Raw genomic sequence first — 144,179 nt, 5'->3', positions numbered from 1 at the left:
AAACCAACCTCATGCACGCCCACAAGGCAAGGTGGGGTGTGAGCGAACCATCTTTACCCCCCCATCCCCCCTGGAAGTACCCCCCCACACTAATCAGCCCTCCTCATCCCAACCCGTCTTCCTCGTCAGAGTCCAGTGGGTCATCTTCAGGTAGCAGATCGCAGATGTCGCCCCGGTATGCGTTCCATGGGGACCACACCTTGTTCCATTTGGCCGGACAAGCCCTGTTCAAGTAAACTGCCCGTTCTGTGATCATGGCCCTGTCCATATTTACGCACCATTGTGGGGCCGTCGGGGGGTCCGCCACCCCCCAGCGCTGCGCGATGTCTCTCTTGGCCATCATCATCCCCAATGTTACCCAGAGGCGGCCATGCCGGGACAAGTCAGTTGGCTCCTACACATTGAGGAGGCATCGCCGCGGCTCCGGCAGCACCGAGACCTCCAGCACCTGTGACACAGTGCGCATGACCTGACGCCAATAGGTGTGTATAACTGAACAATCCCAGAATGTGTGGAAGAGTGTGCCCTCCTCCCCGCAGCCTCGCAAGCAGAAGGGGTCAGGGGATCGTTGTATGCGGTGAAGCAGAGTCCTGGTGTAATATGTTCTGTGTAGAACTTTGAGTTGGACGAGCCTCATTCTAGTCGATATGCCCGCTTCCTTAGGGGACACCAGTGCCTCGTTCCATTCATGTTCATCTAGCTCGCCCACCTCCTGCTCCCATTTCTCCTTAAGAGGCACTAGCGGGTCTGGGGAATTGTTAAGGAGTTTTCGGTAAGTGAGGGAGGTGGCCTTTTCTATCATGTAATCCGTCAGAAGGCGATCTTCTAGCGGGGAGGACTCGGGGAGAGTCGATCCCGCCGGGATAGCTGCCAGTAATGCATGACGGATTTGGACATACCGGTAGGTTTCATGCGGCCCTAGGTCATAGATTTCCTTCAGACGGGCGAAGGTAATGACTTCCCCACGCTCCCACATGTCCCCCACCGTAGAGATGCCGATATCGTCCCAACGGGAGAACCCCTTACTGGTCCGAAGATTGCCTAGGGCTCGTGTGTCCCAGAGTGGAGTGAGCTTAGTGAGTGTGTCTTTCCACCCTAGCGCACCGGTGGCTGCGTGCCAGGTGGCCACTGTGAGCCTAGTAGGGCCCTTCAGCGGTCTGAGTTTCCGTATATCATAAAGCGGTGCCAGCAGGTTATTGGTGCCCAGTTGGGCCCTGTCTGCCCGGAACGCTGGATCCGATTGCGATGCATGCAGCCACTGGTTGATCGGTCTGAGCTGTGCCGCCCAGTAGTAGAGATAAAGGTTGGGGAGTGCGATGCCGCCCTCGTACCAGCTCCTACATAGCTTGGCGTGTGCTATACGCGCCGGGCGGTTGCCCCACAGCAGACCAGAGACCACTGCCGCCACTCTCTTGAAGTATTTTTGGGGTACAGCAAATGGGGTATTGTCTAGGATGTATAGGAAGCGGGGCAGGGATTTCATCTTAAACAGGGCTGCTTTCCCTAGCATCGTCAACGGTAATCCCGCCCAGAAGCTTGCATCTTGTTTGAGGCGGTCCAGCGGTGGCATGAGGTTCAGTTTTTCGTGTTCTGCCGGGTCACCCGTGACGTGGATACCAAGGTACTTGAATGAGGAGCCGGCCAACCGCAGAGGGCAGTCCGGACCAAGCGTTGGGTGACCACCCGTCAGGGCGTACAATTCTGATTTAGTCCAATTAATAGTGTAGCCTGACATCTCTCCGTGGTCATTACAGAGGCGCAAGAGGGCCGGTATGCCTTGATCGGGGTCCGTCAGGTATACCAGCATATCGTCCGCGTAAAGCGATATGCGGTCCTCCCAGCCCTCCCTCCATTTAATCCCTTTAAGTAAAGGGGTAGTCCTGATGCGGATAGCCAGAGGTTCCAGTGAGAGTGCAAAAAGAAGGGGGGGAAAGAGGGCATCCCTGTCGGGTGCCACGCCTGAGTGGGAAGGAGCGTGAGATGTGGCCGTTCGCTACCACGTGTGCTACCGGTGCAGTGTACAGCAATTTGATCCAGGAGATGAAGACGGGTCCGAATCCCATATATTGAAGAACCTCAAAGAGATAGGCCCACTCCACCATGTCGAAGGCCATTTTCGCGTCAAGCGCCAATATAGCTGCAGGTTCGCCTATGTCATCCGCTTTAGCTAGCACCCCGTGCACCCGTCTGAGATTGAGCGAGGTGTTCCTGTGGGGCATGAACCCCGACTGGTCCGGGTGAATAAGATCGGACAGATGAGGCATGAGACGATTTGCCAGAAGCTTTGCTAGAATTTTACTTTCTGCGTTGAGCAAAGATATAGGGCGGTACGAGGAGCATTCCCCAGGGGGCTTACCGGGCTTAGGAATAGCCACGATTGTGGCCGTCCGTTGGTCCAATGGGAGCATCCCCTTATCACGACACTCTTCATACATTTGGAGCAGGTACGGGCTAAGAACGTCTGTGCGCGCTTGGAACCATTCGACTGGGATGCCGTTTGGCCCCAGCGCTTTGCCCGTACGGAGGGCCCCAATGGCTATCCGCAGTTCATCGGCGGTAAATGGTGCCTCCAGCTCTGTTACGGCCTCCGGTGGCAGTGTTGGGATGTTTATGTCATATAGTGCGCTTTGGGCTGCAATCGCGGTGATGTCCCGTTCCGGAGTGTATACTTTTTCAAAATGGGTAGCCAGTGCCTCTACCACGCGATCCGGGTCTGTCTGAGTGCTTCCCTCCTCGTCTTTCACCTGCTGGATCCCTCTGGAGCTACCCCCTCTCTTATCGAGCCAGGCCAACATCTTTCCTGCTTTGTCTCCAACATCATATATTCGATTCTGTGTATCTGAGATGTGGCCTTGTGTGATGAGCGGAGCGTGGTCTGTATATAGGCGCTGAGCAAGTGCGAGTGCATGTGTTGTGTCATCCGTGGGGTCTGCTTCATGGGCAGTGGTGGCTTCACGCAGTCGGAGCTCAAGGGCCGCGTGCTCAGCTGCCTGTTCTCTTCTATGTGACGTTATAGAACTGATAGCTTGCCCCCTCAAGACTGTCTTGTAGGCCTCCCAGAGGACCTCAGCCGAGGCTGCGGTCGGTTCGTTTTCCATGAAATAATGTGTTGTGGCGGTCTGCAGGGCCTTCCTGACCTTAGGGACCTTAAGATAAGAGGCGTGTATAGGGAAGACGCGGCGGCGTGTTCGTGTCCGTGAGGTGATGGTGAGAGTCAGTGGTGAGTGATCTGAGATGCCCCTAGGGTGTATGAGCACCTCCTCTACGCGCTGCAACCCATCCCCTAACGCCAGGAAGTGATCAATGCGGGATAGACTATTGTGGACGGTGGAGTGGAATATATACTGTCGCAGTGTAGGGTGAACATGGCACCATACGTCTACCAGCCCTAGTGCCTCTGTGAAGCGCTGAAACCTGGAGGGACCCCCCGGGAGGGCAGTTGCTGGGAACCTGTCGAGTTGTGGGTTTGCAGTTGCGTTGAGGTCCCCGCCTAGAAGCATGTCTCCCTCGGGGAGGGACAGTAAGAAGTCACCCAGGGCTGGTAACATCACCGAGTGTAATGAAGGTGGGATGTAAACTGAGACTATTGTTAAGGGGCGCCCGTCCCATTGTCCTGCCACTGCCGCAAAACAGCCCTGTGTGTCAGTCCTAGTGCTAAGGGTGATGAAGTTGGAAGATTTTCTGAGTAGGATACCTGTACCCCGGGACCCAGTGGAGAATTCCGAGTGGGCTAACATTTTATACCCCCTTCTGTCCATGGCCTTAGTAGCGCTACCCATTAGGTGGGTCTCTTGGAGGAGTATTAGGTCAGGTTTGTGACGTTTCACCTCGGACAGAACGAGGCCGCGTTTCACTTTATCACCTAGGCCGCGCACGTTCCAGGCAAGAAGTTTGAGGGCGGAGCCGCCCATTCGCGTCTCCTCCGCTCTTATTACGTTAGGCTGTACATCCACCATCAGTAAACATCAGAAACATAGACCATCGGAATAGACTCCACCTCCCCTGCAACATTTCAATAAGCATCATAGCACTTTGTACAGTTTGTGATCGATTCTGTGAATGTCCCATAAAAACGAACAAACCCCCCCCAACCCCCCCCACCCTGCCTCCCTGCCAAACGGGATCAGAACTGCCCGCCACCCCAACTTAGCAGAGCGCTTATCCCATGCCAAAAACAGAGTACTTGCGCGTCAGGGGAGAGTGTCCCCCAGAGCAGGCGGTCCCTCTGCTGTCCTCGGGCTGTCCGGGCCAGCGTCCAAGAACGACTTGATGAACGATCGTAGTGGGAGTAAAGCCCAGGTCACACATTCAGTCCCTCACGGTAGTGTCATTCGCCTCCAGCGGCCCCCACGTGGTCCTGCGATGGCGATCCATTTGCGCTGCCCCTGGTTGACGATTGCGAGCCCGGCCGGCTCTCCTCTCCCGTCCTGTTGCGTCGACGGCTGGAAGTGCGGTCCACCGTGCGCCATCCATCCAGCCATTCCCTTGCGGACTCCGCCGAGTCAAAGAACCAGACCTTCTTATCGGCCACCACTCTCAATCGGGCCGGAAACAACATGGAGTACGGCAGTTCTTGGTCGCGGAGTGATTTTTTAACCTCAAAGAAGGTCCTCCTTCTGCGGGTGACCTCCGCCGTGTAGTCCGGGAAGAAGGATATCCGTGAATTCTGGATTTGGATGGGCGGTGCCACCCTGGCTGCCTGGAGGACTGCATCGCGGTCTCTAAAGTTAAAGAGTCTTGCCAGGATGGGGCGCGGGGCGCCCCCCGGCGCAGGTGTCCCTCCAGGGACCCGGTGGGCCCGCTCTACTGTAAAGAAGTTGGAGAGTCCCTTCGGGGACAGCTTTGTCTTTATAAGGTCCTCAACATACAGATCCATGGCTCCCTTTGTTTCCGACTCCGGAACTCCCAAGATACGGACATTGTTGCGTCTGGAACGCCCTTCCTGGTCGTCCAGCTTGCTTTTAAGAAGTTTATTGTCCGCCTGCAGTCTCTCCATTGCCACTTGTAGGTCGGAAACGTCCTCTATCAATGATTTAGTCACCACCTCCACCTGCTTCACCCTTTCGCTCATTTTCTGGAGGTCGGATCTAATGAGGGTAACCTCGGCCGCAGTCGAACCCACCGTGGCCTGTACCTGCTCCAGTGCTTTCAGTACATCGTCTAGCGTGGCTTTTTTTGTCCCGTCGTTGTCCGCTCCCTTTCCCAGTGATTTGCGCTGCTCAGGTTGAGTGGACGTCTGGTTGTCATAAGCATATTTTCCGAGCTTCGCCTGAGCGGCGGTCTGTCGTGGCCCCTTCCCCGCCATTTTTCCTTTGCGGCGAGACACCGTTTATGATGGAGCGGGCCGGACGCCCGTAGACGTCCGCTTGGGGGGGGGGGGGTTATGTAGAAGGTTCAGACTGGGTACAGGCCAGGGGTCGCTGACGATGGCAAGGTGCTGCCAGCGGCCACGGAGCTGTTGCGGTCTCGGCTAAGTTCAGGCAAGATGGCGACTGGTGCCTCGCAAGTCCCACGGTGTATGTCGAGTGCAGCAAAGGGGGCACCACGGCGTAGCGCCACTGGGTATGCCGCGTGAAGGGTGAAGTGGTCGGCGGGAAGGATTGCCAGCCGGTGGTGTCGAGTGCTGTCGTCAGCGGCTACTTCCGGTTGGTCGTGCCGGGGAGGGTAGACTTCCGCCCGGCCCAAGGTTCCACTCGACACCGGTGCTCGCCTCGTGCCGCCAGGCCTTTCGTCCGTGAGGGGCGCGGACGAAGTTTCGTCCCGTTGCTGGGGTCTGAGCGCTCCCAAATTTCCCTTGCGTGCGCCGTTCGGTCACCGCACCCAGGACACCCCTTCTGGAATGATCAGTGAACGGATAGGCATGCGGATTGTTGCGGGATGCCGCCTTGCTACGGGAGCCTCTCTAGGTTGCTGCCGCCATCATCGGCTGCTAGCCACGCCCCCCAAGAATATTTCTTTTGAAATTGTTTTGGACAACAACCATGATGGAAAAAATGCTGAAAATGATAACATTGACTTTATGGATGAGTCTTTGAACCTTGAATACCTTGAGTGTGTGGAATCAATGGAAACACAGATTGTAAATGAGGACATTCGAGACAATATATTATTAGAAGTTTTATTAAATTATGAAAAATAATCAGAAGAATAAATTTATATTTAATAATCAAAAATTGTTCGAGCCATTATTCATTTTTATATGTAATTCATCAAGTAGATCAAACATTTTTAAAATATAAAGTGAGACTTATAGTATGCTGTGGACACTGGTGCGACAGGCCCTACAGTGACCACAAGGATAAAAACCCTTTAATCCTTGTATGTGTTGGCCAGTATTGTTGGTTATGTCACTTTTGACAAACATATCTCTTAAATTACGGCCTCTTCTGTATGTTATAAGAGGTCTTTTAGTTAGTTTAGGGCCTATGATGGTGTCAGCTTTAAGGAGTTTCCAATTGTCAGCCATGATTTTTTGGACCTGATAGGACTTCTGATTGAATGTGGTTATAATTCTAGGGGATTCTACAGGGTGAAGGGCTTTAGGTTTAGGGATAAGAGTGTCTGATCTAGGAACTGTAGATGTTTTAGTTATAGCCTTAGTAAGTACCCATTCTGGGTAACCTCTTTCCCTAAACCTTTTCAGAATGGTGTTCATTTCCTGTATGTAATCATTGCCCTATGGATTATATCTTTATCCAGGCGTGGAACTATGTATTGGTAAAATATTCTATGTTATTAAGCGCAGAGATAGCGACCACAATGCATTGTTTTGTGAAATTGTAGGTGGGATATTGGGCACTTGTGAAAGGGTAATCCCCGAAAGTGTGGAGTATCCCAAACGCATGTCCACAAGACTGACGGATGAGTATGTGGAGAAACTGGTAGGTTTTCAACAAAACTTATCAAAGGAAAGGATCGAAGGGCATCAGGTGGCATGGTATGAGGATATAATAGTACAGGCGGTGCAGTGCATAAGAGTGTACCTAAATGATAAGAAACAAGTCAAGGCAATTGCACAACCCAAGAAAGGAAAGTCCAAGTGGTTTAATCAGGAATGTCAGAGTAAAAAAAGTGTGATACGAAAATTAGAGCGATGCCAGAGGATCAGCTATGACCTTGGGAATGTGGAGCTCTTGCTTGGGTTGAAGAAGGAGTATAAATCCCTAGTAAAGAAGCAGAAAGGGATTTTTAAAGAAGAATGCTGGGCAAACCTTTTAGAAACAATTGAAAATAAAAATATAAAAGGATTCTGGAGGTTGATACAGGATGCTGCAGGAAGGGTACCGGGTACTATGAGCTGCGTTGTGGAGGAGGCAGCATGGGTAGACTATTTAAGTAACCTTTATAATGCTAAAAAGTCCCCGGAAAGCGAGAAGAATAGATCAACTCGGATAAGGGATGTAGAAGGTTTAATACCAGACTTCTCTATAGAGAAAGTGAGAGAAACTATTAAAAAATTAAACTTATCACGTGCAGCAGGTCCAGATAATCTTCCCGCCATCCTAATTAAAACCCAGATAGATTGGTGGGCTGGATTTTTTTCCCACATGTTTGTGGCAATCCTGGCTTTAGGTCATTTCCCCAAATCCTAGAGAGGTGCCATAATTAGACCCTTGCATTAAAAAGGAGAAAAGAAAGACCCTAAGAACTATAGGTTAATTAACCTATTAGACATCGGGGAAAAGGTATTCTCTAAAATAGTCCTGGGAAAATTGAAAGAATGGGTGGAGCGGCAGTCAATAGTTCCAATAGAGCAAGGTGGCTTCAAGGAGGGGCACTCCACTATTGATCACTGCTTCGCACTTTGGGCTGTAGCCAGGAAGTCCATGGAGCAGCAGGGCAAATTGTTTTGTTGCTTCGTGGACTTTCGAGCAGCCTTTGACTTGGTGGATAGGGACTGTTTGTGGGAGACATTGAGAAAGTATGATGTTCCGGCGGATCTTTTGTTAATTATCCAAGAATTGCATAGCCATAACTGGGCACGGGTGATTAAAGATACCTCTGGCGGCCTTACAATGGAAATACCGATAAACAATGGGTTGAGGCAAGGCTGTGTTCTGGCCCCGTTACTTTTTGCCATATTTTTAGCAGACTTGCCCCTTCTCCTTGTTACTGCCAGAGGAGCGAGCCCTAAAATAAATGGTAAGCATCTGTCCTGTCTGTTGTACGCAGATGACCTTGTAATAATGGATGAAACAGAGGTGGGGCTTCAGAGGAAGTTAAATGTATTCAATGAATATTCTATCGCAAAGCGACTTACAGTAAACATGGATAAGACAAAACTTCTATGTTTTGGGAAGAAGAGCACGAAGTTTAGCTGGTACTTGGGCCAAACCAAGCTAGAAACTGTAACTGAATATAAATACCTCGGGATTTGGTTCACAAGGTCTCTGAAGTGGGATTCCCATTTGGAAGCGCAGAAACTAAAAGCGCATTTAGCGGTATGCGGGTTGAAAAGATTCAACCATAGCTATGGCGATATGTCACATAAACCTCTCTTGACTGCCTTCAAAGCTATGGTTCCGCCACAATTCCAATATGGGGCTGAAGTTCTCTGCTTCGATGGGAAAAGCACCTGGGATAAAGAGGAGGGAAAATGTTTAAAAGCCTTGCTGTCCCTCCCTGGGTCGGCAATGATCCAGGCAGTTAGAGTAGAATTGGGCCTAACCGCATGGAATGTTCAGGTGCAGATGAGTCTCCTCAGATTCTGGAACCGTTTGGGTCAGGGGGAAGTCACTAAGGTATCACAATGGTGTATGAAAGAAATTCAGACTAGTGAGTTAAAGTGGGCGAAGGCAACAAGAAGGAAACTCCTGGCCATTTGTGATTACCTGAATGTGAAAATCGACCCTATGACACTCCAAATTAATGTTATAAAGAATGTTCTTAAAGTGCATGGTAAAGAAATTTCTAGGGCGACAGACCAAATGTATCTGAGAGAGAAAGACTCTGTAAAGTTTATGAGTTCAGGATGGGAGAAAGACTCTAACTTTCCATATATAGACTTGCTACCAAACCGTTGGATAAGAGCAGAAGTTCTTAAATTACGAATAGGTATTAATCCGATATTTACAAATAGTGCAATAAAACTGCCCTAATGCATCCTGATGGTAAATGTGTGTGTAAACTAGGAATGAAATGTGATATTTTGCACATCTTGCTGGATTGTTATATGTTTTTAAATTTACGTAAACAGTTTCTCCGCCCGATATTTTTAAAATATGAGGTTGAGGATCGCACTAAAGCACGGGAGCTTTTAGTTGACATGGAAAATCTTGACATTGCGATAGCTATCGGGAAATATATGCAGGGGGTATATAAGTTCCTGATCTGTCTGGAGACCCAAAATAGCCAATGGCCCTATAATCCAAATGAAATTTGGTTTTAAATTGTATAAAGGTTGTTTTTAGGATAAATTTTACTGTTAAGAATATGAATTTGTGTTATGTGATTTTAAATGATAAAGGATGAACTGTGGTTTATAGATCAAATGGTCTAAATAAACATATTTTTGACTTGACTTGACTTGTATGTAATCCTCTTCTCTGGTACAATTTCTTTTAGCCCTCAGGAGTTCTCCATAAGGGATACTCCATTTAAGAGGATCAGGGTGGGCACTTAGGGCATGGAGTAGGCTGTTGCCTGCGGTATCCTTTCTGTGCAGTTTTGATATAAGTTTGCCTTCATGGACCTCAATGCTGGTATCTAAGAATTCAATCCGACTCCTACTGATGTTATATCTGAGTTGGATGTTATAGCTATTCTGATTTAATTTGGCAATAAAGTTTGCTGCTTCTATTTCTGTGCCCTGCCATATGACAAAAAGATCGTCTATATACCTGATCCAAGTATGTACCATCTTGAAGTCCTCTCTCAATCCTTCGTCTGCTCTGATTTCTTCTTCCCACTTGCCCAAAAAGAGATTAGCAAAGTTAGGAGAAAAAGCTGAGCCCACAGCTGCGCTGCAAATTTATTTGAATAGAGCCCCATCAAACAAAAATATGTTATTTCGCAGGCATAGTTTCATCATTTCGATGAGCATGACTGTATGGTTACTAAATCCTAATGCTCGATTTTTAAGGAAGTAGTAGCAAGCCTCCATACCCTGGACGTGGTCAGTGATGGTATACAATGCGCTTACGTCCATGGTTATGAGTATAGAGCCTTCTACCCATACTGCTGTGTCAATTTTGGTGAGGAAGTCGGTGGTATCTTTTATGTAAGAAGGAAGTTTAATGACGTATTCCCGAAGGAAGTGGTCAATGTAAACTGAAAGGTTTTCATTAACACTTCCTATTGAGGAAATAATGGGTCTCCCTGGTGGCTCTGATAGGTTTTTATGGACCTTGGGGAGTAAGTAGAATATAGGTAGCTTGGGGTAATCACGTTTGAGAAAGCAAAATTCATGCCAAGAGAGAAGTCCTTCTATTTGCCAGTCATGTAGTTTATTCCAAGTCTCCTGAATGCTATTATGGTACTCAATGGAGTTGGACCTGGTATAGAAAATATTGCCCTCCAGTTGTCTGAGAGCTTCCTTAACATATAGATCTCTGCCCCATAAAACAATATTACCTCCCTTATCTGAGGGTCTCAGAACTATAGTTTTATCATCAGATAAGGAGAAAATAAAGTCCTGTTCTTGTTTGGATAGGTTTCTGTTCCAGTTGTCTTTGTTATTCTGTTTATGTTTAAGTTTGACAAGTTCTTTGCTGACTACTTCCTGGAAAGTATCAATGGGGTCATGTGGCATAATGGGATAAAGCACTGATTTGGGCTTAAAGCCTGTACATGCTGCCTGGCTCATGTTAGTCTCCCTCACACCCACAATTTGATCATCCTGTTGGCTCTCAGTGGTGACTTCACCCAAAACATAAATGTCCCGTAACAAATCATAATCATTAATAGTGAGTTCAGGTGGGCTTATATCTGCTGCAGGCACTTCGCTACATTGTTTAGGTTTCAGTGTGTGCCATTTCTGCAGCTTAAGTTTTCTTACAAAGTTATAAATATCTATTCTGGTATCAGAATAACTAAACAGTTCGTTAGGACAAAAAGTCAATCCTAGGCAGAGAATGCGTTTCTCTTTGAGGGTAAGTGTTCTAGAAGACAAGTTAATAATGGTTTTATTTACCGTTTCATCATCCATGGTTAACGTCTTCTTCTGTAGCCTCCCCTTTTGGATCCCATTGGCTTTGTGTTCTTTCTGTCTTCTCTGCTGGAACTTGAGTCGTCTCTTTTGTGATCGGCTCTTCCTCTTGCTTGTCCTCTCGGTCTGCCCCGCGTCGGTGTTTTCTGAGTTGATTGTTTTTGTTGTGCTTCCGCCTCCTTCTTCCTTCTTGTTCTCAGGACCCTGAACTCCTATAAAAAAGTCGCCGGTTTCTTGATAACCTCTGTATCTGAAGCCGTACTAGTAGATTGTCGTGACGATTCTGATTCGGGTTCACTTGCAATTGCTGTGGGTGTGCTTTCTCCTCAAGCTTCCTGGGGTTCGGATATATCCGTGGCTGTGTTGCTTTGTTTATATAAGTAATCGTATTTGGGTCTGTAGGTTAATATACGACCACTGTCATAATCCCCACAGTCTCTATGCAGTTTACGTTGTTTGCGGTATTTAATCTCTTCTTCATTTTTCTTGAGGCGTCCCTTCAGATCATCTTTGAATTTGTTAATCATATCTTGGTTAGGGTGGGTGCTAAATACTTCCTCAAGTTCTTTTATTTGTTTAAGTATTGTCTCACGATCTTCCCATGCGTATTTTATTAGAATGCACAGCATATTTTTGCTACTGGAGGCTGAATTTTCTGACCATTCTTCTAGCATTCTAGCGTTGGGGGATTCATGTGATGGGGTTATATAGATTCTTAAACCCCGTGGTATCATCTTTTTATCCACATAGTCCTGGAGGGAAGTAGCCTCCCACCATTTTGAGGTTTCTTGTTTTCTCAGCTTTTCATACTTTCTTAGTTGAGATGTTAGGGAACTGCCATCAGTTTTTTCGAAAGCCACGGGACCTATTCCACTTTTACCTGGTCCCCTCGCAAACAATGTGGCTGCCTCTCTTCTTCGTTCATCTTCTTCCTCCATATTTGATTTTAACAATTCAATGTTTTTTCTGTAAATGTAACATATGTTCACAAGTGATAGTTGCACTCGTAGGTTACTCTTTGGAAAAATGACGGTATGCTTCACCGTACACTCGTATGTTAGCAGGGCTGTACGCACTCACTGCTTAGATAAGCAGTTCCTGATGCCGTGTAGTTAGCACGTTCTCCCGAGGGATATGGTAAGAGTATTACAGGTTTGTGGCTTTGTTCAAGTCTGTCAGGTATTATATCATTGAAATACCGCCCGTCTCTTATCCCGCTAATCCTAGGCAACAACCTGCTCCAAATTACCACTGTGCTGGATCTGATGCCCCTTCCCAAACGCGCCGGTGCCTCGACCCGCAGAGGCAGCAATCAAAGAGCAAGTCTTACCGTCAGGATCAACAGCGGTCACCTCTCCTCTTCGGATTTTTGACGTAGATCGTCCTTTCTTGCGGCCGGTGTGGATCCCTCCGTAATGTATCCAAGTACTGTAAGAGGGTTGATTCCTCGGATCCAGATCCCGGAGTCAGGTGGCGTGTCAAGCCCGGTGGCCCCCTACCACCGAGGGAAGTTCAATAGGTTGCAAGGTTTACCGTAGTAAGTATCACACGCACTCAAAGTGGTACAGCTGGTGAGGATTTATTTTCCAAAGTCACGCTACGCGTTTCAGCACCGAGGTGCCTTGTTCACACGTTTAACCTTATCAAAGTGAGGAGCAGCTTTAAAGTACAAACAAACCGATCACATTGTGTCATAAACATAAAAAAAGTACATAATACACATGGAAAATGTGGCGGCCATTGTTAAGTGTACTTATTATCAAGGGTTCAGTATAGACATAGTGGCTATTGTAATATGAAGGGGTTACCACAGTCATAGTCGAGATACGTGAGCTGTAACAATTACTGAAACCATATTCAATTCATAAGGCTTACTATGTATAAAGTTTGAATGACAATCTTTTGTATGTCAACATTTGCCCAATTTGGGCGCCATTTTGAACCGGGAAGTAACATACGATTCAAAGTCCCAAGCGAGTTTTATACACTTGATCAGTGAACATGTAGGGAAGCATCACATACCCTCGTAAATTTGCAAGTAATTAACCAAAGAAATTGATATATCAGTTACCTGCAAATGTTGACATACAAAAGACTGTCATTCAAACTTTATACATAGTAAGCCTTATGAATTGAATATGGTTACAGTAATTGTTACATCTCACGTATCTCAACTATGACTGCGGTAACCCCTTCATATTACAATAGCCACTATGTCTATACTGAACCCTTGATAATAAGTACACTTAACAATGGCCGCCACATTTTCCATGTGTATTATGTACTTCTTTTATGTTTATGACACAATGTGATCGGTTTGTTTGTACTTTAAAACTGCTCCTCACTTTGATAAGGTTAAACGTGTGAACAAGGCACCTCGGTGCTGAAACGCGTAGCGTGACTTTGGAAAATAAATCCTCACCAGCTGTACCACTTTGAGTGCGTGTGATACTTACTACGGTAAAACTTGCAACTTATATATATATATATATATATATATATATATATATATATATATATATATATATATATATATATATATATATATATATATATATATATATATTATATGTTCCTTATCAAGACTGCCTACCAGTTTCTAGTATTAATCACTGATTAATGGGTTTTGATATGAAGGTTCTCTTTACGCCCTATTTCCTATGGCAAGCTTCAGCAATATAATCTAAAACACGATGTTAAACAAAATAAGCAAAAGATTAGCATATACTCAGATACTATATTGCATGATGCTGTCATTGTTGCTATTTAACTTTAGCATACCTTTTGATTTCTGGTAAATATCTCCAAATGGTTCGAAAAGTAAGAAAAAATAAAGCGCAAACAAAACAGGCACAATTTTCAGTATAATGTCCTTTTTCCATTAACTTCAATAACTAAATTGTTCTTAGCCTTATAATTTCTTAAGCTTTTACAATTCAAATATAAAGTTTCTTAGAGCTTTTGTGCTCTTTAGATTTCTGTTCGTGAAAGGAATTATTCCTTAAGTCAAAGTCACTTAGATGAGGTAATAAAATCTTTCTGCGTTTATTTTAAGTCAAGAAATTAATTTACCAAGTTTGGTTGTCTAATTGTTTAATGACCGATTTTCAAGTCTCTTTTCTTGGCTCTTATCTGATTTAGGAAGCCGGAAGACGGGCTGGGGCACCGGAATGCAGAAACTGCCAGACCGGAAAGCGCGCCGAGGGACTGGAGGCTGAGAGCAATGGAACAGGAATCTTCACTAGAGCGCTTCAGGGAAGACAGGAGTGACACTGAAGCCAGGTGAGTGCTAAGCTTTTTCAAAAGCGAAGTGTGACTTTGAGGGTGGGTGTGGTTTAAATAGCTCTGCGCTCCGCTCCAGTTCTTAACTTACACGTGAGCACAAAAAGACTGTTTGCAGGTGTCCACGTTCCTTCTGATGTGAACAGCACGTTTTGGGAGCACCTTTGAATTGTCAGTTGGGAATTTAGCATAAAATTAGCATTAGGAGTACGGCAGTTTGGAAAAGGCACATGGCATGATGAAATTAGTTAAGAATATTGTAGCCCATATTATAGACAATGTGCAAACAAATGGTATAATGTTATACACAAAGTAAAAAACTATGGGGGTCATTAGTATGGCGGACGGACCGCCACCCCCGAGGAAGAGGGACCGTCTGCATGGGCAGCTGCGGTCCCTCCATGCAAATTAGGATGTGACCGCCACCCTGGCGGTCACATCCTCTACATTTAACATTGCGGCAATGCTGCTTCAAGCAGCACCCGCCACAAGGTTAAAAAATGCATGTTTACCTTTGCATGCACGAAGCGACAGGCACCGTGTGGTGCCTGCCGCTTCGTGCATGCAAAGGCAGAGGGTACCATAGGTACCCCCATGTGCACCCTGCACCCCCCCCTTCACCCCTCGGGGCCGGCAACGGGCCCCCAAAGAAAAGACCGTATGCCTTTCCACAGCGGAAATGCTGCCGTGGAAAGGCATAGGACCCCCGCCATCCTAATATGGCTGGCGGTGTCTGATAGACACCGCCAGCCAGGTTAGAGCTTTTCCGCCGCGGTCGGAAGGCAACCGCGGCTGAAAAGCGGCGGACGCAAAAAAGATGCCCCAGCCATCCTAATCTGGCGGGGGTCTTTTCCCAGTCTGCAGTGGTTAATCCGCATCCTCCGGGCCGGCGGTGGCTTCCGCCGGCCCGGAGGATGCGGATTATCCGCTATCATAATCGGCCCCTATATTAGGACAACATTGTCACAAAATAACACTTCATACTTGAATAAAATAAAGCTTGGGTGCTTAGATACGTTTGTGAATATCAAGATACAGTTGGATAACAAGATGCATACCAAAGTAATGACACATGGTGTTGAATACTTTAACCCATAAACATTCAAGCATAAAATAAATCCCATGACAACGCTGCTGAGTTTGCTGAGTTCTCTCCACTCATAACACCCCAGGGCTCCTCACTCAGCCCCACACTGTTCAATGTCTACATGACTCTGCTGGCACTCAAGGTATCAACATAATCTCCTACGCTGAAGACACCAAACTCATTTTTTCCCTCTCCGAAGACACAGACATCACTAAAGTGAAATTCCAGAATGCCATGACCGACGTCGCCTACTGGTTGAGAGCCAATTGCCGCGAACTCAACACTGACAAAAGTGAAATTCTCTTCTTCAGAAGACGCCTCTCATTGGGGTACGAGTCCTGGTGGCCCTCTGCCTTTGGACCACCAACATCCGCAACCTCTGTATCATCCTTGACATCAAACTCTCCATGCTCTGTAGAGACTTCAGATGGATCCCAGCCGACACCAGAAGCAGCCTCAAACAAACCCTTATCACCAGTCGACTTGGCTATGGAAACGCCCTCTATGCCGTAACAATCACCGTTCTCTTCAAGCGCCTACAAACAATCCAGAACACAGTAGCAAAAATCATCCTGTACCTTCCCAGTCAAACCAACATCGCCCCCCCACCTCCGTAGCCTGCACAGTCTCCCCGTCAAGCAGAGATGCCACTTCAAGCTGCTCACACATGCCTACTAAGCCCTCCACAACACGGGACCAGAATACCTGAACCACTGCCTGACCTTCCACCAGACACCTGCAGTCGCCCTCCTTGGCCCTCTCCAGCGTCTCACGCATACATTGTTCAAGAGCCAGATGACGCTCCTTCTACCACCTCGCTGCCAAGGCAGGGAGCCACCTCCCTATCCTCCTACGAGCCCCTACCTTACTAAACTATTGAAGATACTAGCAGGAGTCATCAAGAAATTTTCTGTGCAAGCCAGCCTGCCGCTGGTATATTAGAATATTGTTTTGTGCAATGTGAGTGCGAGCTTAAAAACGTTACTTAGAATTGCGTAATGTCAAATTTTGAGAAATATTGCACAGATTTCATAATGTAAAATTCACCCACATAATATAATATGTAAAATAGTGGTGGTTGCCACTGGGTAGTTATAGCTAAGTCAGTGTTTCCATAGGAAATGCACTTTGGCACAGTTTGATGAATCTCCACGAAACTTTTTAAAAGAGTGCTCTTTCGGCCTAGGTTGTGCCTGGAAAGCTTCAGGGTTTTCCATCAAGTGGGGTTGAGAAAAAAGGGGGGTCCCAAAATGCAAAATCCCCAAGCATTTTCCATAAAATTCTTTTAAAAGCGCGACCACAGAAACTGCTGAACGGAGTTGCATCAAATTTATCAGTAAGCTAGATCTTGGTCTGAAGATTGTCCTATTTGTGATTTGGTGTAACTTGGTTCAATAGTATATGAGAAATTAAGGTTTGAAAATATTTGTATATCTTGCCGATTGGGTCCGCAAGAGTCTCTTGTGAGCTGCGCGGGAGCACCATTTTAAAAATCGAGGGTTTCTGATTGGCCCAGGGAGCTATTTCCCCTTGGACCATCTTGCTCCCACATGAGTCAGACTTTCACTGGAGCAAGTGCTCTGATTGGCTGCCAGCAATATGAGAAAAATGATGCTGCCAGCCATTACAGGACCTGGGGGCTTAGTTCCCTGTCCTGAACTAAAAAAAATAATATAAGAGGGGCGTGGCCAAGATGGCGGCGGAGTAAGACGTATTTTCGAGTCCCTCCGGCGCCGAGCCCAGCTTTGCTTTGTTTAGCACGTTTAGCGGCATGCTCTACGGTCCCACTTGGACTGATTCGGCTCCCTGAAGTGGGGGGTCAGCTCTGGTGCCACAAACGGGACCTTTGGAGGTCTGAACGAGGTCTCTGGAGATACGGCGCCACGCGGCCCTGCAATCCCCGGCCTAGCGCGTTGGAGGGGCTGGACTTCCTGATCCCTGACGCGGCTCTCCAACGCGGAGTCTGAGGCAGAGTGGATGTGGCTTCGACATCCACGCCCCCAGCTTTGTTGCCTACCGAGTCTGCTAGCAAGGAATTGGAGAGGTGAGACGGCGCTGGAATCGGGGACCGCGACCTTCACGTGTCCTCCGGCAGGGTGGTCAGGCGGAGTAACGGCGCCTTGCCCCCCCCTCCTCCCGCTCTCTACTGACTGTTCCAGCAAAGCCGCTGTGCCGGTGGCTTCCTCCCCCGGCGACGGTGATCCCCCAGGGTGGTGAGGAGAGACTTGGCACTGAGTATGGTCCCGGTGAAGGCTGACCTGGACTCCGGGGCGTTTTGAGATCCGCAGGCCTGTGATCCCCGGCCTTGCGTTGCTACTGGGCCCGATCAACCTGCGCTACTACGGAGAGTGCCGGAGGTGGTCTCGGAGTGGTGCCCGGAGGAGTCTATGGATTTCACCGATTGCTGGGGGACCTGTACGGCGTTGGAGGTTGCGGGGAGACCACGCTGGAGCGGGGCCTACTGGAGTGGAGAAGTTGGCGCTTCCAACCGAGGTCTGAGAGCAGAGCCGATTGGGTGACTGCATGGACTCTTCCCCACCGCCCTGCATTGGCCTGCCGTGACAACAGTGGCCGCCTGGCACCTAGGAGGGTCTCCAGTGGGGGCTGCCGCGCTCTCCCACTGTGACTGCAGATGAAGGTTCGCGGAGCTGCGCTGGGCCCCCCTGGGAGAGCTACCGCATGAGAATTGGTAGCGCAGCCTGTGTGGTGCACCTGCATTAGGAGTCGACGGGAGGTGGCTGATTATTGGGGTGCCAGAATCGCCACCTGAAGCTAGGAGAACGTCGCACCCGGATAAGAAGTGCCACGATGTCAGCGGAATCCCGCGACAAAGGGAAGCCTGGGAAAGATGGTGCAGCGAAATTGACTCAGCAACCGGCGTCCCCTGGACCCAGCGCGTCACCCAAGAAATCGGATGATGAGGCCCCAGCGACTAAGGCCTTTATGACGGAGCTCTTTGCCTCCATTAAAGAAGACATTTCGGAACTACGCGCCCAACTTGCATCGGACGTCCGTGAGGTGCGGAGAGATGTGGACGGTATTGGAGAGAGGGTGGCTACCCTGGAGGATCACGATTTAAGTATGGCGAACGATGTCCACCAGTTACAACAAGACATCATTCGGCTCACGGAGCAAAACCTGGACCTCCAGTCTCGCACGGAAGACCTGGAGAACCGTTCCCGCAGGAACAACATTCGCATCCGCGCGGTACCATGGGACGGAGAAGCAGGGGATCTGCGGGGATATGTCCAGGCCCTTTTCCTGCAGGTGTTGGGCGACGATGACGTCCAGGAAATCAGAATGGACAGGGTGCATAGAGTTGGTCTTCCGAGGAGAGGGGGGCCGCCCCCGGACATACTAGTTTGTGTTCACGATTTCCAGCTAACAGAACGCATTTTACGGAAGGCACGGACCATCACTTCTCTGCAATTTAGGGAACACCGGCCGCAGCTCTACCAAGACCTGGCAGCTTCGACCCTCCAGAAAAGGCAGGAGTTCCGTCCAGTGACCGCTTTCTTCGGGCACGCGGGATTTCCTACTCGTGGGGTCATCCAGTCTGCATCATCTTTCGGTGGGAGAACAGGCTAGCGCAGATTCGCTCTCTCCAAGTGGCGAAGGATCTCCTGGGTTTGGATGACGTGACCCCCTCCCAAGGAGCAGGCGGCTCGCCGCCGCGGAGGCACAGGCGCTCCTCCTCATGGCAGAGAGTGGGCCCGGATTTGGACACCAGACGACCTGATCGTTCGGCTAGCTTGCTGGAGAGGGGATATGCAGTGGCCTCGGTGGCTTCGGCGACTTTGGCGTCCTCCAGCAAAGCTCAGGAGCTGCTTGATCTTTCAGCGCCAGCTGGTAGTTGCCGGAGGGGCACATGACTTCAGGTACTGTGGGTTTGATTGTACTTTTGGAGAAGACACCCCGGTCCGTGGTCTCTTGGGGTTCCAATTATGGTTCCCTGGCCCCAACCCAGGAGGATTTTCACGAACTACCATCCACTGGGACTGCTAAGTACATTTGCTTGCTTTTGGTTTTGGTTTTGGTCTTGGGGGGGGGGAGGGGGGACACTTTGGGGCCTTTGTGGGGGGGGGGGGGTTGTTGGAGACTGGGGGGGAGTCGGACTGCTAGGTGGTGGCGTCTGGAATGATTGTGTAGTATGCTTTCGTCTTTGTTCATTTGCGTTGATTGTGATCTTGTTTGTCGGGCCCTTGGGAGGGTTTGTTAACTGGGTGGGAGCTGCTGCTGAGCCTGGGTTTCCGAGATCTGGAAGGAGTACGGTGTTCAGTGAAGATCTGCTGCTGATTGGGGCTTGGGGGTCTGCTTGGCTGCCTTTGGGGGTATGGAGGTGTAGGCAGGTTGTCGGGTCGTACATGCAGGGGGGGTTCTGATTAATTCCCATGCCGATTAGTATTGGGACTTGGAATGTGAAGGGCCTCAACTCACCCCAGAAGCACCAAAAAATTTGGAAATATGTATCCGATCACCACTTAGACATTGTGGGGCTCCAGGAGACCCACCTGGCGCGTAAAGATGAGCTTTGATTGCGTCATAGGCATTTCCCGCTCAATTATAGATCTTCTGCATCTACTAAACATAGAGGGGTGGCACTTATGTTCCGAGCGTCCCTACACTTCCAACCTATGGGGATCAGCTGTGACAAAGAGGGGCGTTGGCTGATGGTCAAGGAGGTACTTCATTGCACGACCTGTACGTTTGTGGTGGTGTATGTCCCCAACTCGGGGCAGAATGCTTTTCTCCGTGATCTGTTGGACAGGGCGGGGGATTTTGTTGAGGGGCATGTGGTTCTTATGGGGGATTTCAACATGGTATGGGACAAGGACTTGGACAGCTCTCGGGCTCAGAGAGCGGGCCTCAGGGTTTTTTCTGTGGACACTCAGAGTGTAATTGGTGACCTTGGTTTGATTGACAGCTGTCGATTCCTGCATCCACAAACACGAGATTAAACGTTCTTCTCTCATGTTCATCATACCTATTCCCGACTCGATCATATCTTTGTAAGCCAGGCCCTCAGGGGAGATGTCCGGGATTCTAGCATCTTCCCTCTTTCGCCGTCTGATCATAGCCTACTGGTGCTGGGGCTCCACTGGTCGACTGGAGGAGATGGGACGAGGAAATGGTATTTCCCGCCGGCCCTTGTTCGGGATGACACCTCCTGTAAGGAACTGCGAAAAGCGATAGGGGAATTCCTGGCCCTCAACCCCGCTTCGGACACTTCCCTCTTTAACACTTGGGATGCGTGTAAGACCTCCCTGCGGGGCACCTGCCTCAGTCTCAACGCCAACCTCAATAGGTTGAGGAGGAAGGAATGAGAAGATCTAGAAGCGGAGCTGGCTGTTTTAGAGCAAGCCCACAAAACCAATCCGTCTAGATTGACCCTTAGACCATTGACTGCTGTACTGGGCAAATTAAAGGCCCATTATAACAACCGCGCACAGTTTGCCCTCCTTCGGCCTCGGCGTATCTCCTACTCACAGGGGAATAAAATAGGCAAGCTCTTGGCTCGTCAGCTTCGGGGCAAGAGGGAGACGGATTATATCGGCGGCATCCTGGACCCCACTGGGTCGTTACACCACAGAGATGTGGACAAGGCCAATATCTTTGGCCATATTTATGAGGCACTCTATAGGGGTGAGTCCCTTGATCAAGTGGCTCAGGATCGCTTTCTGGCTGACCTTCCCATCCCACGGGTGTCGAAGGAGTGGAATGAACATCTTGCTACCCCCATCTCCAGATCAGAGGTGTTGGATGCTATTAGGGATTTGAAGCTCCACAAGGCGCCGGGACCCGCTGGCTACACTGCGTTGTTTTACAAATCATTTGCATCGGAGCTTTGTGATTTTCTGGTGTCCCTCTCAACGAAATGGCAACCACGGGACGAACCTCGGGCTCCATGGTGGAAGCTGTGATCACAGCGATGCTAAACTGTATTCCACCATCATAGCGCGCAGGCTCCAGGACCTGATGCCGGCCATAATTCACCCGGATCAATCGGGGTTTATTAAGGGCCGTCAGATGCATGACAATCTGAGAAGAGTTATACATCTCATAGAGAAGGCCTCTCGATTCCGTATCCCTGCAGTATAGGTGGGGTTGGATGCAGAAAAGGCCTTTGACCGGGTGGATTGGGGATTCCTGTTCCGCACCCTAGAGGCCTTTGGCTTATCACACCAATTTATCACCATGATTCGTGCGAACTACATCACTCCCAACTCCGGAGTGGTAATTAATGGTCATCGCTCCGCCAGCTTCGCTCACACCCGGGGAACTAGGCAGGGCTGCCCTCTTTCACCCCTCCTCTTTGCTTTAAGCATTGAACCACTGGCCCTTGCGGTGCGTGAGAGAGAGCAAATAAAGGGAATCCCCTTTACGGGGGAACAGCATAAAATCTCCCTTTTTGCGGACGATGTGTTGCTATCGGTGAGGGACCCAGCTCAATCTCTGCCACACATTCAATCACTGCTGTCTGCTTACGAGGAAGTGGCCAGATTCAAAGTTAATTTCGACAAATCGTATGTCTTAAATTTGACGCTCCCGCCAGCCGAGTTGGAGCGACTCCGCCCGCTTATGCCATTGGCGTGGGCGCCTGCCTCCCTGCTATACTTGGGTGTACGTTTGACACTTTCCATTGGATCCCTATTCGCTGCAAACTTTCCTCCTATGCTATCGGCTGTACGTGGGGAACTGGACCGCTGGAAGCCGAAATATATCTCTTGGCTGGGTAGGATCCATGCCATTAAGATGGTTCTACTCCCCAGGTTTTTGTACCTCTTCCAGCCTCTCCCCATCCCTATAGGGATGGACTTCTTCCGGCGCCTTAAGACACTATTGCTGAAATTCATCTGGCAGGGAGGCCGGGCGCGCCTTTCCTTTGCAACTCTGCGGCGCCCGCGGGAGGAAGGGGGGTTGGACTCCCTGATATGCACCTGTACTATAAAGCCGCGCAGTTGCGGGTGCTGGTGGAATGGTCACAGCAAGAATCTGAGAAACACTGGCTGCATATGGAAAGGAGTGTGGCTGGAAGGTCGATCTGGGATCTGGCCTGGAAACCCAAAGTTGACAGGCCCAGAAACGCCTACATCAGCACATCCACGGGCACTGTCCTGAAGGTGTGGGACACAGTGATGGGAGATGAGCGCTGGACAACGTTCCCCTCCCCCTTCACTCCTTTGCATTTTAATCTGGCCTTTCCGCCGGCGTTGCGGGAGGGGCCATCTCGACTCTGGAGAGAGGGAGGTTGTAGAGCCCTTACGCACCTGTTTCACGGCGCGGAGCCTCTCTCATTTCCTCACTGCATGCGTGACTATGGCCTTCCTTCTACGGAGCATTTTCGGTATGCCCAACTGATCCACTGGGCTACCTCAACGGGATTGAGAGAAGCGGCAACTAGACCGTTCTCACTCTTCGAGACCTTTCTCTTACGAACTGCCACAATGAAGGGAACGATTTCCTTTCTATATAAACTTTTTTTTTCGTACGCCGATCTCTCCCCGTCCCCGTTACATGGACCACTGGGAGGGCCTTCTAGGTAGGGACATAACGGAAGGAGAATGGAAGGGTCTCTGGCGAGACATTAGAACTCACAATCACTCAGTGGACTTACGGGATGCCCACTTTAAAACTATGTTCGACTGGTACCTGTACCCCTCAAAACTGCATCGCATCTTTCCGGCATCTTCGGACCGCTGCTGGAGGGGCTGTGGCCTGTTAGGAGATTTTAGCCACATTTGGTGGGATTGTCCGGTTATACGGCCCTTCTGGACCGAGATCTTGTCTCATATCAAGGACATATTGGGATATCCGATCCCGGATTCCTTGGCCTTTGTCATCTTGGGCCTGCGGGACCCGCTCTTGGAGCACCAGACGAAGGCGGACAAACAAATTCTATGGCTCTGTCTGGGAGCGGCTAAGCTTACATTGGCTGTGGCCTGGAAGAAACCGACGGCCTCGGCTCTGTCTTTGTGGCACGCGAAGCTATGGAGGTTGATGAGCATGGAGAGAATGGCGGACAACTTCCTGGGCAACTTTAAGAACTTTATGTTTCGGTGGGGACCTTTGGTCCGATTTCTATCGCGAGGTTTACCATATGCGGTCTGCCCATCAGCCCTGCGAGCCCTTCACCTTTTCCAGATTTAAGTAGGCTGTGTGATAGTGCGACTGTGAGTGAGAATGTATGTTGGCGCCACCACCTTGGGGGGAGGGGGAGTACGGGGAGGCGGGTTGGGGAAGAATTTTGTACTTGTTGCGGCACTGCATAGCTGCTGGAAGATTTTGCTTACCCGGGGGCTCTCGAGACCCGTGAACTTGCTAGATTGACTTTCCCCTTGGAGGAGGCAACCGAGGCATCCGGAAACGTATGATTGTCAGTTCCTTGACTATTGCTGGCTTTCCTTGCATCCAGGACAGCCCAGTTGCTGGAGAATATCAGTGCAGATGCATCTGTCTGAGACTCTTCCCCCAATCCTGCATATGTGATACTGCAATATTGCCGCCTGTTTTCTTCTCTCTTTCTCTCTCTCTCTGTTTCCTTCTTTCTATTTACTATGCAATAAATAAAAAATTTACAAAAAAATAATATAAGGATCAGGGTAGGGGTAGCCTCCCCCCCCCCTGTATGCACCTTGGAGGTGACCCAGAGGGACCCCTTTGGAGCCAAGATACAAAAAAATCCGCAAATGTTGCCACAATCACACATAACTCCTGTGGGAGTGCAGCAAAAATAAAAAAACAAAGACCAAAATGGCAGCATGCCAATATTTACCTATATATGAGGAGGGAGGCATCAGAGGGACCTCCCTTCAGAGGGACCCCTTTGGAGCCAAGATACAAAAAAATCCGCAAATGTTGTTACAATCACACATAACTCCTGTGGGAGTGCAGCAAAAAAAAAAAAAAAAGACCAAAATGGCAGCTGCCATTATTTAGCTATATATGAGGAGGGAGGCATCAGTGGGAACTCCCTTCCCAGCCCATTTAGGACACCGGGAATATCATTCCCCTGACCATGTATATTTAAGGGGAAGGGGGCACTTGGGCTACCTCCCGAGCCATTTTTAGCTCAAAGGACATCATCCCTTAGGGCAAAATCTATTTTTTAAGGAGAACGGAGTGAATTCTCCCCTCCCCGAGCTGTATTCCGCCCTGCAGACCCGATCTCCTGGGGCCCAATGTTTTCTGTGGGGAAAACTACCCCCTCCCCAAGCCCTAAAGAGGCCCTGGAGACCCCATCACTGAGGGCTGTAATTTAAATAAAAAATTACGGGGGCCTTTAATGGGCTGGGGATGCATCCGGCTCACTTGCTTTGTCCCAGGGTGGCCGCCTCCAGGACACTGCAGTTTCCCAGTTTGTGTGGGGCAGGTAAATTTGTGCTTGGTGCCATCTGATGGTAGGATTTTCAAATCTGCCACCAAATATAAGCAAACACTAAGGTCCCGATTACAATGCGGTAAGGAATTGCTCCGACCCTCAGTTTCAGCCATCCTTATCGCATCGTAATCTCCTGTTTGTAATCATTTCCGACCAACCCATTTTGATGGAGTTGGTCAGAAATTATTACAAACAGGAGTTTTGAAAGGCTGACAATGGACATGGAGAGCCTGTTCGCCATTCGGAAGGCCTGCAGTAATCCCTCAGAGTCTCTTTCCAGCGAGGGATTACAATGGCAGTTTCCCCCTGTCTTTCTGTGCCGGCCTTTCCAACACAGAAAGGCATTGGGAAACTGTCTTTAGGGGCCCCCAGCCGTGTCCCCATAGGTGCAAGGCCACTGAATGGTGGCCTAGGGGGCATGCTCCGAAAGCAAAGTATAGGATTACGACTTAACAGGATTCGGTCACATCCTATAGCTGGGCTGGATCCAACAACAGGAGGTTGTTCAGTTCCAATTTCCAGAGCGATTGGTTCCATAGTCTGTTCTCAGCTGGTGGAAGATTTAAAAATGCTGCTGCCGGCTGGGAGCAGACTTGAGATCTGATTCCCTGCCTGCACTGATGTAGGTAGGAAAACTAAAAAACACATTGCTCCCACCCAAAGGGAGCAATGTGGGCTTCCGCACATGTGGGGAGCCAGCTGGGGTCATGGGGACCCTTGGGCTCCACCTGCAGCCCTCAACGTGTGCATAGTGGACACCAGGGCACCCACCTATTATAAAGACAAACCCCAGGGTTGGGGTCCTTGTGGCCATATTAGGCTGGGGAAGGGAGGGCGACGAGGACTCCCTCCTCTTTAATCTACATACAGCCCTGTGGGATGGGGTCCCCAGGGCCTAATGGGGTTCCGGGAGGGGGGTTAAACAGCTGCCCCACCCCATTAAAATATATTCGACCAGGGAAATAGGGTCCTCAGAGCCTGATGAGGCTCAGAGAGGGGGGCCACAAGGCCCACCTGTGCAGTATATCGTATAGGATCAAAGCTGCTCATAATACATGCTTGCTACATCTAAGGAAGTTGTATCTTAGATCGCATTAATGATGCTTCCTATTATGCTGAGCTATTTTTTCTTACTTTCAGGCCTCTAATGTCATACTAGTTTATAGAGTAATGTGTAGAAAAGAAGTCTAGGCAATGCTATCAGTGATATCATCAATAATGTAATTTGAGATGTTATCAGTTTAGTCATAAATGATGTCATCGAACATGTCATCAGTGATGTATTATGTGAGGTCATAAGCAGTGCATGGGGGGTGCAAGTTAAAGTTACTTCTGCTAACTATGACTGGCAAACTTCTAGGTTTTTTTTAGGTTCAAAGTTAATGTTGAATGTTGTCATTGCCAGTTTCCTAGTTTTTTTTAACTTGCCTTTAACTTTGGCGTAGTTTGACAAATCTTCATGAAATTTTCCCCACAAAGTATCTAAGAAGGTTCTGGTTCTCATGGAAAGTTTGGGGGTGATCCGTGCAGTGGGGACCGAGAAATAAGGGCGCGAAGAAAGGGTGCATTTGTAACATTAATTCCCATAGGAACGCGTTGTTGAACCTACAGCCCAAACCGCTTCATAGAATAACACCAAATTTGACAGAAAGGTATCTGTTGTTATGCAGATTGTGCTTTTTGTCATTTGGTGCAAATACTTCCAGTAATTTTGAGAAATTGGGGCCAAAAATTATACATATATCTCTGGTTATGGATATTTTGCGACGGTTTCGCAATTAATCACGGATGTACGCGCCAACGGGAATGCTCTGATTGGCCGAACACAACCTGAACAGAAAGTTGGGGCGACCATTTAATTATTCGAGAACAGTTCTGAAGGCTGAAAATTGTGGAATCCCACATAAAGTTTCAGGCTGGAGACACTCTGACCCCATGTTTGAGAAATGGATGTGTTAGTTACACAAGCTATGCGCCCAAAATAGATTTTTTTTAAATTGCGCACGATATTCTCGACATCTATCAGGACGGATCCTCGTGTTCCATCGTGGGAACATCACTAATATCGCAAAGTCATCGCCAATATTGGTGAAAATATATAACAAATATATATATTTGCATGCACTAGATGGTCACTCAAAAGGAGCAAAGAATGGCAGTAAGGATTAACTAGTTGCACTACCCACACAATACATGAAAGTCACAGCAAAATCTTATCTGCATATGTTGCATACCTCTTAGATCCACTGCCTATGAACCCTAGAAATGCAAAAAAGACTAGCACTCGTTTTATGAAAGCATGAGAACAATTTGTTGGATACTCTCTATGTGTTTTTTGTTGCCTCTCTATTCTTCTCTTTCTTACTAGCTGGTCACTGTCACACACTCATGTATGCACTCACAAACTCACTCAGACACTTATACACCCATTCATATACCCACTCACACACTTATACATTTAGTCACATACCAACTCATACCAACTCATACACTCACTCGTATAGTGATGCACCCATGTACAGACCCACTCAGAGACTTATGCACCTACTTTAAGACCCGCTCATAGACTCATGCACCTACTTAGAGGCCCAATCATAGACTTTGTGTACAGTCTCATAGCCACTTAGAAACTGTTACACCCACTCACAGACCCATTCAGATACTCATACCCCCACTTACAGTCTTGCTTGGATAGCCATGCATCCATGAACAGACTGAGTCAGAGACTCATGTATCCACTTACACACTTGCATATGTCCTCACAGACCCACTGAGACACTCGTACACCCCCTCACAGACATACTAAGATACTCATTCACACACACATATAGTCACTCACTCAGACACTAAGAACCTCATAGACCCACTCACAAACTCACTAAGATATTTACACACCCACTCACTCACCCTGTCAAGGCTTACGCATGCACTCACAAAATCACCGAGACACTCACCCTCCCGGTCGCAGACCCACTCAGACACTCATGCATGTACCCATTTACTCACCCAGTCAGAGAGATATTCTCACTCACAGACCCATTGAGACACTCATACACCCACTAACTGATCCACTCAGACACTCACATATCCACTCATGGACCCACTCAGACAAACACACCAAGACCTTCACTCACACAGCCAGTCATAGACCCACTCAGAGACTTATGCACCCAGTCAGTTGTACACTCAGAGACTCATGTACCTACTCAGAGTTGCACTCAGAGTCCCATGTATCCACTGACAGACCCTCTCAGACACTCACATTGCCAGTCATAGACCCACTGAGAGATTCATGCACTCAATCATAGACCCACCCGGGCACTCATGAACTCACTTACTCATCCACTCACACACTCACTTGGACACTCATGTATCCACTCATAGATCCAGTCAGACAGTGATATACTTACCTACAAATGTACAAATGCACTCATGCACCTACTAACAAATTGAGTGAGAGACTTACACAACCATTCACAGACCTATTGTCACACTGATGCATGCACTCATAGATGCACTGTGGCAGTCACGCATTTAATTACAGTAGTATTGAAAGACTGATGCACCATCTCACAGATCCCCTCAAATACTTATACAGTGAATGGGAGATGTAGTGATACAATGATACATGCAGTCATAGATTACACTGAAAAAGTTATTCACTGTGTTATAGAGATATGAAGGTAGTTGTCCATGTTATTATACAGTTGTACAGATTGTTTTGTAAAACAACTCACTTTAACCCTGTTAGGTTTTGTTTGAGGCAAAGAGCTTGTCCCCTCTCCTCACAATAATGTGGGCTATAGCTAATGCTTTAATGTTTTGTGTGGCTTAGATTTCGCTAATTAAAAGGGACACAATACTGTATTGTACTTGCTATTATTTGTGTACAATGTTAAATAGTTTTTGCCAAGGTTTGTTCATCGTTGCCACAGTTTGTTTGCAGTGGTAACCCTGGTCCTTTTATTTAAAGTCCTTCATTTGCATATGAGAACGCTGCACGTTTCTTAACTGAAACCGTTTCAACGTGCAGCGCGTGTGAGCCCCACCCAATGTCCTCTATAAAAGACAGTTTAGAGGTGAAACACATGATTGTGCTTGTCAGACTATCCTTCTCATCTGAAGGACCCGCTCCTTCCCGCATCTTCATTCCTGCCTCAGCTTACCTGATATCATTGCATGGAATTCTTCGTTCCCCTGGAGCTCTTCCTCCATCGCGGCTCTTGCTTTCTTCCGGCGGTTCTCCTTCCGAGTGCCTCTGGGTCCTGCCTGTAGTTCTTCCCCACTATTTCCGGCATTTCCTGGATTCCGGTCCCCGTTGAAAGTGGAACTACCTAGAACAGAAAAGAGGTCAGCCTTACTAAAAATAATGAACAATACTTGAGTAAGTATATTTTGACATTCATAGCTGAGGAAAGCACGAAGGTTAAAAAAATCTTTCGGAGACTTTGAAAACTGTGAACTTTCCGCATTCTTTGCTTTTGGTTTCTTGAGACTTTAATCTGCAGAAACTGTAAATATTTGAGACATTATTCAAGGCACTTGAAGCACAAAGGTTGTCAAACTAGGCATTTTAGTTATCATTAAGAAAGAGTGTAAAATTGTATTCTTTTCAAAGGACAGTAAAACTTTCCCGTATTAATGCAAAAATGTATGATCTTAACAATTAAATGTTAAATCATTCTAGGATAATTATTTACGATGCAAGGGCCAATAATATAGTAAGCAAAACACAAAAGAGTCCTCCAAGAAATTGTGTACTTAGTGCTAGACAACATATCTAACGCTTGTTCTTTCTTTCACTGAATGTAGGAAAATATATATTTATTTTCTCAATGAAAGAGTCCTAACTGGCGATCAATTAAAAGGCCAGAGACAGAGAGGTACATTTATGAAGATTGTGTGTAAGCATCTGTGGTTGATCTAGAATACCAGAAAGAAAGCAGAGGATATATATATATAGATAGTTTTGTAATGATCTTGTATTGGTTGTTTCTTCCGATAGATAACACAGCAAACAGAACTCCCTCCAAGTGACGTCTCACTGAAGCAGTGTCTCTCTCTCTTTTGTTATTTTCTCCACTTCCCCCTTCCCTTGGGCTTCTTTTCTTCATTCACTGTTTTTATATCAGTGTAGTGAGATCAGGGGCTTAAGAGTGGGTGCGAATTGTCTTCGGATATCTCCAGCAGAACTAACTGGATGTTCAGGTGAGCGAGGGTGCAACAGAAGCACAAGCCTTTACAACATCTAGTTCTGCTGGAAAGGGATGATCCTATTCTTCACAACTGGACCCAATTTAAAAGAACTATGACACGCTTATTCGCTAAACATACATACATGCAGGCAAGTGATAATGAGCTTTTGAATCTCAAACAAGGTAATAAAGATTTGTTGACCTATCTTACTACTTTTAACAGGCTACTGACCAAAACACAGTGGCCAGAGGAAAAACATACCTCCCTCTTTTATAAGGGACTGAGAGATGACTTGAAAGACGCTCTTGCCCATATCGTGGATCTATCGGAAGATTATTCTGATTTTGTAGATTTAGTAGTTAAATTGGACCATAGACTTGGAGAAAGGAAAGGCGATAAAACTAAGATGGAAACAAAACTGACCTTTGTAAAACATGATAAAAAAGAAGCAGACACTAAATTCCAGGAAGCAGAACCAATACAAATAGGGACAATCAAAGGTCCACTATCTCAATAAGAGAAGGAAAGAAGGATAAAACTCCAATTGTGTTTATATTGTGGTCGAGCAGGGCGTTTCGCCAAAGAATGTCCTGTAAAACCAAAGAATTCAAGAAAAGTTAATACCTTGTCCACAAATCCTTCGGAATCGGAAAACGTGTAGACTCAACAAGGGCAAAGGTCACTTGTTCGAGAAATGTTTGTACTCAGACCTCTAACCACGCTGGTTATACAGTTTCACACATACCAAAAATGTTTTGATTCAAATAATCCTGATTGTGAGCACACAGCTAAGGCATTCCCTCCCAGTTCTCCTAGATTCGGGTGCTACGGGAAACTTTGTGGACAATAGTTTAGCTAAACGATTAGGTCTTCCCATTATAAGTAAGACCTGTCCAGAATCCGTTTGTGCAGTAGATGGATCAGAATGAACGTCAGGATTGATTACACAGCAGACAAGTCCTTTAACTATGGTGTGTCAGAACGGACACACAGAAGTTATTAGTTTTGACTTGACAGGCACCCCCACCTTTGGTTTGATTTTGGGAGCACCATGGCTTACAACCCATAACCCAAAGATAAATTGGGTATCCAGAACAGTCACTTTAGACTCCTTATTTTGTAGATCCAGTTGTTATCAAGAAGCAGGGAACGAGCATCTAACCATGGTTCATTGTGCTAATATTATTCAATCGGAAGGAATCATTCCTCCGGAGTATCAGGATTTTAAGGATGTCTTTGATCCGGTAAAGGTGAGCGTTTTACCCCCACATCGCACATATGATTGCCGCATAGATCTTATACCTGGAGCTCCATTGCCAAACAGCAGAGTCTATGCTCTCACTGAGGAAGAGACAAAATACCTGAAAACCTATTTAGATGATCTATTACAATCTGGTTTAATTCGCCATTCTACGTCTCCGGTTTCGTCTCCACTTTTTTTTATACCGAAACAGGATGTGTTTCTTCGCGCTTACATAGATTATAGAGGACTCAATAAGGCCACAATAAAAAATAAATATCCACTCCCTCTAATACCAGTGCTACTTGATCTGTTGCATCACTCCACCATTTATACCAAATTAGATTTAAGGGGGGCGTACCACTTAATCAGAGTTAAGGAACAGGATGAGTGGAAGACTGCATTTAAAACCAAATTTGGTTTATTCGAATACACTGTGATGCTGTTCGGTTTGTGCAACGCTCCAGCGGCGTTGAGGTCCTACATGAATTTCTGGATGTTTGTGTCATAGTTTATATTGACAACATTCTTATCTATTCCAAAAATCAGGAGGAACATACACAACTCTTTAGAGCGGTGTTAACAAAATTAAAAGAAAATTGTCTATTAGCCAAATTAGAAAAATGCATCTTCAATGCAGACACAGTAGTTTTCCTGGGATACTGTTTAACATCAAAGGGTATCCCCATTGATTCAAACAAGGTCAGTGTTGTTAATGATGGGCCAGAACCCACTTCTGTAAAGGAAGTGTAGAAATTCTTAGGTTTTGCCAACTTTTATAGAAGATTTATTTCTCATTTTGCTGACACTACGGCCCCCATTACCAAATTATTGCAGAAAGGTCAACACTTTGTTTGGGATAGTCAAGCTTCTCAGGCTTTCCAGCTTTTGAAACAAAAATTCACATCAGCACCAGTTCTCAAACATCCAGATCCTGATCTTCCATTTTATGTAGAAGCTGATGCTTCACAAGTGGCACTCGGAGGAGTCCTCTCTCAAAGGGATCCTTTAGATGGACAATTACACCCAATTGCTTTTTATTCAAAGAAATTGTTACCTGCCGAACAAAATTATACCGTTGCAGAAAGAGAACTCCTGGCTATAAATGTAGCTTTTTCTTAATGGAGGCATCATTTGATGGGGGCTAAATTCCCAGTCACTATTTTCAGTGACCATAAGAATTTACAGTTCTTTAGTTCCATAAAGGCCTTAACTCCACACCAAATGCAGTGGCTAAACTTCTTTAGCGCATTTGATTTTGTTATCACATATAGACCAGGCACACAACAAGTTCAATCAGATATGCTTTCCAGGTATGGAGATACTCTAGAAACTAAACAAGAAAAAAGGGGGCTACCCATTATAGCGCCTCAGAAGATATTGGCACCAGTACAACAGAAGGATTTTATGAAATATATTTATGCAGAACATTTAAAGATAAATCCACAAGATTGGTGGAAGGGATCACACAACACCATTCAACAAGGATTATTTTATCATATTTCCTTACTCTACATACCAACCATAGACTTACAAACACAAATTATAGCTTGGCATCATACATCAGTGTTAGCAGGACATCCAGGTTGGGTAAAGACATAAGAAAATGTACGTAAACACTTTTGGTGGTCTTCCATGAGTAAGGATGTTAAACAATATGTGCATGACTGCCCTATATGTGTTCATCAGAAAACAGCGCACAAAGCTCCTGCTTGGTTGTTATTACCAATGCCAACTCCCACTAGACCATGGCATACAGTAAGTGTAGATTTTATGGTTAATTTGCCTCCTGTAAATAAATTCACCACCATTCTGGTAGTTATAGACTACTTGTCTAAAATGGCACATTTTGTACCCCTAGCAAAACTCCCCACAGCAGTTGAATTTGCAGACATTTTCATAAAAGAAATTGTACGCTTACATGGCCTGTCCAGTAAGATCATTTATGACAGAGGTAGTCAGTTTAATTCCAAGTTCTGGAAAACGTTGTGTGAAAAGTTGAAATTGGAAGTATCGATGTCCTCTGCTTTTCATCCAGAAACATATGGACAAACAGAAAGAATGAATCACACTTTACTTCAGACATTACCATGTTTAATGGCAGAATTCACAAGTGAGTGGGTAGCAGCATTACCAGTTGCAGAATTTGTTTATAATAATACAGAGCATTCAGCAATACACTGTACCCCATTCTATTTCATGCAAGGATATCATCCAAGGGCATTACCAATTGGGGTAGATGACTCTCTTCTCCCACAATTTACTGAAAGATTAAAGCTTTTATCAGACATACAAGAAAAGGCTAGAAAACATCTGTCTACATATAAAATACAAATGAAAGTACAGGCAGATAAACATAGAACAGAGTCACCATTATATCAGGTTGGAGATAAAGTGTGGCTCTCTACTAAGAATCTGAACATTGAAGGCTCTCGGAAACTGCAACCAAGGTATATTGGGCTCTTTAGTGTCACTGCTGTGTTGAATCCTGTGACTAAAATTAGACTTGCCAAGTGAGTATCCAATACATCCTGCATTTCATGTATCTTTACTCAAACCTTACAATTCTCATACCAGACTTGAGCCTCCACCTCCACCTATCTCAATCAAAGTAAATCTTGAATGTGAGGTTCGCAGTATTTTAGATGCTAAAAGAATTCATGGACATTTGCATTATTTAGTAACATGGAAAGGATATGATGAGACCGAAAATTCATGGGAACCAGCATCCCACGTGCATGCCCCAAGGTTACTTAGACAATTCTATTTAAGAAATCCTGGGAAACCTCGTCCAGTAGGGGGGTTCTTGAGGGGAGCGACTGTTAGGATCTGTTCAAGGCAAAGAGCTTGTCCCCTCTCCTCAAAATAATGTGGGCTATAACTAATGCTGTAATGTTTTGTGTGGCTTAGATTTAGCTAATTAAACCGGACACAACACTGTGTTGTGCTTGCTATTATTTGTGTATAATGTTGAATTGTTTTTGCTTAGGTTTGTTCATGATTGCCACAGTTTGTTTGCAGTGGTAACCCTGGTCCTTTCATTCCCGCCTCAGCTTACTTGATATCAGCGCCTGGAATTCTTCGTTCCCCTGGAGCTCTTCCTCCGTCGCGGCTCTTGTTTTCTTCCGGCGGTTCTCCTTCCGAGTGCCTCTGGGTCCTGCCTGTAGTTCTTCCCCACCATTTCCGGCGTTTCCTGGATTCCGGTCCCCGTTGAAAGTGGAACTACCTAGAAAAGAAAAGAAAAGAGGTCAGCCTTACTAGAAATAATGAACAATACTCGAGTAAGTACATTTAGACATTCATAGCTAAGGAAAGCAGGAAGGTTAAAGAAATCTTTCGGAGACTTTGAAAACTTTGAACTTTGCGCATTCTTTGATTTTGGTTTCTTGAGACTTTAATCTGAAGAAACTGTAAATCTTTGAGACATTATTCAAGGCACTTGAGGCACAAAGGTTGTCAAACTAGGCATTTTAGTTATCATTAAGAAAGAGTGTAAAATCGTATTCTATTCAAAGGACAGTAAAACTGTCCTCAATTAATGCAAAGGATTTATGATCTTAACAATTAAAGGTTAAATAATTCCAGGACAAGTATTTACGATACAAGGACCAATAATAGAGTAAGTAAAACGCAAAGGAGTCCTCCAAGGAATTGTGTACTTAGTCCTAACTGGCGAACAATTAAAAGGCCAGAGACAGAGAGGTACATTTATGAAGATTGCGCATAAGCATCTGTGTTTGATCTAGAATAACAGAAAGAAAGCAGAGGATATATACAGGGCCAGACTGGGAACTGAAAGCAGCCATGGCAGATTTAGCCAGACCAGCCCCCATCCGGCGCGTAGCGAGCAAGCACAGAGAGCAAGCCTGAGCGCCACTAGGTGGGTTTGGGGGGATTATTCCCCCAAGAAAATTTTGGAAAACGACAGACCAAAATGGTGAATTTGACAGAACATTTTTAATTACATTTTCAATTGTATCAACTTTCAAAGCACAGTAAATAGTAGATGATGACCTTAAAGAGCAGCAGGTTACCCACCCAGTCACATGGTATTTTATGTTATGTTATATTATGTTATTTTGGCTCTTTTATAGCGCACGGCTACTCCATGGAGTGTCCCGGCACTTTGACAAAGACCCGAAGGAGAGACAATCCAGGACAAATGCAGAGCAGCAGAAAAAAAATTACTGGGTAAAAAGCCATGTCTTCAGTTCCTTCCTAAAAACCAGTAGATTGCTGATTTTCCTAAGGGAGACGGGCAAGGAGTTCCAACATCGTGGTGCCAAGTATCGAAAAGAGCGGCCTCCAATTCTAGCCCGTCTGATGGGAGGAACAGAAGCCATGGCCAAAGAAGCCGATCTCAGAGTTCTGGAGGGCCGATAAAAGGCAAGACGCCTTCTGATGTATCTAGCCCCTGAAAGATGAAGTGCCTTAAAGGCAAGAGTCAGCGCCTTAAAAGTAATCCGTCTCGCGACAGGGAGCCAGTGAAGCCTTTTAAGCAGCTCCGATGCACTCGCTCTTCGATGAAGGCCAAAAATGGCCCTTGCAGCGGAGTTCTGCACTAGCTGAAGGCGCGCAAAAATAAATTTTGGCAATCCCAGATAGAGCACATTCGCATAATCTAGGCGGGAGCCTATCAAAGCCTGTACTGTGGTCTTTCTGTGCTCCAGGAACAAGATCGGAAGGAATTTCCTTAGCATTTTTAAAATGCCAAAGCATTTTCCTGTGAGCTCGCGAATCTAAGGCCCAGAGGAAAGGCCATCATCAATCTGGAAGCCAAGATTCTTCGCCTTGGAAGAGGCATCTGCCGGAGGGTACATGTCAGGAGGCCACCAGGCCTTCCATCTCGGATCAGGAGAGCAGCCAAAGAAAAGCAATTCCGATTTATCGGAATTACATTTCAGACTGTGCTGTTTAAACCAGTCAAAAAACGCTCCCAGACAGTCCCTGATCCGCATACCATCAAAGTCAAAGCCCTTAGTGCAGGTAAAAAGGATCTGGGTGTGATCAACGTAGGATACGATCTGGGCACCGAACAACTCCGCCACTGCCGCCAGAGGGGCCATGTAGATATTAAAAAGGGTGGGGCTCAAGATAGAGCCCCGAGGCACCCCCACCTCCAATGGCGGCATGTCGGCGGAGAAAGGTGGCGCCCAGACCGTTTGCCATTTGCCGGCCAAGAATGACTCGAACCACTTTAACACAACTCCACGCAATCCGATCTCCCGGAGTCTTAAAAGGAGACCATCATGGGGAACGGTGTCGAGGGCCGCCGACAAATCCAGCATAACTAATATGGCCTTTCCACCTAAATCCAGAACTTCCCGGATGGCATCAGTAACTTCAAGGAGAGCGGTCTCCGTACTCATGTTGGTGCGAAAACCCGACTGAGTATCGTGAAGGATGTCGTTACTCTCAATATAGTCAGAGAGGGAGATGTGAACATGCTTCTCAACCACCTTTGCCAGAGCCGGGAGAAGGGAGATCGGCCTATAGTTAGCATGGATTAGATGGCCCAAACTGGGCTTCTTGACAAGCGGCAGGATCACAGCATGCTTCCAGGCCTGGGGAACCACCCCTGTGCTTAAAGACATGTTGAGCACTGGGTTAAACAAGGAGTTTTAGGCTGGTGCTACTTTACCAAGGCATTTAGCGGGACAGGGATCCTGCGGGGAGCCAGACTTGAGCTGGGTGAGAAGGTCAAGAGATGCAGGTAGGGACAGAGGGGGAAACTCAGAAAGAGAGGAGCCTTCCACTACCAAGGATGGAAACCGAGAGAGCCTGTGCTCGGATACAGATACTGAACTCAGAGGGGAAAAAGTATCTTGAAAAGCTTTAATTTTAGAGGTGAAAAAGATTGCAAGTTGATGGACCCATGCATCCGTGTGGGAGTGGGATGGCAATATCGAGGTAGGGGAGATAAAATCTTTTAAAATGCAGAAAATTTCTTTACTCCTATTCGCCGCGTCCACAATTCTTTTGTCATAATAGGCTTTTTTCCCAGCCATAATATGGCGGTGATAGAGCTTCGTGAGTTCCCTATATTTATTTTTGTCACTGGGATCATACATGCGGCGCCAGGCCCTTTCAGCTTTTTTACACTCTCGGCGCAGCTCACCAAGAAAAGGAGTGAACCACGGTGCCGAGGCGCGGTTGCAGAATTTTCTAGGAATAGACATGGGAGCTAACTCCTCAAATCTATCCACTAGCCACCTATGTAGCAGATCCAGATCTTCCTCTAAACTACCAGACAGTTGACAAGGGTGCATGGAGAGTGCAGATGCCTTCAGGGGAGACCCGGTGAAAAGCCCTAGCAGTCCCTCTAGGGCCTTCCAACGGTCTGGGGGAGTAGTGATGACAGGAGAAATAATAAAATGTATTAAAAAGTGGTCAGACCATAGGACAGGGATCGGGGGGGGATGCGCAGATCACAGCTGTAGAAAACATTTGGTCTAAAGTGTGGCCTTTGTTGTGTGTGGGGACAGAAACATACGGTAACAGCCCTAGAGGAGCTGTAATGTCCCACAGCTTAACAACATCCAAATCACTACCATCATCCATGTGTAAATTAAAATCACCCAATAAAATGCAATGTTTGAATTTTAAACAAAGTACAGAGAGGACAGCCTGCAGTTCCTCGAAAAAAAGGCCTATGGGACCCTGAGGTCTATAAATTAAAAGCCCAGCACAGACTTGGCGTGGGGATAGAGAGAGGGTAAAGCCAAGAGACTCACAGCCCGAAATATTATCAGTGGGGAGAGTGGCGCAGGGGAAGCGCTTGTCAACTACCAAAGCGATCCCGCCGCCTCTTCCTAAGGCCCTGTCCTTTCTAATAATAACATAGTCAATCAGTAGAAATGGCATTCGCTAGGTCAGGGCCAGAACTTTCTCCCAGCCAGGTCTCAGTTAAAAAAGGCAGGGCGGCTTGGACTCCGTCAACAGATTGTGGATGTTCAAAGAATGCCTGCTGAGAGATCTGGTATTTAGAAGAGAGCAAGGATTGTAAGTTGGCAGGGTCGCTGGGGATGCGACATGAGAGCCGACCAAATGCCATCTGCAACCAGGGCAGCCTTTTCTCAAAGCCCGCCAAACAGGAAAAATGCAGCGGCACGTAGCCACCTCGCCCCGAAGGGAAAGGAGCTCCACAAGGGTATAGGAGCGCATAGTGGTAAAGAAAGAGGAGAGACCGCCAATAGGAAGACCCACGTCCGCACCCGTCCGCATTCGGAACGCTGACGGGCTTACCTTAGGCGCTCCTTTGGCGCGGGATAGGCTCGTCCACAAAGCGCGTCTGCTGCGCGGAGCGAAGAGCCCCTGAACTTATAGTCGCTCAGGGGGAGTGAAAGGAGAGCCGCACCGCTGGTCCGCCGACCGGTGTGTAAGATCTCCTCCCAAGATGGCCGCTGCTCCAATCCCACAGTACCCAGCGGCACCTCGTATGCCGGACAGGGGTGGGGAAGAAAGAAAAAGACAGGTCCACTTCCCACAGTGCTGTTGCCACCCAACACAGGCAGGGGAAGACCGGAAACAAAGTGCACAGAGACAGCGAGGAGAAAGCACCCGGCTTTCCGCCTCAGGTGCAGAAAAAGAAAAGGTACAAGGGGAATAAGGGTCAGAAAGGCGCAAGACACAGCCTGTCCAACTATAAAAGCACTCAGCAATAAGCAGTGCTGGCGCTTGCAATCAGCGCGATGGTTCCAGGAGCAGTACTGGGGAAAGCGGTGACACACGCTAGCACTCAGCGCGAGAAAATAATTAAAATAAACACAGCGCGTTAGCAGTCAGCGCGCAATGCTTATAATTAAAAAAACAAAGTTAGTTATTTTAAAAGTGCCACAGCACATCAAGCCCCAGAGACTCCGCCTCAAGTTCTTTGCGGAGCGAGTCACGCAACAACATGTACCCATAGACATTCTTTCAGAGAGCACCAGAAATAGACACGAGTAGTGAATCAGAGAGAACAAAGTAAAAGTGAGACCAGCCCCCACACGGTGTGTAGCGAGTAAGTGCTGAGAGCAACCACTGTGTTGAACTTGTCCCCCCATACACTAGACAGAACAGATGCAACAATAGTATTGTTAGTTTCACTCACACGGAACTGCCATTGCAGAGCCTATAAGTACAGTATGGCCAGGAGTGATGCATTTTTTCAAATGGCTCCCCATCAGCACCTGGAAAACTGTTATGCATGCACTCATCATGAGCAAGCTGATCTATGGGAATACCCTGTATGCTTGGATCAACAAAAAACTCCTCAGAAGGCTGCAGACCACTCGGAACTCTGCAACCTGAATCACTTTCAACCTCCCACATCACATTCCCATTGAAACACACCCGAAAAAGCTCCAGTGGCTCCCATACACAAAGAAGCACAATTCAAACTTCTCACCCACACTTTCAATGCACTACATAACACTGAACTGGCATACTTCACCAATCGCATCTCCTTTCACAAATCTTCCAGACACCTCTGCTCGTCTGGGCTCCTACTTGCACACATCCCGTGCCTACGAAAAACCAGATTCGGTGGTCAAGCCTTCTCCTACATCGTTCCTAAAATGGGGAATTGTATGCTGCTGCACATAAGAGCCTCCTCCTCACTTCTTGAATCCACAATCAGCGGAAGACCTGGATTTTCAAGTACTCCCACTAGTCTCTAGGGGGCATATTATCAAGAAACAGCGTTAACATTATCACCGTTTTAGCGAATGAAAACTGCATCCAAAGTGGCATAATGGGCTTGATAATACGCCCTTGTGAATTCCCATAGAATCCCATGTTCTGGTGTGACCATGGGCTTCTATTGGCATTCTCTACGGTGTATTTTCAAGCCCATTATCGCTGCTTTAGCTGCAGTTTTCTGCTGCTAAAGCAGCGATAATGTTACCTCCGTGCTTGATAATATGCCCCAAGGTGTGGCTAGACTGACCTGCTCAGTGGCAGGATACTCTCAAAGGTGAGTGTGATCTCAGAATCTGCATAACATAAAGACAGAGAGCAGATACAGCGCAGACAACAACAGCACAGACCTCCTTTCTTGCACACAAAACCTTCACAGCACAGAAGCAACAGTCTATCTGCCTCATGTGCTGCATCCACCCAAGCTTCTCTCACACATGAAAGAGGTACAGCCTGGGCAATTCTATCTCCACGTGTCCTCCTTAGAACAAAGCTAAGCCCACATTCCAACGAAATCTGGGGGTTCCACAAGATGACACTGCCCAAACTTAAACACAACAATTCATCTTACATATACAGCAGGCATATCGCAGAAAGCAGAAAGCATCAGCACAGGCTTCCTGAGAAGAGGAACAGGTACGGCATGGGCAGCAGCACTGCAAGCTTCATACACATTGCAAGCTCCATACACAGACACACAGACATGCTCTCCTTTACCCATTCACACTTTGAACTTAATATTAAATATATTGTACGTATTCTCATTGCCTTCCAGTGGCTGTATTGTGGTGACCCTTATGTGTGCCTGGGTGTACCTCGGTCTGTTGTGCTAGCACTTTTGAAGACCTTTGGGGCATGTTTTATACATCTTAATAACATAATATCACAACTGCTATCACGCATTGTTGGTATTTGCCTGTGTTATATACAGAGACAGTGAAATTAAGTGATTCTGGGGCCACTTCAGTTACACTAATTTGGACTTTGCTGCACTTGCCACATAATCCATCTACTGCTTATTTGTTTCTTCCACTGCAGCATATACCCATTAGTCCTAGTTATATTCTATTGACCTGAGCACAGGACATTCCTTCCCGGGCTTTGGCCAGATCCCGTGCCACTTGGTTTGCTCCGAGAGTCCAGCTTGAAATGTTTTTCTGTCAGCCCCTGTTCTCCCGCCACATTGATCCATTCGTTCTTTCCAAGTATTACTGTCCCTTGTTGTACACAAAACTGCAAGTCTATATTTAATCTCTACTGGTATAACATGCACTGCAAAGTTTATGTACATTTGTGTGTAAAGTGTTCTGATGCACTGAGGTCTGACCTGTGCTTACAAAATAGATGGGGGCCAGATTTATCAAGGTTTTGCAGCATGCCTGCGCAGAACTGGGCCCCTGCTCACCAACAGCAGCAGGCCTGCCCTGCTCACATATATATCCACATCCTGTCCACATTCTACACTCAGAACCTCTATGTGCAGAACCGGGCCAGGGATTAAACAAAAAGGTATAGGCCTGGCCAAGGCCCTGGGCCGGGGGGAAGGGGAGGGGGGAGCTATACCTTGTTTAATCCCTGCCCGGCCACAGTGCCATGTTGAATCTGATTGGCAAATGGCAATTGCAACTTGCAAACATTTGCAACGACTGGATGCCGCCGGACACGGACAGACACAGGCACAGGCACTAGAGTAGTCTAGAGTGACTGTGAGATCTCTGAAAGTGAGTGACTCACCGTCGGGCAGGCGGCAGGCAGTCGGCAGCAGGGAGTGGGACAGGAGGCAGCCAGGGGATTGAAATAATTAAATTATAGTTTATGGGGTGCCTCTGCTCTCTCACCAGGTGTCGTTGTCTCAGTCTCTGGCAGACTGGCAGTGGCTTAGCTCTGGAATTCTCCTTGACCTGGCCTCACCGTCACAGGTCACGCGCACTTGCTATCCAATGCACATTATCACCACCAGCCGCCCGCCCCCACCCTAAGGTGGGTGAACTGAAGAGACCGCGGCAGCGGAGACATCTGCGGACTGCGCGCTACTCCCCCATCCTATTGGTGCACAGACAGTGTTCCAATGCATATGCAAGATGCATGCCATTTTATGTAGAATGATTGATTGCAGAGAAATTAGAGAATACAGACTCAGAGAGATGGAGTCGTAAACTTCTCTGATTTTTTTTCTTCTGACTAACGCTGCCTGCCGGACCAAAAATCGGCCCCCAGCAACAAAACCGGCCCCCTGCCAAAAAATCGGCCCCCACCTCATCCAGCCTACCGGGCGATTGCCTGGTGCCCGGCATTGCCAGTCCGACCCTGGATATAAATATAGATAGATTTGTAATGATCTTGTTTTGGTTGTTTCTTCCGATAGATAACACAGCAAACAGAACTCCCTTCCAAGTGACGTCTCACTGAAGCAGTGTCTCTCTCTCTTTTGTTATTTTCTCCACTTCCCCCTTCCCTTGGGCTTCTTTTCTTCATTCACTGTTTTTATATCAGTGTAGTGAGATCAGGGGCTTAAGAGTGGGTGCGAATTGTCTTCGGATCTCTCCAGCAGATCTAACTGGATGTTCAGGTGAGCGAGGGTGCAACAAACCCCTAATTCCATGATCAGATGTAGGAAATCTCTTTGACCTTGGTTCCTAAATGAAATATGTACTCTGGTCCTATCCTCTAAGTATTCACAAACTTGTAAACTATGTTTTAAATTATTGTTATAATCACTGTATAACATTGGCAGTATAAAACTATGAAATTGGCCCCCTTCAGGTATTACCTTTTATATATTCACAAATCTATAAATCCTGTTTTTAACTTTTCTCTAACAAATATTTTTTATAATTATTGTATAATATTGGCAATATGAAATTGTAAAGCTGCTTCCATGTTTTTAATTTAATTTTTAATGACTATTGTGCAATATTTGCGATATGGTACTGTAAAATTGGTGCTTTTATGGTTTTTGTGTACGAAAATTTGAACACCGAATAAAGCTGAATTTGAATTTGTGTAGATAGTAATGTGTTTAATGTGTTGATTAGAATCTATTTTGCAGTTATACATTTTAAATCTGGTGGTGGCTATCGAATGTCTGCATTTGTCATGTCATTTTGCGAAATATTTGCAGTGAACGCAGCTACCAATATCATCATGAGGCCCTGCGTCATCGTGAAAACGGAGAATAAGTTTAAATAGTTGTTTTTATGCAAACTTCCTACAAAAATATGACTTTAAACAGTGAAGTAATAAACCCCTGTGTGAAGAATACTGTAAAATCTGTGTATATATGTGTTTTGCAGCCCCTAAAAAAAGGAGCAATCATCACAGTTAATAGTCATTGCGAATCTCTGCATCATCAAGAAGTAGGGTTCAAACACCGTTTTTTAAAAACAGTTACTACAAATATATGTGTACAAACATGATCTTTAAGTTTGTAATGAATGTATTATAATAGAATACATTTTTTAAGTTAACATTTTTTAATGTGGTGGTGGTCGTTGAATGTCAGCTTTTATTTTGCAATTTTGCGACGTGACAAACATCATTGTGACATCACTGCGAGTTTCAAAGATTTCCAAAAATATTATTTGAGAAAAAAAAGGAACACAAGTTTGGCCTCTTGGGTGGCTCTGACAAGAGCCTTTGTGTTGAGAGTGTATACAAGACAGCTACATATATGACTAGTTTCAAACATCAATAAAAAAGTATATATATATGTATATATATATGTATATATGTCTATGTATGCATGTTTTAGAGTTTCTGAAAATACCGTTTTTAAAATGGGAATTTCCTACACTTCCAGTGCTCTACTTTTTACCCAAACTTCACAACAATGCCTTATAACTACCTGGGAGACCTATTGTCTCTTCAATGGGCAGCTCTTTGAAAACATGTCTCAATATGTTGCTTACTTTCTAAACCTAGAAGGTCTAGCCTCCTACATTTGAGATTCAGGTGACTTTTTACGCATCATTGATAGCATAACCTGGGAGAATAGTATAATTTAATGTCTCTGGACATCAACAGCTTATACACATGCATACCACATTATTTTGGTCTGCAAGCTTGCAGACATTTTCTGAAGACGGAGGCAATGACCGTATCCTACAATTCAATGGTATCTGATTTAGAAACACTGAGGAGAAAGTGTAAGAATACTGGAAAAAATAAGAAAAGGAACAAAATATGGGCATTAGAAGGTTGAAGATGGATTCAATAAAATTAACCTTTGTCAAGGGGCAAAATAATATTAATTTCTAGCGCTCTATACTTGGAAGAGGCAAAGATTCAATCACTAGAAAAATAATAATTTCCTTTTTGGGTATCAAGAATGCATGGGTACCATGTTTGAAACCAAAATGGACTTAAATTGGCACATAAGATCTAGACATCATACATTTATCAACATTGAGTCCTTACAAACACAACATATTGCGAAAAGCAAATATATTCTTTTTTATTTTCATAAACCATTTCAGTAATTATTCTCATACATTTTAAAATCACAGTTAGTAAACACTTGAAAAGGGGACTAATTGTAGTCCACAAATATCTAATACATTTTGAATTCCTGGAGATATTTATAGCATGATGTACAAAGAGTTAAACATCTAATTTATAAAATATTTCATTTTATAAAAACGTAAAAATCATGACGCAGCATTTGAGTGGAAAATTGGGTGTGATTAAGGAATGACAATCCACCTTTTTGAGGCAATTCTCTAGTTTTCTCAACCATATTCCATTACTGAAACCTTGGTTATTATTATTTTTTAGGTGACCCTTCATTGCTAGGTCCTGATGAGACACCACATTATCAAGTGTGTCAAAACGTCGTCGACTAAGTGAAGCAAACCATTCGTCAGCTACTGTTATTGTATTAGTAGGCTGCGAGCACTCATTATGTATTGATTTAATGGTCGCTTTTGTACATGTTTCATGAAACCATGTTTTTATGTCACAATGAGTCACAACCTTGAAATATAGGTTTCAGAATCACTTGGGACACCATGCACTGGATTTAAAATAATGTGTATGCATTATATAAAGGAACGTATTTTCATACCAAATTTGTGCAATATACTTTTTCTCTTTCTTACAGCTCCTTGCCTTCAATTATTGTGATTGTGCTAATATGTATTAGGTATCATTGACTGATTGTCCACAGGAACCATTGTTTTCTGTTAAACTGTTAAGTACCCTGGTTCCATGTGAGTAGGGTTTCCCTTGTTTTTTCGCACACGATTAATAAGTATAAATGGCAGCGCCATCAGCTTTTTTCAGCCTTGCCACAGCGAAGCACTTACAGTTCCTGAATCTTCAGTTGGCAGGCTGTGAATGCGGGCCTGCTGGGGTGGAGATTCAAATTAATAAAAGTAATAGAGGTAGAAACTAGACAAGCCCGCTCCAGCTTACCTGGGTTCCTACTCAAGTCCACGGGTTGGCCGACTGCTTTTCTGTGACCAGCCTGGCATGCGCCCTAGAGCATGTCCTCACTGGTGCAATGAGGGAGCTGAGGGGAATGACAGCTGTAGCCCCTTGCCATCCCAATGAGCACTGAGTGCACCTGCCCAGGCCAACCCACATGCTGCTCTCATTGAGCAGCATCTAGATTGCCTCTGGTGCACTAGGTATTGTGAGGGGGAACATGACCAATCACTGTATGGCTTCATGATGAAGTCATGAGGTGACTGGCCATTTCTGCTTTTGCATCTCTTCCATCTTTGTGCTGATTGCCACCCTTTATGGCATTTCACATGAGGGAGTACTGCAGGCAAGATCCCTCCTCCAATCACCTTTTGAGCCCCCACCTCCAACTGGAAATACCCCAGGCCTGGCAAAAGTACAACCACCCTCCAAGTCACAGAAGCGGCGGGCCACAGAGTAAAACAAAAGGTAAACTCAGTTTTTTTGATTTTTATGTTTCTGTGGTATGCCAATGCCGCTGCCGCCAGTGTTAGAATATGCGGCTGTAGACTAGTGGTGTTTATTTTTAAGGGTACTAATAATACCCTTATAATAATACATTGTGAGTTTGACCAGATATAAATTACAAGTAGGGGTACCAGGCTTGAGTCACGGCGTCCGCTCAACCTCCTGTCATCCTTGGCAAATCACTTATTCTAAAATAAATGAATGTGTCTTTGTGTAACACAACTGGTGGTCATGTAAAGGACTCCGATACCATCAACAGTTGTTACCTTCCTTATCCTGACCAAGTTGGACTGTGGAAATGTGTTTTTAATTGGTATCCGGAAAAAGTCGTTACAAAAACTACGAACACTACAAAACGTGGCAGCCCGACTTCTTGCCAGAATTCCCAAACATAAGTAAGCCGTCCAAACACTGGCCAATCTGCATTGGCTACCCAAAGCAAAACATTTAGAGTTTAAGACATTATGCATAACTTTTAAGGGGAGAACCCTTAGAGCCCTGTGGGGACCTTTCAGATTACCCCTCAGCATACCTAAGTGGTGGGTTTGAAGGAGACCCTGGGGAGGATCCCAAGAGTAGGGAGGTCTCTGAGAGCGAGAGTTCCCAGCCCATACCCCTGGGGGGCGGTGGCCCAGAAAAGGAGGAAGAAAATGACAGGGCGGGGATGCCAGTAGATAGTGAGGACCCCATAGAACGGGAGTCCCTTGCTGGATCCAGTGCCAGGGGCAGTGCCCCGTCCCCTTCCCTGTCCCTAGATATGTGGGTGGACAGGAGGGAAGAAAGGAAGCATCAGCTGGCGTTGGGAAGGCTCAGAGTGGAGCTAGCGCAGCTGAGGTTGGAACAGAAAAGGCTAGAGAACGAAAGGGTCCTGGCACAGGAGAGGATGGCGGAGGCAGAGAGGGCCTTTGCCAGGGAGACACTAGCTCTAGAGGGTAGTTTGTCCTGAGTGTGGTTTCAGTAGTCTGGATTCACCAGTGAGGGTGGGGGTCCAGTGGTGGCAGCAGTATTTCATCCAGTGTAGGAAGTTCCACTCTCAGATCTCAGAGTATGGTGCCTGGTTCCCAGGAAGAGGGGTACAGGTTGAGGTTCAGGGGCAGTAGAAAACGGTCTCACCTGTCCTGGGGGGAGTTTGTGGATGTGTGTTGTAATGCACTGTAGGATTGGGTGGTGTGTAGCACAGCGAACGATTTTGAGGGGCTGTTCAATCTGATCATCAGAGAGCACATGCTCAGTAAATGATTTCCGGGGTTACACCAACACCTGTTGGAGTGTGGGTTCCCTGATCCCAGGGAGCTTGCACGGGAAGAAGACCTCTGGGTAAGTGCCAGAGAGTCTGAAGAGGCATTGGGGAGTGATTCTGTAAGGAGTAGATTGGGTATCTTCCAATCCCGAGTGGTGGGACAGGGTCAGAGTAGCTCAGCTAGGTTCAGATGTAGTGGGAGGGTTGTAGGGCCTCACGTCCTGTCTCCAAGGGGAAGGAGAGAAATGGGGAGGTGTCCTGAAGTAACCCAACCTCAGTTCCAGGGCTTGGAGGGTTCCATAAGGGAACCCCAGGTGGGGAGCCTAGGCCGTCCTGATGGGCCATCCATTGAGGGGGATCTCTTTGTGCCAGGAGAACCTCAGGCATCTGTATACAGAGCTTCAGAGGTTCTGGTATCTGCTCAGCCGCAGGGTTTAGATCCTGGGTTGGAAAGCCAGGTTCAGGTACTGCCTGACCAGAAGGGAGGGACAGCTGTAATCAGTGTCCCTACTGGTTTGTCTTCCAGGGGTACTTCTCCAGGTGGGAGGGTGCGGAACTCTGGAAGGGTGCAGAGGGAGGGAAGACTAACCTCCGGCACCAGTTCAACCTGAGGGTTTAGTCCCGGGGTTGGGAAGCCAGGTTTAGGTAATACCTGACCTGGAGAGAGGGACATCTATAATCAGTGTCCCTACCTGTTTGCCTTCCAGGGGTACCACTCCAGGTGGGAGGGTACAGAACTCTGGAAGGGGGTGCAGAGAGAGGGAGGACTCGTCTCTGGCACAGGTGCAACCTAAGGGTTTAGACCCTAGGTTGGTGGATCAGTTACAGGGTCAAGGTCCTGAACTGGTGAGAGAGTAGTGTTCTGAGGGTGCCTCTCCAAGGAGGAGAGTGTAGAACCCCAGAACCAGAGATAGGGGGAGGAGAGCCTGGCCCGTGACTTCTGTCATCCTGAGGGTGCGGACCCCAGGTTGGAAGATCAGTGGCAGTTTAGAACTGCCCTGATGCCCTGATGAGAGGTAGAGTGGAACTTTTTCCCTCCGGCTATTTCCCCCCACTCTGTGAGATGGCAAGGCCCAGAGACATCTGGATGGCCTAGGGCCTGGTCCTGGCCGCAGACAACTAGGGAGTACCAGTGGGGTAGCTCAGTGGGTCCTGGGAGCTCTGACAGAGGGAACCACCGGGGTCCAGAATGGTATAGAAAGGTGCCCCTTCAGTTGCGGGCCCACGTCTGTATTCTATTGGGAAGACCATCAAGGTATTGATTTGTCTACCCTGCCGTTTGGCTGGAAGGGGCTTGTGTTGGACTTAGCCCTTTTTGCAGGGTCTCCCTGAAACATTTTGCCTTCCTCCTAGCCTTTTTCCTGACATGGTGTTGGTGGTTTTAGGACTCTGGGCACTTTAGCACTGGTTAGCAGTGCAAAGTGTGCATGCTTTTTGCCCTCCATAGGCTAACATTGAGAACCCCCCCTTATGGGATAATTCCTAAAGGGAACAAAATAAGTATGTAATGTTTGATATGTGTGGAATGGGAATAATAAATGCGGCACAATGGTGTGCGCAGATTTATTTTCACTATTTTCGGAATGCCACTTTTAGAAGTTGGAATTTCTGTGTGCTGTGTGCCTGCCTGCTTGATGTATATTGCATGTCTGGTTCTAGAAGTGACAGGGGCTGGTGAGGTGTGGGTGGCTCCAGGGAGGGCAGGGTGAGTCAGCCATAGGCTGAATAGAAGATCTGCAGTTGGAGTAGTGGGAGGAGAAGTCCTCTGTCCCTGAATAGCTCTGGGCCTGCCCTGTACAATGATAGCTCCACCCCCCTGTGATGTCTGATTACCAAGCCCCAGCTCACAAAGCGAGGAGGGAAGCCTGGTAAAAAAAAGTGCTCTACACTCCCCTGAAATCAGTTGGGACTGGTTTCCCCAAAGACCCTCCCATAAGCTTCTGACCCTTTCTAGTAGCAGGGCAGAAGGGTGTATAAATACAGGGGCTGTGACCCCATGAGGGTGTGCTTGTGCTGACTTAGAGGGGACACTCTTCCAGGAGGAATGCTTTTGGGACCCTGCATACTGGCCCCTGTGCCCAACTTTGCCCCTCTGCCCTTCTACAGGATCAGGAAGAGACTTTTGTTGGAGTGAATACTGCGGAGCCAGGAGGATTGCTACACTGCTCGATTTGACTGTTCCCTGGAACTGCTGTCACGTTCTGCTGAGCTGCCCTTCTGCCTGCTGATCTTGCCCAGCATTGCCTCCAAAATTCCTGGCCTCTAGCGCCTCGTGATTGAATACTTATTACCCGAAGAAATCCTGGTGTGGGGGATTCCCTCTGGGCTGCCACTGGAAGAGCGGAAGCCCACCCCGCATGTGGACACCCTTTTAAACTCGAGCGGGTGCCCACCCCGTGTTTTCTGCATCTTTAAAAAGAGTAGGTGCCCACCCCACATATGTTTGCTCTTTAGCAGGAGTCTACCCTATTTTATGCCGATTCGAAAGAGTGGGTACCCACTCTGCTTTTTGAAACTTTGGTGGGTGCCCATCCCGCATTTCTGCTGTTTAGCCGGTGCCCACCCCGCCGTGTGGTGTCTTTCAAGGTGGGTGCCCACCCCGCATTTTTGTTTAATTTGCGGGTGCCCACCCTGCATCACAGTTTTGTTTAACGGGTTCCCACTCTGCAAACTGCCACCGTCAAGGAGGAGCCACCGGTGAGATGAGCAGCGACCCGGAAGCCAGACGCCTAATGACTGACTCAGGGCAGGGTTTAATAGCAGGAGGAAGAAAGGACCCGGATGAGATGCTTACCTGAGCGGGGCTCTTGGGAGTCAGAGAGATCCCCGCAGCCACCAAGAAGTTAGAGCAGTGTGTGCTCCATCCCAGCCAACCTCCACCTTCCAGAAGGGGAGGCAGTGATTGCAAGGTGACCCAGGACTGCTGGTGATTGGGGCCGGCTTGGGGGGTGGAAAGCCGACGACAGAAGAACCTGGTGAGTGGGGCCGGAAGGAGACCCGTATTGGTGTCAGGAGCAGCACCAGAAGTATCCTTGTTTGGTTGGTGTCACAGCTGCCCCATTTGACAGTGGGCAGCTGCAACGTTTGGGGCATGTTGGAATTGTTGAGTCCCGGAGGCGGGCTCCAACTTGGTCAGTGCTTCATGGGCTGCACAGTGGCGATGCAGGTGTGGACCACTGCAATGTCTTTTTTATAGAGTGTACATGGGGTAACTGTGATTCATTAGTGCTATAATGTTTAGGCCTCATTATGTGTGCATAATGTATTTAGGCTGACACTTGCCCAATGTGATTTATGTCCCATGATTGTTGCATAATTTTTTTTATGCCTAATGCTGTTGCATTTATGCTTATGAGGATGCCTAACATCAGGTTATTAGGTTCATGCCTGAACTAATGTGTTCATGCCTCATGCTAATGTGACAATGTTAAGTTTATGATCTTGCCTGTAGGTACTAGTTGTTTTACATTGATTAATTGTACTTTTGTGATGGTTCTGGCAGCAACCCGATTGGTGCTGCATTGTGCATAGTCCCCTGTAAATTATGACGTGGTGCCTGTAGGCACAGTGTATACATCTATGATTGTGATTCTAATGTGTTTTACATAATACAAAGGCAATTTTTATATAACCTTGTGTGGAGTCTATTTTGTAGTGTGCCTAGTGTGTCGCTGCTGTGTGTGTTGCGCAAACGCTTTACACATTGCTTGTTGGGATAAGCCTGACTGCTCGTACCAAGCTGCCGAGAGGGTGAGCAGGGGTTATCTTCAATGTGTAACTCCCTCGCCCTGACTAGAACGGGGGTTTCTGCCTGGCTTTGGCACATGCCCTGGCCAACCAGAAATCCCAGTGTCTAACAACCAGTATACCTAAAGATTCTTAGGCAAAGTTAAAAAATGTATAGCTTTCCTTTATAACCATTGTTCTTTCATTAAATGTACCACATGAATTGTAGGTTGGACAGTACATAATAAAAAATAATTGTAACAAACTCTGTATATTCCTGTGACTGGAAGAGTATGATGCAATTAACAGTATATTACTTTTGTAAATCATCCATTGTGCAAAATATTACAGATGTAAACATTGTCACATATTTTTTCTTTTTGGAAAACCATGAGCGATCTACATCAATGATCGTGGCAGAATTCAGACAGAAATGTATCTATTTTTTTAGAAATGTTAGCTAACTGGGTTTACTCACTGATTTCTGAATCCGTTACCTCCAATAATCAAGTAGGCCAAAAATATAGGAAATAGTCTGCCTGTTGTTCCTGAAAGCTGAGAAGGGGGCAGTCTTCGCACAACAACCTTTTTGTTGATGCCAGGTTAGAGAAAATGTGCACATTTTCCTGTACTTAACTTTTTCCCATTGCTGCTATCATTTTGTTGTACTTTCATTTCCTTCCATGGAAATGGAGAAATCCTGGGTTTATTTAGTATCCCTAAGATATGAGAGAAATTACAGAAGGACAGAAATTTGTCATTATTTGGATTTTGGATATTTGTTGTCGTAAACAAATTATGAAGGCTTATGCCCAAACTGCCCACAATATCAAAAAATGACTCAGAATGTTGAGAGGTGTGGGGACAGCCTCAGCACTTCAAAGGTAATAACATTAATATGTTTGTACTCAACCTTTAGGAAATTATATTTTTGTATCACAATATTTTTGTTGATGTTGTGATAAACAACCCCATGTAGCAGTACAGGCTAGGCTTATTGCTTCACAATGAACCTCTCCATGTTTAGATTTATGATGTGAGATTTTCACTGCTGTATAGGTACTTTTAAATGCTGTACACACCTGCACTGTGTAAATCTAAAAACTAAATTGTTTGTCCGTCTAGCAACCGAAAACTTTTACTTTAAAAAGTAATTTAAAAGTAAAAATAATGTTGGTCAAAATATTATTTTTCCTAACTTAAGTGAGGAAATAGTGAGGACGCACTATGATACATATCAGTATTTGAAACGGCCAAGTGATGCACTGTACAACGGCCTTCATGTCAGTGCAGCCAACTTCCAAGCCATATTTTAGTAAATTCAAAGACACATCTTCCTTTCAGGGGTGGAGGCCTTTCAGTGTAAAAAATGACCTTATCCCCATGGTTTGAGTCAGATAACATGAATGAGAGAAGGAAACATCTAAGAAACACTCTGGCTGCTGCATTGTGAAACTATAGCAGAAAGCACCATGGGATTGTTTTTACAGTAAGGAACGTTTGTGGAAATTAATTAAGCCACACTGTGATAAACCACAGTGGGAATAGTGTGAGCACTTCAGTTTAATTAGTTGTCGGGTCCTTGCTGATCCGAGCTGAGATAACCTTTTAAATACTTCTGCACAGCACCCTAAAGTGAGAGAGCTGAGCAACAAGACAGGGTGAGAAAAGAAGGGGGCCTGCTTTTTGCTGAATATTTCCCATATACCTGATCAATGTCAGTGCAGACATGTTTCCAGCTTTACTTGAATCTCGGCACCTGCAAGCTACTCCAAGGGCTAAGGAGGCTGGCCTCTGCCTTATATATAAGTATTAAGTGACCAAGGTCCTGTCTAGAGGTGCCAACCTAGTGTTCAAACTTGGAAGCTGGGAGAGTGTAGAGTTCTAGATAACAGACGAGGCTGGGAAAACTAGCACATCAGTAACAACTGAAAATTTTGCTTTGAACATCACTGAAAGTGGTAGAAAGCCTTGAGCCAATGGCCTGATGTTCAGAAGGACTTTGCAAAAAGTCTCTAAATTTTTAAAACACCAGGGGAACAGTTGCAGAAGGTTTTATAAAAACAATTACGTAAAACCTCATATAAAAGTTGTCAGATACGCCGTTTGATTAATCCTTATGAGACGCATGCCATTTAGAAGTAGATGAACTACTTACTTTCTAGTGGCTGAGTCTTAACATTGCTCTGCATTGGTCACATCCACCAGTGGTCTAGACTCCATAGGCCTGACACTTCAGCAGCATCTTAAGGCCCACCATTTTTAAGGCAGTTCTTTTGATGCTGTTCTTATCTGATGTCAACCTTAATGCAAAGCGAGACAGGAAAAAAGTGAAGATGTACTGCATGTGCTCAGAGAATACTCCTAGTATTTTTCAGAATCGAGTGATTGGAACATTTAATTCTAAAAAGCAAAAAATAACAACTAAGTCACCACAACATGGAAACCCAGCTGCTCTTATTGTGTAGATGGAAGCTCATTCAGCATGAACATCTGTTTTGAGACTCAAATGAGCTCTGTAGACATGATCGAGATATCATCTTAGTGGCTGAATCAAACTGGTCCATTGTACTCTATCCTTGGGGCACTTGCCCGACCACAAGCATCACGTTGTGAACTACAGACAATTTCTTGACTACAATCATGTGAAGATAAAACTCCATCACTGATTCTCTCCAAAGGGTGCCTAGGTCTCTTAACTATTAAATATTCACTAGGGTGAAACAACATGCATCCACTCTTTTTCTATCAATGTTCAGAATCGGAGGGCCTCCTGACTGCCTACATCAGATTTTGAATTGTACTGGATTATTCTGAATGCTTTTTAATAATTCTTGATCCAAATGTCTGATTTCCTTATTTTGGTAACAATTCAGGGCCTGATTTAGAGATTGTCTGACTGGCTCTGCATTACAAATGTGATGGATATCCTGTCCACCTGGTTAGCCACAGTCGCCAATAGGTAGTTATAGTTAGGACTTAGCTACCAAGGAAAATTGCAACATTCTATTCCCAATAACTTTGGCGCCGGGTGACGAATCTTCGCAAAATTTTCAAAACTCATGGGGCGCTCTGGTCTGCTCCTATCGTGGAAGTTTCGAGGTTTATCGGAGAGCAGGGGCCGAGAAAAAAGGGGGGTCCCAAAACGTGTTTTCTCCATGTTATTTTCCATAGGAAACATTAGACACAGCTACAGCCCGAACTGCTGAACAGAAATACACCAAATTTGGCAAAAAGGTAGCCCTTGTTTCAGAAAGACCCCTTTTTGTGAAATGGTGTAAATCCGATCAGTAGTTTTTGAACTATTATTGGAAAAATAAATATATATATCTGGGTGGAGCCTAACCACACATCTCATTGTGTGCCTGATTAGCTGTCAGCACTTCATCCAAGTGTTGGCAGCCATCTTGGGACCAATATACATTATAGCACCTCATTAAAAAGCATTGCAGTTAATAGAAGGTTTTAAGACTTTAGTTTCATTATTAATCATTTGTTGATGGTTCCATTCTCATTTTAGGAATTGTGGTGTGTTCTAAGGTGATTTTACCATGTGAAAAAGCCATCTGCTGGGATATCATGAATCATTTTTGAGAGAAAACTATTTTCTCATGCTTTTCCCACAGAGGTTTGGAAGGTGATCCATAAGCTAAACTGAGAGCATATTTTCTGTAAATTCACATTATCTTTCTAAGTCATGTGAGAATGAAGTCTGATATTCTCAGTAAAACATGTACATCCAACAAGGGCAGAGACTGTTAGTTGATTCCTTTGTGTTCTACTGCAGCTTCCCTGAGTGTTCTAAAGAACAACTAGAGTGCTAACAGTCCTACTTATGACAAACGTATTGCACACCTGAAGCCATCTTGATTGGAATAAAGTGGTAACTCTTAAAACATTTAATTTAAAAAGGAACATAATGAGGGGGTTCATGTTGCCATACAAAGTATGATTAGTGGTGCAGAATGAAAAATTAGGGCACATTTTGAGTGACTTCTCAAATCCTCTTCTATTTCATCAGAAAATTCTGCCAAGCAGACTGAAACATGCACTTTGAATACCAGCAGCAGACTTCTCTGGTGAGCAGTAGCTTTACTACAGTGATCTAATGAGCAACTAGAGTGCTAGCATTCAGAACTTATGGCAAATGTGTGACACATCTGAATGCCTTCTTGATGGAACCAAAGAAAAAAAACTGAAAGTATTTCCTACTGAGGAGACTGCAGTAAACCAGGAAATTAGGAAACTTCATAACAAATAAGTCTCCCAAGATGGCCACCAGAGACAAAAGCGCCCAAATGTAGCACAAATATCATCCAGATGTAGCCCACGTATAGCTCAATGACAGAATGTCCCACAGTGTTCTTAAGAACAACTAGAGCGCTTACTGTCTTACTTATGACCAAAGTATGGCACACCTGAAGCCATCTTGATTGGAATAAACTGGTAACACTTAAAACATTTAATTTAAAAAGGAACACAATGAGGGGGTTCATTTTGCCATAGAAATTATGATTCGTGCTGCAGAATGAAAAATTAGGGCACATTTGAAGTGACTTCTCAAATACTCTTTTATTTCATTAAAAAATTCTGACATGCAGACTGAAACATGCACTTTCAATACCAGCAGCAGACTTCCCTGGTGAGCAGTAGCTTTACTACAGTGATCTAATAAGCAACTAGAGTGGTAACATTCTGAATTTATGGCAAATGTGTGACACATCTGAAAGCATTCTTGATGGAATCAAAGTAAAAAACTGAAAGTAGTTCCTACTAAGGAGACTGTAGTAAATGAGGAAATTAGGAAACTTCATAACAAATAAGTCTCCCAAGATGGCCACCAGAGACAAAAGAGCCCAAATGTAGCTCAAATATCACCCAGATGTAGCCCAAGTATAACCCAATGAGAGAATGTTCCAGAGTGTTCTAAAGAACAACTAGAGCGCTAACAGTCTTACTTATGAGAAAAGTATGGCACACCTGAAGCCATCTTGATTGGAATAAAGTGGCAACACTTAAAACATTTAATGTGCAAAGGAACAAAGTGAGGGGGTTCATTTTGCCGTAGAAATTATGATTAGTGCTACAGAAAGAAAAATTACGGCACATTTTGACTTCTCATATCCTCTTCTATTTCATGAAAAAATTCTGACATGTAGACTGAAAGATGCACTTTGAATACCAGCAGCAGACTTTTCTGGTGAGCAGTAGCTTTACTACAGTGATCTAATGAGCAACTAGAGTGCTAACATTCAGAACTTATAGCAAATGTGTGACACATCTGAATGCCTTCTTGATGGAACCAAAGTAAAAAACTGAAAGTATTTCCTACTGAGGAGACTGCTGTAAACCAGGAAATTAGGAAACTTCATAAGAAATAAGTCTCGCAAGATGGCCACCAGAGACAAAAGAGCCCAAATGTAGCACAAATATCATCCAGATGTAGCCCACGTATAGCTCAATGACAGAATGTCCCAGAGTGTTCTTAAGAACAACTAGAGCGCTTACTGTCTTACTCATGACAAAAGTATGGCACACCTGAAGCCATCTTGATTGGAATAAACTGGCAACACTTAAAACATTTAATTTAAAAAGGAACACAATGAGGGGGTTCATTTTGCCATACAAATTATGATTAGTGCTGCAGAAAGAAAAATGAGGGCCCATTTTGATTGACTTCTCAAATCCTCTTCTATTTCATTAAAACATTCTGACATGCAGACTGAAACATGCACTTTTAATACCAGCAGCAGACTTCCGTGGTGAGCAGTAGCTTTACTGCAGTGATCTAATGAGCAACTAGAGTGCTAAAATTCAGAATTTATGGGAAATGTGTGACATATCGGAATAGCTTCTTCATGGAATCAAAGTTAAAAACTGAAAACATTTCCTACTGTGGAGACTGCAGTAAATGAGGAAATTAGGAAACTTCATAACAAATACATCTCCCAAGATGGCCACCAGAGACAAAAGAGCCCAAATGTAGCACAAATATCACCCAGGTGTAGCCCACATGTAGCCCAATGACAGAAGTGCGCAAAACACTTTTTATTTTGTGTGTTTTTGCAGTTTTAAATAGTGCAGACTTGTCAGGTATTGAAGTGCTTTACATGAGCGTTGGTTACATCACACAAGAACAAATTCATTTTGGGTGTAGACATGGGGAGATTAAGTGATCTGACCAGAATCACAGAATGTCGAGCTTAAGCAGAAACTCCAACTTGGTTCCCCAGTTGCAAAGACTGCAGCTCTGGAATAAACACCACATTCTCTCCTCTAAGTGCAACATTTAATCAAGTGGTCAACTGGATAAAAAAAAACCATAAAGATAACAAATAATTTAAAAGTGCTTTGTCGCTATTTGAAAACTCAGAAAACATGTCCTCATTTTAGTTTTTAGAGAACTAACCATAATTTTGATGTCAATAAGACCCTCTCATATATGTAATTTCTAAAGGTAATGCTCTAGGTATTACAGTTTTGATTGTATCAAGATGATGTCAGGCGTTTCACAATTTTGTAATAAATATAGAATGCTAGCAATCTAGTTGTTCATTTGGATACTGTTGAGAGGCAGAGGCCAGGGGCACGGACTCTGAAAATTGAAGGCAGGTAGGAGGGTGCAGAGGCCACAATTTGACCTCACTGGGTAGGCAGGAAGGGCAGTGGCAGGACAAGAGACTATGGAGGGCAGTGGAAAGGGGGACAGGGGCAACAAACCAACAAAACAAGACTGGCAAGAAAGGCTGTGGCAATATAATAGACCATTGTGGGCAGAAGGAAGAGGCAGTGGTAGTACAACCATACATGCCAACAGACCCGATTCAGCCAGGAAACGTCCAATGCTTTTAAGCCCAAATGGGCTTTATTTGATCTGTCTAAAATCTCCTCTTTTTCAATGTAAGTCAAAGGGAAAAATCAATACCCCAGTTTCTTTTCAAAATCTCCCTCTTACAAAGGTCAAAATGATAGCAAGTATGGTACATTGATTCATGGAAGGCAGGAGGAATTGGGGTAGGGAAATGGATTAGGATAACAGAGGACAGAGGACAGAAGGGACATGGAGCGGTGCACCAAATTGACCCTACAGGGCAGGCATCAGGGTTTGCAGCAGCACAGTACACCACATAGGTCATGCAGGATGAGAGAGCTATAGGGAGGGGACAGGACCATGCACATGGACAACAGAGGGAAAGAGGCAATGGTATCTAGCTGACCATAATCGACAGACAGGAGATAAAGCTGCAGCACAACTGACCATAAAGGGCAGGAGGGGTGAATCAGGGGCATTACAATGGAGCAGACAAGCCAGGAGGGAGAGAATAGGGGTCTGCACATGGAAACAGAGGGCTTGGGCAAGGGGCAGGGAAGGAGCAGCAAGATGACCATGGAGGTCAGGCAGGATGAGCACTAGAAGCAATACACACCATGGAGAGCAACAGTGAGACTCTAATGGCATACACACAGACCATGGAGCGAAGGTGGGAGGAGGTCAGGGGCAGCTAGCTGGCCACACAGGGAAGGTGGGAGGGGTTGTGACAGCACAGAAGACCATGCATGGCAAGCTGAAGGGTTAGTGGCAGCACAATGGCTATGATGGGCAAGAAGCAGGGTTCTGGGGCATGCACAAAGGACCATGGAGGATGGATAGAACGAAGGGTCAGGACCTGGGCACAGACAAGAGAATTCAGGGGAAGGGACCTCACAACAGACCACGTGGGCAGGCAGGAAGAGCAGTTGCAGCACAACAGACCAGGGAGGGCAGAAGGGCGTGGCAGTAAAATGGACCATGGGGGACAGGAAGCAAGGTATAGGGGCATGGAATGTGGACAGGCAGGGTGGAGGTGGCAGGGACAGGTTACAGTCATCTGACAATGCTAGGCAGGTGGCAAGGGAGTGACAGCTCAACAGATCACTCTGAGTAGATAGGAGTGGCAGGTCCATGGAACATGGTGGGCAAAAAGGATGGTGCGGGGGCATGCAAACAGACATCATACGGCAGGGGAAAGGAGAATAGGGGCAGCAAGCTAAGCACTGAGCCTAAGCAGGAGACCAATGATGGGGCATAGAATTGGACAATGGAGGGCAGGAGGAGTTGACTGGTATATCATGCTAAACGGAAGGCAGTGGCAGCACATCAGACCATGCATGGCAGGAGGGAAGAGGCTAGTCCATGGATTCAGACAACAGAGGATAGGGAGGAGGTGGATGGGGCAGCAAGATAACTGTTCAGAGAAGGTGGAAAGGCCAGTGGCAGAACAATCACCTCACAGGGCTGTAATAAGGGAGCAGGGACATGGACTTGGACTGTGGATGGCTAGGAGGAGGTAAGGCAGGAGCAGCAAGCTTTGGTGGGGGCAGCACAATGCCAGGCCCTGCTTCCAACCCCCCACCATCCATTGTGATATGCATCTTACTTAACATGAAAAAAAAGAAATTTGATGAAAAAGATAAAGATTACAGGGACGGTATAGTTAGACTCAGATTTCACCCATACACAACAAGTGAAATTCAGCAGTTATAGTTACCTGAGTAACTATAACGTACGCCCCTGCAATGTACTGCTAATGACCTCAGACATTACATCATTCATGACATGGTCAGTTACATCACTCATGACATCACTCATGATATCTCAAATGAGCTGTGAATGGAATGGAACTATAATCACTAGAACTGTATTCAGGGATAGTGTGTGTATATTAACACCCATTTTTTTTTCTTTCCTGAAAGAACCATTATAATACGCAACGTGCCCAGATTAATATGGCTGATAGCCTTTCACTTTAAAGTAATGTGTAGTCCATTGTTTATGTTAATGTTTGCAATCCTAAGTATGTTTATTATGAATAAGTCACGTTGACGAACATACAGGTATGGCAGTCACGGGGCAAGATATGCTGAAATGACATTGTGTGCATATTAACACTTGTTTTCTTTACTTTATTGTATCAATTCCTGAATTTTCACATCATGACTAGGCCAATATGGCTGCCATCTTTTTGGATTAAAGTAATATGTAGTCCTTTGTTAATGTTGGCAACTGGAGGCATTTGTACATTTAAATAAGGATGCTACAATGACGTCTTGTATCGTTATCAAGGTTCGGACGAGCCGAAACGCGTGGATCACATCCTTTTGCAGATTAAATTCTTCCAAACTACAACCTGAGTGCTAAGTCCTTCCTTGTAAGAGTAAGAGGAGATTAAATACATATATATATAAAATTCACTGAAAAAAACACAAGTTTCAGGGCCATTATAGTTAGAAATTAGCATTTAAAAAACCTCAGAAATTCACTGTAAAAACCACAGGTTTCATGGACGTCATAGTTAGGTGGACATTTCACTCATGCAAAACAAGAGAAATTCGGCTGTTATAGTTAGTTGTGCCAACCATAACTCGCGCCCCCGCAATGCACTGCTGATGACGTTACATATTACATCACTCATGACATGGTCATTGACATCACAGATGACATCTCAAATAACATCATCCACGTGATCATCTGATGCACCTCCTCACACCCTAAAATACAGACTACCATTCTTTAAACCATAGACACACCAATACTAGTACAGCTACAATATTCTGTGCACTATGCATGCAGACTTCTAATCAGCTATGTAGCATTGATACAGTCTTTTAAATATTCAGTTAGTACCTATGCAGTCTAGGAATCCTTCTGTCTGTGCCATGCACTTTCCATTCAACCACCCAGCACTATCTATGTATCCTATCACTCTGCCAATACCTAAGCACTAATAAATTTAGCATGCATTCTCTTTGCAGCACTGAAATTACTCCAGTTATTAGTCTTATACTTAAGCAATGGCCTAGCCACTAACACAGTGCAGGTACAATATTTTGTACACTATGCATGCAGACCTCTGACCAGGTACATACTACTGATACGCTCTTCTAAATACCCAGTTAGTACCTATGCTGTCTAGGAATCCTTCTGTCTGTCCCATGCACTTCTCCATTCAACCATCCAGCACTATCTACGTATCCTATCACTCTGCCAATACCTAAGCACTAATACATTTAGCATGCACTCTCTTTGCAGCACTGAAATTACTCCAGTTATTAGTCATATACTTAAGCAATGGCCTAGCCACTAACACAGTGCAGGTACAATATTTTGTACACTATGCATGCACACCTCTAACCAGCTACAAACTATTGATACACTCTTCCAAATACCCAGTTAGTACCTATGCAGTGTAGGAATCCTCCTGTCTGCCCCATGCATTTCTCCAATCACCTATCCAGCACTATCGACTTATCATATTACTACACCAATACCTAAGCACTTATAAATTCACTATACACTCTGTTTGTAATACTGTAATTATTCTTGTTACTGGTCATGAACTTATGGAATGGCCTAGCTACTAACACAAGTACAGTTATATTATTTTGTGCACTATCCAAGCAGACCTCTAACTAGCTAAATACTATTGATACACTCTTCTAAATACCCAGTTAGTACTCATGCAGTGTATAAATCGTCGAGTCTGTCCCATTCACTTCTTTATTCACTTATCTACCACTATCTACTTATCCTATCACCCCAACAATACGTAAGCACTTTTAAATTAAGTGTTCACTCTGTTTGCAGCACTGTCATCCTTCCAGTTACTAGTGGTATTCTTATAAAATGACCTAGGCACCAACACAAGTACACATAAAATATTCTGTGCATAATCCCTACAAATCTTTAAGCAGATACATACTATTGGTCCACTCCATTAAATACTGAAGTAGTACCCATGCAGTGTAGGATACCTCCTGTCAGTCTCATGCAATTCTTCAATCACTGAAGGACTGGGTTCTGCTAAGACCCAGCGGTGCCAGGGATAACACCTTAATCCTTCGTGGGTAACCTGTTCCGGCGTACAAATGACAGAGACACGGGACACTTCCTTCGGCATCAAAGATTCGAGGTTTATTACTGCAGGGAACGCAGAAGTCACGAGAAGTACAAATCATGTAAGTTCACGGAGCCTGCTTCGAATTGCTACTGTGGGTCGCTCCTTTTTATACAGTTTTTAAGTCATAGGTTAACATGATACACAAAGGTTTACAACTTGGTTCCCATCATAAAAACCATAAGGGGTTGCTTTCATGTATTCAAGGCCCGGAACATAAGTACGGAAACGTTTGGTGGTTCCCAACTGTAAAAACCCATCTTCCCACCATTAGTACATTCCAATCGGCAGTAAACAGATCGAAGGAGGAACAGAAACAGGTGCAGAGGAAGACAGAAACAGTGGGGAGATCAGAAAGGGTGTAAAAGGGGTGGTATCGGGAATCACGAGCTGCAGGCATCAAAGGGACGTGCCTAATGAGATGCACGGCTGAGACAATAGAGCGACACGGCAAGATGTGCCTCGAGCGGGGCCATCTGCCTTACAGTGTCATCCCCCTCATCATAAAGACACTTTCAAAGGAAACGTGTCTTCCGCAAGAGTCTTGGGAATCCCAGGGTCGCGAAGCGGACAGCGTCCGTTCGCTGGCTACTTGAGGGCAAGAGACAAAATGGATGCTGCATCCAAGATGGAACCCGTGGGCTCGGATGTAGAAACCCACGAAACAAACTAACGGTTTAGGCTAGCACAGCGAAAACGCGTACACCCACTAAACTCGTCATTTGCGGTTCATAGATACCAGACTCGACCATATTCGTGCGAGTCCAAAACACCACTTACGATCATCACGGAACCTCAGACGCTCCTTTTGCCCTCATGTAGGCAAGCACTAGTCGGAATCATACTCGATATTCATCAGACCATCCAGATGCTGTTGCAACATAATTCTGTCCATCTGAGCTCCTTTGGTAACAGGCGGCTGTCTTATACACTTTGTAGCACAGAGGCCACATAAGGCAGGACCACACTGCACACAAAGGCAACACGTGAACAGGAATGCTACAACAACCCCGATGATCATCAGAATCTTCCAACCCCAAGTCGACATTAGGCCCCAAAACCACCCAAGTAGCGTCCAATCCCCTACGTCCACGTGTATGGACTCAGAGATCTTATGCAACTTTGAAATGGCTTGATAGACAGTCGGAGCGTTATCTGGAATGAAAATACAGCAGCTCGAATGGATCACCTTACATACTCCACCTCGATCTGCTAAAACAACGTCTAAAACCATACGGTTTTGTAACGTCATAAGCCTATCCGCCTGAAGTTCTGCTTTAATGTTGCCAAGGGCACTGGCAGTGATATTAGCTGTCGATTCCACCACTCGAGTCAACTGTCTCAGGTTCCTACTATTGACCATAGGTCCCCAAAACGGAAAGAAACCCTTGAAAAAGTCTCCTGCCTCTTGACCGGCAGTGTCCTCTTCGCTAATCACGCCCCTCACAATTTGAGTCTTGTGGTAATCGGAGGCGACTGTAAAAGTCGGTGGCAACAAATTTGCAATGTAACAGGTGCCCGCAAAGTCGGAGGGCAACCATGTGTACGCACGATCATGACAAACAAAGTACGTACCCTTGGCAGTCAGAAACACAGGGGAAGAGAGCATCGGTAAGACATACGTCTCGGAGCAAGCACTCTCTCCAAGATGTGCTCTCGGTCTTCGGCCATGACCTTTTAGACAGAAATTACCAAGGTGGGGTACGATCCATATTGGAGACGAGCTTCTGAGCTGTCTTTCACCCACGAGCGCATTATACTCAGCCTCACTCAGATCCCTATAGGCTTGCACCTCTTCCTCTGGAATGAGCGACGGCTCATAGATATCCCTATCTAAATCAGCGATCGCTATAGCCAAAGGCTTGTGGTACGGACCGGGACCAAAGTGCGGAGGACGTGGCTCTCGATTGGGGTAGGAATCTAGTGCACTTCGAAACATTGTTTGGAATGCTCGAGCTGAACCCTGGGAACTATAAGGAAGGACCAGATACGGAATTCCCTTATCGGTGGTATGTGGCATCAACCCACACACCCAACAATTGGTAGTGTTATCCACCAACTGATGTTGATGAAGGAGCTGAATGAAGGAATTGTTCATAAATTCCGCACGTCTAGCCTGCTCATGTTGGGGTAAGCTATGGAAGGAATGAGGAGAAACAGTAGAGGTAGTTTTAGGCTCAGGAGAAAGGGTAGGTGAGGCAGAAGGCAAGAACGTCAATATCAGATAATACACCCCACCCACCAATAGCGAAGAAACAGTCAAGAACAGAAGGAACACTTGAAACATGAAGCATTTGGTACGAGTAATTTGCTGCAGCTTGAATCTTTGGGCCTGAGCTTTTTCCAAATCCACTAGCTTAGAGAACGGCATCCTCTAAAACCGTCCGCAACGTTTCTTGACGCACTTCGTTCTGTGTAGCAGTAGTCAATCCCCAGGAGTTCCCAGGAACCGACGGCCTTCGACCTAGTGTCAAGACCTACTAACCAGAAGGAAGTACACGCGCGGCCCTACGGCTCACCTGAATGCAAGGTATTTTATTTACAAGTATATACAAAATCTCGTTGCTGTGGAAGCAAAAACACATATGGAAACAAACTCACAATATTTACAAAAACCAAAATCATACGAGTGGGTTCAGGCTGAATGGTATCAATGGGGTAATGCGGATGTCAAAAGAGGGGAAAGCAAAAACTTTTTTTATTTGTCCTTGGGATTGGATCGCAAGAAGTATCGGCTTTTCCCGGGACGGGTCTGTTCATCAAACAACTGATCCGATGGTAGGACAGAGTTCTGCTGATCAGTCAATTGTTCAGACCTTGAGTTTTTCGATGGTAAGTGTTCAACAATGTCTTTCTGCTGCACTGAGGGCTCTCCAACAAGTTGAGCGTCGCTAAAAGGGACGAAAGTCTGTGGAGTTTCTGTTTCCGATGAAGCAATGCCTTTTCTCACCCACGAGTCTGCTGATAAAGGTATAGGTACCTTTTTGGTGTGGGTGGCATGCACCCAGTGTTTGCGTCCTTCCAAACTTACTGCAGTCCTCGTGGCGAGTAACACCTGGTAGGGTCCAGTAAAGCGGGGTTCGAGATTTCTCTTTCTTCCAAAATTACGAATCACCACCCAGTCTCCGGGCTGGAGCTGGTGGCCTGGACCCTCCGTCTGCGTCGGCAGTGCTTCAAAGACCTGTTGGTGAATTAACCTCAGTTTAGCAGTCAGATCATGCAGATAATCGATCAACATTGGGTACTCAAGGTCAGAGAACACACTCGGTCTAGGGACCCCCCAAACATTTGCAGGACGGCCGAACACTATTTCATAGGGACTGAGCCCTACTCGGGAGTGTACAGTTGCCCTAGTCGACAACAGAGCTAGAGGCAAAGCGTCAGGCCATGAAAGACCAGTTGTAGCCTGAATCTTCGCCAGCTTCAGTTTGAGCGTGCCATTGTAACCCTCGACCAAACCCGCTGACTGAGGATTATTGGCGCTATGGAATTTTTGAGTAATTCCCAGGCCCTTACACACATTCTTCATCACACTCCCCACAAACTCACTTCCGTTATCAGACCATACAATCCGTGGCATTCCGTACCGAGGAAAATATTCCTTCAGTAGGATTTTCGCAGTGGACAAAGCAGTGTTGTCTTTGAGAGGGTAGGCTTCAATCCATCGGGAGAATGCGCAAACCACAACTAAAACGTATTTCAGGTTATTGCATCGCTCCATATGGATGAAGTCTAGCTGAATTACTTCAAAGGGACATGAAGGGGGAGCAAAATGACCAGGAGGTGTAGGGGTTCCTTTTCCAGGGTTGTACATCACACATATCATACAATTCTTAACCAATCTCTCAGCACATTTAGTGATACCGTCATTCTTCCATACAGGTGACAACAACTTGCAGATACCTTTCGCGCTAATATGTGCTAACCCATGTGCCATCGTCACAACAGCTAGTACATACGCATCTGGCAACATCCATCTCTTATGTTCCAACAAATCAATCCAACAGCCATTCGCATCCAGCTTTCCCGTACTCTCTTTCCACTTCGTCTTTTCAGTCTCGGTGGCCTCATTCTGTATCGTTTTCACACTCTCGATGGTATCCTCACACATACCAGTCTCTGTAGGCCACCTTACCGAACTCGTCACATACATTCTAGTGCTAAGGTTCCGGGCAGTCTCCTTAGCAGTCTCATCTGCAAACGCATTCCCACGACCAACGTCATCCGTCACCTTACGATGCGCACTACATTTAACAATCGCCACCTGCTCAGGCAAAGTCAGTGCATCCAAAAGATCATTCACAAGCTGTCCATGCTGAATCTTAGTGCCATGCGACGTCATGAAACCTCTCTCTCGCCACAATCGTCCAAAGCTATGTGCGACGCCAAAAGTGTATTGGCTGTCGGTAAACACATTCACCCGTTTCCCTTTTGACAACACACACGCTCTAGTCAAAGCAATCAGCTCTGCCGCCAGGGCAGAATTCTGATTCAATCTCGCAGCTTCCACAACCGTACTCAATGTCACTACAGCATATGCGGTCATTACATCACCATTCGGCAACTTAAAACACGACCCATCCACATACAAAGTCCCATCGGGATTTTCCAAAGGAGTATTTTTCAGGTCCACACGACCCTTTGTTTCCTCCTCAGTTCGTAAGTAACAGTCATGGGCTGCTACTTCATCTGATTCCATACTGATTGGCAACAAAGTCGCCGGGTTCAGGACGTTACAGCGTTTTATTTGAATGTGACTTACCAAAAGCGTCAACTCATACCCAGACAACCTTGCACTCGTCAAGTGCTGAGTTTTCGTACGATTCAAGAGATTGTCAACTGCATGTGGAACCATTACCGTAAGCATATTATCCATGACCAGTCCTACAGATTGTCGGATGGACACCGTAGCTGCCGCTGTTGCCCTCAGACAACTCGGCAATGCTCTTGCTACTGGGTCCAAGGTCGAGGAAAAATATGCACATGGACGCTGCTTACCACCGAATTGTTGCGTCAAAACACTCAACGCACAACCTTCCCTTTCGTGAACATATAGTGTAAACGGCTTACTGTAGTCAGGGGTACCTAACACAGGAGCCGAACACAATGCGTCACGCAGTTCAGAAAAACTTTTCTGACATTCTTCCGTCCATGGCAAAGGAGTTGGAACATCCTTGCATGTAAGAGCCACCAATGGTTTTGCTAGCAATGAAAAATTTGGAATCCATTGCCTGCAGTATGACGTGATACCTAAAAAGGCACGCACATCTCTCTGAGTTGTTGGCACAGTCATTCGGGCAATCGCTGCAATTCTCTCTGGGGTCAACCTTCTTCCCTCCTTTGACAATAACAATAAGTGACCTAGATAGGTTACTTTTTGACAACAATAATTTAGTTTAGAAGGTGACACCTTGTGATGTAAGTCACAAAGATGTTGCAACAACGATATCGTAGCAATTTTGCAAATGTCCTGAGTGTCTGCAGCTACCAATAGGTCATCGACATATTGGATTAAGGCCGCACCGGCCAGCAACACAAACGCATCAAGTTGACCCTTCAAGGCTTGACTGTATATCGATGGACTTTCACAGTAGCCCTGAGGAGCACGTTTAAACCTGAAGCTGCGGCCACCAAGAGAGAAACCGAAAAGGTCTCTACTCTCCTCAGCAATCGGAATGCTGAAAAACGCATTTTTCAGATCGATCACTGAGAACCAAGATGCAGAGGCTGGAATCAAAGTGAGTAGCGACGTGATGTCGGGCATCACAGGGAACTGAGGAATCACAATTTTATTCACCTCCCGTAAATCGATAACAAAACGATAAACAGGGGGTTTTGACGGATCAGTGCGCTTCAAAATGGGCAGTACAGGGCTATTGCACACGTTTCCCCGAGTCTCCTCAATAACGTCTTTCTCAATCAAATCATAGATGATAGCTAACAGTGCCCGTTCACCATCAAGGGAGATACGATACTGGGGAATACGTGGCAAACTGCGACGTAAGGCCCTCTCTGATCAACCGGAACTGATACTACTCCCTCTCTTTGTTCATGGCTGTCCTAGTAATTACTATCGTCGATATTGTGATCCACGTAATAATCGTCTACATTGTACTGAGCAGATCTGCTTTGTGATGATCCACGTTGATCAAAACAGCTGTTAGAATCGGAAGAGTTATTGGAACAATCAGTCTGAACACCACGACCTCTACCACGTGATGCTTGTTGGGGGCCGCTACGACCTCCTCTAGAAGAATTGCAGCTGTTTTGATCACGCAAAACCGGACAATCGAATTTCAGATGACCCTCATTCCGACAATAGGCACACTGATTGTACCCCAATTAAGATCTGTCAGAAGAGGAGTCATTTCGAGATTGCGATCTGTTCAGCTGAGACTGTGGCCTATTTCGCTGTTGCGAATCGTTCTGATTCGAACGTGGAGGATACGCTTGCTGCAACAACACTTTTGTTTTGAGCTCTTTCGTCTTTTTATCGGCACGATCATTCTCTTCTTTCTCTCTGTTCTCATAATATTGTGCTGTGGCCAATATTTGAGCAGAAGTAGAAACAGCCCAAGCACTTTCTGAATTACGCAATTTATTGCTTTAAGTCAGGCAGCAAATTTGAGACAAACTTATCCACAAACAATCGCTGTCCTCCCTCAGTACCCATATCCTGACCACTATGATCGATCAATGCCTCCTCAAATCTCGTAAAGAAATCAGAGACACTCTCATCCTTCTTTTGTTTGCAAGCAGATAGTTTGTCCCAGTTCACCTTCATGGCTGGCATAAGCGTTTTCATAAGAGCGATAATTCTCTGAGGAAGATCCGTGATCAACTGTTCAGGTTTAGCCCCACCAACTTAACGGGTGTCCGCCGCTATAAGAGCAGCCCAATCACCACCTAATTCAGCCACATGGTTTTCCTGACGAATCTTTGCCCATACCGGTTGCGGCATGACATTACCAAAGAGCATATCGATATCGGCAAGATTCATTATCGTAGCATCCACGAGCTGCGATAATTCTTTATAGTACCCTGCAGGATTTTTGTGAGGGTCAGGCAAAGATTGTTTTACCTGCACAACTTCCGATCGTTTCCATGGAAGATGTATCCATACTCTCTGAAAATGTGGCAGGATCGGTGGAGCAGTGCCAGGGTTACCTGGCATCCACACTGGTGGAACTTCGCGCATGGGGTACTGACCAGGTGCTCCTAGCGGTCCCTCAATGTCTTCTACAAACAATGCTCGAGGCATTATAGAAGAACGAAAGGACAGCAACTGCTCGACAGCACGTCGAACATTGATACCTACTACCATTCCGCTCGAAAACTGAAGCTGGAGGTCAGTCAGAGCAGACATCGTTTCTGCAGATGCATCAACTGATATTTGGTCTCGCAAAACCTTGCACATTTCTTCAAATACGAACCTCTGTGTCAGTATATAGAACTGAGAGAACGTGTCAAGTACCACACGTGGTGGATTTCTAATAGGGTATTTCATCCAAGCCAGCGCCATATTATATAGATAGTCACGTTCCCGACTACCGGGAAGCTGACTTCGTCTCTGGGGGCCGTCAGAACCAGTGGTCTCAAGAATAGGTCCAAGAGAATTAAAGAAGTTAGCAGCTACAGAAGGGACACGACGTCCAGTAGACGGGGTAGTAGAATAACCCAATGGGGTAACAAGAGAAGTACCAGGAACGGAGGGAACAGCAGGAGAAACCAGAACAGTAGAGGCAGCGGGAGCAGGAGTATGAGGAAGTACAAGCGGAGGAGCAGTAGGGACAGAAGCAGGTAAAGGAGCAGGGACAGCTGGAAGTACAGGGACAGGAGCTGGTTGGGGAACAGGAACAGGGGGAACCACAGGAGCGGTGGTACCCTGTACATACTGAGGTGGTGACTTCATAAGATAAGACATTAAGGGGTCCTCGGTACCTTCCTCCTTTTTATCAGTATCCGCCGGTAAAGCGGGATAGCACTTATCTACAGACATACGCTGCAATCTATCGAAAACTTCCTTTTCCTTTTCCTCCTTATCTCGCTGAAACTGCTCTGCTTTTCTTACTGTGGTAACAACTCCATCTCTCTGATTACATTTAATCTGTCTGATTTCTTTCTGTTTGGCTTCTTTACGCCACAACCGAAAGGAATCAAACATGGCCGGCCTTGATTTTCTTTTAAACAATTTGGCTTCAAGATTATCTAGAATCGGGGTTTCAAAACTACCATGAGGTGGCCAACTAAGGGGCACCATCATCGTTAGTATAGCGCACCCAACACTCATTAAATGTAATCGGACCTAACCCGTGCTTGCTATACAGCTCATAATTTGGAGTTCCAATCGGAGGTATCGGACGCGAGTCCTCCAATTGGGAATCCGCACCACAACGTCTAAAACAACTGAACAAAGTACTACGGCCAGGCATCTTGCACACTAACCGAGTTTCACAAACGTCAAGGGTTATAGGATTAACAAAAGTCCCTGCAAAGAGCAAAAACCCTCGGTTTTTGGCGACTGCAGACGTCAAATATCACAACAAAGAACCAAGTACTAAGAACCACAAATGCAATGGAACCATGCAACAACTAAGCACCCACAACTAAGGACTCTGGGAGCGACCCACAAATACTTAACTCAAAGATCGATGGCGTCACCAGGAAGGCCCGTCTATCGTCTCGCTGTACCAAGGTCTACGCCAGGCGCCAAAACAGGTCTACAGTCAGGGCAGCAGTCCGTCGCAGCCGTCAGGAGGCGGGAATCTTCGCGGGAAAAGTCGTCGGGCCACTTGTTTCGACAACAGGATCGATGAAGCGGGGTGCACCTTCCCTCGGAGATTTCACACGAAGTTCCTCACGATCGTCGGGCTTCGGACCGGTACCACTGATGCAGCCCCACGTTGGGCGCCAACTGAAGGACTGGGTTCTGCTAAGACCCAGCGGTGCCAGGGATAACACCTAAAACCTTCATGGGTAACCTGTTCCGGCGTACAAATGACAGAGACACGGGACACTTCCTTCGGCGTCAAAGATTCGAGGTTTATTACTGCAGGGAACGCAGAAGTCACGAGAAGTACAAATCATGTAAGTTCACGGAGCCTGCTTCGAATTGCTACTGTGGGTCGCTCCTTTTTATACAGTTTTTAAGTCATAGGTTAACATGATACACAAAGGTTTACAACTTGGTTCCCATCATAAAAACCATAAGGGGTTGCTTTCATGTATTCAAGACCCGGAACATAAGTACGGAAACGTTTGGTGGTTCCCAACTGTAAAAACCCATCTTCCCACCATTAGTACATTCCAATCGGCAGTAAACAGATTGAAGGAGGAACAGAAACAGGTGCAGAGGAAGACAGAAACAGTGGGGAGATCGGAAAGGGTGTAAAAGGGGTGGTATCGGGAATCACGAGCTGCAGGCATCAAAGGGACGTGCCTAATTAGATGCACGGCTGAGACAATAGAGCGACACGGCAAGATGTGCCTCGAGCGGGGCCATCTGCCTTACAGTGTCATCCCCCTCATCATAAAGACACTTTCAAAGGAAACGTGTCTTCCGCAAGAGTCTTGGGAATCCCAGGGTCGCGAAGCGGACAGCGTCCGTTCGCTGGCTACTTGAGGGCAAGAGACAAAATGGATGCTGCATCTAAGATGGAACCCGTGGGCTCGGATGTAGAAACCCACGAAACAAACGAACGGTTTAGGCTAGCACAGCGAAAACGCGTACACCCACTAAACTCGTCATTTGCGGTTCATAGATACCAGACTCGACCATATTCGTGCGAGTCCAAAACACCACTTACGATCATCACGGAACCTCATCACCCATCCAGCACTATGTTCCTATTGTATCAGTCTGCCAATATATAAGCACATATGGGGCAGATTTACAAGCACCCTGCTCCACCAGTACATCACTATTTGTAACGTAGTGATGGCGCCAGGCACTCCTTCATATTTACATGGAGAGGAAAAGCCACCCTGTGTGGTTTTTCCTCTCCTTGTAAATACGACCCCTTCATACACAGAACTTTACGTTGAAGGGGCGTTCTATAGGTGTTGCTGTGGGTGTTCCCACGCAACACCCATAGAACAAGACACATCTTCAGATTTATGAGACATCGTAAATCTGGAGATGTGTGTGAATGCCGCACCATCCTAGAGTTGGTGTAGCAAGGCACCACGAGGAGAATTGTTTTAATTTCTCCTCATTTTTCCTCTTTCAATGCATGCTGCATTCCACAGCATACATTGAAAGAGGAAAATGCCTTTACTGATTTTTTTGTGCAGGAAGGGACACCTTCCTGCACAAAAACAATCTCTGCACGACACAGACATCCTTGCACCATGGTGCAAGGGTGCCTGTTTCGCTGCATGGCTGCAGTTTGTGCAGCAGTGCAGAGGTAAGCACAGAGTTGCAACATATTCATGTACATATGTCACATCCCTGTGCTACGGAAGTGCCACAGTGCAGAGCAGCTGAAGAGCTTGCAGTGTCACGCTGCAGTACTTCCTCATAAATCTTCACCTATAAATTCACCATGCACTACTAAGGCATTCTTTCAGTCAATCATGCTGTGTACATATATTCAACCAAACTTTCACACATTACCTTGCAATTATAGGTGTTTATTCAAAAAATGAACAAAAAAAAGAACGAATAAAACAGGAAACTTTTGGAATTACTTATCATTCCAAAATAAAAAATAAAAACAAATTAACAACAATGGTTGCGTTGCGCTTCACAAACTGCATCCACTGACTGATCATCGACGCATATACGTTTCTCACACTTCGCACAGTGTTGCTCGAGAAAGGCGAATTCTGGCCTAATGTCCATTGCATGTTCCTGAGGACACTCCAGACGTACTTGCCACAGCAGGTGCGGGGTTCAAAGCAGCTCGCCTCATTTCCTCCTGAGCAAGATTGAGAGGATGTGTGGTCCGGAGATGATTGTACATAGAAGCAGTGCAACAAGAGTTTTTTTTTTCACTGCCTCTTGACAGGACTCTGTCACACATTTTGCACGTCAACTTTCTCGCATTTACTTTCTTCTCTCCAGGTGGAAAAGTGAAGAATTTCCACACAACAGATTCCGGCCTCTGTGGATGTGGTGCCTCCTGCAATAATTCTTCTTCAGAAGATACCTCCTCCTGCTGCTGCTGCTTTCCAGATGCCATTTTGTTTGATATTTTTTGAAAAACACCAAAAAAAAACAAGCAAAAAGGGTTCTTGTAGGAAAATAGATGTCTCTCTAAAGATGCTCCAACAAGAATGATTAAAATGGGTGGGGTCCTTCAATAGTTACAGTAGGAAATGTTATGAACCAATGAAATCTTTTTTTTTAGGTCACATGGGATCCACGCACTCTGTGCTCACAAAGCACGCACCCGACGCGACTTCGCGAAAATATATTTAAAAATAATATAAGTTTATTATAAGTACAAATATATTATTTTTATGAATAATTTAGATAATCTCTTGAACTAATATGTATGTTAAAGAAACATACATATCATTTAAAACATAAAAAAATGTTGTGGGAGTTACGCACCCAGCGCGCCCCAGCACATATATGATGTCATGCGGGACCCGCCACCGTGCAAGCGCCACGTACCATAATGCGCATGTTTCACGAATGCGCTGGAGCAGGAGTCGCGGACTGGTCGCATACCAATCGCGCACATCACGTCATATTACATGTAAATGATGTCACTGGAAAACACACAGCCGTCACACACCGTACGCGGATCCTTCATGACTTTTCTAAAATGGCGGCTAGAATCCGCGCACCCACCATGATGTGTACGCTTTTGGTGCGTGACTCTGAAAAAAAAATTGAAAATTATTATTTTTAAAAAGAAAATAATATAAATATATTAATATAAAATATTAAAACAAAGAAATTAAACAATATATTTCAGTTTAAATGTAAACAATTTTTTTTGCACTTTTCATAAACATATATGATGTTATTTAATGAATAAAATATTTATAACTAAACAGTTAAAAACTGTCGAAAATCAGTACAAAAAAATTGTTATAACTACTATTACAATAAAAAATTAGCAATTAAAAAATATTTGAAATTAACTGAAAAAAACCATAGGTTTCAGAGACGTTATAGTTAGAAATTAGACGTTTAAAAAACCTTAGAAATTCACAGAAAAAAACCATAGGTTTTAGGGGTGTTATAGTTAGCTGGACATTTCACTCATACAAAACCATAGAAATTCCTCCATTATAATTACCTGTGCTAACTATAACTCGCGCGCCCACAATGCACTGCTGATGATGTCACATATTACATCATTCATGACATGGTCAGTGACATCACTGATGACATCACTGATGACATCTCAAATGACATTACTGATGACATCACTGATGACATCATCCACGTGACAATCTGATACACCTCATCATAAACTAGTATAACCTTTCATCACTCACTGTAAAACACAGAGTACCATATTTGAAACCATTGACACACCAGTACCAGTTACTAATTAATAGAACACTATCAGATTTACTTATACACATATATAGACATTGACACATCAGCAGTCATCTTAGTCGGTTATGCAGTCATCCTACTCACTCATGAAAAAAATTGATCACACTTACATTTACTCACTTACACCATTAGACACACAACACCTCAATTATTCAAACGCATTGTAACTCATAGTTCACATGTTAAAAAATCACCATTACAATTATACACTCATTCGTATAGTTACTCTCACAATCACTGACTCTTACTTATACTTGTTTATATACACCAACTCTCACATACAATGCCTTTTATTTTTTTACTTTGTTGAAGATGTACAACTAAAACATGTATTTGCTCACCAACACACAAATAAATACACTCAGTCACCCAAACAACTGTTTCCACATGCATTCTTATTCCTATACACCTAGTCAATCAACCATTCACACATCTATGCATAGAGTTAAACACACCCCATCCAACAACACACAAACGCAGTGTCCCGTACAAAATACTCACCCAACTAATCAATAACTAATATACACACTCATGTAGTTAGTGACCAACTGATGCAACATGTTATACAACAACAGAGACAGTGATGCACACATTCACATAGTTTAGTTACTAATCCATGTATTAAGAGAGACACTTTTAATTACTCACTTAAACAGACAGTCAGACAGCTACTAAATCCTCCATCCAGACAGTTATATATCCACTCAATCTTCAATACAGATTGCTATATATATATATATAACACATATTTAAATTTCACACTGATCCACATTCATTGAATGATGTCATCAGTGATGTCATCAGTGATGTCATCAGTGATATCACTGACCATGTCATGAATGATGTAATATGTGACATCATCAGCAGTGCATTACGGGTGAGAAAGTTATAGTTAATAGAACTAACTATAACGGAGGAATTTCTATGGTTTTGTACGAGTGAAATGTCCAGCTAACTATAACACCCCTGAAACCTATGTTTTTTTCTGTGAATAATCAATAGAGACAAGATATCTGTCATGTTTGAGATGAGAAACTCATCCACCAACTCAAAAGTAGGCCTTCAGCCATTTTGTTTCATTCTTTTTCATTGATTTATTTGAGAATATCAACTTTCTTAAGTAGGAATTGTAATGTTGTGGTTTTGATAACCATACGCAACATGCACGAGGAAGTGCTTGCTGCTTAGGCTAAACAACCAAGGGCATGTTGTGGATTCCTCACAGAAAATATTTTACCTAATGGGAATTAGATTGTTTCAACGTCTCACATGGAACCTCAGGCCCCTTTTTCCAAAAAATAACAGTTCCCCTTCCCACAGAATGCCTCAGAACAGCTTCACCTTTTGTGAATAACAGAGGTTTCCTCATATGGAAAAGGCATTTGATTAATCCTTAGGAGCTCCATGTCATTTAGAAGTAGGGGAAGCACTAACTTTCTCATGGCTGAGTCTTAGCATTGCTCTGCATTGGTCGCATCCACCAGTGGTCCAGACTCCATAGGCCTGACACTTCAGCAGCGTCTTAAGGCGCGCCATTTTTAGGGCAGGCCTTTTGATGCTGTTCTTATCTTTTGGCAACCTTAATGCAAAGCAAGACAGGAAAAAAGTGAATATGTACTGCATGTGCTCAGAGAATACTAGTATTTTTCAGAATTGAGTGATTGGAACATTTAATTCTAAAAAACAAAAAATAAAAACTAAGTCACCACAACATGGAAACCCAGCTGGCAGTACATTTCTATCGAAAGTGCTCTTATTGTGTAGATGGGAGCTCATTCAACATAAAAATCTGATTTAAGACTCAAATGAGCTCAGTAGACATGATGGAGATATCATCTTAGTGGCGGCATCATACTGATCCACTGCACTCTATCCTTGGGGCACTTGCCCGACCACAAGCATCAAGTTGTGCATTACAGACAATTTCTTGACTACAATTAGGTGAAGGCAAAACTCCATCACCGATTCTCTCCAAAGGGTGCCTAGGTCTCTTAACGATTAAATATTCACTAGGGTGAAACAACATGTATCCAACCTTGTTCTATCGATGTTCAGAATTGGACGGTCTCCAGACTGTTGCCTCCATCAGATTTTAATTTGTATTGGATTATTCTGAATGCTTTTTAATATTGCTTGATCCATCTGTCTGATTTCCTTATTTTGGTAACATTTTAGGGCCTGATTTAGAAATTGTCTGAGTGGCTCTGCATTACAAATGTGATAGATATCCTATCCACCCGGTTAGAAATACCATAATATATATTGCAATTGTAATCAATATGGACAAGATATCTGTCATGCTTGAGATGAGAAACTCATCCGCCAAACTCAAAATCAGGCCTTCAGTCATTACGTTTCATTCTTTTTCTTTGATTTATTTGAAAATATCAACTCTCTTATTTGGTAGCTGTAATGTTGTGTGTTTTGATAACCATATACAACATACACAAGGTAGTGCTTGCTGCTTAGACTAAACAACCAAGGACATGTTGTGGATTCCTCACAGAAAACATTTTACCTATCAGGAATTAGATTGTTTCAACGTCTCACATGAAACCTCAGGCCTCTTTCCCCAAAATATAATAGTTCACCTTCCTACAGAATGCACCCAAACAGCTTCACCTTTTCTGAATAACAGAAGTTGATTGTCCTCATATGGAAAAGGCATGCAACATTTGTTGGGAATCCTTTACTAGAAGTGGATGGGTAGAAATCGAGATGAGTTTTATACCCTTTGATGTTTTTTTTTTCTCCATAAATAGCCAAAGACCTACCTATTTTACCATATGAATGTCTTTGTAAAGGACAGCTTATTTAAGAATATATCCTGCCTGTTTCGAATAGCTCCTAGATAAGCTGCTTAATTTAGGTTGCATGTACGACTCATTATTGAGACATTGTTCAATTAACCATTTCTTGTCCGTGCTGCAGGTTTAATACATGGGATCCTTCATGCCTATTGTAATTCTCAAGATTAGTTGCTCCTACGACTTTAACTCTCTCTTTGATTTCAGACCATTTTATACGTTCTACCTGCAAATCTACTCCTCTTTTGCCCATTTGTTGTGGCTTACGAAATAAGTCTGAGCAGAGTTACTGTTTTTTCTTGCAGCACTACAACCAAAGTGACTGGCCTCTTGTATGGCTAAGAGACACTATAAACCTTAAGAGGTCTTTTCCATGAAGTGCCGAGCTGACCAGTGCTGTTTCTGATGCCCTGTGACTCTTGTTTGTGTCTAACTGGACATCTCCAAACAACTCTGAAAATTCAGGATTTAGAACATTTTTGGACTTCCAGGCAGCCAGAGGACCAGGGCTTACCACCGAAGCCAATCCACCGAAGGCAAAATTTTGATGGTCTGAAGAAACCTTTTTCGCCTACATGAAGTTTCTTCGAGGCAGGAAATCTGTTTCAGCAGGCCCTAGTGAGAAGGTATCCAGTCTTGTGGAATTTATTGTAGGATATAACTGGTAACTTTGTCCTGCTGGAGGATTCTGACCTCCAAAAAAGAAAACACTCAGAACATTGAGATTTTAAACAGGTGAATGCACCAACAGTATCTTGCTGATATGAGGACTTCCCTGAGTGTGCAATTTTCAATTTTCCCTCAAGCTTTCCCCATAAAACCTAATGGCTTCAGCAGGACCTCTTCCAACAGCTGTCTGACTTTGAGAAGAATTCCGCGGCTGTAGCCTGCAGCTTTGCAGGGTGACACAAAGGCTAAAATGAGATTTACAAAGCCATGCCAGGCCATCTTGCATGGTCCAGTGTGGCTTTATTATTCTAGAGTAATGAAAGGCAGCACAAATCGCTTCCTTGCCTTACTGTTTAGCAGGGAGGTGTTACAAGGGTGGAGTGTGTGTGTTCCCATGTGTCCACCCCTGCATTCTGATACCTTCCCACATTTACAAAACTAGTAGAACTGGAAATGCATCAGAATTTTACGCCTCCTTACCAGAGATGCAACAAGGAGAAATATTTTTCTTTCTCCTCATTGATTTTTCTTTCTAAGTGTGCTGCATTGTGCCGCACACATAAAAGAATTAAACAACAAGCGGTGGTGATGGACAGAGTCTCTGAATTAAGCAGAATACTCTCACCCGGTCAAGAGATCAGGGCTAGATCCAACACCGTATTTTAGCTCACTGCACCATCCCAGCTCAGAACCAGGCTATATACAAATTAGTCTGTTCCTGTCCCAGTGCATGATGGGAACAGGGCAAACCAAACTACCAAGCCAATTCTTTCACTGGGAAGGAAACAAGCTTCCGGGGACCGGTTTCTGGCATTACAGCCGTCTTGCTTGAGTCCCTCTCTCACTGCACCATCAGGATTCAAGCAAGCCGGGCCGAAGACGGCTGAAATGCCAGAAACCGGTCCCCGGTAGCTTGTCTCCTTTCTGGTGAAGAATTGGCTTGGTAGTTTAGTCTGCCCTGTTCCCACGATGCACTGGGCCAGGGACAGACTGATTTGCATATAGCCAGGTTCTGAGCTGGGATGGTGCAGTTAGATAAATAACGGTGATGGATCAAGCCCTGATCTTTGGACTGGGTAAGAGTGGTCTGCTTAATTCAGACACTCTGTTCATCACCACCCCCTTTTCTGAATCGTTTTTGGCCACTATAGGTGTGGCAGGGTATACTCAGACATGAGTCCCTCTCTCACTGCACCATCAGGATTCAAGCAAGCCGGGCCGAAGACGGCTGAAATGCCAGAAACCGGTCCCCGGTAGCTTGTCTCCTTTCTGGTGAAGAATTGGCTTGGTAGTTTAGTCTGCCCTGTTCCCATGATGCACTGGGCCAGGGACAGACTGATTTGCATATAGCCAGGTTCTGAGCTGGGATGGTGCAGTGAGATAAATAACGGTGATGGATCAAGCCCTGATCTTTGGACTGGGTAAGAGTGGTCTGCTTAATTCAGACACTCTGTTCATCACCACCCCCTTTTCTGAATCGCACACATAAAAGAGGAACATGCTTCTTAGGACTGTTTTTGTGGAGGAAGGTGTCCCTTCCTGCACCAAAACAGTCCTGCATACAACACAGGCACCCTTGCACCAGGGTGAAAGGGTACCTGTGTTGGCACTAGGCAGTACTTTGTGCGCCAGCGCAGTCAGCGAGCAAGACTGCGCTGTATCATGTTTAATACAATGCATTCCTGCCATCTACCTTTCTCATGCAGCTCAGCAAGGTGGCTTGCTGTATTGCATTGTGTGAGTATTTGTTAAATATATCCGAGTATCCCAAGGGAAAATCTCCTACCAGGATAATCCCGGTTGGTGTATCTGACTCATGCTTCTTCCCGATCGGCCTGTAGTTGCACCTGTGTCCCACTCTACCCTGATCATAGACTATCATTGCTGCTTAGTGCCCCTTTTGGTGCTATTTTTCCTTAAATCTTCTACAACTTATATCTGCTGTTCGATTTATTGGAATTGTCTTGTGTTGGTTCTATGTTTATTACATTTTCTAAATTGTAGTGGAGTTTTTATTGTGTTGCGTTTTTTACTTTTCACTGTTTTAGGACTTCTAAATGCTTTGCACTTTTTTAAGTTAACCCTGTTCGTCTGTGCCATAGCTTCCAGGAAATCCCCTCAGGTTTAAATAATTGAAAACTGTGACTGTACCTGCAGGAATAGTGTCTTTATCATTTGTGTGGACTTCGATTTATTCTCATTAATAATTCACTTTCTTACAGCTACCCTCTCCAAACTTCTGCTCTGTCAGTTCCCCTTAACTATTTTAAACTTTGTGCTAAATCTTATGGATTACTTTTGTGCTATTTCATGATCAGACTTTTTTTGCACCATATTGAATATGTATGGTGGTTATTTCTTGCTCTTCTAGTGTCTACTCCTTAAAATGGAACTTGATTACAGAATGGTATCTTCAATGCTTTATTACTAATACCTTTTGAGGGAATTATATCCCCATCTGTTGCTAGCCTTACCAATTTAGCAGTGGGTCATCAATTGATGGGAACTGCACGAGTGGCCTCAATATAATCGGGTACCGGCAGCAAGAAGAGGAGATCTCTGTTCATAGAGCTGTGCCAACTGCACCTTGTTCCATACCTATGCCATCAACACTAAGTGGGTCCCTTAGGGAGTAATCTCTGCCTCTTAGTTGTTCTCTTAGCCATGTTATTATGAGTAACAGGGTGGGGGAGTGAAACACCAAAACGGAGCTGATATGGACTGGGGTAAATATAAGAGGTAGCGCATTGCTTGAGAGTAAGAAAGATCCTTAAAACAACAAGGTAAAATAGAGGCCAGTAGCAACCATTGCAAAAGAGGGAATACTATCTGCCATTGCTTCCAACCTAGGGCCCCACTCAGTATGGTGTGCCCACAAAACAGATCTTTCCAAACCATTTCAGATCTGCCAGTGTTGGACACATCAACTCTGAATGATTCATTGTCGAATGAGCATATGCTGCCCAACATTCCCATCCACCTCATGAACATTGGGGTGCATGCTACGAGTCATACTATTCCAGCATTCAGGACAAAAGACCAACTAAATTCTGATCCCTCCCTGAGAGATTCCCTAGCTGATAAAGTCACTAGCCTCCCGCTAACAGAATCATAGTTAATTAAAGTTGAGACTATGGCTACACACAGTTTGCCTTATGGGTTAAGCCAGGAGTTCATAGTCTCTAGATTGCTATTTGCACTTGAGAGGATAATAAGTTGAGTACTGGTGCTACTGGAGAATGTAGTGCGAGATAATGATCATAACTCGGACCTCCTTACTGTTGTATTGGAAACTATGTCCACAAAAGAAATCAAGATCAAAGCATCTAGTCAGGCAAGTACCAGCATTATGGCAATTCTTTCATCAGGACAGGAGGAAGTAGGTAAACCTCCCCTGACCCTCCTGTAGCAAAATTAATTGAGCATGTAATCAATTAATCAATCAGGATTTATAAAGTGTGGCTAATCACCCGGTAGAGTATTGAGGCGCTTGCAGGCTCCAGAGACTTACTCGAACAACCAGGTCTTGAGGGCCATTTAGAATTCTGGAAGTGAGGTGATTGTCCGGGTGTGCATGTGGAGTCTTTTCCAGGTTTTTGCTGCGATGTGGGAGGCGCGTCCTCCACTAATTCTTCGGTAGATGCAGAGAGTATGGGCAAGTGAAAAGGAGGAGCAACGTAGTCTTCTTGATGGTTAATGGCAGTTCAGGCAGTAGTTAATGTCCTTGATTGTATAGAACCTTGTGTTCATGGGTCAGCAGCTTAAATTGGCATCTCTTCTGTACAGGGAGCCAGTGGAGTTTTCTGAGGTTGGGTGTGATGGGGGTTGGTCAGGGAAGGCCAAGGATTAGTCTGGCTGCGGTGTTCTGTAGGGTCTGAAGTCTCTGTAGAAAGTGTGTGGTGATTCCTACCTAGAGGACATTGCCGAAGTCCAGTCGGCTGGTGATGAGGGCTTGTGCCACGGTGCATCTCGTGTGTAGGGCTAGCCACTTTAAGATCTTAGGCAGCATACACAGAAGATGATGTTGATCTGTGATTTAATGGTGAGCTTTTTGTCAGTGATGATTCTGAGGTTTCTGGCGTGGTTGGAGGGAGTGGGTGCAGACCCAGGTCTGATGGCCACCAGGAGTCATGAAATACACAAAGGGAGCGTATAGGTCAATTTGCCAAAATATGAGATGTAAGCTCAAGAGGACATCTATTGAACATTTTGTTTTACAAAAGTCACTACGGGCTCATATGAATCCCATCAGCCCACCTGCTTTGGCTGAACATCATCATCTGGGAAACTGCGGAGCAAAGTCTGTGTATCTGAACCGGAGTGTAATGGCTGTATGACACTAGACTTCTATCCAGCAAGTAGTGTGGCCACAGTGCCCGTAAGCCAGTAGTGCTGATGGAGTGCAGTGCAAAGAAAAATGTGATTCTTAAAAATGACTAAACATTCAGACAATGTATTTTATTAGGATCTGGTCGGATGTCAAGATTAAAAACAGCCTAACAGTGTGAAAAAATCACTGTTGTTTAGCAATAGGTGAAAGGTCAACATGTTTCAGCCACAAAAGTGATGTTCACTGGCTTTCGTCAGGACCTAAAAGAAATGTAATGCTACTGCAATAGAATCTCAAAAGTGAAAATTTAACAAATTAATTCCTAAGAGGACTAAACTTAAGTGGTTCAATCACCACCCTACCAGGACCGAATATATGTCATGGCAACTGGTAAGTCCATCAGTGATCTTCTTTCCCAGCTTTGTGTGGGAGAAAGGTCCCCACCAGAGGTACCGACGGATAGAGCGGGGCCTTATTGACCGAGCCGTTGCCGAGTGAGGTGAGGCTTTCGCCCACACAAAGCTGCCGTTGAGCCATGGGGATATCTGAGAGTGGTTATGGAAGCGTAAACATCATGAACTCTCCAGTATAATCCTTGACTACTTTATGTTAAAAAGGAATGTATGACGTTACAACGCATACATTCACAATGCATACCATTACACAAAACGTTTACAACGCAGGATCCATTACAACGCATGCCATTACAATGCATGCCATTACATTGCAGATGCTATTACAACGCATGCCATTACAACGTAAGTATGGGTATGTATGTTTTTTTAATTTTAATTATTAGGAATGTAATAGTGTAAATGTTGGATAGTGTAGGGGTTAAAATTACTATTCTAACTCCAGGAGGTGTAAGAGTAGGTTGGTTGAAAGCTTTATTTCGATATGCAGAGATATCTTAAAAGCATTACATACATATAAAAGTAGGGTAAGTGTTGGATAGTGTAGGGGTTAAAATTAAATTAAATACTTACCCATACTTACGTTGTAATGGCATGCGTTCTAATAGCATCTGCGTTGTAATGGCATGCGTTGTAATAGCATCTGCGTTTTAATGGATGCTGCGTTGTAAAAGTTTCGTTGTAATGGTAGTGCATTGTGAAAGTTGCGTTGTAATGGCTGTTTCCCGTTAAAAAGTGTCTGTACGATCATGGTCTCTGCCTGTGTGTCGAAACATTCTCTCATAGATCGCACAACGGTGGGCTTGGTAAAAGACACCTTCAGGAACTTCTGAAAATTAAAGTTTCGCATTGGGCAGGCCCATTTGTCGCACCTCCCTGTTAATTATATGCAGGTAACACAGGCCTTAAAAAATATTTAAATTAAATTGCCCCTAATAGATGCTGTATTTTGCTTTTAAAATTTCGTCCTGGCATTCTGCCTACCAGAGTTAACTTGGATAACTTTGCTGCTAACTGTTTTGGTACTGATTGCTGTGTTTGCGAGTTTGGAGGGCAGGAGAAGTTATTGCACTTTATGTTTTTTTGCACAAAAACGAAGGACTTTCGCTCTAAATGGCTTGTACCACTGTTTAACCTCTTCGGTGCTCATGACGGAGCGGTTCCGTCATGAGCGCCGGTTGGGCTGTGCTTATGACGGAACCGTTCCGTCACGGCCACGCCCGTTTTTTAGAACCTTCAGCACAGCGCTAAAATTCGAGCGGCGCTGAAGGTGATAAGCAGTTCTTGAGTGTAACTTGCACTAAAGCACTCGCACTTTGCTATAGAACAGATAATCCAGTGATATACATGGCAGTGTCCAGTTATATTTAGGCTGCCTGTGCAGTCATATGAAGTCCTTTTATAGCTTAGACTCAAGCCAATGTACTATTGCGCCGAATTTCTTTTTGCATTAAGTATAAGTCTATTGTTTATTAGACTGCATTTTAATCAATCAAAATGTTTCCATTCTATCCTTTAGTGCCTTTCCACAGAGCAGATCATGTAGTGTGAGTTATGGAAATTGCTGATTTAAAAATTGGGAGGATTGTAACTTTTTTTAACGTTTTTAATGGTTGTATATTTATTATTGTGGGTTAAAATTGTTTTTGGTGCCATGGCATATTTATGCTAATAAAAAATAAACACTACAATATTAGTGGATGGGATACTCTGCCACAAAGTTGACTGATATCCTGTCCACCCTATTCCATGTTCCATGGGTTATAATAGAATTATAATTTTCGGACAGGATATCTGTCACATTTGTAAAGGAGTATCCCATCCCCAAAGATCATAATCACGCCCTAAGTGTGTACTAATAAGTCCTAGATACCTCTTTTTCACATTCTATCATCTAGTTACTCTCTGCCTGTCCTTTGTTTTTCCTTTCCCTTTAATGTTGATGTTTTTTCTTCTTAGTTTACCTCTAAAATCAGTAATATTTATCACTTCTTTCCTTATTGTACACTTAGCAACATCGTCATCTACATCGTCTCCAATTTTATCTCCTTCTCTTTATGTCTTATAACTTGCGAACTTGTGCACTTGGTTTTGACTCTTTGATTCCCACCGCCGAAACCTACTGTAGAAAATCTAACTTTTAGGTTTGGTCACCCCATATTTTTCGATTTTACTGAACCCTAATTTTGCTGCCTTTAGAATATTGTGTACATTAACCTAGCTAACCAGGAGTAAAATGCCTGTCCTGTTCCTCTAAATGGGGCCGATTCACAGAATTAATCTGAGATAAAATCCTAAACGTACTACTTTTGGTATTCACAGAAGGCATTTAGTCGTAGTAAAGTTAGGACTCCTAACTTTACTACTACTAAACTGGGATAAAATCCTAAACTTACTACTTTTGGTACTCGCAGAAGGCATTTAGTAGTAGTAAAGTTAGGACTCCTAACTGACACAACGACTTTTACCTTGTGCTTCTCAAATCCATCCAGAATCAACTGGGTAACATTGTTTAAGTTTTCATTTTGTTACTGGACGGTTGGAATTCTCTGAGAGTTGTTTGCTTCTAAAGTTGACTTTATCCATGCTGGGTTTTGCTGGGTTTTGCCACTCACATTTGCTGCTCACAGTTATACATTTATTATTTTGACAAGAAGGTACATTGTAACTCTTCCTTCTGCAACCTCCCTGCACTTTCTTATTATGAAGTTGGAAAGACATGTAAGAAAGGTTATCGAATTAATAGAATTTGCAGTGCTCTATGGAATTTTGTTGGAAGTAAAATTGAAAATGAAGGAAAGTATGGTTGTGCCTTCCTGATGCTCGGTCAATACAGTGCTCTCCGCTGCGTTTGAAAATGTATTTCAACGTGAAAATGTACTTTGCTCCTGGTATACCACATCCATTGATTACAATTGGTGCTTTACGTTTCCCCGTGCTATTTTTATTTAAAATTCAAAAAAGCATACTGCTGGTTCCTCATATTATATTTTTGTTGTTTTGGTGTCATTTTGTTTATTACATTTTACTCCATTTTTGCTGTGATTTGTATTGCTTGATGTTTTGACTTTATTACTGTTTTGATACTACATATATACTTTACACATTGCCCTAAATTAAGCTTGTCTACTCTGTTCCATAGCTGTCTGAGGTATACAAAAGAATGCTGAATTAATTTCTGCCGCTGGTAATTACTCAACCGCAGCCATCGCTATTTTGCACACTGTGTCACCTCAGTTTGGACCCAGCTGAATGCAAATCAGTCTTGACCCTGCTGCAATTGGAACAGTCCAGCCTGAACTGACAAGCATGTTCCTCCCTGAACCAGAAAACAAGCACCCCAGGACTGGTTTCGCTCTTTTTATGGGATAATCAGCTGGGTACAGATTGGTTCCAGTGACACGTTGTGCATGGGACCCACATCTGGCCACACCCGTTTCACTTAGGGCCACACTCTTAAGTATACAAAAAAAGTGATTGACGGAATGCTTGAAATAATCTTAACGTAAAAAAAAAGAAGCATATTTCTTTCCCTTTTCAATTCATGTCTTCTCATCTTTCTGTTGTTTTTAAACCATCTCATCTACATTTCTCCAGCGCGTCTTGCAATCTTGGTTTTCACTTTGATTTGTAAGTGATTTTTCATAGTCTCCTCGTTGTATTAACTCAATTTTCACAAATCAGAATATTTCTTGCTTGAAACTGTTGCTTAATGCTTTGTACGTCTTCCTAATGCACTGATGTACTGTATCCTCCTCTTCAAGCAAATCAAAATTCGTGTGTATATTCTCTATTTTCATTTCTGTACCCACGTATTTGACATTATTTACCACAACTTAGCTGGTTTCGTCGGCTTCCAGTTTTCAAGTTACTTTTCACGGCTATTTATATGTTATTTGATTGTGTTCACGCCTTGACTTCTTTATAGGGTTTTGTTGCTTTATTTCCGTTTGCTCTTCCCTGTCCCCTTGTGTGGCTAGGAAGCAAAATGTATCCTGATAATTTAACTCAAAGTTGAAGTGAACTTTCATTTAGAGTCAAACAGAAAAATATCACTGTTAGAATGGTTTTCGCTTCAAACACCGCCTGTGAATATTTTCTGTCGTTAAAGAAATCATTTACCAGGTTGACCTTCCTGCAACAATTCTTCCTTAGGCTCAACTTTATGAAATCCTTTATTCATAATTCCATAATGAATGCACAGTGGCTCAACACTTGCTAGTTTCTTCTATGCTGTTTAATATTTATAAGCCGTTTCTTTTTAACAAGTATGCCTAGGACACTAAAATCATTCCAAAATAAAGGGGTTATCAGGAGGACACAGAAGCAAGACTTAAATCTTGCTATCAACTTTTTTGAAAATACGGGAAATTAAAGCCTTCTAAAGTGGAGTTCTTACTCTGTGGTTCTTGACTGGTTTGAGGGGGTTCGAAATGTGCCCATTGCATTTACAACGTATCTTAATCTTGGTCCCTCCTGGACTCCTACTTTTCTCCAGCACTCTGCAGCAGTCAGTTAGCAAATATTATTCTGCTCATCTCGATAGAATTCAACACATCCTGCATGTTCAAACGTGGAGTCTAGGGGCCCAATTATGACTTTTGATGGTGCGGGCGGCCCGCCAATGCCGAACCCTGCACCGACAAGAGTTGCTGCTGCCTGTCAGATTACAAGTAATTTTGCGGTCTGGCAGGCGGGTGGCATGGCGGTTCCCGCGGCAGTGCCTCTTTCAAAGGCGGTGGTGCAAAGGCATTGCAAGGGGAACGCCACACAGGTTCCTGCACGACATGGACTAGAAAGTCCATGCCATGCAGGAACTGGGGGGAATGAACTTAGGGGGCACATGTTGTGCCCCCCCTGCATGCATCCCCAGGATTGGGGGGGGGCACAGGGGACTCGGTAGGCCCTCCTTTGTTTCAGCACCGCCAGCCTTTTCATAGAGAACGACCTTTATGAAAATGCTGGCGGTCCTGAAGCTTGGAATATGCATGGTGGTGCTGCAGCGGCACCACCTGAATATTACAATGATCCTGACTGCTGTGCCACCACCAGGGAGCAACGGTTCCCTGGTGGAGCCAGCAGTCCAATTATGGTCCAACAGCCCAACTCTTATTAGGGCAATTGGACTACCAGTGTGGTGGCGGCAGGACAGCCACCGCCACGCAGCTGCGCCACCACGAGCCTGGCAGTCCTCGGATCACCAGACTCATAATTTGGCCCTTTGTGTCATCTGGCTTGGATTATGATAACTGTATCATCCTTGGCACTTCTGGAAAAGTGGGAGAGGTGTAATACAAGGCCCCGCAGGTCCTGCCACTTCCTGTTGCAAGCCTTCCTCCATTCCATCCTGCAGGGAATCCTCAACTCTGCTGCAATACATATGCAGTGGAATGGCAAACAAGAGAAATAGTAGCTTGTGGCGGCTGCTTAATTTTCCTGATCAGAAAGTAGCAAACTTGCAACATTATTTAATGATGCTGGGGCAGAGGGTCTGGCGAAAAGGTGCCCTCACAACTCTTGCTGTCTCACAACCTTAGAACAAAGTGAGAACGAATTGAGAAAACATCATGGGTGTGTGGCATAGGACAGAAAGGGCATACATAAAAATATGACAGGGAGACAAATGAGAAGATTGAGAAAAATAGAAGTAAAGATGAGCGAGAAGGACGGAGAAGAAAAGTGTGAAACAGAGTGGCGAGAAAGAGATAGGAGAGAGAAAGACAACTGAGAGCAGGAGAGACTTGAGAGTAAGTTACATAGAGTGGTTACAGTATGAGGTACAGAGAGAAAAACAGAGATGGGTAATATGAGAATAAGACAAGTAAGGCTTTAGACAGGCAGTTGTGAAAAATAAATGACAGGAGGGATAGGGAAAAAGGGGGAAGAGAGCTGTAGGAAGGACAATTAGATATGTGGAGAGAAATAGACAGTGGTAAAGAGATAAAAAGGGACCCTGGAGAAAGATAGGGAACGAAAGAGAGTGTGAGAAAGACAGAGTAGAACAGAGAGAGAGCTGAGAAAAAAGAGAAAAAGAGAAAGAAACTGGGGAAAGAGGATGGAAAAGTACTTGTTGAACTGTGTTAAAGTACTTGAGCTCTCTCCTTAAAATAAGGATACATTGGACTACACCTAATTGGCACATTTAATTCACTTGTAAGTCTCTACTACATGTACATTAAATGATATTACTGGGCTGCAGCCATCATTTTTCCACCCACTTAAGTAGCAATTAAAAATATTTCTAAGGCCTGCCACTGCAGCCTGCAGTGCAGTTTTGATCTACCACTTCGGCCTAAAGACTCATAGGGCATGGTACATGTTATTTAAACAGAAAGAAGTGTGTTTTACATGTCCTGACTGTGAAAACATCCTACAGTCATTTTTCACTGTTGTAAGGCCTATCTCCTCCATAGGCTAACACTGAGTTACCTTATTTCAATAATAAGTGCTAACTTCAGATTGCGAGCAGATGGAGAAATGGTGTTTACATTGAAATTAATTGTAATTTAAAATCTTCTATAATGGTATGGTTGGATGTTAAATTGCCATTCTAGAAAGTTGGCATTCTGCTGCCTGCTTATTCTGAGGCCTTTCTGAGAGTTTCCTGCTGCCTGGGCCTATTAATGGTTCACCCATCAAGAATGTTTATTGGGCCCTGACAGTAAACAGTGGGGCCTGGGTGTAGCTGGGAGAGGGTCTTCAAGGCAGGATGGCACCATGTATAGAAAGAAGACCTGTCCCCACATAACCACTTATCAGAACCTTCCTGGACCTGTACAAAAGTCAGAAGAAGGACTGCTCTCCTGCCAGAAGGACTGCCCTGATGCTGGAAGGACTGCCTTGTTGTCTGATGAAGGAAGATTGGAGCTACTTACCTTGTTTCCTGGCCATCCACAGTGACTCCAAGGATCTGTTGGCTGACTTCTTGTGTAACCTACAGGGACACAGCTAGCTTCCAGAGGTCTCCATGTAACTGCCCGGATGACCAGCCCCAACTGAAACTGCATGTACCTGTCTGAGGCCTGCTGCTGGCTTCGTTTGGAGTGGGTCCTGATCCCTGAGAGGTACCCATTAGCTGAGATCAGTGGGAGTGTCCCCTAAAAATGGCAAATATCCTAAGGTTTGGGCTCCTAGTGAATGGGCTCATTCACGCTAAAAGACCTTGCTACCTACAATGATTTCTGTTGGACTTGGCCCTTTTTACATGGTCATCCCTAAACTTTTTGCCTTCCTCCTAGCCTTTTTTTCTGACATGGTGTTGGTGGTTTTAAGCATCTGGGCACTTTAGCACTGCTGTCCAGTGTAAAGTGCGTGTGCTCTCTGTCATAAATGTGGTAAGATTGCCCTACACCTGTTTGGCCTATTTAATTTACCTGTCAGTCCCTTGTAAAATGGTATCCCATAAACCCAGGGCTGGTAAATTAAATGCTACTGGTGGGCTTGCAGCACTGATTGCGCAGCCCACCAAAGTAGCCTTTCAAACCTATCTCAGGCCTCTGCCATTGCAGGGCCTGTGTGCACAGTGTCACTGCTGCTGTGACTTGGCACCTAAAATGTGTGCCATGTCCGTGACCCCCCTTTTACTGCATGTCAGTCACCCCTAAGGTAGGCAGTAGCTAGCCCTATAGGTAGGGTGCATTGTAGGTAAAAGTTAGGACATGAACCTTAAGTGTGCGACATGTCCTGGTAGTGACAAACAGCCATTTTGGTTTCTCACTACTGTGGGGCTGCCCTCCCATAGGAATGCATTGGGGATCCCCTGACCAGTCTGTCAGTGGTAATTTCTGATATGGGAGGAGCAGCATGTTCGAGTTTAGTATGTTTGGAATTGTAATAATAAATGCTACACAAAGGTGTGCACGGATTTATTTGGACTATTTTAGAAATGCCACTTCTAGAAGTTGGCATTTCTGTACGCTATGTGTCTGCCTGCCTGATGTGAATTGCATGACTGGCTTGTGAGTGACAGGGGCTGGGAGGTGTGTGTGACTCCAGGAGGCACAGGATGAGTCAGCACTAGGCTGAATGGGACATTTGCATTGGGAGTAGTGGGAAGAGTAATCCCCTGACCCTAAATAGATTTGTGCCTAGCCTGGACAATGCTGGCACTGCCACCTGTGGTGTTTCTGATCACCTAGCCCCCGCCTGACAAAGGGAAGAGAAGCTTGGAAAACAAAGTGCTTCAATTCCCCCCTGAACAAGTTGAATCTAGTTCCCCGAAACCCTTCACTGCAGAATAAAGAGAATCTGGGAATAAATGTAGGGGCTGTGACCCCATATATTCTGTGCTGGTGCTGTTCCTGATCCTGCTGGGGCGTGCTGCTGCTGGGGCACAGGAGAAACCACCATGAGTGCTTGCCCCCCCCTGGGCCCAGCATTGCCTCCTTAATCTCCAAGGACTTTTGCTGAATCTTGCGCCCTGTGAGTGTTGTTCTTTTCATTTTCCAGGGACTAAAGGGCTCCTAGTGCCTGGGGAGAGCTATATTTTAAAATTCCCAGAGAAAAGGAGCACAGGGGCTCCGAAGTGCCGAGCTGCCCATGGAGGAGGGAATCCACGGTGTAGGCATACCCCGGCGTTGCTGATGAGGTGGGCGCCCACCCCGCATGTGGATTTTGGTTGCCTTTATTTTTAGAGAATGGATACCCACCCCGCTCTCATGTTATTTTTATTGCGGGAGCCCACCCCGCATTGTTTGCCTTTGCGGGCACCCACCCTGCATTGCACCGAGAGGAGGAGGGAAAGGGACACGGCCGCCACACTGTGGGTGGGGCCTGTCTATGTCTTGGAAGCCTTGAGGGCTCCACTTCCACCCACCGCACCCAGGAGAGATGTCCCGGCAGTGAGGAGAGGTGCTGCAGCTGGTTGGCGGGACTCCTGTGAGCTGAGGGAAGCCCTGCGTCACCAGAGGAGGAGAGAGTCCCGATGAGTGGAGGATCTCCTGAGGCATGCCGTCCCAGTCCAGATGAGATTCCCCCCTAGGGGAGAGCCCCGCGTGTTGCTGCACGAAGAGGAGGCGTAGTCTACAGGCAGTAACCCGGTGAGTGGGACTTCTTTGTGGTTCTCATTGTCGGTACCTGAGCAGGTCCCGCAGGGTAGCGAGTACCTTCAACTTGGGCCACTTCTGTTCTTAGGGCCCCAGTGGGGGTCCAGAGGGCACCGAGGTGCCTGTGCCTGTCTTGTGGATTCACAGCTGCACCGCCGAAATGGGCAGCTGCAACGTTGGCCGCATTTTTGGTGATAAGAAGTCCCTGAGTGGGACAGGGGGGGGGCACAGGGGTGCCAGGCCTTTGTGTTTATTCCCAGCTGCACCACACTAGCGCGGGCAGCTGCAACATTGGGCTACATTTGTGGAGAGAGTCCCAGTGGGGATCCACCCAGAGGGCACAGTGAGTGCCCATGCCTTCATTTTGCATCACAATTGCACTGCAACTAGCGGCATCTGCAACGTTTAGGCCAACGTTTCTTTGGGGGCATTTTAAATGAGATAGGAGTGAGATACACTCCTGTGCCCCAATGCAATTCCACGCTTTTGGTTTCTACTGCATTGGCAGCCCTGACAATATGGACATAGGGCATTTGAGCCCTATGAGAAAGCCAGTTGGCCAGGGGGACTGTTATATGGAGGGGGCACCAGGCCCTAATGTGATTTATGTGGTATGCAGGAAATGTGATTCATGTACTGTGATTTATGTGCCCTGAGTTATGCCTAATGTGATTAATGCTTGTGATGCCTATGACATAATGTGTTTACGTTTAGGATGTTTATGCATAATGTGTTTATGTTGGTGAGGCCTAGTGCGTAATGTGTTTATGCTAACAAGGTTTGGGCCTGATGTCAATCAATGATATTTTAGGATGGTGTCTAATGTGACTGTGATCATGCTTAGGTCGTTATTGTACTAGTAGTTACTGGTCGTGGTTTATATTTACTTACCCGTTCAGATGGTTCTGACCATGGCCAGGTTGGCCAGGTCCTGTTTACAATCCCCTGTGAATATTGCCTAGTGCCAGTTGGCACAGTATACATTTGTTTCTAATGTGTTTATGATAATACAATGGCTGTTTTTGATATAACCTTGTGTTGAGTTTCTTTTGTAGTTTGCCTAGTGTGATGCTACTGTGTGTGTGTTGCGCAAACGCTTTACACAGTGCCCCTGAGATAAGAATGACTGCTTGTGCGAAGCTACCAAGGGGGTAAGCAGGGGTTATCTTCAGCGTGTAACTCCCTTGCCCTGACTAGAGTGGTGGTTTCTGCCTGGCTTTGGCGCAAGCCTTAGCCAACTCAAAATCCCATTTCTAACAACTGACCATGCACAGTTTTAGCAAGACCTGTTCTTCGTGCTGAAAGTGACTGTCCACGATGACGCCAAAGCAAGGTTTGCACTTTAAGCCATTAGTGGCCATCCGCAACTACCAATCCCCACAAAACTCAAATGACCGGATCATCATGCTGAAAGCCTCCTCCTCGCTGCTTCCTCCAATGTGAAGAGAACTCTTTGTGCCAGACTTAAGAAGGTAACTCTTAAGTGGGACTAACCTCGTTCTTATATTTGACCGCTATGACCGGCATGAAATGATGACCTTCTCCAGGTCCAGGGAAACCCTATAACCGTGAGTGGTGCTTTTTCCGCTTCTTAGTGCTATTTTCCCGTAAAACTTTGAAAATCAATATCTCCGGTTCTATTGATTGGATATTGTTTGTTTTTATGTCATTTTATGTATGAAAAAGGTACTCAATTTTTCGAACTTGGCTTGAGATTTTCCTTTTGCTGGTTTTTTACTTTATTACTGTTTCTGTGCTACATAAATACTTTACATATTGCCTCGAAGTTAAACCGCACTGCTGTTGTGCCAAGCTACCAGAGGTTTAAGCACAGGTTAATTTAGTGACTTTTGTTATTCACACTGACATGGATTGTGGTTGTTGTCAGAGGGGGGCTTCCACCCCTCCCAAATGGTAACCCAATTTCTTATACTAAACCTTTAAATATTTCAAGGTGATGAGAATTACCTGCCTGAACTATGATTTTCCTGGCCTGATTCAGAAGAATTTGAGTCATTTTATCAAGATCTTAAAAAGTAGCTGGATTTATTTACCTCAGAAATAATGGGCAATGACTCACTAAGCCAAAAACAAATATTGTCTATCTTATACGCAGGTTGAAATGTGGGTAAGTGATCCAGTTACCAAGTAGTAGACAAGATGGACATTGATTCAAATGTCTAGGCTCTACTACTGATTCAGTGGAATTTAGAAATACAAAGGTATTGGTTAATGGGAATTAAGGCACTGCATTCAATGAATTCCCAGCCCTGACGCTTTGGGCCATTACAAGGTCCAAGCTCCTTAGCAAGACCTGAGGTGATTTCTCATTTTAGGGATGACATCATTATCAGACATAGTGTGTATGATCTTGGTTTACTCTAGACTGATCTCTCCCTGGTAAGGGAGGGCTACACCCCCAGGCTACCTTTCACTTCATTATCTGCTTGAGGGAGAAGGAGAAAGTGCTAAATAGCATGTTTATTGGCCCAGCAGCGTGGGACACACCAGGGATTCTCCTGGTGAAAACCATGCCAAGAGCGGGTCTGTATGCTCCTGACAGAGCCTGCAAGAGGCTGGGTCAAACTTCTTGATTATCCTGTCTAATTATGTTAATCTTCATGTAAAGGGTAATAGAAAAGCCACAAAAAATCCCACTGATACTACACAAAATAAGAAATGTCCACCTTCCCCTTCAATTGACTCATTTTAACACATGGTTGGAGACCTGGACGCCCAAATTGCATATATATTAAATCAGACGCCAAGCACCCGCCCTACCGACCGAGGTTGCTTTCAAATATAGTTGTTCATGGCTGCACATCCACGAGCCTACAGTGTGCAATCAGTGAAACCTTTCCTGCTGCAAACCACATGTTTCAAATGCCCCACTAACTATCAAATCTGACTGTCAATTTTGAGGAAGCTAACCTAAATTTGGTCACAGCTATGTCCCCCAAAATGAATACAACTGTCCATGACAAAAAACGGTATATATAAAGTCTCCGCTGTGTAACTGGTACCACCTATAGCCTTAGATAGTATATTGGAATAGGATTATCTATAAACCTCTTATCAGCTCTTATTGGCTCTTGTCCACATTTAGATCATGGTGGGGGCAGTTCAAGCTCTATTGGCCATGAATCTTGCTAATGAATGCTAATAAAAAAAAGGCTTCAGTGGTCGAATTGCTTCTACAGGTCCTTCCAGCTAAATTTCCCATCTGCTGTCTCTACTCATACAGTACTGACTATCAAACCTACTATCTACAACCAATATAGTAAAGATGGGCTTGCCACTGTAAATTCCAACCCCTAGGAACCACTTATAACGGTGTACAGACAAAATATCGACTCCAAAATATCGACTGGACATAATATCGAGTTTTAAATATAGACTGGACAAAATATCGACTGGACATAATATCGACTACAAAAATATCGTTTTTCAGGTAAGTGAAGTAATATCGACTGTATAAAATATAGATAGCAAAAATATCGAATTTTTAATAATATATAATATTTTATAGTGTATTTATATGTAATAATATGTGTGAATAGTGTGTATTAATGTTATAAAATATTTTATTAAATGAATTTTGTTTTTATAATAATTGCGTAATGTAATTCTGTAGCGGGTTGTGGGTTTATAGGGGAATAGGGTGGGAAGTAATTTAATAATAATTAATTAATAATATATGTTTGTTAATAGTTTTAATTAATAATTAATTGATAATTAATTAATATTAATTAGTTAATTAATTAATATAATTTTGAACATATTTTGTATTAGTAATTAATTGTTAATTAATTATTTGTAATTAGTTAATTACATTAATTAGAGTAAATTTTTAATATATATAATTTTGTGTTATTTTTAAGTAATTAATTTGGAAAAAATAATATTAATTATTAAAATAATTACAGCTAATGTTCTAATATATTTACTTTATTGTTATTGTTAATTAATAATTAATTGGTAATTAAATAATATTGATACATTTTGGGTAAAGGAGCATTTTTAGGGTTCAGGGTCAGTTTTCAGTTTTAGGGTAAAGGGGTATTTTTGGGGTTCAGGGTCAGTTTTCAGTTTTTGGGTAAAGGGGCATTTTTAGGGTTCAGGGTCAGTTTTCAGTTCATGGGCATTTTTAGGGTTCAGGGTCAGTTTTCAGTTCATGGGTAAAGGGGTATTTTTAGGGTTCAGGGTCAGTTTTCAGTTCATGGGTAAAGGGGTATTTTTAGGGTTCAGGGTCAGTTTTCAGTTCTTGGGTAAAGGGGTATTTTTAGGGTTCAGGGTCAGTTTTCAGTTTTTGGGTACAGGGGCATTTTTAGGGTTCAGGGCCAGTTTTCAGTTTTTGGGTAAAGGGGTATTTTATGGGTTCAGGGTCAGTTTTGGGTTTTTGGGTAAAGGGGTATTTTTAGGGTTCAGGGTCAGTTTGGGGTTTTTGGGTAAAGGGGTATTTTTAGGGTTCAGGGTCAACTAATAAGATTGTAAAAAATTATTTTTATTATTTTCATTTATTATTTAATTATTATAATTTAATTTAAGTAGTTTTAAGTATATTTTAGTAATTTAAATTTAATATTAATTTAATTTAACACTGTTTTTAATAAAGTCGATATTTTTTACATCTATATTATTGTTAACGATATTTTGTACTCGATATTTTTGTACTTACCTGTTTGTAGATACAAACTCGATATTTTGACTGTCGATATTTTGTCCACGATATTTTGGCAAGTCGATATTTTGTCCGTCGATATTATTTCAGTGATCCACTTATAACATGGTACTAATTAATGATCCTGGACTTGCGGGGGAAAACATAATAATTTGAACAACTTAAAAATAAAAACCTTCACTAGTTACACAAAGAGGTGAGGGGGTTTCATCATTTAGCGGACAATATCGTTTTTGTCAGAAAAGCTCATGGATTGGGGTATACCATTACGTCTTGCAGTGGTGACTGTGTGATCATTAATTTCTGCAATCCTGCTTTGGGATATGGACTACTTAAGGCATAGCTGAACAATTTCATTGTGTTATTAAAGCAGTCTCTTTGGGTTATTTTTAGAAACCTACTTATTTCCTGATGCTGCTTCCAACAAAGGTGGCCCCTGCTGTCCCTAGTCAGTCTTCAACAATCCCAAACTTTAATAATTTTATTTCACCGGAATGATCCACTAATCACATTTATATAGGTGACTGTATTGTGTTTTTACCACTCCCGCATTACCTTCAACATCTGGTTGGGCTAAAGGAGGTCTGATTGTTTGGATTGCAAACACTTTGAATTGTAAATTCAATAGTCTGCTGATTGATCACAACAATATACAGGGGAGTACTCTAAAAAGAGGGAAATGTCTTAATGTTACCATCTTTAATTTATACATTAAAAACTTTAACAAAAATGAAACGGCTGATTTATCTATCGTATTTAACCTAGTAGAAACCCATACCATCAATGAACCAAGTTTTCTTGACTCAGTAATCATCACTGGTGATGTCAATGCTAAGATTAGAAGGGAGTTGATGTTGGAGGATCTTTATACAGCTCTGTATCCTTTAAATGGATTTCCATTTCATCAGAACATTGTGAGACAAAAAGGTATTTTCCTGTCAGAACCTACTTCAGAGAGGACTTTATTGGACGCTCATATTATGATTAACCACTCCACTGTTCATAATCCCACTATTGATGGTGGACTAGTTTATTCACTACTGACAACATTTTCATGACCGATGATTTAGAACATAATTTTGTAATTTCCTTTGTGAAACCAAGAATTTTAGTGATCACAATATGCTTTTATCATTCTTAAAGTTTTCTGGCATTTTATTACGGCAATCTGATAAAATGAATCGAAATTTGGAAGTTATGGAATGGGGTCGCAGACTAAAATGGAAACGGGTTAACCCGATGTTTATCTTAAGTCATCTTGTATCTGACAACATGGAGGATTTTTATAACTATGTGGCTATGACTATTGCTATAAATTCTGATGCTTAAATTCTGGACGCTTTTATTTGCATTAGTAATTTGATTTAAAAAATGTATTAATAACAGAATATGTCACTTTTAAGAACAAAGGCAAAAGATGGTTTCAGGTTCAAAGGTTTATAGAAACCTGGGACAAGCCCTTTGTGGTAAAATTAAATTACCTATGCTTAATTTATGCGGTAAAATTCAAGAAGAATAACTCAGAAAAAATAAGAGGCAGAATCCGTGGCATCTGAGGTTTTAAAAGGGGTTTTATTCCATAAAATGGAATGGTATGGTTCGAACCATGGTCTACAAATTCCGTCACCTCGAAGGTTCAGGAAGGGATAGCACACATTTTATTGACAATGTACATTATTTATAGTAAAAGCAGATGAATGGTGATGAATGCAGAAGGCGTAACAGCTGAGAGAAACGAGATAAGAATACATGTACGTAACAGAAAGGCGTGCACGAGGGCGTACACGGAGGTGTGCGCTGGAAACGTCATATGAGAGTGTCACAAGTGGGTGGAAACATAGCAGAATCTTGCAATGTCAGCAGAAACCTATAGCAAGAATGCGCGCGCAGCAGCATGACGTGTGACTGACGTGAGGCTGGAGGGTGCAGGGGTCTTGACATTTAAACTAGAGGCAGGAGACAGAAGTCTGGCATGTCAGAGCGACTCGTTCCTAAATCATATCTGATATCTCGTGTTTGGGGAACTATACTATCTAGAAGGAAAGGTCTCTTGGGCAGAGGCTACTCTATACTGCCTATTAATGAGTGCATATGTGACTACGTGTCTACGTGTAATGCGAAGGGGCCATGGGCCTACCATGGTAACAGGAGCAATGAATTACTTGCATGGAGACAGAGAGGCCGGGCCCTTTGCTCTGCAGCTGGGAAGGATGTTTACCTAAACTACTAGACAGGAATGTATTTTCGAGGAGCGGAGCAGATAACTTGAAGGCAAAATACAGTCTTGGCAGGCAAGCAGGCCGAGCCTGGCACCGCTAGCTGCGCAGGGAGTAAGACAAAGGTCAAGGATACAGATGCAGGTCCGGGCTGTAGCATCCAGAGACAGAAGGCAGGAAAGACTCGATGACAGAAATCAGGGCCTAACTCGCCTGAACCAGGGGAAACGTGAAAAGTGCACCATGTAAAGACGTTGGCAAGGCACACTTAGGAACGGAATATTCGACCCATTCATGGTGGATCTGAAAGAGGACATGTTAACGTTTGACGCAAATGTGTTTGCGTTTTCATAGCAGGTCGAGGAGGGAAGTTACATGCACTTTAAGCTCGTACATGGAGACGGTGGGGTTCACATTAGGGGACACAATTGACCATAAAAATTCATATTTCCTCATTCCCTCCTTGTCCCCTACGGACCCTTCATGATATATCAATCCTCATTAATCTATCGATCTGTTCATGTAACATCATTTGCTCTTCTTTCTTCTTACGGTGTTTTGAACGTGGATTTGAATGAGGAATACATGATGTGGCGCACAAGCCGCAAATCGCTGGCCCACATTGTATACATAGGCAACAACTGAATACTATGAGAAGGGCAATACCTAGGAAGGATAGGACTTTCCATCCCCAGGCTGATAACACGCTCCAGAACCAACCGGACCAAGTCCAGGTTCCTGGATTCTGGTGTATCTGACTTGCAATCTTATGAAGACGGGTTATGGCTCTATATACTGATGGCGCGTTTTCTGGAATGAAAACACAGCAGCTCGATCCGATGACTCTACAGGCTCCGCCCCTATCGGCCAGGATGACGTCAAGAACAAGACGATTTTGAAGGACAACAAGTCTCATAGCAGACTGTTCCTCCGTTAAGTTGCCTAGGGCGGAAGTAGTTTCATTCACCACTGCTTCAAGGGTTCTGGTCAAGTGTCGTATTGATTTACTATTGAAGACAGTTCCTAAGTAGGGGAAGAAACCCTTATTAAAATCTGTATATCGTTCCCATGCCGTTTCAGTATAGTCGACAATCGGGAGTTCTCTCTTGGGTCTATTAGGTACTAGTCGGGAGTTCTTGTGATAGTCAGCTGGAGCTAGAAAAACAGGTGGCAGAAGGAATGCAATGTAACATGTTCCATCCCAATCTAGTGGCAAACGTATATAGGCTGTGTGACCACAGATGAAATAGGAATGTCGGGTAGCTTTGAATGTCGACTTGCCATTATCTTTGAATTCGATCACAGTAGTACATTGACTATGACCTAAGGGCACTGAACCATTCTTTCTGACACATAATTCACCTTTGACTGGTAACACGGACATAGAAGGTAAGTCTGGACCTGTATCGGATTCCACATTCAGAATCATGAGGTTAAGTGTATAATTACCTAATCCATATACTTCATTTTCTAGATCAGTTCCTGTCCTTTGTGGAAGACCCTCCTTGTCAGGATAACATACTCTATGCAAAACGGTGTTCAGATTTCCCCATACCCAGTTTCCTTTGTAGATTACTGAATTAGAGTCTAAGGAATTAATCAAACTAAACCATGCACCACAGGAACCATTGTGTGTAAATGGGTACGGGAAGAGGGGCAAGACTCCCTGATATTTCTGAAAGGGAGGAAGTCGGCCACATATCCAACAATTGGTAGCATTGCTAGACTGATGGGAATGATGTAACATACTAATAAAAGTGTTGTTGCGCAGCGCAAGCCGATAGGATAACTCGTGCGGGGGTAGTTCACTGAAAGTATGCTCGACAGTGCCATTTGGAAAAAGATGCGCATGTATGGAGAGAGGGAAATACATATGCAATAGAACACTGGCAGCAATAATCGTGAGACTCAGAAAAAACATAATTAATAATGTCACAATACAGTGACTACGAAGTGATTTACAATATTCTCGTTTCTTGAGCTTGTTCTGTCTATCTCTCTCTCTATTGGGGTCTAGGGGATACATGTCAGAAACTCGTCTAACCGATTCACCTAGGGGAGGACTTAAACAATTAAACTGTCTGACTTGCTAGACCTCAATTTCAACTTATATTCCTGGGAAGAAGTTTTCTCGACCAGAGGGAGTTTCGTATCAGTCTGTGGAGGAGGGCAAGGCTGAGAGTTCAAATCTGGCGGAAGTCCATGAAATTTCTTGATGTGGCTCGAGTGAAGCCAGCCCTTGCGGCCCTCCACCTTAATTGCAGTCCTTGTGGTTAAAAGTACTAGCTTCGGCGTCTGCCAACGGGGCTCCAGCGGACTCCTCCTATCGAAATTTCTTATGAAGACGAAATCACCTGGAACCACTTCATGGGGCTTCACCTCGGTGTTGTCGGGAAAGGCTGCAGCGACCTGTGAACGACATGATTGTAGTGCAGACATCAAGGAGGCAAGGTAATCTGTCAGCATATTACAATCAACATCGGTAATTTTTCGAGGCAGAGGCGTCCCCCACATATTTGGTGGCCTACCGAAGACCACCTCGTACGGGGATAGCCCTGTTCTGGAGTGTGCGATCATTCTCATATAAAAGAGCGCAACTGGTAGAGCTACTATCCAGTCGACGCCTTTCTCTCTACAGATTTTGGCAAGATGAATTTTCAGAGTCTGATTGTGGCGCTCCACGAGACCTGCTGCCTCGGGATGTCGGACACAATGGAACTTCCACTGATAGCCGAGCAGGAGTGTAACCTGTTTCATAAGCTCGGACGAGAATGGCTGACCATTATCTGAGTATATGATACGGGGCAAACCATACCTAGGGAAGAATTCACATACCAGCTGCTTGGCAGTGGTCGGAGCAGTGTAATCTGGGACTGGATATGCTTCTGTCCAACGGGAAAGTGCACATAAAACTACGAGGACATATTTGAATCCTCGACAACGTTCCATCTGGATATAATCCATCTGGAGGACTTCAAAAGGCTGATCGGGAGGATGAAATCCACCTTGCTCTACAGGAATGCTTTTACCTGGGTTGAACTGACAACAAATCATGCAAGTACGCACTTTCTGTTTGGCTGCTGCTCGTAAATGTTTATTGAACCAGATGTTTTGAATACTGTCTAACATGGCTTTTTCTCCTAGATGTGCAGGACTATGTATTGTGTTAATGATAACTTGAACCATAGAGTCGGGGAGAAACCATGTAGATTTTCCCTTCGTCATCCATCCCTGATCTGTTTGGATCCCTCCTAGTTCAGTCCATTTCTTGATTTCATCTGGTGTAGCATGTGTCTGTATGTCGATTACATCAAGGGCGGGATCCCTAACTGTCATGCAGTGTGTCGGTGTCGAGACTATTGTCTTTGTCAAGTCAGTTGCGTAAGTCTGATTCTGAGCTGTCTGCTTGGCTGTTCGGTCTGCTAGGTCGTTACCCTGTGAAATGATATCAGTGACTTTCGTATGTGCCTTGCACTTCATGATGGATATGGCTGTAGGTAGATGTATTGCATCTAACAGTGCTTGAATGAGAGGACCGTGTTGAATTTTGGCACCGTGAGAAGTCAAAAAACCTCTCTCTCGCCAGAGGACACCGAAGTCGTGTACGACTCCGAATGCATAACGTGAATCTGTATATATGTTAACTCTCTTATTTCTGGCTTGAATACAGGCTTGTGTCAGAGTGATGAGCTCTGCTGCTTGAGCTGACAGGGTGTCAATACAGTTCGTTTCTATGACTTCAGTTTCTGTCATGACTGCGTAGGCGGCCACTAACTCTCCTGTACTTGTTCTCATGCATGAACCATCCACATAAAGTGTCAGGTCTGGATCTGGTAATGGAGTGTCTGTCAAGTCTTGTCTGGGTTTCGTCGTGATAGTAATGATTTCAATACAATCATGTGCCAATGGGTCTGTTTCACTTAATGGCAGAAGTGTGGCGGGATTCAATGTATTACAGCGTCTGATTTCTATGTGTGGCTGAAACAATGTCAATTCATAACCTGTCAGTCGTGCTATAGTCAAGTGCTGAGTCTGTGTTCGGTTTAAAAGAACTTCCACGGAATGTGGAACTTGCACTGTCAATTGGTGTCCTAACACTATGGAATCACTTTGTCTGATTGCTAAAGCTGTCGCTGCTACTGATTTCAAGCACGCAGGCAGAGCCTGGGCTACTGGATCTAATGTACTAGAAAAGTAAGCACACGGTTTGTGTGAACCTGCTTGTTCCTGAGTGAGTACTGACAATGCAGTACCTTCACGTTCTGTAAAAAAAAGTGTAAAAGGCTTACTGTAACATGGTGTTGCTAAAACAGGTGCTTGGCATAAAGCTTTCTTTAAGTCTTCAAAAGCTTGTGTATGTTCCTGAGTCCAAGGGAGGACAGTCGAAGACGCTGCCTCCTGAGTTGTTAACTGTATGAGTGGCTTTGCTAGAAATGCGTACTGGGGAATCCATTGTCTGCAGTAAGAAGTGAGGCCTATGAAAGCCCGCACCTCCTTTTGTGTCTTCGGTGGTGACATGTTTACAATTAACTGGATGCGATCAGGTGTGAGCTGTCTCCCCCCTTTGGACAGCAAGTGCCCAAGGTACACAACTTGCTGAACACAGAATTGTAGCTTTGAAGGGGACACCTTGTGCCCCTTGTCGGCCAGAAAATGTAAAACCGTCAGTGATGCTCTTTCACATTCAGGTTCGCTTCGGGCAGTGATCAGTAGATCATCAACATACTGAAGCAGAGCAGTGTTTTCAGGCATGTGAATACTGTCAAGTTGTCTTTTCAGTGCTTGGCTATAGATGCTGGGGCTTTCTGTGAATCCTTGAGGTGCGCGTGCAAATTTGAAGCTTCGTCCATTTAAACAGAATCCGAAGAGATATTGGCTTTCCGGATCAATTGGGACACTAAAGAAGGCGTTCTTGAGGTCAATTACAGTAAAGAACGTTGCTTCTGAATCAATGGCAGTCAATAATGAAGAGATATCTGGGACCACGGGATATTGTGGTACAATACATGTATTCAATTCGCGTAAATCAATAACTAATAGATAAACTAGAGGTGCATGTGGATCAGTACGTTTAAGAATCGGGATGATGGGGGAATTACAGAGATTGGAGTCGGTTTCCACAACCACTCCTTGTGCAATGAGCTCGTCAATGATTTTCAGTAAAGGCACTACAGCATCTGGGGGTAACTTGTATTGTCGCATTCGTGGTAATACCACTCCTGGCTTGAGCGTGACTCGATATGGTGTAATGTGCATACAACCTACATCAGTGGGGCCTTGTGCCCATAAATGTGCCGGAACATTCTGTAATCTGGGATCAATATCTCTCAACACATAGTGACCCTTAAAGTCACGTAGGAACAATCTTACTTCTTCCGGAGAACAGCAAATCACAGCTCCTAGAGCTTTCAGTGTCTTTATACCTAACAAGTTTTCTGGACATGATTTTGTAAGTAGTAAATCCGTAGTACGTGTTAATGGACCAACTGCAAGGGGAAGAGGTTGCGATACTTCATTAATAATAGGCTTTCCTGAAAATCCAAGGGAAACATTCTGTGAGCCTGAGAGGGGTGCCCCTGGAACCTCGTCGTGACTTATAGTTGTCCTGCTTGCTCCTGTGTCAATTAAAAACTTTCTGTCTTTCCCTAATACTTGACTATGTACATAAGGACCCTCTTGATCCACAGGAACCTCAATAAGAGGCAAGCCAACCTCCCTCTCTAGGCTGTTTCATGTGTATCGCTGATAATCGGGATAATCATTTTGTGCATACTGGTACATCTGTTGTGTCGTGTTTTGTGTTGCGGTAATGGGCTGTGACTGTGGTACTGCTACGGTCTGTACTGTCTGTTGTGCAGCATGCATAGGTTGTACGTTCTGGGGTGCTTGTTGTTGGGCCTGATCTTGTCTAGGTGGACGCGGTCTCTCTTTAGTTTTACCCGTAGAGATATTATGTTTCAAAACGGCACAATCGTTTATATAATGACCTGGCTGTTTACAGTAGTTACATGTCCCTTTAACAGGACCTGCTGAATTATTGGACTGTGTCGTACCCTTTTTCTGACCGTCAGCTGGAACTGACTGAGCAACTAGCATTTTCATTTTCGTGTCTTTCATACGTCTTTGTTCGTGTTCATGTTCTTCTCTAATTCTATTCTGGTGGTACTGTAACATTTGTAACATTTGTGAAGGGGTATTAGCTTGCCAGGTGCTCTCGACTTTCAGTACTCTGTTCTTAACCTGTGGCAGGGAATTCTCGACTAATTTGGATACAAAAAGATGTGGATATGACTCGCTACTTGCTTTCAGGCCACTATAAATACCAAAACATTTCTCAAATCGGGAATAAAAATCACTAGTGTCTTCATCGTGTTTCTGTTTGCAGGCTGAGATTGCATTCCAGTCCTCCTTTTTCGTTGCTAATAAACGTGGCAATACTTGTACTAACAATCCTGGTAATGCTTTAGTTTTGTCCCCAAGCCCTAGGCCTGGAGTTCAAGTGTTTTCTTCGTTTTCTAATGCAGCCCAATCGATCTTTTGCTCTCCCACCTCCCATTCTTTTTCCTTGAGTTTCTCGTAAATACCGGCAGGCAATAATACTTTCAATATTTTCATGATGTCAGGATAGGTATAATCACCCATGAGTAACATGTCTTTTATTTCACAGTGAAAACCTGCGGGATCTTTGTCATGGCTGGGCACTAATTTCTTCATTTCTAATAGTTCTATTTTAGTTATGGGCGTGTATACAAACATGCGTCTAAAAGTATTATCATCATTCTTGACTGGGTGCACTTCTCGTAAGGGATTCTGTCTGTCTATGTAATACGCTTTTCTTTCTAAGGGTGGAGCTGGATCAAACTGTGGACACAGGAAGGCACTATATTTGTGCCGATGTTCTAGAATTACTTTAATTAAATCGGTACCTAGGCCTCTCCATTTATTCAGGAGTAGTTCTATTAATATATCAGGTAGGGGACCAGGATCAGAGTGTTGGCTTTTATACAAAATGAGTAGATGTTGTATCATGTACATACCAGCTAGACGCTGTTCATCTGGGGAAAGATTCAAAAACGTTTGCGCTAACGCATCATCACTGTATTTATCGGAACTATCAGCCCATTGTACTGCTGACCTGGCTAATTCTTGTTCATCCATAGAATCGAGTACATGGTACCCCATTCGCTCTTGAAGTATTTTATCGGTAGCCTGAAATAGGTGTTCAGGAGTCTTCGGATTTGACATGGCTGCTTGAAAAAGTCTCTTACTTTCTGGACGTACCGGGCGCATTGAATTATTAAAGGGTCTTCCCTTACCTACATATGCTATCATTTCTTTAGCTGGTAACTGCAATGTTCCTGCTGTGGTCTCTGGTTGTTCTTCCTCCTCTGAGGATTCATTCTTTGTCTGACTCTATTGCTCTTTCAAGCTGTCTCCTTTCGTGTATTTGTTCTACTGTTTTTCGAATCCTTCGATACATATTGTCTATACAACTCTGTTTATCATGTTTTCCGTCTGCTATATTCTGACCCCATTTGTTAAGTGCCTTCATTTCGTCCTGGTCTGCACCAGGCCTATCTTGGTTTCTTATCAAGCAGTTTATGAAGAAACGTAATATCATTCTTTGAGTGTCAACTTTCTGATGTGCCATGGCCTCGCCAATACTTTCCGGGCCTTGCCCCGTTTGGACAAAAAGATATATTCTGTCTAGATGTTCAATCATTCCTGGTAGTAACATTAAATAGTTGGCAACTCGTCGTAGACGTAGTGATGATAGCATCATTCTGTCGTCTTTACCGGGTACTGGATCATATCTACAGTCTGTAACAGGCTCTTTAAATATGTCGTAACCTACTATTTGAGGTGTACGTTGTTGTGCTAAGTCCCTATAAGTCAATCAATGTGTTTGTGGTGGTGTCTGGAAACCTCCTGCCGCACCTCCTGAGGTGCCAGGTGTAAATGGATTTAGTGGATTCATGCCAGGAAGAAAAGGTGCAGGAAGGACTGGGGCTGGAGGAACGGGCGCAGGAGGAGTTCGTGGTTGCGGAAGTGGGTGCTGATTATCTTGGGGTGGGGGGCCGTCAGCAGGTGGTACGTGTGGCGGCGGAACATTAACATATTCGGGGGCTACATCGTCTAAATAGGAAGAAAGGAATATGTCCTTTGCGGTCTTGTGATGTAATTTAGTCGGGAGTAATGGAGGTGGCAGATCTGTTGGTACTTCCTGGGTGGCCTTAGGTAAACCCTCGGTCAGAAAAGGATACATACCATTCATAAGAGTGTTTCGTTGTCTGTCTACTTGTTCTGCTTTAACTCGTATACCTTCCTCTACTAATACGTTTTCTCGGGTTTTGTCTGAATCCTCTCTACTTTTCTCTGCTTTTCTGAGTGCTTTCTCTGTGCGTCTATGCGATTCTTTACGCCATAATTCAATGGCATCCTTCTGTGACTGTCTGGCTTTCTTTTTCCATAACGCTTCTTCTACTCTCATGATGCAGTCGGCATCCCATGTCCCCGTAGCGGGCCATTTCTGATTCTCTTCTAAATCTTTGGTATAGTCCACCCATAAATCGAGAAATAATACGGCATCTAGGCCGTGCTTGTGATACATAAAATATCCGGGAGTGTCCCTGGGTGGGATGGGAACAGCTTCCTCGAGTATCCCTTTTCTAGTTTTTATTTGTCTTAGTTTAGAAAATAAAGGCATCTTGAGCCCTGCTACTTGATACTTAACCGAACTTGAACACAGTAAATACAATAAACACAGTAATGAAGATCGAACAATCACTCATACCACAACATTTAAAACACACTGAAACATTTTTAAAAACGAACAATAATGATTAGAATGAAACTAGCTAACTACATACTAGATATACTGCTAAACAGTACAGATACACCGCTAAAACAGTGCATACCTGGTCTGTGTACCCAAACCCGTCTTGACCGGCACAAATTAATGCGCTCGTCTAGATGCGTCCCCAGCAACGGTACTCACCGGGAAGCACGGAACGGAAGGCCTCGGAAACTGGACACTGGACTGGACCGGACTGGACTCGACTCGTGACGTAGGTACTTCGGAACTTCGGAACCTGGTGGGCCTCTGGATACCTCGGACCTTGCTCTCTCAGCTAGGCTCTGTTCGGGATCCTCCGCACTCCTCACCGCCTCGTCTGGGTGTCGATCGCAGCCTCAGTCACCTCCGTTGGCCTGAGGGAGATACAGGAAATCCTGCGGGTACGCATAGTTGTCCGTCCGGCTGTGGCAGGGGACCGGGCCTGCAACGCATCGCCGGCGCGTAAGGTGGGGGAGGGGTCCCTATTCGGGCGCCAATTATGTGGTAAAATTAAATTACCTATGCTTAATTTATGCGGTAAAATTCAAGAAGAATAACTCAGAAAAAATAAGAGGCAGAATCCGTGGCATCTGAGGTTTTAAAAGGGGTTTTATTCCATAAAATGGAATGGTATGGTTCGAACCATGGTCTACAAATTCCGTCACCTCGAAGGTTCAGGAAGGGATAGCACACATTTTATTGACAATGTACATTATTTATAGTAAAAGCAGATGAATGGTGATGAATGCAGAAGGCGTAACAGCTGAGAGAAACGAGATAAGAATACATGTACGTAACAGAAAGGCGTGCACGAGGGCGTACACGGAGGTGTGCGCTGGAAACGTCATATGAGAGTGTCACAAGTGGGTGGAAACATAGCAGAATCTTGCAATGTCAGCAGAAACCTATAGCAAGAATGCGCGCGCAGCAGCATGACGTGTGACTGACGTGAGGCTGGAGGGTGCAGGGGTCTTGACATTTAAACTAGAGGCAGGAGACAGAAGTCTGGCATGTCAGAGCGACTCGTTCCTAAATCATATCTGATATCTCGTGTTTGGGGAACTATACTATCTAGAAGGAAAGGTCTCTTGGGCAGAGGCTACTCTATACTGCCTATTAATGAGTGCATATGTGACTACGTGTCTATGTGTAATGCGAAGGGGCCATGGGCCTACCATGGTAACAGGAGCAATGAATTACTTGCATGGAGACAGAGAGGCCGGGCCCTTTGCTCTGCAGCTGGGAAGGATGTTTACCTAAACTACTAGACAGGAATGTATTTTCGAGGAGCGGAGCAGATAACTTGAAGGCAAAATACAGTCTTGGCAGGCAAGCAGGCCGAGCCTGGCACCGCTAGCCGCGCAGGGAGTAAGACAAAGGTCAAGGATACAGATGCAGGTCCGGGCTGTAGCATCCAGAGACAGAAGGCAGGAAAGATTCGATGACAGAAATCAGGGCCTAACTTGCCTGAACCAGGGGAAACGTGAAAAGTGCACCATGTAAAGACGTTGGCAAGGCACACTTAGGAACGGAATATTCAACCCATTCATGGTGGATCTGAAAGAGGACATGTTAACGTTTGACGCAAATGTGTTTGCGTTTTCATAGCAGGTCGAGGAGGGAAGTTACATGCACTTTAAGCTCGTACATGGAGACGGTGGGGTTCACGTTAGGGGACACAATTGACCATAAAAATTCATATTTCCTCACCTTACTGGAATCCCTAAAGATGGGGGGAAGTGTCCATATTCGGACATCAACATAAAGAAACTATTAAGCTAGTAAAACTTAATTAAAAACTAAGGCATTGGGGGATTCACTTGCGTCTAGTTTGAGTGAAAATTCCAGTTTGTTTTGGAAATGTATTAACTCAAATTTTTTAATCCCACTAAAACTTCAGTTTACATTTACCTATCATGCCTCATGATGGGATCAAACACTTCTCTTCAAAATATGATGAGGACTTTTCATTTACTTTTGATTACTTAAGGAGCAAATACCCATCTCAAATTAGCCTGATTATTTCCTTTGGCGACCTTGAAGTCAAACTTACAATTATTAGTAGCCCTTTAAAGGAAGCACCTGGCCGTGGTGAGTTACCACGTATCTATTTAGAAGTAATGTTGACCTCTGGCCCATGAATATTACTATGGTACCCAATGCCGCCAATAATTTAAGGATGCTGGTATCTTGCTTCCAATCAATAATAGCACATTTGTATAAAAAAAGGCAGCAGAGAGGATGCACATTGTTATCACCCTCTTTCCTGGATATAATCTGTGGTAAAAATAACTGGGAGAGTCATCATGGAATGGATCCTGAGTTTGATGAAGGCTAAGGTAGTTTTTTTTTAGTCACAATATTGTTTCAGGTCAGGATTGGGCACTGTTTATCAATGTCTCAATATATATCTTTTAATTGAGAAGTACACTGTTGCAAGTAAAAACTCATTGCATTTGCCCTCTATGGACCTTAGTTCGGCCTTTGCTTGTGTTAATAGGCTGAAACTGTGGTCCATTACTCTCTTTATGGAAATTGGCCCAGGTATTTTAAGACTTCCACAACATGTGCACAGTGACCTAAATGCCAAGGTACACTAGAATGCTAATGGTGATTGCACTGATACTTTTAAATTAGCCAGAGGAGTTAGACAAGGCTGTGTGTTAGCCTCTATTTTATTTATTTTATATATTAATAATTTAGGATCACTTTTAGGAAACAATTCAAGGACATTCCACATACTGGAAATCAATCAATACCCTTTTTACTATGTGCAGATGATGCGGTTTTATTGGCCAGGATGGCCAATTCGTAAAAAGAGTACTTGATGGCTTTGTATCTTACATGGATGACAGGGACCGTAGCATCAATTTTACTAGGATATTTTCTTTGGTTATTGGTTCAAAATCTCTCAAATCTTGAACTTTTTTGGTAAAAAGAGTAAAAAGCCTTCTCTTATTCAGATGTGTTTTTGATAATGAATCCTCTTGGAACAAACATATACAATTCGAATGATGGTCCTTTGATTCCTCCTTTTCATGAGTATTTAATTTTGAACTCAAACTAGGCAAGAGGGACATCTCGTATATGTTGATCCTTTATAAATTAGAAAGTATTTCCATTTCCTGTTACTGTGTGTGTTTTTCGGGATATATTTATTCTGGTCACCCAAAAAATGAAGAAAACAAATTTTGTTGTCCACCCTTTTCCTGTTAAAGAAAGTTTGTGATTTTGTTATCTTTCAGACAGAATCCATCTGTCAATTATCTTGTGATCTAATCCCTGTTCTACCTTGAAAAGACTGCTCATTAAAGATTGGTTACTAATGGAGGACATTTGCCTGTCAAGATAAGTAACTTACATTATGTCAGTCTGCATTCAATTGGGTAGAGCAGAGATGTTTGACTTTCAAGAGAACATCACAAAGAAGGATAAGTTCTGGGATAAAACAATTTTCTATCAGCATAGAACGTATGATAGAGAATTTTTTGAGTTGTTGGTTAAGACATACGTTATGGTCAAAACTACTTTCATGACGGAACCATATCTCTTTATTGTTCATGAATCCTGGGACCGACATTTGTTAATGCATTTTTGGAAGGGCTTATTCAATATTTTTTTCCACTGGGAAGATGGATACAAGGCAGCATTTCTCTTTGCCATTGTGACAACATATCCTTGCAATGCACCATGTGTTTCTGCATAATGTAAGCCAGCACTTCTTTATTTACAGAAGCGTACATCTCTTTTGGTATGCTTTGCAGTTAGACAATAATTGTCTGCTGCTATTAATATTCTGAATAGTATTGGCATGTAAAACTGTGATGAAATGAGTAGTTTTGTTAACTATTTTTTTTGCTTTTATGGCTTATTTTAACCAAATAAAGATGCATTTAATTTAAATAAATTGATCATGGTCTCAGGATAGTGGGTGTAATCATGAGTCATCATGGGGACGTACCTGCCATAGAAAAGGTTGAAGAAATCAGCACTGGTCCACTCTAGTGCATGGAATGGGCAGAATATCCCTGTGATGATTACATCTGGCCAGTGTCTGGTTCTTAATGTTTGGCATGAAAGCCAGACAAGAGTAACTAAGTGGAGAAAGAAGGCTTTTGGCATGGGCATGGATAATATGTATTCCTGGCCTCTAGGACTGAGAACCACCAAATAAATGATGCAGTTGGGATGACTGTCCCTTTGATGCCACACAAAGCACAAAAATTAGAAATATTAGCATTTTAGTTTCCCACGCATAACAAAACAGTGCACCAGAATGGACTAAAAAGTCGATAGCATTTTTCATTAACTCTTAAGATTGTAAAGATGGTTTCAGCATACCATCTAGCAACTGGCAAGGATCTCTTACAGGGAAGCACTTCAGCTCAGTTATCGATTTCGACAGGCCATCACACAACTTCTTCATATACGTAGCTAAATCACTGCAAATGCAAACAGTATCACTCCAATCTTTGTTGAACTTGGTAAGAAGTATTTGAGCATTCCAAGTGACACAGTGCTCCATGTTTTCTAAAAGTCTGGTGTCATGTTTTCACAACTATCCCAGATGCTTGGTGACCGTGGTCTCTTCACATATACCTGTCACTACACCTTGCATTGAGTTGTTAAAGCCTGGGGTGTTTTGCAATTCACTCACTATCAATACTAACTCGCTAGAAAAGGGGGCTGATGTATCAAGGGGTATTAACCATTCTCTGTGGGTAAATGCGATTGTACATATTGGGAAAGATTATTATGAAACAAGCCATCTTACCAATCAGTGAAAGAACCAAACGTAATAAAAAATATCAAATATGATTTTTATATTTTCTGGTTTGCTACAGATTATAAAATAACAAAAAAAGGCCAAAAACATGCTTCTAAACCCTGCATCTTTAGACCAAAGACCACAAAACTCGAAAAAGTAAAAGGAAGAAGAAACAATTTTTAGTGACATCCCTAAACAACAAAAGTCACGCAGAATAATGTTAGCCCAGTCTTTCGTGCTGCTACCTTGTTTAGCAAAGTTACATTGTATTGGACCCTTTAGAAAGTAATACAAATGCCTCTTTCACTCTCCTTTTCCTTTCATTGAATGGCATTTAGTTTGTGGTTGTGCAGATGTGTTTCAGTGTTTATTTTTTTACACTGGTGAGGGCTATTTCCCTTTCAGTCGGTTTTTATCAGTCCTTATAGGTTTAAACCTAAAACAGGATAGCCTCATTATATTATAGCATTGAACCCACTTTTCCATTTCAGAAAAATCACTTATTGCTTAATACTCCGTGACTATTTGTCAAAACATGACCCACTTAATAAAGTTATATCTAGTGGATGATCCTCTCAGTCCATACTCGACTTCAATGGACCCTGTGGGGCCAGTTAACAAAGGCATTTATAAGCTCATGAAGTAGTACTCTTTTAATGCTAGTATAAATACTCTTTGATTAGTTTGTAAATTGGTCGCAAAACATCTAAAATGTGAATATTAAGTGAATATTCATATACAATGTATTCAAAATTAAATGAACCGAGTCCTCTTTACACTTTTACTGATAGGGAGTTGGTCATTTTGGCCCTTCGCAAAGGCTTATTCCCCTGTGGTACTACTTCACGTTCTCATAATGCCTCTGAAAGTTGCCCCTGTAGGGGCTCAGCCACATGAAAGAAATTCAACAAATGCAACTTCATTAAAACTTTGTTCTTCACCCAGTGACATAATTCTTTGAAACAGCACCAAGATTTTCCTTGATTAGCAAACATGCACTTTCTCAACTTATTAAGTGAAACTAGACCAAACTCAAAAGAAACGTGTTCTCCCTGATAGGTGCTACAGACCACATGTCAGCATACATACATGAGTTCAAAGAAGTCCCTTAATCTTTTGAAACTGCAGACTATTGAAAAGGCTCAACATTTAGCTAACATGCATTCTCAATTTATGTTTCACAGCCTAATCAAATCTGTTTCACTGGCTCCTGGGAGGATTTTGGAGGCCATTAACGTGGCAAAATGTATACACATATTGATAGTGCAAGAAATTTCGTTCTATAGCCCTGGCCAAGCAGCAACCACAATCTCTATCAAGGTGAGGCACAAACTAACCCTAAATTAAACTGTGTGCTAACTGTCTGGCAGCGTGAGCTGAGCAGTCAGGCTTAACTTAAGGGCAATGTGTAAAGTATTTGGGCAATACCTAAAACAGTAATAAAGTGAAAACTCCACACAAAAAGGACACCACACATAGTTAGAACAAAATAACTTTCTTTAATTAATGAAACAAGACCAAAATGACAACAATCCAACCATAAGAACTGGAGATATGCAATTTTAAAGAGTTTAGTAAAAAATTTAAAAAAGCACAAAGTGCCAACTGCAGGTATCTGGAAATCGGGAAATAATTTAGAAGCAGGAAAAGGTACAGTTATTATTAATTCTAAAGATTACATCAATTAATCATAAATACAGCTCTAACATTTCGAGATTTTTTTTTATTGGATCTCTCCAGTATTCATATGTTATCCAGACTGCAATAGAGTAACCGCAAATTGTGGTACTAAAACATACAGTTTCACTATATACAAAGATTCAACAAAGTGCGACAAAACATTGCAAAACACCAAACAACGCTATATCTAGTCTCCAGAAAGAAGACTCCTATCTTCCACACATCTACTTGTGGGAGGCTGTGCATACAATTCCTTAGATCTTAACGAGACACATGATGAATTTGATATATTTTACGGTCCAGGCCTTCCAGAGATTTCAGAAATGAGGTAAGATCATAAAAGAAGGAGCACCTATAAACAATTATATACAAAGATATGTACAAAATGCACACAATTTACACATTAAACAACAGTGGGGTACAGACAAATTGAGATAGTCCATTCTGTGAGAAACCTAATACCGGGTGACTATATTAAAATTATCAAAGATGCAAAGGTTACTGAGACACGTCCAACTAGTGGTCAAAAATTGAAAGATGTTACATGATAGTTACACTGTAGGAACGGGTAGTCAAATAATCGGGTGAAAAACCCAGTCAGAGAAGAGGTAAAGCAGACGTAAAAGAATACCTACACCGACCGGAAAGCAGTACTGGAATCATGCATCTAAATTCGAGGGCAACCAAAAGAAAGTCGCGTTTGAAACCTTAGAGAACCCTAGGTCCAAAAGATGAAAAGCCTGTCAACTTACAAAAATATCTCAAACTTGGAACATGTCATGCGAGAAAGGTTCCAAATCCTCAGCTACAGGGAAGCAGGGAATTATTACAAGGCCCGTCGGCTACCTGCAATGAAAAGTGCATTGAATTAAAAAGGCAGTCTCACAGGGTGAAGTCTCTGGAAGGCCTCGACCATCAAACGCATCAAATACACTGTGCAATTATTAAGATCTAAGATTTTTTCTCTGTAAATACACATGGACCCCAGAGACTATCGCATAGAGTGATTGTACACAAATTGTTTGCACATCCTACCACAAGTAGAAGATAGGAGTCTTCATTATAAAGACCTGACCTGGCATTGTTTTGAGTTTTGTAATGTTTTGTCGCACTTTGTTGAATTTTTGTATATAGTGAAACTGTATGTTTTCTGTACTACAATTTGCACTTACTCTGTTGCAGTCTGGATAAAAGTTCTCGAAATGTTAGATCTGTATCTATGATTATTTGATGTAATCATTGGAATTAATAATAACTGTATATTTTCCTGCTTCTCAATTGTTTCCCGTTTTCCAGTATATAACTAGCCCTTGAGAAGTAGGGTTACTAGGGCCACCCCCATCTTTTTGCTCCAACTGCAAGTATCTGGCCGCGCTGGACATGGACAAAGTCACAAGTTCAGGCTGACTGTGAGGGAACACGGGCCGGAAATAGGGACCCAGTTAGGACACTAAACAAAGTACCTTATTCGTGGTTTGTTAAGCATTTCAAAGTTCCTCATCAAAGATGCGTCGCACTGCCAAAGAGATGCATTGGATCTGAGATGCTGCACAGCTTTGAAGCTAATGCCTGCGTTGTTATCAAGGATCCTATCGAAGAGACTTTCAATGTAAAATCTGACATTGGGAATGTGGCACACAGTCAGGGCAATGTGTCAGTTCTGATGAGCTGTGAGGCTGAGCTGCGGAGTCTAACATTGTTGTTGAGGCTGCGGTCATCGAAGGATGTAAAGGCCTGAACTGAGGCTGCATTGCGCAATAGCAGTTGTAATGTTGCTGCTAAGGTGATGCAAGTCTTCGCGGCAGGTCCAGTCCACCCAGCAGCTGCGATGCGTTGGTTCTGCTAGGGCTTGCTCTGTGCAGCAGAGGAGATGCATTGGTTCTGCTGAATCCACAGACGCTGACAAAGAACCTTAAACCTACTTCCTTGGGTCCAGGACAGGGGGTGACACTATTTTGCAGGGTGGACTCACAGATGGCAGAGTTCAGGCGTATGTGCACGGTTGTATGGAAGCCTGTTGTGTCCCTGAGGCTTCAGATCAGGAGGCCAGCCAACTACCCCTTGGAGTCACTCTACGTTCTGGGTTCAAGAGATGTAGGTCCAGTCCTTCTCACCAAGGCAAAAGGGGAGCAGGAATCAGATCAGCACAGAAGGGCATCAGTCCTGTAGAGCAGCAGTCCAGCAGAGTGGCAATGTTTTCAACAGTCCTTCTTTCTGGCAGAGTATCCACTGGTCTAGAAGTGTACTTAAGAGTTGGTGAATGAGGTCCACTATTAAAACCCAGTTGCACCTTTGAAATGGGAGGAAGCTTCTTGACCATGCCTTTGAAGTGTGCAGGTGGCCTGTATTCCTTGCCCTGGCTCCAGACTAACTGCAGGGTGTATTTAGCAGTTTGTGTGGCGACAGGACATAGCCTTTCTCATATGTAAATGGGGCTGGATCCAGCTCCTTCCTCCCATCCTGTCAATGATGGTCCATACAGTCACGCCTAAGCTCCCCATTGTGTGTGGCTGTCTAGAAGGAATGTGCAAATCCCAACTGTCAACTACATTCAGTCATGTGACCCAGAGACAGGGGGAAGGCATACAATGGCTAAGACAAGAAAATGCCAACTTTCTAAAAGTGGCATTTCCAAAATTGTGATGTAAAATACAAGTTCAACATCAGTTGTTTTTTTCCCTTACAATTCCAGAGACTACAAACATAAACTGATTACCTATTCCCATTTGGAAATCACACTTATAATCATGCTAACTGATAATGAGATTCAAGGGCCCCAACCACCTCCCGAGGAAACTGATTGTAACATCAGCCTGTCCACAATCTATCAGGGAATCATGCTTCATCGTGAAGAAACAAAGGCTGAGAGCTTGCGCATACACGGGGGCTGTACACAAACTACAGAACACTGTACGGCGCGTAGCAAAATCCTGCTCTGAGCTCACAGCAAGACTGGGGGAGGCTGAAGGAAGGATTTCTGCTATAGAAGATGACGTTTCCGCTTGTAAGGCCGATGTCGCTGCCCTACGCTCAGGCCGCGAAGATGTGAACTGGAAACTGGCCGATATGGAAAATAGAGCAAGGAGAAACAATCTCCGCATTCTTGGGGTCCCCGAAGGTTTGGAGGGGAAAGACATCTGCCAATTTGTCATTGATTTATGTTCAGAGGCATTTCCTGATCTAGAAGAATGGAACTGGGAGCGTGAGCTCCAAAGGGTACACAGATTCCCTTTCAAAAGACGGGGTGGTATGGTCGATAAACCAAGGGCAATTCTTATCTGCCTTAATAATTTTTTATTATGGGAAAATTTGTATGATCTTGCTCTCCCTGACAATAAAAGAAAGGCTAAAGGCTGTGAGTTCTTTGTATGCCCTGACTACTGTCAGACTACCTTTCAAACAAGATGGCATCTCCGCCAGCTTATCTCCCCTTTTCAAGGAAAGGGGGCACAAGCCTTCTTACTTAATCCCTCAAAGCTAAAAGTTATCTTTTAGGATAAAACTTCATTCTTTTCGTCAGAGATAAAGGCAAAGGAGATTTTGGAGACTCTTTAACGACGCAAACTCTAGGGATTGGGAGGTGGTTGTTGACAAGGGTCATTGCCAATTTTCTCTAAGTAAGATGTTTCTCTGCATGTTTAGGGGGGGATTTTTCTTTTCTTTCTTCCTGCTTTTGAAAATAGGGCTTTCTTTTTTCTTCCTGTAGGCAGAAAGGGTTGGGAGGGTCTTGGGAGGGCATGTAATCCCATATCTCCATTACATATAGGGACTGCTCAGTCCCTTTGCTTCACATGGGTAGGACGGGGTTTCGGGGGGGCAGGAGGGTGTGTGTGTAGGGTGGGGGGTTGTGGGTGGTCGGGGGAAAGGAACAAAAAACAAGAGTGAAAAACAGATAATGGAACAGGGGTATTGGATTCAGCTAAAATTTACTAAGCAGCTTATGGAGAAAAACAACTCTAGAGTATATTATAATGTTACAAGGTGTGTATACAAATCTGTACCCGTCTCAATTTGTCTGTTGAATCTTTTATGTTTAAAAAATGGGTAAATTCACAATCTCTTCTTGGAACGTGTGTGGGCTAAATAATAAAAAGAAAAGAGGTGTTATGGCACAAATCCTGAAAACCATGGGGGTAGAGCTAGTGTGTATTCAGGAGACACATTGCCTGGAACAACAGGGGCTGGCTGAGAGAGCTGGTCTATGAAATATTATCTTGTACACGTCAGGGTTCCACGACTAGAGGGGTTGCTGTCTTAAAGAAATACGGGTGGGGTGAGTGTAAACGCACGAAAGCAGACCAGCAGGACCGGTGGGTGATTATTGAGCTTAGTGTTGAAAGTTTCCACGGAACAATATGCTCATTATAGGGCTCCAATTTGGATGATCCAGATATGATTAATGATATATGCATTGAGCTCGGCTCATCGCCTTCCCCCCTTATCCTTTTTGGGGATTTCAATTTACACTTAAGCGGAGATTTTGATATACGTAATAACACCCGCTACGAAGGTAAAACACACAAGGTGTTTAAAGCAGTTAAGGGCATCACTAAGGAGTATGGGTTGGTGGATGCCTGGTGGTTTGAGAACCCGCGCCTTCCTGGCTGCACGTACTATTCAGCTCCAATCAGAAATATGCTCGAATTGATTATTTCTTTGCTCCTATTAAATTCTTGTCAAAGCCCAGCTCACCTGAGTTTCTGTTCAGTTCTGATGGAGGTTGAAGACAGTCCGACCCCACCCTGAAACTGCTTGTTCCAGCACACTAGTTTTAAAACAGTGCACTAAGAACCAGAAGCTCAAGGGAAGGGGGAAAGTGGATAAAATAAAAAAAGAGAGACAACACCGTTTTTGTGTTTCCACTGTAGAACAGCTGCTAAAATCTGCGGCCCTCTCTGACTTCTGTAGAAACTGGTGCCTAATGAAACATAAACAAAGAACAGATAAGTGCAACCTATCCATAAATGTGTTCCTAACTAAACCTTAATATTATTAGAAATTCTCTTCTAGAAGTACCTTTTGGATCCTGGTCTCAAGCTTCCAGGTTTGGAATTTGTTACTGTTCTGGGTTGTGCTTTCTATTACTGTAAAACTTCTGTAAAATCAAACGAATATCATTACCAGAATTACCAATGTCTAACATTCACCTTAATATAACTAAAGCCTAAATTCTTAATAGCAATTTCACTTTTCACTTATTTCTAGACTTTTTACAAAACAAATATTGTACTTTAACATCAATGTACAGCAGGTTTTTTGTGCAAGTCCTTTATTTACTGTTTGCCTTGCTGTCAATGGTTTCCTCTGTTCGATTCTTAAAAAGTTCCATGTCAAACAATGTTTATTTCACAAAGTTTCACAAAGTATTCCTGTAACAAAGGGTTTGAACCACAAAGTTTGTGGGAGATATCTTGTTCCAAATTATCTTTACATGAAAGCAGAGATCGCCGATAAAGTTCTTTCAGGTAATAAAAGGTTTTGCACTTACTTGTTGCTGAAAAGGGATACTGATCAGTCTAACCTTGACCTCTTTCTCTTTTGCAGGTTGATTGCAGTGGACAGAAGAAGGGCTGAGGCAAGAAGTAGCCGGAAACCAGAAGAAGGAAGAGCCAGAAGCCGCGCCCGTTTAAGTCAATGAAGGTCTTGAGAGAGCAGGAGTGCTAGTGCCGAAGGATCTGTTCTCAAGTAAGTGGGAGGAAGACGAGCACAAGCATTGGGTGAGGCTCAGGGACTGCCTTTTTTAGACAGGGCAGGGTGTGGTTCGAAGAGCTGGGTGTGGTTCGAAGAACTGGGTGTGGTTCTCACAAGCAGGTGTGCAGAGCTTCAGTTATTATGCTAATGAGTTGAAGTGACACATGGCCTAGGGAGGAGTGTTCTAAATAAGACTTGGTAAAAGCAAGGTCCAATGTTTTCTAAATAAGCCTTGGTAAAAGCAAGGTCCAATGTGCAAACAAGACAGCAATGCCCAAACTTGTGAATACATTGAGCAACAGACACAGAAGTCTTAGGGAGGGGCTGAGATAACAAGAAAGGCTTTCAGTAGTATGTTTAAAGAGAGCTATTACAGAGACCACTAGTGCAATGAGAGGGGACATGCTCTTTGCTGTGCACAAACCCTAACAATTCTTAACTAATGCCAAAATCGACATATTACCTAAGATTATATCTGACCACAATCCTATCATACTGGAATTAAAAACAGAAACTCAGACTCAATCAGATAGGAAGCCATGGACATTTGAGCGACAGCTTTTGGTAGATCAGATGTACTTAGAACATATGAATAAGTGGATTTCTGAGTTTTTTGCTTTTAATGTTGGCTCTGCCCCAGTCAGAATAGTGTGGGATGCGTTTAAAGCCGGTGTCCGTGGGGAGACGCTTAGCTTCTCTATCAATAAGCAGCGCAAAACACGTGAGGAACCAAATAAGGAGCAGAGTAAACTTCGTGCCCTAGAGATTGAGCTGATGGCAACACGTGGATCATTTTTTACGCCCTTTAGTACAACAAATGCAAACCTATTTACAAGACACTAAAGACGTTTTACGTCTTCTCCCTGATATACTGTTCAATCCTGAACTAGACATTCTGGCATCTCTTGACGTTGAGTCGCTTTACACCTCGATTCCGCAAGATGAGACTCTGCAGACAATATTTCGGATTCTGAATAATACAGAATTGGATTCCATCACGCATGTGTCCTTTATACTCTCATTAGCACAGATTGCAATGAAAGATAATTTTTTCAGATTCGAAAGGGACATCTTCCTGCAGGTGTCGGGCACAAGCATGGGCAGCATTTTTGCGCCGAGCTTAGCAAATTTGTATGTAGATGCTTTTGAGCAGGAGCACGTTTTGGTTGCCACCAATCCTCATTTATCATCAATTCGCGTTTGGAAACGCTACATTGATGACGTGTTCCTAGTGTGGAGAGGCACTCCAGAGTCCCTGATATCATTCAAAGAATGGCTGAATGAGCAAAACAAATTTTTGAAATTTACCCTTGAGGCTGACAGAGAGAGAATCTCTTTTTTAGATCTGTCCATTTTCCACGCCAATGGAGGTTTACACAGTGAACTGTTTCGAAAACCGATGGCTCGAAACTCTTTGTTGCGTTTCGACAGCCATCATCCCAAATCTTTAAGACACAATCTCCCAGTGGGGCAGTTTCTGCGTATTCGGAGAAATTGTTCCACAATGGACAAATATGAAGAACACGCAGAGTCATTGAAACTACAACTCAGAGAAAAGGACTACCCGGACAGACTGATAAAGTCAGCGAAAAAACGGGCCAAAAACAATAACAGGGAGTCCCTAATAGAAGTGCCAGTGAAGAAAGCACCATTAGGCCGAATGACCTTTGTACATACCTTCAGTACATCGACACAAGAAATCCAAAAGATAATAAGGAAGCACTGGCGCATCCTCAACAGCGGCTCATCGAAGTTACCAACACCGATGTTTGCTCTCAAGAGAGGTTCTAACTTAAAGGACAGACTTGTACACACTCGTCCTAAGGACGAAGCACCTAATCAAGAGACAACCCTATGGAACTTACCCAGAGTACAAGGACATTTCCCATGTGGTTCATGCGGGGTATGTCCGCAAACGAGAGCATCAAAAACTTTTAATATTGGTGGAGAGAGACCGTGGGAACAACGTTTCTTTTCGAACTGCAATAGCTCCAATCTAATATATCTCATGACATGTCCCTGCGGATTAAAATACGTAGGGATGACCACAAGGAAGGTCAAACTCAGGATAATGGAGCATAAGAGCACTTTCAAGTGCAAAAAGACAGCAACAGCACTCATGAGACATTTTTTAGAGAAGAATCACCGCCCAGATGAGTTTGACTGGGCAGTCCTTGAAAAACCAACCATCCCCATGCAGTGCCAGGATACATCCAAGTACTTATTTCAGCGTGAACAAAGATGGGTGTTCAGGCTCAAAAGCGATGAAATAGGGCTGAACGACTCCATCCCTTGGTTGACCCTGGCCAATAGATAATCATAAGAGTACCTATGGGTAATTGCACTCTTTTTGTACAGTAGTTCGTCCTGAGGATCACACATCTGCCTAATGATACTGTTTATATATACACCCCAGTAAAGCAGTTGTGACAGACACAAAGATAAAGAGTACGTGTCACATCCACACCAGCATATCTATGCCGAAAATTACTACATATTGCACATAATGGTGAACACATGATGAAACAAGAGAAGGACGTTTACGCCAAAGTGCTTATACATATTAATTGGCCGTGAGATGTGGAGAATGTATCACTCAATATTCCTCACATCTATCTGTTAATATATATTCATTTCGCATTTCTAGTATTCTGGCGTCGTATGTTTTGACACGCATCAACAACACAGACAGGCCAATTAGGTCCAGGGGTTTCAAACAAATAACTACAATGCCCGGCATCCCTTAAATCAGCGCGCAGTGCACGCACCACGCGATGACGCGGCACGCTTTCTGATCCTGGGTTGGATGCCGGCAATGTAAATGGCGATCAAGCTGCGGAGTCCGCACCTCCACCCCAGTCTCGATTGTGCCAGGAGGCACCGACGGATAGGTAAGCAGGTCAACCTTATTGTGATTGTCTATGCCCCGTTGCTAAGCAGGTTTTTCTCCGCGTGCTGACAAAAGTCACGCATACTTAATCTACTCTTTGACTAAACCGAGCTCAGCTCTTCTAAGCTAGTTCCCGTTAGTTCCATCTGTAAACATACCCTTGAGAGCCCAATCTTAAGTGAATTGGCTAAGGATAAACAGCAGGGCTGACATGTTCCGAATGAGCCCACTTTTAATGTTGGCTTTCAAACAGCCTGCACTCAATAATACCCGGTTTCTTTACATCTAACCGGCCAGTGTTACCTGACAGAGAGCAAGAAGAATATTCAGCCATGCTTTCTGTCAAAAAAATAAAAAAATAAAAAAATAAAAAAAACTGTATTACAGAAACAATCGACTGCCTGCCGTTTTGGTGGTGGTGATAAGGTGGTCGGAAGTATTGCCTCGTGCGGTGAAAATATGTGGCAACAAGTACTGTTTGTGCACATTTTTAATAGAACTGTTCGAAACAAACTGGGAGTTTGTTTTTTCCTCCATAGAGCGGGGTCTCACCGGTATCGAGCTGGCGCCGAGTGAGGTGAGGTAAAACCACTGAAGAGCATAGGTAAGCTCGAGTGTGGTTTTTTTTTCTACTGAAATGATAAATGCCTATGTAAATTTAGAAGGGTAGGGTTGCAACAGCAACTCCTGGAGAGATTTTAGAAACATATAATCTCTTTTTTTCAGATGCAGCATTGCTTCTTTGCTCATCGGGGTTTCGAGAAATTATACAGAAACTGTATGTATCTGTCTTATACCCACTTTTGATTAGTTTATGCAGTGACATTATTTGACATGGTCCTGAAGAATGCCAGGGTTCTTATATCCATTGATGGCAGAAACATGTTGACCGAGCCTATGTTAGAACAGTGATTAACTCTAACTGTTCAGAAACTTTTTGCTCTTTTTTGTCATTTACACTGTTTTAGTAGGGCAACTGCATGGATTTACAAATAGGTTGTGTTGTATATTAATGAACACATAATCCAGGGAGTCTACCCATTTTTAACTCACTTCACTTACATGCACTGCACTCTTTGAGATAATGAATCATGTCTAAAGTACATTACACATATCTTCAGTTGAGTTTTTTCCTTCAGACAGAATCATCAGAAGGATACGGTGTATCACACATTGGTTTCCTCTGATTCATAAGAGAGCCAGGGTGGACACTGTTTGGTTCCCAGATGATGACACTGGGCACGATATTGTGTAATGATGGGATACCTTAATATCCTTGCATGATTCTTAGTTATAGCCTTTCCCTTCTCTCACACATATGCGGGGATATTAATAGCACATCCCCCCTTTTTTTCGTTGAGATATACATTGGTCGTAGAGTATATCGACGATAGTCTTCAGGATTCCATTTTGTATATTAGTTGTAAGGAACGGGGGATTGAATCCTGTTTAGACTATAAACTTCCCTCAGACCCTCCTTTGTGGTTTCAACACGTAGTTCCAGTCAAGAATTTGAACAGAAAGTGTGTCTCTTACTATTCAAAAAATGAAGGTCTATCAAAGCTTTGCTAGTAAATTTGCTTCCCAGGTTGCGGTACATCGTGCAGATCTGTATGAGGTGGGGGAAAATTCGGGACAGCTATTAGCCAAAAAGGCTAAGGCAGAGGGAAGTTGCACGGAGAGTGGAATCTATTCAGGATTCACAGGGATTAATACATACTGACCTTGCTAAGATTTTGGAAACCTTTAGTCAATTTTATAAAGAGCTATACTCATACGTTGTGGATCCTGAAACGGCACATAACTTCAAAGAATTTTTGGGGGAGCAAGAATTTTCTAAACTTACTATCAACCAGAGGGAAGACTAAGAAGCTGAGTTTACTTTAGAAGAACTTGAGGTAGCAATCTTATTACTAGCAACAGGAAAGGCAGTCGGTCCTGACGGGATTCCACTAGAACTTTTTCGCACCTTTTTCTCGAAACTGAAAAAAAACTTTTAGCGGTATGCCAGGTTGCACAAAAGGGTTCAGCACCGACCTCTTGGCAGAAATCAATCATTACAGTCTTTTTAAAAAAAGATATTCCCCCTCTTTTACCTGCCTCATACAGGCCGAATTCATTAATAAATGCCGAAAGCAAGGTCTACTCTAAAATCATTGCTACCCGGATCTCTCATATAATTAACACCTTGGTATCCGCCTTACAACAAGGTTTCATACCTGGCAGGGATACAACTGATCATGTGCGTCGTATTATTGCTTTGATGGACTGGGCTGAAGCTACTAAGACTCCTATTGGCATTACCCTGTTGGATGCCGAGAAGGCATTCAACAGGGTGGCCTGGCCCTATTTGTGGCAGACCCTATCTTTGAAGGGATTTGGACCCGGGATGCTTCACGCTATAAAAACCTTATATGATTCACCAGTAGCATCAATACGATTAGGGGGTTGAGAGTCCAAACCTTTTGCAATTTTACGTGGCACTAGACAAGGTTGTCCGAGTTCTCCATTGTTATTTGCTTTATACATTGATTTTTTTTTAACAAAACTCAATCAAGCGGTTAATATCACACCTGTGACTGTTAGTAATGTTAAATATAGGGCCCTAGCCTATGCAGATGATATTGTGGTCGTAACAACTAACCTATCTCCTGCTCTCGTTACAATTGAAGACCTAGCATCACAATTTGGCTCTTTCTCGGGTATAAGCTTAACCTAACAAAGACCCAGATTTTGTATGTAGGGGGCCCACCCCCGATCGATATTATTACAGTGCCACAAGCAATGTATTTAGGAATCAAGCTCACCTCACCGGTTACCAAGATCCCCAAAATCTATTGTAACCCAGTTTTAGATAAGGTTAAAACTTCTTTGGAGCAACTTAATCATCTCCACTTATCTCTTTATGGGAGAGCCAATGTGCTAAAGATGTTGGTTCTCCCAAAATGTTTGTATATATTTAGAACAATTCCACTGGAGTTTCCACCTATTATCTTTAAGAGGCTGGAAGGTATCTCAGCTAGATTTTTATGGGGCTATAAATGGCACAGACGTGCATATAAAAACATGGTTCTCCCTAAAGATAGAGGTGGCTGGGTTGCTCCATACTTTTTATTTTACTATTGGGCTGCAGCAATGCAGTTTATCTATCCTCTAGTGGTCGGGGAAAAGGCTAGATCAGTAACGTACCAGAACCCCTCGATATATAAGTTTGGGATAGGCGAAGAGGCTAATAGTTGCTTTTTAAAAATTATCGAACCAAGCTACTACAAAAAAAACTAATTCAACGTTTTAAAAGCAGCTTATTCCATTTGGAGACGATTTAAGAAATATTTAGGATTAACCAACATAAATTACTATACCCCTTTTGATGCATCGGGTATTTTTCCTATTATTTTCTGGGATCACACCACAATGCTTTGGCGCCAGAAAGGGATCACCTGCTTAGGGCACCTATTGTCGGATTCATATTTTCTATCTTTTGTATATCTACAACTAAAATATGGTATACCGCGACATGATTTTTTTAAATACTTGCAAATTCGCAGCTTCTATAATACTTTAGGGCGAAATAATATGCAGCTCAGTAAACTTCCATTAATCGAGGAGCTGGGAAGAGAAATTCCGATTGGCTTTCATTATACAAACTTAATAAAGTTACTTCCAGATGACTTGGAGCTTTGCCAGAATAAATGGCGGGAAAATCTGAGTGTAATGGGTATTGATCTAAACACTTCTATCATGCTGGCAAACAATGTTTTGATCTCTGGCAGGATGAGGGCACATCACTATATGGCTCTTTATGACTTGTATTACTCGCCAAGAAAAGTGTCTAAATGGAGTACAGGAGCTGGAGAAAAGTGTAGCAGATGTGGCCTATTTGCAGCAGATGCACTACACATGTTTTACTCTTGCCTAAACTTAACAGAGCTGCTAACATCAACTCAAGGATTCCTGACAGAGATAACGGGTTCACCCATCTGTATCACAGGTGAGCTGGTAATGCTAGGGCTGAAATCCAATAACCAAGATAGATCTTAATCTAAGACATCTTTTCTCTTTATTTGTATGGCCATTTTGCGTTCCTGTATAAACAGGGAGTGGCTTTCTGTAGTCCCTCCTTCATTTTTTTCTTGGAGGACCCAGCTCCTCGCCACATATAATATCGAAGCTGCAATTTATAACACTAAGAGCAATCGAAAAAGGAGTAGAGGGTTAAAAATATGGTCTCCTGTAGTACAATGGATATAACGTAATCATGATTGTTCTTTTACTTGGTTTATGAATATAATGATATTTGAGGAAGACTGTCAATGTAGGTAGCTTTTTTTCTATTATTCATTGTATGAGACCGTTATCTGTGCATGTTCTTTTTAAATGTTTGAGAAGCTGATTTGACTTCATTATAAGTATTGTTGGTGTATGTAATCCAATCTTTATTATTCCTTTTTCTGTATCTCTTGTTTTGTACCTTGCATAAAAAGTAAAATAATTAAAAAAAAGAATTTTAAAAAGGAAATTACACTTATAAAGTGTAATAAGGTAACTCCAATGTTATCCTATGGGAGAGGTAGGTCTCGAAAAAGTGAAAAACGAATTAACTACCAGGACATGTAAAATGTAAAAGTACATGGCCATTGCACCCTGCTCTCTGGGCTGTCCTGGGCCTAACCTGGGTGTGTCTTATGTCTATTAAAAGGAGTAAGATTTGGGCCTGCCAGGTTGGAACACACAGGCTGCAATTGTAGGCCTGTGGTTTGTGTAAAGTGCTACTTAAGAGAGTGGCACAATCTGTGCTGCAGTCCTACTAGTATCATTACATGTACAGGTCCTGGGTCCAGGTAGTGTCCCTTTGCTAGGGACTTACAATTGAATTAAATATGTTAATTGGGTACAAACCAATCTATTATGTTTTAAGGCAAGGTCGCTTTAGCACTGGTTAGTAGTGACAAAGTGTGCAGAGTCCCTAGTCCAGGAAAAGCGAAATCTAAAGGTCTGAAGGCAAACTGTTTGGGGGTAAACCATACCAAGCGTGCCAGGTCTAATAGATAGGCTCAACCCCTAGTGCCATTATTCTAGGAGATATGACACTGCATAGATCTGCTCTTTTCCTTGTGCAAATTTCACAATGTAAAACCTCAAGACATTTTTGAAAGTCCACAGTGCCCTGAGTTTTCATCTTGGGTTGCCTCGTTATGAGTGCCGAGGTGTACTGACTCTCAGACTTACCTGTACATTGGGCATCATTATCTTTGGGGGTTGCAGAGTAAGTGAGTATACAGTGTCAGCCACAAGAGTCTCCTAAGAAGTGATGTATTACTAGGGCAGTCAGCAATTTTGATCCTGATTCCTTTAGTTATCCCTTATTCAATGTCAAGTATTTTACCCTGAGATTTTGGCTAGCTTTTAGCAGCCACATTCTCCATATTAAATACACTTGGCAACTCCGAGCTTATAATTCCAAAGGACATGGTAGCTCCCATTACTGGCCACTTTAGAAATACATAGCCATTCGGTACTGAGATAAGAATGGAAAACACGGAAGATTACCACATTATGCTGGTTAAGTACTCCCAGTGGGTGAGGGTGGGGTAGAGGGTTCCAGAATTCCTTTCATTCTTTTCTCTGCCTGGGTGATGGTTATTTCCTTATGTTATGAATGGGATGAGGACAGGAGGACCTGGAGGTAATACTCCAGTCACACTACTTCATATACTAGTAAGTAAATTTCACTAAGGTACCTGTCCTCTACCTTGGGCCCAGTGCAAAAGATGTATGATTCATAAAGATATATTTCTTAGCATTCCAAGAGTGAGCCATAAGTAAGCCTCCTGATAGAAGCCAATTGACAAAAGCATTCTTGAGTATGTGATGTAGTACTTCATTAGTACTACTTTACAACTAAGAAATGCAATCGGTAAGGTGGAGATTTAGGGGCAGATGTATCAAGCCTTTTGCGACTCGCAAAGGCCGATTAGCAAAAGTCATTTTAGCATTTTCTGATATGTAACAAAAATTTGCAACATAAGGAATCGCAGAAATTTGCGATTCCTTATTTTGCTTTATGGAACAAAAATTTGCAATTTAAGTAATCGCAAATTTTGCGATTCCTTAAATGAGATGTATGAACCTTTTTGAGTTTGCGAATTTGGGTTAAGAAATCGCAAATTACCACCAACTCGTAGTTGTAGTTGGTGGTAATTTGTGATTTCTTTTAAAAATGCCCTATTTGGCATTTGTGAGGGTGGCATGTGACACACATACATGCCCATAGGGCATGTATGTGCGCCACATGCACACACATGTAAATCTCAGGGGTGCAGCAGGGTGTCTTTGAGACACCCCTGCACCCTTGAAATAATTCTCAAATTGCGATTAGCAAATTGCGAATTCGCAATTTGAAAATTATTTCACAATCATTCCTATGGGCCTTCTGGCCCATAGGAATGCATGGGAATCATTCCTTAATTGCGAATTCGCAACTAGTGAATTCGCAAATAAGGAAAAATAAGGAATCGCTAAAAAATAGCGATTTTGTGCATACATTCCATTTTGCGATTTCTAAATAGCGATTCCTTAAAAATCGCTATTTAGAAATCGCAAAATCGAATCTTGATACATCTGCCCCTTACTCCTTTCACTTTCCTGTACTCAGGCCTAAACCACAAAGGGTCAAATTCACAAGGATTTACTCTTATAGTTCTCCTAAATTCCATAAGTCAGGACTACCCCAAAGTGTTAGTTGCACCAGTAAAGTTACACTCATATTCATTCCAATATTGCTGCAGCTCAAACAGTCTCAAATCTACTCAGCCAATCTTTAAAGTAAGTCACATAGCACACCTGCCCACTCACAGTTATTGCAAGGAAATCACATACAAAAGAAAAAAGAAATGAAAGAATCCGTATACACCTCACTGTACAATTATTAAACCATTACCTAAATGAAATAAAATTAAATTAATTTTAAAACATTGCCATAAAATGTTTGACATTGCATAAACCGTATAAGTAATATTGCAGATATATCAAAATAATAAAAAATACAATATATTAAAAAATGTACCCAACAATAGTCAGGCAACTGTAAACATTGTAGATACCTATGTAAATCACATTTTAACATAAGTATAACAGCTTACATAGAAAACTGAAAATTGTAAAATAAATTTAGAAAAATCCCACTTGACTCAACATGGAGATTTAACTTCGTACCCTGAGCCTTGAAGAAAGCCACAGTGCTATTGAATTGCAGGGGTAGGCCAGGAGTACTACAAAATTTAGTCACTCCAACTCATATCAAATACTAGAGTGTTCCCTGAATATCGACTCCTGAATACCGATGGGCCAGATTAGAGAGTATCATATATAGAACAAAAAATACCAAGTAAGCCTAGATTTTTTTTTATACCTAGCTCCACATCTGTCCTTACACGGTACATACATCTTCAAGAAACATAGACGTGGAGATAGGAATAGTAAACCTTAAACGCATTTATCTTTAGAATTTGTGTCCATCGATAATCTGTCCTCTATATTCTTACATGACCATACTCTGGGAATCGATACACAGTAGTATAATTAGCAAAACTTTATTTTTAAGCATTTATTTACAAGCTCATTTCTTATCTTTTTAATTTTGAGATTGTAACAAACCATCTAGAATGAAAATGTTAGCAAAGTCGCTTCTCCAGCACAGACGCTTAGTAAAGTGGCAGTGTGCTATCGCTCCTCTTCCGGCAGGTGGCAGTCTTGCGCTTGCAACGCTAAGGAGTTTACCAGGGCTCCTTCCAAGCAGAACTCCTGCTGCTTAAATCCCCAAGCCGTATTCATTCAAAAAGAAATCTGCTGATATAACTCTGAAAGCTGTCAGAGAAAGTAATGTTGTGTGAGGTGTTTCGGTATTTATTCTTTGTTAATGTTAGAAGGGTGGCATGTTTGTGGATTAAGAGAGCATGGGTCACATTTATCAAATCTCCCTACATCTGTGAGAAAGATGGCACAGCTAGCCAGGGATTGGGGGGCTTTATCAAGCAGCACGTTCATTTTTCTTGGCTTAAATCCTTCAGCAGCGGCATGGCAATATTACAATGAGCAGGACCAGATGTGCATTCAGAGAGGTGAAAAGGCCTTTCCTCAAAGGACCTTGAATGATAAGACAAAAAGCGTCTGTCGAAAGCAAATGTGCCATTGGCTCTTTCACACTGTGGGCTGCTCAGATCCCTGCTGCAAGCCACTTTTTCTCTCCTATGAAATGGGAATTAGTAGCCTCGAGTGAGTCACCACTGACATCACCGACGCCTATTTAGTGCTTTTTGACAAGTGTCTAATTAAAACTCTTTTTGGAATAGAGGTAGACCAATGCAAAACAGTATCTTTTTGGTGAACTTTCCCACCGAGGATAATACATTTAGTCGTTATTGCCTCTTATTCTATGACTCGAGTTCCAGGGCCAAGCATTTCTTACACATAATAATTATTTTTGTTAGGTCGACTGCTTAAAGTACAGTCCCGTAGTTGACTAGAAATAAAATCTAGGCCCGAAGTCAGAGGCTATGGCGAAAGTGCGTTTAATTGAACAGCACAGCGTGATGGTTCCACGCCAGGCCAAGCGCTTCAGTAACAAACAGCCTCTTTTCCCCAAGAGGGTATTCTCATTAATCAAACATGCAAATGCCTGGCTGTTAACTAAGCACTGTGTAGCAGAACAGACAGTTTGGCATGTTCCGACAGATATTCTGGTTACTTCGGAAATTCCATTCTCGCGTTTATAAAATCGTTTTCTCAAACAAAATAATATTTTTGCATGGCTGTATGAAAAGTTCTGACTTGCAGGCGTGAGGGAGCTTCTAGGATCAGAGTTAAATCCTAGGTGAACAGCAACGGAAGGTTTGCATTTTTTCTTCCCATTGATGATACCATTTTTATGACCAGTTACTGGGGACAGGAGACGTGGATGCTGTAGCAACCACATATTCAAAGATTCAAAAATGTGGGATATGTTTCTTATGGTGCACCCAAGATAACTAGAATCCAGTGAATCTGAAATGCTGTATGGGACTGAAATTTCAGACTGGGTGGCTCTGAAGAGCATGCCCCTATGTAACACCGGTGCCATATCTTTGTAGGGTTTTGTTTTTTTCACCTCAGTGGACATGACAATTATGCATTTTTACCAGTGAAATGGTTTGAGAAGGCATTGCACTTGTAAAAGCCTAGTAAAGTGGCACTACAGGTGCCCAGGGCTTTTAAATTAAATGCTATTAATGGACCTGCAACACTGATTGTGCCACCCACTTAATATAGCCCGTTCAACATGTCTCAGGCTTGAAATTGCACCCTGTGTGTGCAGTTTTAAACAGCTATTTTGGCCAAATGGCGATGCTGCGCGCACGTCATTTGTTTTATTTATTTATTTACTTAACTCGGGCCGTATGCCAGAGTTTACTACCGCTCATCCTTCCCCCCCTTACCGACCACCTGCCCTACCGTCCCACAGCACTCCCTCAAGAAGCTGCTACTGTTTTATGTTACTGTTTATGCTCTTAGTTTTACCTACACTTAGTTTTACCTGCCAGACTAAGAGGGTGGCTGCCTCCTGTTTTGGCATAATCAGGGGTATCAGGCCGGTGCTTAAATTCTTCGATGCCCCCACTAGACAGCTTGTGGTCCAGGCCTCTGTACTATCTAGGATAGATTATGCCAATGCTCTGCTAGCAGGTATGAACAAGGCAGAACTTATGCGGCTGCAACGAGTGCAGAATGCCACCGCAAGAGCGGTATTAGGGTTGCCCAGACGTTGTTCAGTGTCCAGAGCATTGCAAACGCTCCATTGGCTGCCTGTTGCTCGGCGGATCGAGTTCAAGGTGCTCTGCCTGGCTTTTAAAATTTTGAAAGGCATGGCCCCACCTATTCTGATGAACCTATTGACCCCATATGTTCCCTCTCGATCCTTGAGATCGATGGGCCAGAATTTGTCTGTTGTTCCACGCTTTCTTCTGAGCAGGATTGGAGGCCGCTCCTTTCGAGTAGTAGCCGCCAAATTATGGAACTCTCTTCCCAGTGAAATTCGAGCTCTGGAAGATTTATTCCTGTTCAGACGCGCCATCAAAACCCTTCTTTTTAATAAAAATCTCTGATTCTGTTGCATTGTGTGATGTTATGTATACCTTCCTTGGCGCCAGGACGCCCCTTTGCTGGGGCAGCTGTGCGTGGTACAAAAACCATTAACATAACATAACATAACATGCTTATCCAACAGTTGTTGGGACACTTGCCCTCCACCATTATTGCGCCTTTGATGTGTGGACTCATTTACCATTTTATGTCCTTGGTGAGTCTTTTATACATTATGACCAATAGAGTTAATTGATCTCATATCATCTGGAACACACCTGATGTTTATATAAATTCCCTTGTCCCCTGCAGGCTGTGCTCAACTGTTTTTAGTCCTGAGGAAGACGTGCCGTGACGCACTTTCATTTGCTCATACTTCATGGTCGAAAATTCGAAGGTTATACCAATTCATGTCCTGCAGTTTTCCTGGCTACTAAGAAAGATATTGACTATATATGGGTTGTTGAAAATATGAAATAACTGGAAAGGATAGATCTTTATTGATCTCTACTTTTGTATATATGTTTGTATGTCTTTTACACCTTATGTATAATATTGATATATAGATATATAGAGCCTGTATGCTGTGTTAAGTTAGCATGAGCTTTTTAGGAGTTTAAAAACCGTTTTGCTGCTTTTGCACACAACACTTAGTTGTTGCTTTAACTTTGAGCCTAGTAGAATGTTTTTGATTCATACGAGAATAATATGTTGTTACTCTGATATCAGCCTTGCTTGGCGAGCTGTGTCTGTACAGTGAGTGCTGAAACCTTCAAGGATATCTCAATACAGTAGTTGTTGTGAGCACTGATCTTCGCACGTTCCTAGACATAACATACATGCAGCTGCAGCCAAGTTCTGGCTTTAGGCGCTTTTTATATGGCTTTGCACAAGAGCATACAAACACACTTGATGGTGCTTCGCATGCAGAAGAGCTGGTTGCTGAGGATTTGATCCCTTACCACTAGGATCTTGAGGTATGGGGCCGCTCTGCTAAAACCCAAAAGAGACCTTCCTAGATATAATATAATATACTAGCTAGGGAGGGTGAGAATTAGGTTTTGTTAAACCCTATTCATTTTAGTATAATACTATGCTGGCACCGTTTGTGTTTTATAGACTAGTGACTATGCTGATTATTTTGTTTCTTATAATATGTTTGCTTGTATTAGCTAAGATACTGTGTTTGAGAACACTGCATTAGAGAATAAACATTTCAAATATGCATGTGTCCTCTTTTACTCCTTTTTCTGGATTGAAATGATTGTATAACGAAAGAGTGTTCATGTGTTCCACGCTACCTGAGGTGTACTAAGTTCATGTTCTGGTTTGTCTAAGCATTGGGAGTTTATGATGACCAATGAGACACTGTAGCTAGTCTGGTAGGGGATTTTTGGGTACTAAGGTGAGTTTTGGCACACCCTAATTCACTGAGGTTCCAAGCCTCTATGCACAGTTCTGTCTCAGCACGGAATCCCTGCGACATTGTCACGTATATCACTTAACTCACCTTAGCCACTAATTTATATGTTACTTGTTTGTTGATATTTATGAGAAGCAACAGCCATATACAAACTAGTAAATATTACGTTTTGAAATACCGATGAATTTTGCTTATGTGTGTTCTATTCAAAGTCTATAAGTGAATATATTAGACTTTTACTTTACAGACTAAGTGTTGTATGTACTAAGCAATTGTTCTCCCCGACATAACCTAGTGTAGTTTTTCTTGTTCAATACCCAGGTTCTGAGGGGCACAGGGTTACTCCATTTATTCCAATGGTAATAAAGAAGTTTTTATTTAACATGAAAATCTCAACAAAGAACTTACCCCTTTGAGGCTGCTGTTGGGCTCTCAACTGCAAATCAAGCTTGGAAATTTTGCGGGCCATTAGGGGATCAGGGTGCGGTGCACATGCTTCCCATTTTGGAAGGACTGGCCGAGCTGGACTTCAGAGGAATTTTTCGTCTAGCATTGTAGGCCCTCCCACCTCTTCCTGCAATGGATATTGCACTGCTTGTAGACCCATCAGGGTCCATACCTTCTTGGTGATGACATTCCAGATGGATTTCTTTTTATGTGTGTTGACTGTATGAATACAGAAAAAGACAGAAAAAATATTGTTTTGTAACTTTTTGTTTGTGTGTATTGATGTATCACAATTTTGAGAAATCAATCAGAAGCATTAGTAAAAAGTTATAACTGCATTTAAAAAAAATGTAATACAATTAAACAACATTTTAGTAAACTGTTCAGCACCCCTATCCCTTGTCACATCCTTATTTTACTAATCCAGGCCACTGACCTCATGTAGGCCAGGTTCTACTACATTTTCTGTAGTAAGAGCTACTTCTGATCACTGAAAATCATAGTGAACTACTGAATCAAAACAACTTGTTCATTGGTACCAGACACCTCAACGCTCAGCTTCATTGAGTTTAAGGCTAATGTCCTTCGATACTATGACGAAGGGCACTTTGAAAGGGCTACCAAGTGTGTCAGTGAGAGCGCAGTCTTTGGGGGATGAATGAATATGTGTGTGTATGAATGGAACAGATTTGTATGGGTGACTGAGACCCGGTGTCATATGTAATTGCAGCACAGAACATACCTTTCGCCATATGTGGCACTGTTACATGAATAACACAAACATATTCTGCCAATTACCTACTAGCATTTGTGAGTAAGTAGCTATAGTTAGGACATAGGGCCATATGTATCAAGGCGAATTGCGATCACAAACGCTAAAATTCGCAGAATTTAAGCATTTGCGATCACAATATGGCCTAGTGCTATGTATGAAAGCACAAATGTCTTGCAAATTAAGGAATCGCACAATTTGTGATTCCTTATTTTGCGAATGCATTTAAGGAATCGCAAATTGCGATTTCTTAAATGGAATGTAAAAAGCACCCAAGTTGTGCGAATATGGCATAAGGAATCACAAAATACCACCAACTGCAGGTTGGTGGTAATTTGCGATTTCTTTGAAAAATGCAAATTTTTGCATTTTTCAAAGTGGCATGTGGCGCACACACGTGCCCTTAGGGCATGTGTGTGCAATTTGCGATTCGCAATTAAGGAATATGTAGGATTCGCAAAATGGATTGCAAATGCTACATACATAGCGTTTTGCGATTCTCAAAAATTCGCTATTTGAGAATCTCAAAACCTAACATTGATATATAAGGCCCATAGTTTCCATAGGAAAATCGTTTGTGTTTTGTTAATAACTTTGGCACCATTAAATTAAACTTCACAACATTTTCAAAACTAGTTTGCTGCTTACTACAGCTGCTATCTGGAAAGTTTCAGGGTGATCAATCAAGCGGGAACTGAGAAAAAGGGGGGGTACCAAAACACATTTTACCTATGCAATTTTCCATAGAGATTTTATACACAACTACAGCCTGAACTTCTGAATGGAATTACACCAAATTTGACAGATGGCTAGTTCGTGGCCCTGAAAGAGTGCCTTTTGTAATTTGGTGTAAATCTGTTCAGTAGTTTTGTAGTTATTCAAGAAAAAAGATGTATGTGTATCTATGGGCGCAGATCCACTCTGGATCTGCTGTGGATCCGCAGATTTATGCGCCAATAGCAATGCCTTGATTCGCTGGAGGCAACCTGAGGGAAAAGTTGCAGGTGCCATTTTGTCAATAGGCACATGGTTCCAAGGGTGGTAAATAAAGTAGAAATAGGATATAACTGGTCAGGATAGAGGCACCCTGACTCTATTGGACTGATGGAGGGGGTCTGGGAAACACCCCTCATGGAGAAGAAATTGCAGATTTTTTTTTAACGTGTTCACAAGGATTCGTGGATCCATCGTGGTGCTTAGCGTAGCCTCCTGTGTCAATCCGCGATGGATCCGCGAATCCAAATCCCAAATGGATCCCTGGATTCAGCTCCCAATTTTACAAAAAAAATACACCCACTTATAGACTCATTCAAACACTCTCATCCCCACTCAACCATTTTTTATACCCACTCACACATCCATACACCCACTCAGACACCCACACACACATCCATGCAGTCACTCATACATCCTCTCACACGCCCATATGGTCATTAAAACATCCACTGAGAGACCTGGAGAACCACTTACACATCCACTCACAGACACACACACACAGTCATACACCAACTCATACAGCCATGTACTTAACCATACAGCCACTTACAAACCCACACACAGACCCATACATCCACTTACACACCCACTCACACACCTACACAGTAAAACGACTGACACACCCTGTCACACACCCATACAACCACTCACACACCACTCATAGCCACTTACACACCCACTCATACACTCATAGACTCACTCATCATGCACTCACACACTCTCTCACATCCTCACACAACCACTTACACACTCATTCACTGTGAAAGTTGTTTTACTTTGGACTACATTTAAAATAAATATATACATTTAACCTACTTTAATATTTAACTTAAAAAGATTTCCACTATATTCTATAGAGGTTGATAAATGTTTTTAAATTATCCTATACTTTACCATAAGGAAACTTCCGCCCTGGGGAGACCTCTTCCTAAGAGCCTGATTAACATAAGAAATTTGCACTTTTGAGTAATTTCATTAGTAAAATTTACTAGTTTTTGGCTATTTTACACAAATCAGAGTGTAAGGTTACTAAAAAAAAGTGAACCTACATGTCTCTACCAATCTGAAGGGCCTGGGAGCTATTCACAAACTGCAGAGGCTATTTTCAAAGATAACATACACTTTTGAATAATTGACATGTGTACTTTACTCTTTTACTTTTGAGTAACTTTATTAATTTTAGTTATTCGCGAAATCCGATGAGGCCCAGGGGGAGAGGAACTGTCCCCAGAACTGGTTTAGAGTGACGATAGGGGAGTGGTTGCTAATTTCTCAAACCTCCGCGGTGGTCACAGGATATATGCACAGGAAAATACAAGGTTTATCCATATTGGTTTTGAGCGCATAGAGGCACTGTAGGATTGCTTGCTCCAGGGCACAAAGGAAGTGCCGCAATAGCAGATGGGGTTGCCCATGGACACTTTTATCTCATTGGTTAGGGAGAGGCCAGGATTCTCCCCTTCTACAGACTAAGGCCAGGCATAAATGTGGTCCCCATAGTACCCTCCTCTGAACAGTTTCTTTGGCTTTGGAAAGACAGAAGACGACAGAACCTGCTGTCTGCTACCTGTGAAGAGCAAAGAAGACTGGACCTGTCCTCCCGCTTGTACCCAGAAATAGATGTGTACACCAAGGTTCATAAATCTGACCTCCTGTTCTAGTTAGCAGGGGGATGAGATCAGGTTAATTTAGTGACTTTAAGGGTTCACCCTGATGATGGTTGTGGTTATTGGTCGAGGTGGATTACTCTCCCTCTCAACTTCTACTCCAATGTGTTACACTCATTTACTTTGGCTGCCTATAGCAACTGTATTGAGTAGAAATTTCCTCTGCTGCTCCTGTGTAGACTCCTGAGCATATCCACTGGCTGCCTGTATTCACTGAATACTCTGGGTTGCTCTTCATTCACTCTTGGATAGACTATATAGATTTTTTACCATGGCTGTCTTTGACCAGTGCATTCCTGTGGGTTTCTCCCCTGATACACCTGGGTGGCCTCTATAGGACTATTCCCTGACTGCCTATATATAGTGCATGTTCTAGGTTGCTCCGTTGTCATTGCTGTGTACACTCTATCAAACCTTTAATCTAGAAAGGGATGATTGTGACATGGTTATTGTTTTAAAGCCTCCTTTATTTGTGACTGACCACACTCCTTGTCTCCTTCCTTCAGCTGTTTATCTAGTTTCATTTCCTTGTAGGTCTGCACATGTAATGATGAACCCGGGCATTGGCTGCCAACCTGGGTATGACACCTCTACAGCATCTAGATTGTCTCTGAAGAGCACTGTCTCCTAAGAAAGCACTCCTTGATGAAATCTTTATTTCATCTACCATTGCCGCCGGTATCCAGTGAGCGACATAAGATGCCCCCTCGACAATCCTGATTGGACTTTATGGATATCAACTGTCATGGCTGCCTATAACCAGCAAATGTTTGGCATTTGCCCCTAATCACCCCAGGGTTGACTCTATCTTACTGCCATGGTAGCTTGTATACAATGAATGCCTGCAAGTTGCCTCTTGTCACCCCCTTTTGAATTCTTCAGATCATTGACATCTGCAGCCTGCATCCAGCCCTTGGGCTGCACCACTCTTGCTACTGAACAGATCATTTATGATACCTCCCTATGAAAGCTGCTTAGCTCGGACTATCCTCTGTCACCCCCTGGTGGACTCGAGGGAGCATTTACCGTAGCTCCCTGTAATCCAGAGCATTCCTCTGGATTACAGGGAATGCACAGGATTGCATGTATCTAGGGTATTCATTGCGGTTGCTCGTTTGCACCTCAAACAAAACTACAAAGTAGACAATTTTCTTCTCAAAGACACCAGTCAATTCTGCTGAAACAGCTGTATCTAAGTATACTTTATTCCAGTGCAAGCATAGGAACAGCTACACAATAACAAGCATACAAGGAGTGCATTCAACTACTTATCGCACATGACCCCAAAACACTTCGGGGCAGATTTACAAGCCCCTTGCAAGACTTTTGCGCTGCCGTTGTGTCCCTTTTGTGACGGAAAAATGCAGCCAATTTACAACATGGCGCATCTAGTGAGATGTTTTACGTTGCAAAGCCCTGTGTCACATTATACCTGCGTCAGGTATAATGTATGCAGGGTGGGTGTTCCCACGCAGGAAAGCCTCGTAAAAGTAACGCAGTGGAATCTATAAGATTTCACTGCGTCTCTTCTAGGAGGCCAGTGTGTCAAAACCTTATGCCTGCTTGAAGCAGGTGCAAGGAGTGACACAGTGTAGTGGGAATAGGCCTCAAAATGCATTGCTGGAGATGAGTTGTGCTTGCGACACAACTCCAGCAATGCGTGACTTTTGTCCCAACAGATGCGTCAGAATTTCTGATGCATCTGTCAATCCTTGCGCCATGGTTCGCGGTATTGTAAATACGGTGCATCCATAGTGGCGCAAGGGTTTCTCAGGGAGCCACAGGGAAAGTGACGCATCTCTTCAGATGCATCACTTTCTTGTAAATCTGCCCCTACCTCTGTAAGTCACACTCATTAGCCGCATCCTTTCAAGTAGGCACATCTACAAATTAATGTGAAGCACGTGTGTTCGCCAACTTGTCTTCCCTCCATTGACCATTAGGCACTATGACTTCATTCAGGATAAGGCGTCACTCTGGTAACTAATGCATGACAACAAAATGTTTCATATGTAGGCCACACTGCAATTCAGTTGTCTTCCAACCTAACACAGCCCCTTGGTGTAGTGTAAAATCCATCCTCTCATGCAATTTTGTGCTACATGAATAGTATGACGTGCTCCATAAATGTGATGCAATTAAATGCACTTTTAACACAATACAATTTTGTATCCTTCTTTTGGAGTAATAAGGCAGACACATTTTTTACTGCAACGGTACTAGATGGGAATTTCCACAGATGTGATTGCAAGTGATCAATGCTACCTTGTCCTTCCCCATGGACCTGTAATTGAATTTGGACTGAATCGAAATCATTCCTTTCATTCTTTCTCTTTGACTTTCATTGTTGGAGGTAAAAGTAAATGCCCACAATAGCCGCACTTTTGTGTTTGCCATTAATCTTACAGGTGCTTCTTGCTTTCAGATGCCCTCTGAAAACAAATCAGCGCTTCCTAGGATTTAAAGCTGTGGTGCTCAATTTATTTCCAAGTTCTTTTGTGTAGTTGCAAGCTTCATGTCTTGCTAACAGTCTGATATTCATTACAAATTAGATTCCGCTCCTAAGGTAGATGTATTAGATTCGCCGTCTGAAAACAGATATAGACAAAATGATTTTGGTGAAGAACAATTCAATATAATTGTTAATAGAATTCCTACCGTGTGAGTCTGCAGATTCAGATTCTAGGTGAGCATAATAACCCATTTTTTCGAGTTCATGTATTTTAATTATTGCATAATATAGTCATTCAGGTATAAAACAATTGATGTATACTGTTCTTTAGCACAGATGTCCTTTTCATCGTTTAGGTGTTAAGATAAGGAAAAGTACATGACTATACTGAGTTTTTCGCATTGAAAGGTTGATTTCTAAGCAAATTAATATCCCAGGACCTCCAGAATTTATGTATCTATTTATGTATATATGCATTTATGTATGTGTAACAAAATGGGTTCTGCCCATTTAATCCACCCGGATTTTTAATTTTGATCACCTGTTTTTTGGCGTTTTTACTGTGGGTGAGCCTCCCAACTGGTGACTCACCCACAGTAAACGCACAATAAATGGACTGCACATGGCTACAGACAATGCATTTTAAGATAAGGCTGGTGTGATGCCGCAAGGGTAAGGGGCACTTGGCTGGTTACACATGAACATGTGTGCACATGCTTTTGCATACCTATGAGAGCTGCACATGTAGCCTGAAGGCACTATGCTGGGTTATATATTGACCTGGGGTAGACCATGGAATGTTAGTATACACTCATAGGGAAAGTCAGTGTGGTTATTGCCTCGTCTGCAGGGACACTTTATTATGCACAAAGGTGGAAATCCGTCTTGGAATGCAGTTTTGCTTCCCTTTGGCCTTCAAAGTCCAGCGATATATCGAAATGGAGAGGATGTGGCATAACAACCTCAGCTGCTGACTTTGGAGATGGAGGGAACCAGGTTGGAGTCTTAGAGTCTGTGTCAACATATTGTGATTCTGGGCAAATCACTTCATCTCCCCATGCGTGAATTCAGCGCCTTCAGACCCTCACAGGTGATTTGCAGTGCTTTACTAATCCTGGATTGATTTGTGTATTATTACAATGAGTCTGAACATGTGTGCTGAGATGAAATCTGCAAAAGTCCAAGAAGGTATCTGTGCATGTTATGGGTCATCCAGAATTATCATTTTTCTGGCTCAGCTCAGGATCAGAGCACAGTCATTTTGTCATCCTGCTTGGGCTAAGTTTGTTACTTTTCTCGCCAGGAGCAGGAACAAAGGCCTCCCCATACAAAGGGAGCAATTAACAGTGCTTCACTCAGCTTTTGAGGACAAAAATCTGCACCCATCATTTAGCTACACTTAACAAAGGAGGGCGCCCAGAGCTCTGGAGCCAACACCGGCGAGGGCTCCTCTTTGACATTCAGGTCATATAGTCCCTGTAAGTCCATTGGAGATGTGACCAGTGACACTTGCATGATGACATCTTGAATTGCATGAGGTTTGGGTGAGGTAGAGAGGAGATTTAGCACCCTAGGATTGGCCAGGTGTGCCTGGCTTCTAGAATTTTCCACCCTCACATAGAAAATCTCCTACAGGACTCAGAACCGGGAAGCTGGTCCCCATACACTCTTTAAGGACTAGTTGGGGAAGAACTGGACTTCTGCACCAAGGAGAAGAGCGTCACCAAAGGGGAAAAAGGAGAAATACTTGTGCAGGGATCCAGTGGAACCACCTCCCTACCAGGTGTGCCACCTTGGAAGCCAAGAGGGCTAAGGAAAAGGCTTCAGGTGGCTAGGGCTGGCAACCAGGAGCTAATTGAGCCCAAGATCAGGTAAAATGACACATTGGAGCCCAAGATGTTGAAGGGAGAAGGATTTGGCTTTGATATCTCTAGAGATGATAGGGAGGACATAGAGCTTCACTGTTAAGACTGAAGAAAACCCGGGCTGGGCCAGGGGCTGGGATTCAACACAAGAAGCCTTTTGTAAAGAACCCTGGTAGGTAGCATACATGGTTGCTCCTCCCCAGAGGGATCCCAAACCTTGGGCCAGTATATGTACTGAAAGCCCAGGACCCATCTCCGGGCCCCATCACCAAGTAAACAATCGGGGGAGCACCATCGCACCCCTGAGAACTCGGAAAGGGGCCTCTGATCCCAACTTCTGGCCCTTGATATCACCAAAAGCTGGGAAAACAATGTCACCCACCCCCAAGAGGAGGAAGAGGGATCCGGGATCCCAATACTGGTGAAATAGAAAAGAAAGGGAAAGTATTACTACAATCCTCCCAGAGGTGGTAGGCCTGGCCACCTTTGCATGCATGTGTTTGAGGGGAGTATGCGGCCACCACAGAAGCCATCCCCTGTCTGCAGGAGTGGGCAGTTGAGAAGAACTGCCAGCTCCTATGGCAGCAGAGGAGAAGCCGCTTGTTTGGGGAGTCCGTGGGGCAGCCAGGGGGGGCTCCCTGCACTGCCGTCAACATATTGGGGCATGCAGGTTACCTGAATGGGACCGGGCAACCACATTTAAAATAAAATAAAAAAGAAATAGGCAAGTGACATGGCGCATCAAAGATAAACAGTTGGAGCTGCTCATTAGGAGTGAGTGCCCTATAATGCCCTGCAGGGCTTTACTCATCCCCAAGTTTGCATCAATGAGATGCCCTCAGGCTGACAGGGGCTCCTCCAATGATGCAAAGAGAGTGTAGGGGGCAACTGCAGGAGTGCACGGATCTACGAGTCCAATGTAAGAATCTGCATCCCTACATATCTATATTGTTTTGCCCTTTAATATCTCTAAAACTGCTGAATGAATTTACCACAAATCACAAAAAGCATGCTATCTGGACCAAAATCTAGCTTTCTGTCAAATTTGGAGTACTTCCGTTCAGTGGTTCGGGTTGTAGTTGTGTTCACAATCCCTATGGGAAAATGCATTGAGAAAACGCTCTATGGGACCCCCCTTTTCTATCAGCCCTTGCTTGACTCACCACCCCAAAACATTCAACACAGCAGCTGAACCAAGTAAAGTATATGTTTTGAAAATGTTGTCAAGCTTCGTCAAGCGGCTCTAAAGTTTTTGGTAAAACAAAAAATGTTCTTCCTATGGAAACTAGGTCCTAACTATAACTACAGACAGCCGGTAGGTTATTTATATATATGCATTCACAAAACTTTCCCCAAAGAGTTTATCCACCTCCGCTCCTTCCTGAAAAGTTTAAGGTAGGGGTTGGCATAATTTGCGTAATCGCGATACGCAAATCTCTGCGAAATGGAAACAAATCTCGGTGAACACGCAGAAATTCCGCAAACACGCCGAATTGCTTGTTTGCGATGCTTTTTTCATGTTCGCAATTTCTGTTTGTGAGCACAGGAAATATCTTGCGGACACGCATTTTGAGAACCCGAACAAGCGAAAAATTTCACAAAGTCGTAGAACGTAGAATTTTGGGCAATATCGCGTTCTCCGCGGAACGCGGAATTACCCAAATTCCGCAAATTCCACAAGCGTAACGCAATTTACCGACCAGGCCTAGTTTTAGGGTGATACGTCAAGTGGGGGCGAGATGAGAAAAAAAGCGATCCCAAAATACAAAATCCCCAGATCAGGCTACAGCAAAAACTTCTAAACGGAATTACACTAAATGTGGCAGGAAGCTAGATCTTGGTCCTCGAATTGTGTTTTTTTTTATTTGGTGTAAATCCATTAGGTAGTTTTTGAGAAAATAAGGGATAAAAATAATTGCATAACTGGACAGTCCATGACAGTGTTGATACACTCTTGTGGGAGCACTAGTTTAAAAATAGAGTGTTCTGATTGGCCCTCGGAGCTTTATTCCCCTTTTGCGACCTTGCTCTCGTGGGAGAAAGTGCTCTGATTAGC

Source organism: Lissotriton vulgaris, chromosome 4_1, assembly GCF_964263255.1.
Source record: "Lissotriton vulgaris chromosome 4_1, aLisVul1.2, whole genome shotgun sequence".
Lineage (NCBI taxonomy): Eukaryota > Metazoa > Chordata > Amphibia > Caudata > Salamandridae > Lissotriton > Lissotriton vulgaris.
Note: the sequence above shows the minus strand (reverse complement) of the source record.